This window comes from Gymnoscopelus braueri, assembly GCF_963280865.1.
Source record: "Gymnoscopelus braueri genome assembly, chromosome: 2".
NCBI classification, from domain to species: domain Eukaryota; kingdom Metazoa; phylum Chordata; class Actinopteri; order Myctophiformes; family Myctophidae; genus Gymnoscopelus; species Gymnoscopelus braueri.
In genome coordinates this window covers 12,837,200-12,981,378 of record NC_137604.1, presented here as the reverse complement: position 1 = coordinate 12,981,378, position 144,179 = coordinate 12,837,200, and the positions used below count along the sequence as shown (strand labels likewise).

General features: G+C 41.0%; 4 protein-coding genes across 7 annotated transcripts; all 4 read left to right on the top strand.

Moving 5' to 3' along the window:
• The first annotated feature begins 34,022 nt into the window (after positions 1 to 34,022).
• Positions 34,023 to 41,596, top strand: LOC308075240 (H-2 class II histocompatibility antigen, E-S beta chain-like). 4 transcript variants are annotated; one of them, XM_080414954.1, is made up of 9 exons: positions 34,023 to 34,070; positions 34,542 to 34,625; positions 35,230 to 35,481; positions 36,255 to 36,524; positions 37,553 to 37,769; positions 38,530 to 38,597; positions 39,333 to 39,446; positions 39,865 to 39,924; positions 40,893 to 41,564. In XM_080414954.1, exons 2-8 carry the CDS (start codon positions 34,559 to 34,561, stop codon positions 39,903 to 39,905), a joined length of 1,029 nt encoding a protein of 342 aa, XP_080271080.1. In that variant the 5' UTR covers positions 34,023 to 34,070; positions 34,542 to 34,558; the 3' UTR covers positions 39,906 to 39,924; positions 40,893 to 41,564. The 4 variants fall into 4 exon arrangements, 3 of the variants coding, with proteins under 3 accessions (XP_080271080.1, XP_080271079.1, XP_080271081.1); XR_013932180.1 differs by lacking the exon at positions 34,023 to 34,070 and adding an exon at positions 41,584 to 41,596 and having other exon boundaries at positions 34,446 to 34,625; positions 40,893 to 41,168; XM_080414953.1 differs by lacking the exon at positions 34,023 to 34,070 and having other exon boundaries at positions 34,446 to 34,625.
• Positions 41,597 to 52,314: 10,718 nt separating this feature from the next.
• On the top strand, positions 52,315 to 91,245 carry LOC308094223 (multidrug and toxin extrusion protein 1-like; the record flags this gene model as incomplete). The annotated part of the gene is made up of 15 exons (XM_080440743.1): positions 52,315 to 52,368; positions 53,602 to 53,703; positions 55,348 to 55,416; positions 55,947 to 56,095; positions 59,395 to 59,437; positions 59,533 to 59,577; positions 65,294 to 65,391; positions 68,533 to 68,630; positions 69,530 to 69,711; positions 70,085 to 70,193; positions 70,974 to 71,023; positions 74,490 to 74,622; positions 76,294 to 76,511; positions 89,049 to 89,153; positions 91,105 to 91,245. The coding sequence occupies exons 1-15, from the start codon at positions 52,336 to 52,338 to the stop codon at positions 91,243 to 91,245; spliced, it is 1,575 nt and encodes a 524-aa protein (XP_080296869.1). The 5' UTR covers positions 52,315 to 52,335.
• A 387-nt stretch (positions 91,246 to 91,632) lies between these two features.
• LOC308094218 (extracellular calcium-sensing receptor-like) lies at positions 91,633 to 102,077 on the top strand (the record flags this gene model as incomplete). The annotated part of the gene is made up of 7 exons (XM_080440730.1): positions 91,633 to 91,779; positions 92,321 to 92,330; positions 96,718 to 96,857; positions 97,183 to 97,398; positions 97,789 to 97,983; positions 100,672 to 100,795; positions 101,173 to 102,077. The coding sequence occupies 7 exons, from the start codon at positions 91,633 to 91,635 to the stop codon at positions 102,075 to 102,077; spliced, it is 1,737 nt and encodes a 578-aa protein (XP_080296856.1).
• A 2,694-nt stretch (positions 102,078 to 104,771) lies between these two features.
• Positions 104,772 to 113,263, top strand: LOC308094208 (extracellular calcium-sensing receptor-like; the record flags this gene model as incomplete). Its single annotated transcript, XM_080440718.1, has 6 exons — positions 104,772 to 104,918; positions 107,276 to 107,362; positions 107,688 to 107,876; positions 108,294 to 108,488; positions 111,801 to 111,924; positions 112,359 to 113,263. 6 exons carry the CDS (start codon positions 104,772 to 104,774, stop codon positions 113,261 to 113,263), a joined length of 1,647 nt encoding a protein of 548 aa, XP_080296844.1.
• Positions 113,264 to 144,179: the final 30,916 nt, after the last annotated feature.

Below are 144,179 nucleotides of genomic sequence, written 5' to 3'. Positions count from 1 at the left end.
TAAACCAATGAAAAAGTATTAAAAAGTTCTTCTGACAAAAGCAGCTAACTCCATTGGATCCTCAAACTTTCTGCTAAACCAGCTAACTTCTCCAAAGGGGGGAGGAGTTAGCTGGTTTTGCTGACTCCAGGCTCCACCCCCTTTTGACCATTTAGCCATTCTTATCAATGATGGACAAAACCTCCTATAACTCCGCTTTTTGTTTAGTTTTTGTCATTTCCTGAAAAAATGAACATTTTGGAATTGGTTTCTGCCCGACAGCAGAGATATAGTATGTACAACCCATCAACCCTGGATATAATTAAAGGTAGGGTAAGTGATATTTATTGGTTAAAACAAAGTGTTTTTTGTAAAAAGGTTAAAGTACTATATTCTGATAGTAATCATTGCCATAGAATGTTTGTTCAGTAACAGGAGCCTCCCTGTCTCCCCAGCTCTTTAATAAACAGAAAATACATTTTCAGGTAGTTGACAAAATCTCAGCCAATCAGGAGAAAGTACCCATTTATCAACTTAATTTTTATAGTGTTCCAGTTAAAATTGTGTCTGCTCATTACTTAGTGTCATCACTTCCCATTTCATTTATTTAATCTATATCCTGACTGAGTTCTCTGTCCTGATTGGATCAAATTGGAAATGAAACTGAAACTGAACTGAAAATGCATTTTCTGTTTATTAAAGAGGTGGAAAGACAAGGAGAGTCCTGTTATTGAACAAGCACTCTATAGCAATGAGTACTATCAGAATATAGAGCTATTTAACACTTATTTCAACCAAAGAAAATCACTTACCCTACCTTTAATACATACGTATCAACCCTGGATATAATTAGTATGTGTATACAGAAGTCTATCAAACAATGGATGTTTGAGTGCATATGTGAGTCTCAACAACAGTTATCCTCAAGTGGCATCGGCTGTGGCTCTGCGGCGTATACATGCCAGTAGTCCATCCATGTGCACACTTTGGCACTCTTAGCCAGAGTCAAGCTGGAGCATATGGGGGTCAGGCCTGGTTGTTGGAGAACTGATGGCTACTGGCACAGAGGCCTGTCCAAGTGGCTTTGTTCAGTGCTGGAGAAGGATGAGTGTGTGGCTCAAATGTGCTGCTCATCCCCCCACTAGCACATCATCATGGACTGGGGGATGAGAGCACTTCATCAGGATGGCGGCCAGCTTCCCTCCTCACCTCCGCTGCCAGTCAGTGTTGCCAGATTTGTTGCGAGAGAAATAAGCAACCAGGTCTATGAAAACAATCCCAAAAGAAGCGACTATATATATAGGCCACATAAGCACTTTAAACCTATGTGCATCGGCTATTTGAAAATAGCCAATCTAAAAGCTCACAACAAGTTGTGATGCGACACATTGTGTATTATTATTATTACATTATTATGTACAAGCAACTACTATTATGTACAAGCAACTTACAGAAAAACAAGCCCAAAGTCGCTTATATTAAGCAAACATGGCAACACTGTCCGCTGCCATCTCCACACCAAGGCTATTATAGTTTTGATTTTTTTAGAAATTTCCATTTCAGTTTGAGTTTTTATTTAGTTTTAGTGTTAGTTTTCGTTAGTTAGTTTTTAGTTTTCGATTTATTGTAATATGGGGTGGCCAGGTGAGAATAGCAGATCTGCAAGCTCACAACATGTTGCATGAGCTTGTAAATCGGCAATTTTCAAATAGTCAATACTGTTCTTTTTGTGATGATAATCAAAATCGAATAATTGTTGTCTAGCCTAAGCATAAAGTAATGAAAAAAGGACATAGTCAAGTACGCCTTGCAGTTTAATCTAGAACAAGGTCATTTGTTTCTTAAAGAACAGTCAATGATGTCTTCTAATTGACTCATTTAAATGTAAAGCCAGTGTGAGAGGTATACCAAACAAATTAGTTGTATTTCTCCAAGGTCCAGTATACAGAGGAAAGGGAACATAATCGACCGTTGACAAAGCACAGTTATTTGTATGTAAAACCATGATGCTGGATGGACACTCATCCACAGAAGGTGGTGCTATGCATTTTGAGACATGCTGTTGAACTCAGAGGAAAGAGTCAACAGACAGTATATAAGCCTGGGGGCTGCTTATTGTTTGCAAGTCCAGGATAGCTTTATGTCCATAACAGCCCGGCCTTGAATATTTTAATAATATTCTCCACTCACCTGAGGCACTGTCACGAGTAGAAGATTGTCGGCAGAAACCTCTTATCTCCATGTTCTAAATTGTGTTTTTTTTTGTAATTGAATGCCCTACTTGATCATACTACAGTGTCACTCAAAAGTATCAAAAGTAGCGGATCTACACACTTGTAGATCTGCTACTTTTGATATTTTTTAATTTGAATCCTGAACAATTTACCGTTTTGGTCATAATATGAGTGGAAACCTCATATTATGAGGTTTCCACTCGACAGAGACAATGTTTTACATTGACAGCTGAGGTGATCTACTGTAACTAACTTAGGTTGTCTGTTATGCTGTAGGTTTTCTAAATTCAGGACCTCTGTCCCTACAGTATGGTCACCCTAATCCTACTATAAAATCCTACTTACTGCCATTCTCCATCCATGGACAGACAGTAGAACAGGTTAAATGTCCACTTAACTTTTTTTTAATGTATTATTAATTAGTGATGCATGATATTATCAGTAGCATATCGGCCGATGTTTCATTAAAAATGACCGATATTTTGGCACGAATACAATTCTTTACAGTTATTGATCACTTGCAAGGGATATCAACTAAATAATGATAATTTTTGTTTATGGTAATCTTACATTTCATATCACACGTTTTTTTTGGTTTTTTTTCCCATTTCTTTCTTTTTTCTTTGAATTGTTTTCTTTCTTGTTACTCTTGTCATTGTCGGTATATAGCCCTGTGTTTAAAATCTTGTGGACCATGTACACATTAATGACAACAGCAACAGTATCATATAGTAGAGTATAATGTTTTATATACTTTAACCTGTGATGCTGTTTCTGTTGTCATGGCTGCCGGTTCCCACCTGATGTTGTGTGGGAGTCCAGACTGCTGCAGACCATACTGAATTATTAATTGATAGTTTGCATAACGTCTTAAGACGTCTTAAGTGCATGGTTTCTATATCATATATATGATTGCACTGCCATGTTAAGGATGGCAGACTGAGGATGGAACCACCAAATATGTACAGCTCTCCTCTGTAGGCAAAGGCTGTATGCCCGTAGCATCCTTCTGGAAGAAGCTGAGCAGAAGGTGTGCTCAGCTCTGTGTCAAACACACTGATGTTGTCAATTACAGACCAAACCATTGTGGTCGTGTCCAACTTGTACATGTCATTATAGTGTAGGCCTATTGTGTAACAGCTTTCTGAAAAAACATATGTTGCTATATCAGTGGTTCTCAAACTCTTTCATGTCGAGGACCCCCAACATTATATTTGGACCCCCATCTTAAAATATTTTGTTCCAGGGACCCCCAGAAGCAAGGATTTGAGTAAAAAATGTTAAAAATAGCCAAATCTACAAGCTCATAACGCGTGGTAGATCTGCTGCTTTTCTCAAATATCTTGAAATGAAAAATATTTGATATTTTTTTACCACCGTACACAAATCTTGTATGGAGGTCCCTGGCACGAAATATTTTCAGATGGGGGTCCGCAGACAAATACATATTAATTTGGGGGTCCTTGACATGAAAATGTCCCTCAGTCAGTTATCTGGACGGAGATATGATTGAAATGAATGAAAATGAATGAAACGCTTTATTTGTTCCAATTAGACAATAAAGTCAACAACAAAAGAAGCAATATAATAAAAAATACAAAACAAAACAACAAAAAACAAGCCTCACAGGCAATACTATAATACTACATGCATGTTCGAAAAGAAGTAGGATGTAGTTTATAAAACCTATCATTTCTCTTCCTCAGCGTCATCACTTGACGTCCATATTTACACATTATACCAACATGGTATAAATATAAATTAAATCTTTCACCACAGCATTTTTTTTACAGACCATTAAATAATGTAATAATGTAATTTATAGATATATGTAGGCCTACTTACATTCTTAAATATGTATATATTATGTATAATATGTATAATATAATATAATAGAAACTGTACAGGACTAAATAAATGAAGATCAAGCCTGCTACAATGCTGCTTGTTTAATGCTGCTAGTGCAGCATTAAACACGCTGCCTTTGTGACAACCTTGTGCGCTATACGAGGTATGGCTATGAATGTATTTATGGAGATTTTATATACTGTCTTCACCTGTACGGCATGTTGCTGTGTTTTGTATTCTTGTGTGTTTATGCGTGTTGGACGGGCTGTGAAAATAAATCTCCCTCTGGGTCAATAAAGTCTTAAGGCAGGGGTCTGCAACAGGGGGTCCGGGACCCCAAGGGGGTCCTCAGAATTACTACAGGGGGGCCGCCAAAAACTTTGTGTGATAGGATATTTTTTGTTACATTAACCACTTGAACGCTAGCACCCTATTCTGAGGAGAACTTTAGCCAAAAATAGCAGATCTACAAGCTCACAACGCCTTGCGATGCGAGGCCTTGTGAGTTTGTGGATCGGCTATTTTCGGCAAAGAGGTTTGGTGTAGAAGGAAAAAAAGAACCACTCAGTGAAAAGTCAGGTTTACTGTAGTATTGACGGTTTAAGTGCATGGTTAAATGTCTGAAAATACACATCAACATGAATCCAACGAAATAAGTCTGTGAAGCTATCTATGAAATCTATAAAAAAATTAAAAATCTGCAACACAATTTTATACAATATGTAGAGGGGGTCCCTGCTTCATCTCTCTCTCTCTCTCTCTCTCTCTCTCTCTCTCTCTCTCTCTCTCTCTCTCTCTCTCTCTCTCTCTCTCTCTCTCTCTCTCTCTCTCTCTCTCTCTCTCAGCTAGGGGTCCTTGGGCTGAAAAACGTTAAAATCTAATCCTAAACTTGATGAGCACAGACAGCAGCTTTTTTTGGGTTAAACAGCTGAAATGTATAACTGAGAGTGTTCGTCGCTGAACAGTTTGGCACGACAGTGATTTCAGAATGCATAGCCTGCAGACTACAGTGATCTGTTGGGCATGGTGTCTAATGGCATTTCTTTAACAACTCAAGGCACTCTGTACAGGCTAACGCTTACTAGATGAATAATGCATTTTTCGTTTTAGGCTATCATCATACCAAATATTTCCCATCCTGCCCCGGTAGTTATGCAGTGTCATAACATTTCAAGGATTTTGCCCCAATTTCTATAATTCCCCATGTGTACTACATATGGTTTTCAACCAGTGGTCTGGGGACCACCAGTGGTCCTTGGGGGGGTACCAGGGGAAAATTAGTTAAAGAGGTGGTGCCATGGTTTTGCACTTTTTCTGTTTTTCATGTGTCTATGAGGTTGATAGAACTTCATTAAGCCCCCTGGTGGTGTTTTTATGGTGTTTATTATGTCTTCTCTGACTATTTTGAGTTTCTTCCTGGAGGCTGAAACCTTGAGGGTCAAACGTGCCAATAGAAAAACAGCACTTTAATGACACAGTAAAATTATGCCCTCCCCCTCATTATCATAACACAACAGGTGTGGGCATGAGGAGGAGGAGGGACTAGGACAGGTGGGTGGTGCTAAGGTGGTGGAGAAGGTGCTAAGGTGAGAACCAGGTGTACTTAATGAACTGGAGGCGTGTCCACATAAAAACATAATTTTAACACTTTCTGTAATTTTTTTGGAAAAAAAATCTTCCTCCTGGTATAACCATAATACCTGATGATTATGTTTTAGGGGGGGAAAAATCACTGAAAATCACGGCACCCCGTCTTTAACATAGCGTCACAATCATTTTAACCACTTAGCTTTGGCTATTCAAAAATCTTGGAAAATGTGTGCATATCTTTGAATATATATATATATTTTTTAAAGCTAACATTACTCAAATCTTTGCTTCTGGGTCCTCGGCCAAATGTACATCGATTTAGGGGTCCTTGGCATGAAAAAGGTTGAAAACCACTGCTCTAGCATACAGATTGATTCATGAAATAAAATGTTATTCATTCAAATAAATCCCAGATTGTAGCTTTGAGAGTCTAAACATTCCCGCTGGAGGCCCCAAGATAGAGGCTGCGCTGCCATGTCCTAATACACCAATTGGTGGCGTATGCGGCTTTTATCCATTTGGACCCCTGGTGGTCCCCGGACCCAACGTTTAGAAACCGGTGCTTCAGCCAAATTTCCCATTGGGTGTTAAGAAGCAGCAATGCATGGACTGCAGAGCCAAAGTGTTGGAGTGTCCTTCCTCCAACCCACTGTTTCCCAAACAGTGGGTCGGGACCCATCTTTGGGTCGCGGACCAATTGTTATGGGTCGCGAGTAGTAAATATACCCTTTTTTTTTGTTTCCTAAAGAAATATATATAATTTCAAAAGCAAAAAAAAAAAGTTGAAACAAAAATTCCCAACTTTTCAATTTCAAAACAATTCCAACATTTTTGTAATGTATTTCATAACTACATTTTTTTTAATCTAATAATTCCCATGGATATATTTGTTTTAATGTAGCTGATCTACAAGCTCACAACGCGTTGCATCGCGACAAGTTTTGATCTTGTAGATCAGCTATTTTCCCGGGTCCCGGGCAGACATCAAATTTCTCTTTCGGGTCCCGAGCTAAAAAGTTTGGGAATCACAGAGAGTCCGGCATGGCTGGCAAGCTTCAAACTCACAGCGCCTTTTAGTTTTGGGACCCTACGCAGGGAAGTGGTATTTGCAAATAAATTGTATTTAATAGGCATGGTACTCGCCCAGCAATAAAAGCAAATCGCTGTGTCAGAGTCCCCGAGAGCACAGTGTTTAAATCAGTGATGCTCTCACAGCAGTAAATAAGTTAGCTTGGTTCGAGGTATGCTATGCAAGGCCTTTAGGATATGTGGAGTGACGTTGGTCTGTATAATATATTCTTGGAGAAAGGGCGAGTCCCAAGCAGAGAAATGGTTCCAACTAAAACATCATGAATATCAATGAAAAAAAAAAGAAAACTGGGGGGGAAAAAACATAATATTTATACATATTCATAAGCAACTTCGCATAAACGGTATAGCAGAGTCTGCACTCTATTAAAGACCACATCAAACAGTTTGTTACTATTTCCGCTGATAAGGAAATATGGGTGGGAGTTATGCAAGTTGAGCAGCAGCTAGAGTGCATTACATTGGTAATGCTGCCCTCGAGGGCTTATTACTGAGTACTCGAGGACGGTGGCAGTAAATAAAGAAATAAACAAAGGCAGTAATTACTGTTGTACTCCAACACATTTTTGTCACCGTTGTACCTCGGTGAGCTAAATTTGTACCTAGAGTATTGTGTGTGTTTTAGTGGCGTGGTAATCTGTGGACAAATAATTGGCTCATTGTACACAACATTACATTTGAAATGAGTCTCCATAGCAATCAAGATGTGCTGGTTGCCTATATGGTATTTTTCACTGGGGTTTTGTGCAGACATCACATCTCATAGGAGTAACTATGTGATCATGTAATAGTGGAGCTGTGAAGTGATGCAAAGCTATTGGAATGAGTCTCTTTCTGCGTCTTGTAATAATAATAATAATAATAAAAATAATACATCAGACTTATATAGCACTTTTCTAGTACCCAAAGTCGCTTTACAAAAAGCTTAAAAACAATTGTATTAGGAGCAAAAGAAAAGAAAAACGTTAAAAGGCTAAAAACAATAAGCTAAGACTAAAGGCGGTTACACACCGGCGAATGTGCGAATATACGCAAAATTCGGACTCGTTCCGAATAATTAAAAGACGCTTTTCCGCTTCGCTTTTCCGCTTTTTCGCGCCATGTACGCTTGCATTGACTTTATAAGGTTTTTAAAAAAAGCGTATTATTCGCACGAAAAAATCGCCCCGGTGTGTAAGGACCTTAAGAGGAAGAAAGGGAGATTTGGTTTGGGTTAGGCAGGGAAAGCAAGTCTAAAAAGGTGGGTTTTGAGGGAGGCTTTGAACACGGCAAGAGTGGGGGGCGGCTTTGATGTGAGGTGGGAGTGGGTTCCAAAGGGTGGGGGCTGCAACTGAAAAAGCCTTGTCACCCGAGGTGCGTTAGTTTGTTTTTATGGGGAAGTCCAGGAGGTTTGCGTCGCCAGACCTGAGGGAGCGGGAGGGGGCGTGGCGTTTGAGGAGGTCAGAGAGGTAGCGGGGTGCCTGGTTATTGAGGACTTTGTAGCTGTAGGTGGTGATGAGTATTTTGAAATCTATTCTATGTTTTACTGGGAGCCAGTGAAGGTCATGGAGGACTGGGGTGATGTGGTCTCTGGATCTGGTTCTGGTGAGGAGACGGGCTTGTATTCTATAGTGATGTGTCTCCTTTTGTTGTTTATTTTTGTTGTTTGTGTGCTTGTGTTGTTTTGTTGTTCGTGTGTTTTTGCTGTTATTTTTCTGTGTTTTATAGCTACAGGCATACAGGTATGCATGAGAGGAGAATGTATACATGTGAGAGGAGAATGGATGCCTGTAAGTGGAGATTCTGGAGAATGTGCGCGCGTGTGTGTGTGTGTGTGTGTGTGTGTGTGTGTGTGTGTGTGTGTGTGTGTGTGTGTGTGTGTGTGTGTGTGTGTGTGTGTGTGTGTGTGTGTGTGTGTGTGTGTGTGTGTGTGTGTGCGTGCGTGCGTGCGTGTGTGTGTGTGTGTGAATGATAATGTATGGATGTGAAAGGAGCAAGTATGCATGTGAGAGTGCCAGAATGAATGATGTCTTGTACGGGCCCCTCATATACGTACGTACTGTACACACCTTTGAAATTAGTCTCCAGCAATCAAGGGGTGGTTGCCTTTAAGCTATTTCTCACTGGGGTTTTGTGCAGACATCTAATAGGGGTAACCTTTTGATCATTTATTAGTTGAGCTGTGAAGCGATGCAAAATTGCTTTATTGCTTTATTCCTTTATTGTTAAATTGGTTCTAACTGTAATTGTATTCTTGCTCTGTAAAGCACTTTGAGCTGCATTTCATGTCATGAAAGGTGCTATACAAATAAAGTTTATTATTATTATTATTATTATTAAAACTGTCCTGTATGTATGCACACATGTATGTATGTATGTATGTATGTATGTATGTATGTATGTACTGTGTACGTCTTTCCTTTATTTATACAGGTAAAGTTCTGTTGTAATGCAAGATCTCTTTGTCGATGGATCCCTGATAGCAGCAGTACAAAACCTTCAACAATATACAACTAAACAACATATAAAAACTAAATAGGTCATATAAGGCAACAATAATAATAGCACCTGTAGCAAACTCAAAGAAATACCTGGGGAAGCAGTTGGAAGTGCAGATTAAATGAACACCCTACCTGATCATACGACAGCATCACACAAAAGCATCAACAGTAGCAGATCTAAAAGCTCAAAACGTGGCGCGAAGCGACACGTTTTGAGCTTGTAGATCTGCTACTTTTGATGCTTTTGTGTGATCGAATCCTGAAAAGTAACAGTTTTGGACGTATGGGGTTTACACCCGACAGAGACGATATGTTTGTCCACAATTGTGTCCACCTGAGGGTGCGGGAAACAATGAAAGACAATGATCCACACAGATCAACTATGCAAACCTCTAGGTTGAATTGTTGTGTTCTGTTTAATATATCCTTGGAGAGCATTATTTGTCATGCCATGATGACATAGGCCTACTGTATGATTTGGTGCAACTATTACATGACCAGAACAAAGCACAAGAGTTATTGATGTCAGTCCACACACACGGGCCAAACATAAAGCAGATATTCTTGGCAAAATGTGCGGCAACATCAGAAGCTTCTTTACAGTTCATCATATAGATGTACTGTACTGTACATTCCTGTTTAGTGTGTTTTGCGACATCCGTCATATTATGTGCTGGTGTATGCTGTACTTTCATCCTATTTTCAAAAACATCACACCCTGCTGAATTACTGTATGTCCTGCATGAATTAAATTGAGCATGCACACACACACACACACACACACACACACACACACACACACACACACACACACACACACACACACACACACACTTGCACACGTGCACACGCACACACACAGTATACACACACACACACACACACCTGCACACGCACACACACAGTATACACACACACACACACACAGTAACTATGTGCACACACACACACACACACACACACACACACACACACACACACACACACACACACACACACACACACACACACACACACACACACACACACACACACACACACGTACAGTAACTATGTACACAGTACACACACACACACACACACACACACACACACACACACACACACACACACACACACACACACACACACACACACACACACACACACACACACACACACACACACAGTAACTATGCACACACACACACACACACACACACACACACACACACACACACACACACACACACACACACACACACACACACACACACACACACACACCCCCACACACACGCACACACACACACACACACAGATCAAAGACAGACACATTCATTACAATAGCTTTGCATCGCCTCGGTTCAAGAAATAAATCATTAAACACACACATGTTAATTCCTTTATTTGAGTCCACATTTATAAAATACGTTGCTTCTAATGCCATACATACTGGAAATAACATACTGTAGGCATCAGTGCATGGCTTCAACAAGTTTACAGAATGTAAATCTCTCTCTCTCTCTCTCTCTTTCTCTCTCTCTCTCTCTCTCTCTCTCTCTCTCTCTCTTTTTTTTTATTTTGTTTGTTTTATTTATAGTAGAGACACAGGAAACTGAAGGAAACAGAGAGAGACAAGGACATGCAAAATAGGTCTCCAGCTGGAATCGAACCTGGAACGTGGTGATTATGTGGTCGATGATCAGGTCAGGGAAAGTGCAAATTTGACAGCAGAATGGTGTTTTTTATATACTAGTCCAGGATATACTCAACTGTATACTAGCAAACCAGAGACCGCAACAACAGCTGCTACAGCCTGTGGCAAACATGCTAATAAACAACTTAAAGTGAAAAAGCAGCTTTAGTCAGTCCCTGAATATGCCAATGGAGTGTGTGTGTGTGTGTGTGTGTAAGCTTGTATTACTTTAGGCTCCTACAGATTTTGTCCAAAACTCACACAAATTGGTACACCTTATCTCTGTGGTCACGCGATTAAGTATCTAAATTTTTCAGATTCCATTCAGATTGGCTACGATTGGCCTTTCAAAGACTGCGGTAGGGGACCGTTTTACACAATATGCCACAAATCATGAAAGCAGTGCGCCAATTGCCGTGAAACTTTGCAGCATGCACACTGCCAGTAGGCCAAGGAGGATCTGCCACCACAAATGTTTCCAATCACCCTTATGGTGGCGCTATAACAGGTCGCAACACAACCCTGGGTATAGTAGGCAAATGAGAAAATAGCGTGAGAACAGACTGAGGACAGACAGTTTTCTCGGTGCACCCCTGACATGAACTGCCTGCTGCCTAGGTACATTATCAACTGGCAAACATCATCATCAATTGAGTCTGTATCAGTCAGAATTCGATGGTCAATAATATTGAAGAAAAATAAATGAGTGCAATCTATCTAACTGTTCATTTAAGTAAAAGTTAAAGGTAGGGTAAGTGATTTGCTTTGGTTAAAATAAGTGTTAAATAGCTCTATATTCTGATAGTACTCATTGCTATAGAGTGTTTGTTCAGTAACAGGAGTCTCCTTGTCTCTCCACCTCTTTATTAAACAGAAAATGCATTTTCGTTTCAGTTTCAGTTTAATTTCCAATTTTATCCAACCAGGACAGAGAACTCAATCAGGATACAGATTAAACAAGTGAAATTGGAAGTGATGACACTAAGAAATGAGCAGACAAAATTGGAACTGGAATACTATACAAATTAAGCTTAAAAATGGGTACTTTCTCCTGATAGGCTGAGATTTTGACACCTACCGGAATTTGTTTTCTTCTGTTTATTAAAGAGCTGGAGAGACAGGGAGACTCCTGTTACTGAACAAACACTCTATATAGCAATGATTACTATCAGAATATAGAGTTTTAACCTTTTAACAAAAAACTTTTTGTTTTAACCAAAAAATATCACTTACCCTACCTTTAATAATGGATTTTCTAATGCCCTTGCATTTAGGGCCATTTAGTATCACTGGTATCAAGGAAATAATACTATTTCAAGGAAATAATACTAATTAATGCCCTACTTGATCATACCACAGCGTCACACAAAAGTACCAAAAGTAGACGCATTGCAGCTTGTAGATCTGCTACTTTTGTCATTTTTTTATTTGAATACAGAACAGTTTTGGACATATGAGGTTTCCACCCGACAGAGACGATATAAGGTTGTAGGATGGAAGTATACGCTTCCATCTATTGAGAAAGCACGCATTTTATGTTTATTGTGCTTTTAATCTTTATCTAACAAAGTTAATTTCCACTGCATAGTGTCATTTTGAATAACACTGATTCACTGAATTGAATTTGAGATAAAGCACTTACAGTATGAATTCTCTTGATGGTAACATAGGGCAGATGGTTGAATATTATATTGAATAATGCATGCACCCTTTTTATTTATTTATTACCATCTCAAATTAAACAGAATAGGCTGCATGCCAGTATGGTGGTACAGTTTGACATACTGTGATACAAATGCATTATACATGTACAAAGCTTTCTAACCAAGTTTCAATCAATATTACTCCAAGTACAGTATCTACCCAAAGGCACCATTATGCCTTCAGAAATACAACAAAGTAATTGCCATGGGTCTTATTGCATAAAGTTCACAATAAAGTAAATAGTGAAAAGTTGTAATTGCTTTTGCATAAAATCGAACAGTACTGTCTAAACTCATTTAGAAACACGAGTTACCATTTGTTTTGTGAACAAAATATAATTTAATTCTCCCTCATAAAAATAAATATAATAAAACAATACTGTACTTCTGCTTTGTCCCAAGTGCCCTTGTTAAAACATTTGCAACACCAACCTAAAATATCCTGGAATATAGTTTATAATCAATGTAAAAGCAAGTGGGTGATTTTATCTGTCCAGTACACAGTCAGAAACTACAGTTGTAAACTACCGAATATCTAAATTACAATAGCATACAGTCATTATGCATGTTATAACCAGCTTCTTCCATCGTGAATGTACGTACATAACCAGCAGCAAAGGAAAAATGTGTTTTCTATTCAGTCTATTAAAAAATTATATATGGACCACATTGAGTACTTAAAGCGGCCCTGTTTTTATGAATAAATGTAATTTTGTCCAATCTGTATGGTAGAGTATGTTAATACAATATAACTTATACAATTGGGGTGATTGTATGTTGTATCGTGTCAAAGGTCATGTCTAGGTGAGCAAGCAGGCAGGCTATATTAGCTCAATGGTAAAAAGGTCAGCACTTGCACAGGAAACCATACCATGATTTTGTAAATAGATAATAGTAAAAAGTTAATAGTAAATAGTATGGAGTTGCTCACCCAGCGCATACTCCCTTTTTACCGCTTTTTACCCCACTTGTCCATATCTGCTATTTTTGAACATTCTTTCTTTTATCTTGAAAGTATCGGAAAAAATGTAATAATGAAAAATATGTTTTGAACACAAATCTTCTCTTCTGGGGGTCCCTGGCACCAAACATTTTCAGATGGGGGTCTGCAGCCAAATACATATCAATTTGGGGGATCCTTGACGTGAAAAGGTTTGAGAACCACCGCCATGGATAGCTATACCCCAGGGGTTCTTTTTCAGGTTGAGACGCAAAAGATAATCTGGGTATTTCCCTGGAACGCAAACTATAAGTCTGGACATACGTCTGCCATCATCACAGGCTTTCCAGCTAGAAGAGACGGTTTGAACATTTCAGAAATAGTTGAAGACTATTCATTCTTCTGTTCTTATGAATGTAGCCAGAGGGACCAGAATATTACCTCTCAATCACCAGCCTGAGGTCAATGTAATAATGAATGCGTCATCATGTATAACTTTACATGCATGTCTGCCATATTGCCACTAGGTAGCAGCAATGCTCCTGTTATAACACTGCACTAGACTTGAAGAACCTTGCTTGTCATCTCTGCCAGGAGCACGTGTGTGTGTGTGTGTGTGTGTGTGTGTGTGTGTGTGTGTGTGTGTGTGTGTGTGTGTGTGTGTGTGTGTGTGTGTGTGTGTGTGTGTGTGTGTGTGTGTGTGTGTGTGTGTGTGTGTGTGTGTGTGTGTGTGTGTGTGTGTGTGTGTGTCAAATTGAGGAGGACACAGTATAGTGCAAAAATACATTAGTCATTAATTTATTTACTAAACAAACAAAGTCAAAATATACAATCGATATGTGTGTAAATCAGTGAGATCAGTGGCGTCAGATATGTATGGATGTGTGATCAATGTAGTGTGGGGTGTTGAAAGGTGTCAACTTAACTTTTAATTACAATTTACAAAACTTAGTTTAAAAAAAACATGCATCTCAATATGCATTACACATATTCCATTTGACAAGATGACAAATAAACGTTATTATCACAATATAATAATCAAAATATGGTGTTTTGATTGTTATTCAATTCTTCATGGCTTATTCAAAGAAACAACTGCTTTGTACAGAAATTGTAGTTGTCATAGGTAAGCTTCACTTCTGTCACATTAGCCCTGGTTTATATTACGAAATGTATATGGATCAGTCACTAACATAAACATTGCTTCTTGTCAAAAGAGGCATGTTTTCAATTAGGAAAAAACATATTGCGTTAATAATGGTGTTGAGTTAGTCATGGCCCTGAAAAGACCCACCTGTTGGTCATGGTCAACGTGAATGCCGTACAGTGACCAGATCTGGCCAAGGCATTCCCTACACCTCAATAAAATAACACATTCATGACGCTCACAGTAAATAAATAAATAAATAAAGACAGTAGTCACCCACTTGTCCCGATACATTAGTGTCATAAGAAATCCAGAAATAAACAAAATCTCAACATACAATATATATATAACTCACACAAGATTACTAATCTCAGTAAAACAGCCAAAAAAATATATATATACCAAAACAGTCAGCTGGGTATATGAACTCATAATTTAAACTGAAATGTTCTGCAGTATCTGTCAGCAGTATGTTGAAGTAACTTGAAGTCCAGAACAATTAGATTTACACAGAATTGAATTTGAGATAAAGCACTTACAGTATGAATTATCTGGATGGTAACAGAGCCCAGATGGTTGATTATATTATATTGAATGCATGCCTTTTTTTAAATTACCATCTCAAATGAAACGGTATAGGCTGCATGCCAATATGGTGCTACAGTTTGACATACTGTCACACAAATGCAATATACATGTACAAAGTAATTGCCATGGGTCATATTGCATGAAGTTCACAATAAAGTAAATAGTGAAAAGTTTGAATTGCTTTTGCAACAAGTTTTGTTGTATAAAACCCTTTAGAAAATTGAGGCTCCTCAACAGCGCCACTTGACCCAGCGGCATTCAGCCGGTACAGCAAATACAGCCTGTCCCTATTGGCCGTCTAAAAGCACCTACCAAGTTTGGGGCGTATAGCATGCTGGAAACTAGAGTTACGGCTGTTTAAAGCCCAGCCAATAGGAACAAATTGCAGGTTGAGTAATTCATATCAACAAAGTCATGGCTGTGATATGATTACGGTGGGCGTGGAATGCAGTAGCCAGCGTACATAAGCCCACGCTATCATTAATGACTTCCCTTTGATCTTCTCACAGGCTACGCGTAGCAGGTTTGCGTTTATTAAAAAAACAAACTGTCGTCTTTTTTGCAGAGAGCCCTGTAACTTTATCTAGGTTGGAGCCTCGCGTTGAGTCCTCCAAGGGCTGCGACAAAGAATCTTGTGTTTTTGAAAACTACCATAGCTCCCAGCAGACCAGTGTTTGCTCTGGCCACACTGCGGGAGACGGCACAGGTTTGTATGGTTTAAAGAGTCTGATGTCGGTCTCTTTCTCTCTTATAGTTGTTATAGTTGAACAACACTTTAGTTGTATTCATTTTCTGTTTGATTGTCTGGTGGGTGTTTCCACACGTTTGTGTCTGAACAACTTAAGATGCATAGATTATTATCTTCCCACATTAATTGGCGGCCAAACTCATGGAGGCTTGACAAGTCTATGGAGGCCGTTTCCAAGCACACACATGGCCCAACTAACTCCACATTTTCCCCCAAAATTCCTCAATATTCTGCCTGTAACACCAGCTTCTTCCCATACCGTTACTCTACTTGCACGATGTACAATTAATATGAAACGCAATATGCCCCAATACTTATGCAAATCACTTTGCCAGCTCGCAATTTACTTCCGGATGGTTCGTTTCACCAAACTGAGCACCTTTGCCACATCAGTCAAACGGGAAAGAAACAAGCGCTAACGTGGTCTATGCAAACAAGCCCAAATGCGCGCCCAAATAAGACCAAAATCGATTATACAAAAGGCAGACCTGGCAACGCAGGCTACGCCAATCATGTGACAGAGGTCCACAAGCTATGGGGCAGAGACGCCATGTGCCATACACCGTATCTTAGCAACAACGAAAGCGCTCACTCTCATTGGTCGTGTCATCCTGAGGCCAGTTTCCAGACAATGGCATGGCAGTCGCAGCTGTCACCATTACAATCACACGCAGCAACAACAGGGAGCTGAGCTGGACACGACAGCACAATCACCCTCATTGCTCTAATAAATCGCCCTGTCATTCATATTGTCAAGACTTTTAGGTCACTGCAGCCTGCTACTAATGTAACCAATGTTTATGTCCACCACTGTGATAGCGTTCGTTGTATTTGAGTTATTAGTGGCTAACGCACTTTTACCGTAGCATGTAGCTAACGCTAACGTGGTTGTCGTGGCTCAAGCGGCTATGTTAAACATCTTATCAACAACCTGTATGAACCTTAGTGTGGTCAATGTCATCAAGGCTAACTAATTAGCCCGTTGAACAGTGTTATTTTGGTGTATTTTGTGGGTTTTTGTGACACAATGTCACGTCCAAATGATCACCAGCCTTGGAGAGACACAGTGCGGCTGCAGAGTTCATGTGCAACCTCTAATAAGTCAACATGTTGAAAAATCTTTAGAAAACAGCTGATCTACAAGCTCACAACAACTCGCAAAGCCACGCGTTGTGAGCGTGTACACCGGCTATTTTAAAATAGCCAAAGTATGAATGAATTAGTTTATTTCGGTCATTAAGCCATGTACAGAGTTTGTCACTTGACATTTCCAAGGAAGAAAAATAATAAAATTCATGGACCGAAAAGGTGTAGGCTGAAGCCGTAGCTTATAATGCCTACCCTTATGATATTATAAAACAAACAATAACAAGACATCAATCAATATTTGTCTTTTCATCTACAAAAAATAACATGTAATGGTTTATAATATTTTTTTATATTTATCTACTATATTATCTTTAAACATTTTCTTGAATTTATAGATAGAACTGCATTTCTTTAGGTCATTTTCACAACTATTCCATATTCCGAACCTTGCGGGACGCCGAAGGTGACTTTTTCTAGTTCAGATTTTTCATTATTTAATTGAACATATTGGTATCTATCCTCTAGGTAACTTTTTATCCATGAATTAGCTATCCCTCTTACACCGTATCTCTCAAGTTTATTTAATAATAGGCTGTGGTCTATGGTGTCAAAAGCTTTTTTTAAATCAATGAATACTCCCACCGTATATTCCCCATTTTCAATGGCAGTTGAGATTCCCTCCACTAGTTCCATTACCGCCATTGTAGTGGACCTATTTGCTCTAAATCCATATTGATGGTTGCTCAAAAGGTTATGTTCGAAACTGATCTATTTTTTGACAAATAACTTGAAAATTGTGACAGTAGAGAAATTGGTCTGTAGTTGTTGAATTGATGTCGGTCTCCGTTTTTGAAAATGGGAATTACTTTTGCAGTTTTCATTTTGTTTGGAAAGATACCTGTTTGAAAAGATTGATTACAAATGTGGGTCGATGGTTTTACTATATGCATTATTATATTTTTAACTAGTGACATATCTATATCAGTCCAGTCAGTAGACTTTTTGTCTTTGAACTGATTTACTACTTCAATCTATTTCATTAATACCACTAAAATTGAATAATAATTACGGTCAACAATATCCTCTATCCCATCCTTATTTGTCGGTTCCTCAATCTTATTAGCCAAATTATATCCTACATTTGCAAAATATGTATTAAACAACAATTTCCTTTGGTTTATTAATATTTTCATTATTGTCATTTAAAAAATAATTAGGATAGTCAGCTTTTCCAGTACCCTTTCTGATTACACTATGTATTACCCTCCATGTCCCTTGAGTATCACTCCTATGGTGTTCCAGTAATTTGCGGTAATACTCCTTCTTCTGAAATCGTATAATATTTACTAATTTATTTTTATAAGTCTTATATCTATTTTCGGTTTCTTTTGTTCTATATTTTAAAAAGCTTTTGTATAATAGATTTTTCTTTTTACATGCATTTTCAATCCCCCTTGTTAACCATGGCTTATTGACTTTCTTGTGTTTTGTGGCTTGTTTCCTTATGGGACAGTTCTCCAGGAGGGGCGAAATCCCAAAACGGCAGTGGCGCCTGCCGCGCCTCCGCCGCGCCTCCGCCGCGCCATGCCACTGACTGCCACTGACTGCCACTGAATGCCACTGACTGCCACTGACTGCCACTGACAGCCACTGACAGCCACTGAATGCCACTGACTGCCACTGACTGCCACTGACAGCCACTGACAGCCACTGACTGCCACTGACTGCCACTGAATGCCACTGACTGCCACTGACTGCCACTGACTGCCACTGAATGCCACTGACTGCCACTGACTGCCACTGACAGCCACTGACAGCCACTGACTGCCACTGACTGCCACTGACTGCCACTGACAGCCACTGACAGCCACTGACTGCCACTGAATGCCACTGACTGCCACTGACTGCCACTGAGGCATATTTTGCGTTGAGATTTCATCAGGCCAGATCTCTGTAAATTTTACTTGAATTCTTATAATTTAAATGTTTCTATGATCTGTCAAGTTTATGTTTTCCGGTGTATCAGTCATGAATTTATTATAATTTATTTTATAATCTATTATAATGTCAAACAATATCAAGCCGGAGTTTTCCGTGCGTAATTACGCACGTGGTCTGCTCTTTTTTTCCCCTCTACACCGATAACTCTTTGCCAAAAATAGCCGATCAACAAGCTCACAAGTGTGAGTGTGCTCCAACGGCCTGGGTCTGTCTGTCTGTCTGTCTGTCTGTCTGTCTGTCAGTCAAACGCCCGCGGCCGTAACACACACACATCTATCTGTGGTGTGTTCAGATTTTTTTGGAGGGTATACTATAACTATTCCCCCCCTAGTTCCTCCCACATGCACGGCACGCACGCGCGTAATTAATTAATGTAATTAATTAATGCGCTTTGAGCGTGTTTCTGCCCCTCAAAAACTCGACCGGGCCCACTCAGGCCCAGTTTCACAGTAACACTGAGTACACTTACAATATGCTTTGTACTGATTTTCTACTGTTTCTAATGTTAATCACCCTGTAACTCAACCACTTTGGAGCTACTTTTAGCCTTATATGCATTTTCAATTATTACCATAGAAGTGCAGGGATTGTTATAAATAAATGCTGGTTAGGCTTATCAGATATAATAGCAGTGTTAACAGCAAGCATTCCTGTATCTATTACAGGGTGGGTGGTCCGTCCATCCGTCCGTCCGTCCGTCCGTCCGGCGTTGTGAGCTTGTAGATCGGCTATTTTTGGCAAAGAGCTATCGGTGGAGGAAAAAATATATACTATATTGAGGGGGTCCCTGCTTCATCTCGCTCTCAGCTAGGGGGTCCTTGGGCTGAAAACCCTTGTGACAGATGATAGATTAATTGACAGATAGATAGATAGATAGATAGATAGATAGATAGATAGATAGATAGATAGATAGATAGATAGATAGATAGATAGATAGATAGATACATAGATAGATACATAGATAGAATTATGTGCGTAATTACGCGCGTGGAAAACTCCGGCTTGATATCTTTGATAGAGAGAAAATAAATTATAATAAATTCATGACTGATACCAAATGAAAATATAAACTTGACAGATCATATAAACATTAAAATTATAAGAATTCAAGTAAAATTGACAAAGATCTGGCCTGATGCAATCTCAACTGTTCTGTCTCAATGTGCAAAATATGCACAGTGGCGGGTCAGTGGCGGGGCGGGTCGTGGTGGTCAGTGGCTGTCAGTGGCGTCTGTTGCGGGTCCATGGCGGGTCCATGGCGGTCAGTGGCAGTCAGTGGCTGTCAGTGGCAGTCAGTGGCTGTCAGTGGCAGTCAGTGGCAGTCAGTGGCAGTCAGTGGCTGTCAGTGGCAGTCAGTGGCAGTCAGTGGCAGTCAGTGGCTGTCAGTGGCAGTCAGTGGCAGTCAGTGGCAGTCAGTGGCTGTCAGTGGCAGTCAGTGGCTGTCAGTGGCAGTCAGTGGCAGTCAGTGGCAGTCAGTGGCTGTCAGTGGCAGTCAGTGGCAGTCAGTGGCTGTCAGTGGCAGTCAGTGGCTGTCAGTGGCAGTCAGTGGCAGTCAGTGGCTGTCAGTGGCAGTCAGTGGCAGTCAGTGGCAGTCAGTGGCTGTCAGTGGCAGTCAGTGGCAGTCAGTGGCAGTCAGTGGCAGTCAGTGGCTGTCAGTGGCTGTCAGTGGCGGTCGTTCCGTCGTGGCGGTCGCGTCACCGCCGCGGCGGGTGCGGCAGAGGCGCGGCGGGTGCGGCGGAGGCAAGGCGGGGTGCGGCGGAGGCAAGGCGGGGTGCGGCGGAGGCAAGGCGGGCGCGTCTCTGCCGCAGCGGGTGCGGCGGAGGCATGGCGGAGTCGCAGCTCAAGTAATATGGATAGAAAGGCCTCATAGGCTTTATTGGGGTCTATATAGGGATACAGTGGTTAATGCAGGTTTTGTAATAATTATATACATCTGAAAATTTAAGATAATCCAGTAAAGTTAAAACCCCCCAGATTTGTACAGTACTTGAGTACAAACAAATGTACATTATCTATCTATCTATCTATCCATCAGCATAAAACGAATATTCTATCTATCTATCTATCTATCTATATATCTATCTATCTCTCTGTGAACACATTACTTAATAAGATGTATGATAATTCATTATATTATTATATGATTATTAGATAATGATTATACGTGCCCCATGATTATTATAAGATCATATATCTTAATCAAATATAATTATCATATGATATAATTAATCATCATATAAGTTATTAATAATCATAATAAAATAACAATATATTGCCCATTTTCGCCCAGCCGTTTCGCCATTTATATATGTATGTATGTATGTATGTATGTATATATATATATATATATATATATATATAGAGAGAGAGAGAGAGAGAGAGAGAGAGAGAGAGAGAGAGAGAGAGAGAGAGAGAGAGAGAGAGAGAGAGAGAGAGAGAGAGAGAGATATTTATATATAGATATATAGATAGATAGATAGATAGATAGATAGATAGATAGATAGATAGATAGATAGATAGATATCCAGTAAAGTACAAATGCCTCAAAAAGTGCAGTACTTGAGCACATGCACTTATTTTCTCACCTCTGTAATTTAATTCATGAATCCCAGGATCCACTCTCTTTTGGACTCCTCTTAGGACATGCTTATGTCTCCTACAGACTACGATAGGCTACTTTACAGGTCACACTTGGACCATTGATAGGCAGGAGTAGGCAGCTTTAGCTTTGTAAAAGGTGCGAATGGGCCAGCCAATGTATCACTGCAGTAACGTGACTGGCGGCCGGCGGCTGTGTCTATTGTTGTCGGAGCAGAATTCATTTTTCTGGCAAATCTTCACTGACCGGGTCATGGCCCCACTGGCCCTCATGACGCTACGCCAGTGATCGGCGCTGCCAAGTGGGGGCGCTAGAGCTCCCACTTGCAGCGCGGCCGAAGTTCTAGTTATTATAATTTGTATTATTGTTATCGTGATTGCCTGTTGAATGTTTTCGCTTATTACAAAGCTTATTTAAGTGTATAGTATTATAACCGTTTCCCAATAAAAGTGCTTCCGCTTGTGGGTGATTTCTTACTGGGAGTGTCTTCACTCCCCAGTCACTATATTAGTGTTCCCTTTTATTGCATTGCCTGAGTGCCTTTGCACCAGTAACTACTTAACCAGGGCACATGCTTGCCGTGCCTGCATGGTACCACAGTTGGCCGATGATGGCCATGAGGAATGCCCTTGGTGCCTGGGTGTGACACATCTAAGGCAGGTGCTAACTGAGGAGTGCATGAATTGCAGCTTTATGTTAATGGGAACTCAAGCTGGCCAGACTTGCTGAGGTGGAACGGCAGCAGCTGGAGAGCCAGATGCCCCCATCTGGTGTCCCTCCACAGACAAGTAGGCGGCGGAGATGTTTTCCACCTCGAAATGCACAACATTGCAGGAAGTCCAGGAAGATGGATCATTTGGCTGCTAAGGTTGACACCTTGCCATCCCAATTTGCGTACATGAAGGAGTTGCTCTTTAACCTCCAGCTGGATAGACCCGTTCCCCGGGTCAACAGTCCGCAGGCTGCCGGTACTGCCACAGTATAAGCTGAGGACGATTCGCTGTCTACAAGAGCTTCCTGCACCGACTTCGGTGATCAGAATCAGAATCAGAATCAGAATCAGTTTTATTGTCACATCACAGGTTTACAAGGTAAAAAAGTGGGTGAAATTCTTTTTTGTACATCGTTCCCATCGCAACGTTAGTTTCCATAGAAAGAAGAGGGGGGGGGAGAAGAAGAGGGTGGGGGGTAAGTGGGAAGGAGATCAAAACAAGAGAGCAACAGAAGGCCAGACAAGTTATCTACATATTTACAAATTACCTGAGATAATAAAAACTAAAAAAAACTAAACTAAGGTGCCTGAGCATAGCAGCAATGTATTGTATACTGTGCATGTTATACTTATACTGTGCATGATAGACAATGGACGTTAAGGTGCTTAGAGGAAAAGGAGCACAATAAAAAAGACCAAAAAAAGTCAGTGCGTTATACAAGGGATTAAGGTGCAAAAGGTCAGTGCGTGTCCACCTAGAGTGGACTGACCTTAGTATAATCCGCATGTAGCTCCATGAGGGAGTGCAACAAAAGGTCATTTGTACCTGGTGTAGTCCACAGGTGTGTCCGAGGGGGGGCTAAAGTCCAAGTCATTGTCCCTGGTATAATCCACAGGTGTGTTCAGGAAGAGCCAGAAAAAGTCTGCGCTGCCTGTTGTCAGGCTGCTGAACAAGGCCTATGCCTCATTCAGGCTTATGCCCCATTCAGCATTCTGACAGCAGCCGGATTGAAACTACACCAGTACCTGGTGGTGGAACTCTTGATACTGCGGTAGAGCCCCTTGCCCGGTCGCGGTCGTTGTAGGGGGTTGAACAGTCTGTGACTTGGGTGGTGCTTGTCCTTGATGATGCGCTTGGCTTTGACCACGCACCGCTTTTTGTACAGTTCCTGGAGCGCTGGGAGCTCGATTCCCATTATCCGCTCTGCCGATCGCACTACTCGTTGTAGGCTGATCTTTTCTCGGGCAGTGCAGTTCCCGTACCAGGCCGTGACACAGCCTGTTAGGATGCCTTCGACAGAACTGTTGTAGTATAGCCTGAGGATGCGACGTCCTACTCCGAGCTTCTTCAGGCGGCGGAGCCAGTACAGTCGCTGCTGAGCCTTTTTCCTCACGTGTGTGGAGTGCGTCTCCCATTTGAGGTCCTCCTCGATGTGTACTCCGAGGAACTTGAACTCGCTGACCCTTTCCACTGCAGCACCGTCGATGAGGATGGGCGCATGGTCTCTCCGCGGCCTCCTGAAGTCCACGATCAGTTCTTTGGTCTTGTCGACGTTAAGAGAGAGGTTGTTCTCCCGGCACCAGTGTGCTAGTGATTTGATCTCCTCTCTGTAGTCAGACTCGTCGTTGTTGACGATTCGGCCTATCACTGTCGTGTCGTCCGCGTACTTTATGATGGTGTTGGAGACATGTGTGGCTATGCAGTCATACGTGTACAGGGAGTAGAGGAGGGGGCTCAGCACGCATCCCTGGGGTGCTCCGGTGTTGAGGGTCAGGGGGTCGGATGTGATGCTGCCCATTCTCACCACCTGATGTCGGTTGGACAAGAAGTCCTGTATCCAGTCGCACATGCTTGGGTGTAGCCCTAGGTCTCTGAGCTTTTTGTCAAGTATTGCTGGGACAATGGTGTTGAATGCTGAGCTGTAGTCCACGAACAGCATACGTACATATTTGTCCTTCAGCAGCTTGTTGTCCATGTGCGAGAGGACGGTGTGGAGAGCCATGGCAATAGCGTCGTCGGTGGATCTGTTTTTGCGGTATGCATACTGCCACGGATCCAGCGAGGCAGGTAGCGTGGAGCTGATGTATTCCCTCACCAGTTTCTCGAAACACTTGCTGACGATCGGGGTGAGAGCAACAGGTCTCCAGTCGTTCAGGCATGTCACTTTGGCCTTTTTGGGAATGGGCACAATGGTTGACATTTTGAACCCTGCAGGGACCACAGCCAGGGAGAGGGAGAGGTTAAAGATGTCAGCGAAGACACCCGCCAGCTGGTCTGCACATGTCTTAAGGACCCGGCCTGGAATCCCATCAGGTCCGGCTGCCTTGTGGATGTTGACCCGTGTGAAGGCTGTACGCACTTCTCTCTCCGAGATGGTTAGAGGGTTGTCCTCTGCTGGTGCTGCTGATGGCCCCGCTTGGCTGCCGCGGTTGGAGCTGATCTCAAACCGGCCGTAGAAAGTGTTCAGTTCGTTGGGGAGGCAGGCAGGCGGGTTCACCTCGCTTCTGGTTCTTGTTTTGCAGTCTGTCAAGGTGTGTACCGCCTGCCATGTGCTCCTGATGTCGCCATTGCTGAGTTTGTCTTGCATCTTTTTTGTGTAGGCCTTTTTCGCCTTCCTGATGGCGCTGTTTAGGGCCGCGCGCGTCGTGTTGCGCGTTTCCACGTCGCCAGATTTGAAACCAGCATCCCGTTCATGCAGATGTGCACGTACTCCGCTGTCCATCCATGGTTTCTGATTGGGATAGATCCGAACTGTCTTTTTTGGGACTATGTCATCTATGCACTTACTGATAAAGCCAGTGACTGAGTCTGAGAGTTCGTTGATGTTATTCCCAGCGGCGTTCTTAAACATCCCCCAGTCAGTCTGGTAGAAGCAGGATTGTAGCATAGCGTCTGTGTCCTCAGACCAGATTCGGATTTCCTTCTCAACGACCGGCTCCCTTTTTAGCCTCTGTTTGTAGGCAGGTAGCAGCTGGATGGCGTCGTGGTCAGAGCTGGGCGTCGGAGGGCTTTGTATCCATCCTTGAAGGGCGTGTAGCAGTGGTCAAGAATATTGTCACCACGGGTACTGCAGGCGACATGCTGGTGGAATTTGGGAAAGACCTTTTTTAAGTCTGTCCGGTTGAAGTCGCCTAGGCAGATGACTGCGCAGTCCGGGTGGCGATTTTCTTGTGCACTGATCGCCTGGTGTAATTCCCTCAAACAAATCTTGTAAGGAGGTCCCTGGCACAACATCTTTTCAGATGGGGATCTGCAGACAAATAAACATTAAATTGGGGTCCTTGTCATGAACATTTTTGAGAACCACTGCTTCCAGTGAACAGAGATGACTGTTCATGACTGTTGCAGGTCAGTGATTGTATTCCATTGGCTGGCACAGATCTGTACCCTCTTATTCTCTGCTCTGCCTTCCTACAGTGAGCGAATTGCACATGGATTTCGTGGGCAACGCCATCGAGGGCGAGGCCAACATGGTAAATTTCCTGTATGGGCTCCTTGAGTACAAATGAAAGCAAGCTTTATTTATTATTGGACAAGTTGGTCAAAAGGCAATGGACGAGATCCTCGAAGGCTTCAAATCAAGATGTATTAATTTTTCGACTAGTTGCTCAAAGGCAATGGACAAAATGCTCGAAGGCTGGGCTTTGGAGGTGAGGAAAGAATTACATCCATGTCAGTAGCATTTTTCAGTCAGGCAATTTCATTTGCTACCTAATTTTTGTAACACTTGGGGTTAGGACCCAGAAGCCAAGTGTGGTAAATTAGTGGCTGTGTGCGTGCAACTACATGTACTGTAAGTACTCTACCTTTGTGATGCAAGAACAGGATTATTTGTACCATTTAGTTGATATTGCTGCTACATGTTTCTGTATATTAAGAACATTTATTCACATTTTGATGTATGGTACAAATGTTTGTTTTATTCAACTACTTTGTATTGGAGTATCCTATGCCAATATTGTTTGCATGTTGCCTAGTATAAATATTTCATGTATATTTCTGCTAATTGTTCGGGTCCCAAGCTAGGTCGGGTACCAAATTAACAAGATTGAATTTGGTTCAATGCCTCACTGCCTCACACAGTCTCTGAAAAACAGTATAAACAGGCACAGGAATGAAGACATGAACCGTTCACCTGCGTTCCTAATTTTCCTCTCATTTATTCACAATAATATACAATCAATCACAATAAATCAATCAATCAACATTTCCCTGTACTGCAACAATGTCTCTTTTTTCAGCAAAGTCCTTTGGTTAGGTTCAAGGTAAGTTGTTCTTTTCTAGGTAAATATATATGTGTGTGTGTGTGTGTGTTCCAGGTAGGTATAGCATGTATGTGTGTGGGTGAATATGTGTACAGTCTTTTACAGGTGAGTATGGAATAACGGTTGTGTGTATGAGCTGCTGTCTCTTAAAATACATTAGCATATTTCCACTTTAACATTCACAATATAACCATTTGGCTTCAATATTCCCATTAAACCTCATAGTCATCATATCACAATGAAATACACTCAAAGGCCATATTTCAGTATTTGTACTGGTCCCATATAGCTACACCATTACTTAGTGCAATCAATTCAATTCAACAGAGTTGCATCTGACAAACAACCAAGGATCACAATCTCTGTGCAACATAAAGCCACATTCTTTAGCTTAAAGCCATTTCAAGTAGTTGACTGTCTTTTCAAAAGATCTGACACATCATCACTTTGAGGGAATATTAACTTGAGTGGAGCATATTCAAAATACACTCAAACACAATAAATGCACTTTTGCAAAACCCAAAAGTACCCAAAATACTTCGAAAATATAAAGAGTATCAATAGAAAAATATTATGAATGCAAAATGTTTGTTCATCACCTGATTGATTGATTGATGTACTTTTATTTAGTAAGACATGAGAATCACATGGAAGTACAAATTCACAATACAAGGTCTACTAAACTGGAAGACTCAGTTAAGCACGCAGCTTAAGATGAGAACCCCATGCACATAAATCATGAAGAGACAGACAGATATACACACTACTATACAGAATGTCATACAATCAGCTTTCAGGTTACTGGTATGAAGAGAGAACAAAAAAATATACAAAAGAAGAAGCTGAAAGAGGGGGGGGGGGTAGGGGGGGGTAGGGGGGGGTAGGTTAAGACTTAGACAGGGGGCATTTTCGAATTGCAGCCTCCTGAAGGTGTATCTTTAGGGCAGTGAGTAGGGTTTTACACTCCTTTACTCCTTTTGGTAGGGCATTCCACATTTTTGATGAATAGCATGAGAACATTCCCTTAGTTGAGCCAAATCTGGGTTGAACATGATTTGTGGAGCTGCCTCTGGTGTTATGATCATGGACTTCATTAACATTTTGGAAGTATTTTGACAAATACAGGGGGATCCCAATGTTGTGGTGTATCTTGAAGACCATGGCTCATAGCAAGTTGCTGTACTCTGTCCTCAACCCTAAGCCATCCAATCCTAGCAAAAATGAGCAGGGGTTAGATGGGTTTTGTGATTGAGGCCAAGAAGTAGCCTTACAAGTTTGTTTTGGGATGTTTGGAGCCTTGTTTTTAAGGCCTTGGAGGTGTTGTGATACCATGAAGTGCATGCATAATCATAATGACCTTGAATGAGGGCTCCTGCAAGAATCTTCAGAGTATTCTTACTGACTAGACGATCAATCCTCCACAAATAGCGTGTTGTTTGGTTGACATTTTTAATCACTTTTTCGGCATTTTTGTAACCAGAGAGGTTTGCCTCCAAGATGGAGCCCAGAACCTCAGCACCAAGTAATGAAATAAAACTGTTTAGCTGTAGATAATGATTACAAAACCCTTCACCAATAATATATCTGTCAAGTGTTCAGGTAGCAAACATTGGAAATGTCATGGACAAATATAAACAAGTATATTCATGTGTTCAGTACACAACAAGGTACGCCATCTTCAAAGGAATAACACGAGGCAGACGCCATTATGCACTCAATCAGCACGTCAATTTGCGGACTTTTTACCGTTTGTTAAACTCTACATTAAACACTCAAATCAGTCATTAAAACCCATCACAGTCTCTTCACATAAACATTAAACCTTAGGAGTTAAGTTAATATGGTTTTCACGGTGTACTGACCTGAAAAACACAGTAAACAGGCACAGGAATGAAAACATGAACCTCTTCAGTTGTGTTCCTAATTTTCCTCTGAAGGAAAGGGGGGAGGCACCCAGACCTTAAAGGGGACCCTTAGGCAACACCTGCTACACACACAACGGTTCCTCTCGGGTGCACCCCCCGATTCCTAAACCCCCCCACTCCTACACCCCCCCATTCCGAAACCCCCCCCCCCCCACTCCTACACCCCCCCACTCCGAATTGGAGTGGGGGGGTGTAGGAGTGGGGGGGGGGGGTTATAGATGGATAGACAGTCTATCTGTCTATCTATCTATAAATCTATCTAAATATCTATCTATCTATCTATCTATCTATCTATCTATCTATCTATCTATCTATCTATCTATCTATCTATCTATCTATCTATCTATCTATCTATCTATCTATCTATCTATCTATCTATCAAACTATCTATCTCCAGCAATGTACCGCTCAGCAACATGTTGTTCAACAAATAGCAGATCTACAAGCTCACAACAACTGTTATTGTGAGCTTGTAGATCTGCTATTTTCAAATAGCGTATGTATAAAAGATGTCTGAATTGATTAGTGATTCATATATATCTGCGATGTGTAGGATTATTGTCTCCGCCAGGCCGAAAGGCATGGCGAGAGAGTATGTTTTACCCTCCGTCCGTTTGTTGTCTCCGCCAGGCCGAAAGGCATGGCGAGAGAGTATGTTTTACCCTCCGTCCGTTTCTCTGTCCGTCCGTCCGTCCGTGTGTCCGTGTGTGTGTGTGTCCGTCTGTGACCAGCTAATCTCCGGCACCGTTGGCTTGATCGCAGCGAAACTGTGCACACATACTCCCTGGATGCCAATTCCGAACTTTTGCCCCAAATTTTTCACATGAGCCTTTTATAGCGCCACCAGGAGGTCGCTTTGTGCAAAACATATTTTTTGACAGTACTCCTACAGATTTTGCCCAAAAATCTCGCAAATCGGTACACAGTATCTCTATAGTCATTAAACCAAACACGTCGTTCAGATTTTTCATATTCCATCTTGATTGGCTAAAAATGTCTTCCAAAGTTTGCAGGAGTGCTCTGTTTTCAACAAAATGCCTCAAATCATGAACACAGCATGCAATTTCCGTGAAATTTTGCACGCATATTTCCACTATGCCGAGGAAGAAATGACACTTGAAAATGTTCAAATCAGCCTCATGGTGGCGCTATAACAGGCCGATTCATATTTTTACCTATCACTGCACCGATCTGTGTAAAACTTTGTATGCGCACTCCGTAGAGGTCAAGGAAAAACCTTTGCCCTGCATTTTTTACATTTGCCTTTTATAGCGCCACCAGGAGGCCAACTTATGTAAAACATTTTTTTTTATATTACTCCTTCCGATGTTATCCAAATTTCACGCAAATCGCTACACATGATCTCCATAGTCATGTGATCAAGACGGATGTGTTTGATTTTTCATATTCCATCCTCATTGGCTAAGATTGACATCTAAAATTTGCAGTAGTGGCTTGTTTTGAACAAAATTCCACAAATCATGAACGCACCGTCCGCTTGCGGTCAAACTTTGCACGCACATTCACACTATGTTGAGGAACAAATGCCACCCTTTTAACATTGGCCTGTTATAGCGCCACCAGCAGGTCTAATTTAGCAAAACTTTTTTTTTGCACAAAATGCCTCAAACCATGAATGCAGTGTCCGATTGCCGTGCAAGGCCTAAGAACAAATGGCACCCTTTAAACATTGGCCTATTATAGCACCACCAGGAGGCCACAATAACCTACCTGACCTGGCGGAGACCTGTGCTCCGAGGAGCACTTTTTCTAGTTATAATTATTATTATTATATTACAATTAAAGTAATCGCATCGGTTAGTGTGATTGAGTGCGCTTCCACGGCCTGGGTCTGTCTGTCTGTCTGTCTGTCTGTCTGTCTGTCTGTCTGTCTGTCTGTCTGTCTGTCTGTCTGTCTGTCTGTCTGTCTGTCTGTCTATGTATGTATCTATCTATCTATGTATCTTGTAGATCGATCTGTCTACAAGCTCGGTTATTGTGAGCTTGTAGATCTGCTATTTTCAAATAGCGTATGTATAAAATAGGTCTGAAGTGGTTAGTAATGGTTCATAATATAATAATTTATATCAGATAGACAGACAGACAGACAGACAGACAGACAGACAGACTGGTTCAGTCCATTAATGTTGTATTCAGAATACTACAAAATGTATTATTATTATTATTATTATTATTATTATTATTATTATTATTATTATTATTATTATTTTATTTTTTTTAATTATTGTTATTACAATTATTATTAGTATTATTATTATTCCAGTGTGTTACTGCTCTACACATTACATTTTCTACCTGCTGTCCCTATTTTGAGCATAGGGGGAAAAATGTCATGAATAAAAAAATTGTGAAAACACAAAACACACGTGAGCTTGTATATCAACTATTTGTGGTTAACATGTGTAGTCGGGCAGAAACCTCTTATCTCCATATTTTAACTTTGTGATTTTTTTTCCGTAAATTAATGTCCTACTTGATCATGTTCATCACACACAAAAGCTTCAAAAGTAGCAGATCTACAAGCTCGAAACGTGGCGCGGAGAGACACGTTTTGAGCTTGTAGATCTGCTACTTTTGATATTTTTTTATTTGAATCCTGAAAAGTAACAGTTCTGGACATATGAGGTTTACCACCTGTGTGTTATACACACCTTTTGTGAGTAATTAACTATAAAGTCCAATTGGACTTTAAAATCTTAAGCAATTAATCTTATGGAATGATTTATAAGTTAGGCTCTAATGCCATGGCAGCGATTCCCTGGTTCAATTCCCAGACCAGCTCGACCATTTCTCTTTGTCACTCCCCTACTTTCTCCCCCACCTTGACTGTCTCTCTACACTGACCTATTGAAATGAAGCAGAAATGCCCGCAAAGCTAAACATTTAAATTTGAATGCATTTTACTATTTGAAGATCCGGATCCGCAGAACCAGTCCGGGTTTCTTCCTAATAAAAATAGTAAAATCAACAGGATGTTGACATTTTTATTTTAAAAAACAAACAGTACTGGGTTTGATGATGTTCCATATTGTCTGAATCAGCTTTGTTTGTGTTCGTTTACGTGCTAAAAGAGTGACTTTGAGAGATGTTTCACCGTACAATGTAAGTCAATGAGGAGCATGTTTTGAATTATCGATTTCTAATCAATGGAGCAATTATTTTTTATTTCTTGTCCACCTTTGTGGAGTTGGACATCATGGCAAGGTAAATACACAACCCAAACCTCTACCAAAGTGGTCTTGTCCTTTAAGTGATAGAAGCTTCTATATCATGTGACAACAATCTCTCTCTCTCTCTCTCTCTCTCTCTCTCTCTCTCTCTCTCTCTCTCTCTCTCTCTCAGTGAATCAGGAAGTGAAATTAACGTTTGGGGAGTTTCCAGTGGGAAGCTAGAAACACACACACACACACACACACACACACACACACACACACACACACACACACACACACACACACACACACACACACACACACACACACACACACACACACACACACACACACACACACACACACACACACACACACACACCTGCCTTTCTGTCTGTCTGTCTGTCTGTTTCAACTTTTAAATTACATCAGATTTAAAGTGTCCTTATTTGAGCAACACGTTGACATTACCAACAAGAGTCAAATAAAACAAACAATAAATAAATATATAATTATGTACAGTCTGTCAGGTTGTTGACATCAACATGTCTCTCTAGTAACTGGTGATGTTTAATAAAATAATAATTCTGATTGGCTGCTGGGTGAATCAGGAAGTGAAATTCAAGTTTGAGTTTCCAGTCAGAAGCTTCAGTGGTGAGTTCACAACACACACACACACACACACACACACACACACACACACACACACACACACACACACACACACACACACACACACACACACACACACACACACACACACACACACACACACACACACACACACACACATACACACACACACACACACACACACAAACCTCTCATGTGACACTATGATCACATGACCAGTGTGTTTTTAAAGACATTTGATGGTTTCAGCAGTGAGATGTAATGAGGCTTGGATTGATGTTTAATTAACATGAACAGCATTTTACCAGCAACGCTGAACACACACGTGCACACACGTGTGCACACACACACACACACACACACACACACACACACACACACACACACACACACACACACACACACACACACACACACACACACACACACACACACACACACACACACACACACACACACACACACACACACACACACACACACACACACACACACACACACACACACACACACACACACACCTCTGAAGTAACACTTTGATCACATGACGTGATGGTTTCATCAGTGAGATGTAATGAGGCTTGGATTAGAGGAGCGTCTGTGAGTTCAGTTTACAGAGGTTCCCGGTTTGATTCCTGACTCCTCCTGGCTTCATGTCAAAGTGTCCTTGAGCAAGGCACTGAACCCCTAACTGCTTCTGATGAGCAGGTTGGAGGAAAGCCTGGTATTCATTCTAAAACTGAGCCCTGTGATCTGGTTTAGAAAAAAGGATAAAAAAACTATCGTGTTCCAATGGTTGGTTCTTGTTGGTGTCACATTGTTTTTGTTCCCCACATAATGTGAATCAGTTCGTTTAGTCTCGCTAGTCGCGCTACGAGTTAGAATAAAAGATGAAGATACCAAACCATTATTATACCAAAAGAAACAAAACAATTATACCAAAGTTTTAAACTAGGGGAATCATTTTGGCGGCGCACAGCGCTGGAGGTTCCGGTCGTGGGTTCCGGCCGCCTGATGACGTAAAGTTATTTCCACTCCAGACCGGACCAGAAACCTGAAAATGGTATTTGATCCCAGGCTACCTTTAACCACTCTGATGCTCCAAGATGTCACCTTTGACCTTTGACCAAGAAGATGTGGTTGAGTTAGGAGGTCAAGTGTGACTCCTTTGTGTGAGAATGTAGAACACCTTAGCTTATAAATTATTAAAAGTAAATGAATAGACTAAATAGACTTTTACTGCACAGACTTCCAATCCAATGGTCTCTGAGTTCTGTCCATTTGAAGCGTTAAACACTGTGTAACACTGCTGTAGAACCATAATGTGTGACATTCAGTTTATTTGGTGAGACTATTCTCTTACCAGACCTGAACAGTGTTTGTGTAAAATTTGGTGTGGATTGGAACCCCCCACCCGTTGCCCTCCAACAGCAACTACATGGGAAACATTATTTATTTTATTCATATTTTAAATAATCTGTAATCACTTCAATCTGAAGTGATTAACTTTAACCTTTAGCCTCCCATCATGTCTCATCTGAAAGCTTTTAATTAATTACAACATTTTACTTTCTTTCTTTCTTGTGTTTCTCTTCAACAGAATCAGAATCATCTTTATTGTCACATCACAGGTTAAAGGTGTAAAGAAGTGGGTGAAATTATTTTTTGTGCAGCTCCATCGTTTTAGTTATTTTCAGAAAGAGAAAGAAAAGAAGACGGGGGGGGGGCAAGGAGAGAATAAAAGATGAATTAAACAAAGATATTTACATACTGTATGTACATAAATAGCATAAGGTAAAGCATGTACATGAGGTTAGACATAAGGTGCATAAGGTACAGTATGTACATGAGGAGACATAAGGTGCATAAGCATTAGCTATATACCATACATGATTATGTGCAATAATCTGTCGTCTTTCTGGAAACAGATGATGTAACATCATATCTTTAATCTGATTGGCTGATTCTTAAAGAACTAAAGAACGAGTCCTCCTTCATTCTCTTTCAGACTCCAGAACTTCTCTTTCAGTAAACATCTGTTTATTCTGATCTGTTTATTCTAATCTGTTTATTCTGATCTGTTTATTCTCATCTGTTTATTCTCATCTATTAAATTCAGTTCATTTTTGATCAGTGATGATGAAGATTACAGCCACCCTCCTCATCCTCTCCTCTGTACTTCATGTCAAAGCGATCCCAGGAAGTAAGTACATTATATTTATGTTATTATATAATATATACATTTATATCTACTGTTATTATATAAAAACAAATATGGACAATGCACAATACAAACAAATGACTTCCACGCACGCTTGCACGCACAAACGCACACACACACACACACACACATGCACGCATCCTCATACACACACACACACACACACACACACACACACACACACACACACACACACACACACACACACACACACACACACACACACACACACACACACACACACACACACACACACACACACACACTCCTTTTACCTGTATATACAGTATTGAATTTTGAATGTTGGTCCAAATACATAAACATTAAAACAGATGTTAGGAACTGTTGTTGTGACATGAAAAAAAATCTGTATGAATTACTTTCATAATAAAAAATAAATACATACATAAAAACATTTTAATCTGTTTCAGTGTGAATAAAACGTTTGACAGGAAGCTACTTTTAATATCCAACCTTTCACTTCATATAAGAACCAAACATGATTGTTTAACATGATGATTATGTGTTATTGTCACTGTGAAGAAGTTTATTGTTGAATTTAATTTCATCTTTGTTTTATTTCCAGTGTTCCATGAGGAGATTCAAATCCTTGGCTGTTCAGACACAGTTAAAGACCCATATAAAGAGGTGATGATGGGACTGGATGGTGAAGTGATGTTCTACGCAGACTTCAACAAAGGGAAGGAGGTGGTGGCTCCGTTTGTGGCTCCTCCAATGAGGTTCCCAGGAGGTTATGATGTAGCTTTGAGTAATCAGGCGATCTGCAAAGACAACCTGGACAACATTCGCACTGCCTTGAAGAAACCACCAGTGAAAGGTACATGAATACTATTAACACAGTTATTAACTTAAACGGTTGAATACGCACACACACTTCAATTTATTCATTTCATTTTCAATTAAAAGACATGAATCATGTCAAAATCCAAGATAATACGATATACAACAGTTACCATCCAAATAAAACACATCAAAATTCCTTGGACTCTATTAAAACAAAAATCATATTAATTAAGTACCGTACTTAAGTACAATTTTGAGGTATTTGTACTTTACTCAAGTATTTCCAATTTCTAATATTTTTACTTCTACTCCACTACAGTACATCTCAGAGGCAAATAGTGTACTTTTACTCCACTATAATTATTTGAAAACTTAGTTACTAGTTACTTTGTAGATTGTGATTATTATTATAAAACATAGTAACAACTTCAGCCCTATCGGCCATTTGAAAATAGCGATCTACAAGCGCGAGGCATTGTGAGCTTAGATCTGCTATTTTCAAAAGATTTGTATTCATTTGAAAACTTGAAATGGGACATTTTGTACAATGAGTACTTTTACTTTTGATACTTAAAGTAGGCTACAGTATTTCTACATTGCAGTATTGATACTTTTACTTAAGTAAAACATTTGAGTACTTTTTCCACCACTGATGGCTGGTAGAGTGTGTTGTTACAGTTGTTTTATGGTCGTTTAATTAATCAATTAATAGAAAAAATTGCGAGCATGTGACCCGCACCGCATAGTGCACCCCCCCCCCCCCCCCCCCAGCGCACCATAATGACATATTTAATTGTCTATTTCCAGATGGATATGTGTTCTATGTGGCTCCCCGCTGTGTGTTTAACTCCAGTGAGCTGAAGGACATACAGTACATAATGTCATATAATTTCGATGGTGATGAGATCCTCAGGTGGGACAGTAGAGTAGATCAGTGGGTTGGATACACTGAGTATGGTGTGAAGACCGCAGAGCGCTGGAATAAAGATCCTACATTCCTGCGTGGGATGAGAGCACAACGAGAGTCATTCTGCAAACACAACGCTGAGGCCGCCTACTCTGTTCTGGACAAGAGAGGTGAGCTGATCTCAGAGCAGCACTCAACACTCATCACCTCATAAACTATAACATGAAATCACATGATTCTATTCAGAGATGATTAATGGTGTTAATATTGATCTGATAATGATTATAAAACATTCTTTAATCTGCTGAGAAACATTTCAGATCATCTTGATTTATACTGTATGCTAACACGCTGTCACGCAGTGGAAATGGCAGATCTACAAGCTCACCATCGTACACCGAGTATAAATGAAACATCTATTTCTGAGTGTTTTCACCTACATATAATGACCTGCCTAAAACAGAGACACCAGGATTAATGTTTTTAAATTAACTTTAAAAAGAACCATGCAGGCTAAAACACACCTCTATACACTTCATTTCACCACCTGATTTTATATTTTAATTATTGTCTTTACTAGTTTGTTTTGTATGTTTTTTATTACAATATTTTACAGAATTATGTGTATTGTTTTGTTTGTTTTTACTCTTATTCATTTGAGCAATGTTCATTAAATGATATTGCTGGTTTATTGTTGTTTATGTAAAGCACTGTGTAACTGTGAATTATTTAATATGTTTAAATTATGTTATATAAAATTCTATGTTGTAGAAAACTGTAGACTATTGTAGAATCTACAGTACTCTATGAAACGTTGTTCTCTGGTGCCATCTGGTGGCCAAACACTGACATTTACAGTTACGATTTACAATGTAGGCATTTATCAGACGCTCTTAATCCAGAGAGATTCACAGTAAGCAAGGAAAACACAAGTTAATACATCAAATATATAGAAATAGTAATCTAGGATCATAGGTAAACCATGAACCTATCATCAGTCTAAACAGTATAATATCAAATACGAACATTTTGGCTGGTTGAAGACCAAGTGCGTGCAGCTTTCTGGATCATTATAATCATTCATTATCATCATTATGATCATGATAATGACATTTTCCTATGACGGTTATATAATAATAATAATAATGATAATAATAATAATATTTATTTTTATTATAAATTTTACTTATTCATCCAGTGGAGCCCAAAGTGAGACTGAAGTCAGAGACTCCCCCTCGTCGTGGTGAACACACTCACATGCTGAGGTGCAGCAGCTACGACTTCTATCCTAAAGTGATCCTGGTGACCTGGTGGATAGGGCAAGAACCTTTGACCTCTGGCCTCTCCTCTACCGATGAGCTGTCTGATGGAGACTGGCACTACCAGTACCACTCCTACCTGGAGTACACACCCAGGTACACACCTAACAGACACCTATACATAGAAATACACACCTAATAGACACCTATACATATATTCTTTAAAAATAAAACAAGTGTTACTCACTTGCTGAAAATTGCCCATTAATTGGTAGGCTAATATTAAGTCAAACACACACACACACACACACACACACACACACACACACACACACACACACACACACACACGATTCCTCCCGAGTCCCGTGTTTATCACCAGTCTACTCCAGACACAACCACGCAGCAAGCTCGTCGTCGTGCAAGCATGACGAACGCACACAGAGACCGAGTGTGCTATACATGAATACACACACAGGAATACGCTATAACGTGCATATCTCGTTACTAAGTTTCTTCTGCCTCTTGCCTTTCTATTTTTTCTGCAATGGGGAGGAAATAGTGGAATACACAATAAACACTAGAGCAGAGGAGAGCCCAGCGGGGCATTCACGCTCCTACACCAAAATATGATGAGTGGCATGGCTCATTTTGGGTGCCCCCTCGGCACCGTGGTGCCCCCCCCCCCCCCCCCTCTGCACCGTGGTACAGAGGGGGCACCTGTGCGTAGGTACTGATCATCCTCATCAGATAGAAAACATGCTGTCCTTTTTGAAGAGGATCATCAGCAGAAAAACGTGTGTGTGTGTGTGTGTGTGTGTGTGTGTGTGTGTGTGTGTGTGTGTGTGTGTGTGTGTGTGTGTGTGTGTGTGTGTGTGTGTGTGTGTGTGTGTGTGTGTGTGTGTGTGTGTTACAGATCAGGAGAGAAGATCACATGCATGGTGGAACATCCCAGCCTGACCGCGCCTATCAAGATGGACTGGGGTCAGTTACTGTATTCTACTGTACTCTACTGTACTCTACTGTACTCTACTTTAATGTGTTACACTACACTCTGTTTTAAGGGTTCAAGGATTCTTCTCTTTTTGTAACTGAAGGTACATTTGTTTTGCAGAAAGGAAACACAGCAATCCAATTAAAAACAAGACACAATAATAATACAGACACCAGTAATAAAAATCAATACAAATACATTAAAACATCATAAAAAAAGTTACCATTCTAATAAGAAGGTCATGACAGGAGCCTCAACTACTTAAAGTGTCTTGTCTAGATGACATCAATGACCCTATGGGTCACATGGCTTGGCAAGGCTTACTTACTTAACCCATTCACTCCAGGAACACATCCGTGTCATTTTAGATTTGAGCTATAACCATTATTTTATACTTTGGGATATTCAAAAATAGCAGATCTCCAAGCTCATAGTGCGGCACGAGATCTACAAGCTACGAGCTTGTAGATCTGCTGTTTTTGAAAAATGTTTGCAAATCTTTTAATATATATATTGAAAGCGAACATTTGTAACTGTCAAATGTCTCAACAAATGTCTCTGTTTCAAAAAATAGCAGATCTGCTATTTTTGAATAGTCTAAGTATAAAATAATAGTTATAGCTCAAATCTAAAATGACACAGATGATTCCATGTCAGAGTCAGTGAAGAACAAGGTGTTTTAATCTATTGTAATAATATAATTAATATAATATTTGTATTATCAGATGACTCCATGCCAGAGTCAGTGAAGAACAAGGTGGCCATGGGAGCATCAGGTCTGGTTCTGGGTCTGGTCTTGTTCCTGTCTGGATTCATCTACTTCCAGTGGAAGAAACGAGGTGATTAGCATGTTTAATTAACATGTTTAATTAACATGTTTAATTAATAAATCTACTAACAGTGAAAGAAATTAGGTCATATCAACAGAGGATCACATGACATGTGGAACCCTCACAGAAATGCAAACAAACAAACATGTAAAGCCACAACCTAAATTGGTTTATATTGGTTTAGAACCTTAACCGGTTTAGACCAGTTTAGACGACTTTGTTAGAGGTCAAAGTGTGTTCTATGTTGTCACATTTAGTCTTAAATAAGAGTCAAATGTTCACATTAGTTCTGATGCAACATGTGACCCTGATGACTGAACCCTAATGTTGTTGTGTTATTGTGTCGTGTGTACATGTATGCATTTTATGGAGAAATGCACACAATACAGTACATAGGATTTATTTGTGTGTCTGTTTCTCTCTTCAGGTCGTATTCTGGTGCCGACAACCAATGATGAGAATCTTTAGACTCCTCCCACACACCCAGGTTCACTTCCTCTTTCTTTTTACTAAACTTTTTAATATATACATTTATACAGTTTTAATGTATAAAAGTGTATAAAACTAGAAAACATACACAAAACAACGTGCTTGTGTAAGAAGTGAAACAACTAGCCTGGTAAACCATCCCGGTCGTGTGAATTCACATTATCATGTGTCTTCTGCTTAATTTCTTATAATAATGAATCTAATAATCACATGTAATAATCAACTGATTTGTTGTATCAGACAACACTGATGTCAATATGGTCAGATGGGGGGGGGGGTCATCTTGGTGAACTGTGTAGTTTGGACCATTCATCATCATTCAAATAAACATGTTTTACATGACGCAGGAGTTTAGATCCCATAGCCTGAGAGGACGTTCAAGTGATTCAGTCTGGAAGTGAAGAGACGACACAATGCAGCCAAACTCTGAACCAACCATTTGAACACAACATTTCAGTGAACTGTACCCAATGATTCAATACATTGAACACAACATTTCAGTGAACTGAACCCAATGATTCAGTTCATTGAAAACACTGATCATTCCATCACTAACAGGATCAAAGACAGAACCTTGTGGTCCAAAGGAGAGTGTTCTACCAACTGAGCTGCCCTTCCTACTAAGAAACACTATTGACAAAGTATTGGTCAAATGTTGTTTGAATGGACTGAGTTGTTTCTACTTTGATGGTTACTGTAGTTGCAGGGAGGGTGCTGGGAGGTCAGGTTTTTAAGTAGTTTACTAATAACTTGTTCATGATCTATTAACTATTTATAGCATAGTTTTAAATCATTAAATCCTTAACCAACTGTTTAACATGTTATGAATAACACATATTTTTTTAATTTAAAATAATAATGTATGAATGATTAATTTACTATTATAAGGGAAGGTTATTCTAAAGTGTTAACATGTTCACACAGTTAATACATTCTGATTCTTATTGGTCTATTGTCTTTTCACAGAACACCTGGGTGTGAGAGGAAGAAATACATGTGTGTCCAATCAGCTTTTAAATAGTCGTAACAGCAGCACAATGATAACATCATCAACCTTTTAGGGTTAAGGTTAGGTTTAGGCATAGTTTTTGTGAATTTAAAGGTTAGTGTTAAGGTTAAAGTTAGGTTTATAGGCATAGTTTCTGTGAGGTTATGGTTAGGGTTAAGGTTAAGTTTAGGCATAGTGTTTGTGAAGTTAAAGGTTGGGGTTAGGGTTAGGTTTAGGCATATTTTTTTTGTGAGGTTAAAGGGGTTAGGGTTAAGTTTGGGTTTAGGCATAGTGTTTGTGAGGTTAAAGGTCAGGGTTTAGGCGCCACCTGGGCGACACACCAAAGGAAATGGGAGTCCCAATTAGTGTGGGTGGTTCATCAAATGACTTTGTATAGTTTCTGTCATCAGAAAACACAAACATAATATTTCAGTTCTAAACTATATTGAAACATTAAATAAATGATCACACACACAATCAGAGTTCTTCATAACATTAATATTAATATCCATCTGAAAGGAAGTCAGTCAGCCATGTTTGTGAAAAAGGTTTTATTATTCTATAATTGACCATAAGTCATTTATTCTGCAATCATTTATAGTGTGTGATAATTAATGTGTTAAGATCATTATGACATGGGTGGACCTAGACCCTCTAGGGTGGTCTGAGGTGATGGGTGGACCTGGACCCTCTAGGGTGGTCTGAGGTGATGGGTGGACCTGGACCCTCTAGGGTGGTCTGAGGTGATGGGTGGACCTGGACCCTCTAGGGTGGTCTGAGGTGATAGGTGGACCTGGACCCTCTAGGGTGGTCTGAGGTGATGGGTATACCCGGGTCCACCCAAATTAGACAATGGTGGTCCGCCACAGTCTATGAAATTAATGGGAGACACTGATGACATGCAATCATTTATATTAAGTAATGATTTATATGTAATCACTAATCACGAGCAGGGGAGCAGATCTCATTACAATTTAGGAGGGAACCACAAACAAGGAATCTTCTCATGATTAATAATATCACCAACATAGAGCTAATGCTAGGATTCTAAACTAACTAATAATGTTCACAATGATTACAGTTTGTCTGACCTTTGGTATAAAAAACTAAACACCAAATCCATGTTCAATGCATGAAACAAACTATAATGTTATGTTATGATGTAAATAATCCATTATAGGTTGACATCACGTGATTTAACAACAAACACACTAACATGGCTCCATGTTTAACTGCAGGTCTTACAAACATTGATACTTTCACATCAATTCATCATTTGAGATTCGATTTGATTTTGGTAAAAGATATACGAGCAAAATCACAAAATAACTTAAACCTAGGATAACACATTAAAGCGTAATGAAACACTTGTTTCCAATGTGGTCCTGCAGCATAACTAAAAATAAATAGTACAATAAATGTATTTGAATTCCCATGAGGTTTTAATTATTAATTTTAATTATGTTAATAAGGAGAATGAGCGCTCTGTGTTGTGACAGTGACACGATGAGAGTTAATAACAGAAAGGTCGTGCAAACTTTACTAAAATAAAGAACAAAATATGTGTTTATTTCAGACAGTTTAGATATTCCTTGGTCAGTATTATTTATCTTTCCGTTTTTCAGCTCCACTGTTGTGTTTCTATCAGTTCATATTGGCTGAACTTCACTCATTAAAGTAGTTAACAGCTCTGTGGACAAGTGATGATGATGATGATGATGAAGCTTGTGGATTCATTTATTTGGCAGTTGTTGATGATCAGTACACACGGGTAGAAAAAACAAAACCTTCACAAAGTATTGTGTTTACTATATGGGAGAATGATTTCAAAAGTGGAATCAGCTTCTATTAAATATAGATTTTAAATTATACTGTATAATTTATTTAAAGATACTTTATTGGAGGAACATGTCAGACATGTCCCCTCCTTCCCCCCTGGGATCTGCACCCCTGATCATGAATGGTTTGAAGTTCAGATGTTATTTTGGCTTTAATTTGCTTGGTTTGAATGGAATGTCACAATATCAATAAAGGAATAAGAAACAAATTGGGCCTCATGTTTTCTTAAATTTCACTCATACATATCGGTTTTACCTACTTCTTGGATAATTCTCATAGCGGCTTCGGATCTGGTCAAACAATCAGCCGATTATCAGTTTTATAATAAAACTGAGAATAACAAAGGTTGTTCCAAAAACTGGCAAAACGTAGGCAAGGGCAAAAATCTGGTTTTCAAAGGCTTAGAGCCTAAACACAAACTCTCATGACATACTGGTAACAGGCTATACAGAAGGTATGACGCCAAACACATTCTCACACTAACATCGAACAACAAACTTGAACTGAACACACAGGGGAGTATAAATAGACATGGACTAACTAGACACAGGAGAACTCAACTAGACAATCAACGCAGGGATAGGCTAGGAGACTAACAGGCACTGTTACTTCAACATACTGCTGAGTGCTGACTGAAGAACATTTCAGCTTAAAGCAGGGGTGGGCAACATCTTTTTCCAGAGGGCCACATTGACTTTTATAAAGTCAATGAAGGGCACTGGAAATTTGAATTGAAACACACAGTGCTGAATTATGTTAAACTACAATAGGCTATTAACCCAGCCTGAAGGCCTGCGTCCTTAATTCACAACACAATAATTTTCAGTTACAAAATGTTAAAGGTAGGGTAAGTGATATTTTTGGGTAAAAACAAAAAGTATTTTGTTAAAAGGTTAAAGCACTATATTCTGATAGTAATCATTGCTATAGAGTGTTTGTTCAGTAACAGGAGTCTCCCCGTCTCTCCAGCTCTTTAATAAACAGAAAATGCATTTTCTGGTAGGTGTCAAAATCTCAGCCAATCAGGAGAAAGTACCCATTTTTAAGCTTCATTTTTATAGTGTTCCAGTTCCAATTTTGCCTATTCATTTCTTAGTGTCATCACTTCCAATTTCACTTGTTTAATCTATATCCTGATTGAGCTCTCTATCCTGATTGGATAAAATTGGAAATGAAACTGAAACTGAAACGAAAATGCATTTTCTATTTTATAAAGAGCTGGAGAGACATGGAGACTCTTTATATGGACAGGACACTCTATAGTAACGAGCACTATCAGAACATAGACCCATTTTGCAATTATTTGAATAATTGCAAATCACTTACCCTACCTTTAACTTTTTTCTTATTTTTTTATTTTTTTTACAGCTGTATGTGTCACTCTGGTGTACTCTGAGGTTGCAATAAAAAGATAAACATCCAGTGCATTATCAACTTTTAAATTATAATTTATATCTTGCCAGTTGTTTGATATTCACCACTTCATAGGTCACTTATGAAACACATTGCATTTATAAATATGGACTCAAGGCTGACTGTTTCACAAGTATAAACCTTTATTTAATATTTTGAGTACATACCTGCATAGTCCATATTCACACGGCGGCCATTTTGGAATTTAACATTGCGTTGCTGTGGCAACTGGGGTGGCATTTCATTGACTTAATGGCAATATGGCCGCCGTGTGAATATGGTCTATTGCATAAAAAGATTTAGACATCAATATTCACAGGTACAACTTTGCACATATATATTCATGAATATAAACATGAATGAACTGTACTCAAATCATTTTTTGTTCTGTTATTTCTTGTATAACTGTGTGACTGTTTTCACTTTTAATACCAATCAGATCTGCATCACTGAATGACAGCAAAACAACTTTTACTGTTCATGAAAAAACTGTTCATTGTCTCTTCTGTTTTGGTTGTGCAACAATAAGTAATATGAGAGTGGGGTAGTTATGAATGACAGGTTTTGAGCTTGACGCTGTAGTATGGGCATTAATTTACAAAAAAACACAAAAAGTTAGAATGGAGGTAAGAGGTTTCTGCCCGACAGCAACAATATTGCGGGGCAATCCATGTGACCTCTCCATACTGTTGTGCCAGTCTTGCCTGGTATGAGCCGCTGCACAACACTTCCTTCTCAGATACATGATACAGTACTCTACACAGTGTTGCATCACAGCACAGCGTTGTCTGGCACAGTGCTGTATGAAAAGCTTCAAGTTGGCATGCAAGTTGGAAACCACATTTTAGGACCAGTTTGTGTCACTATTGTTATTCCAAAGACACGGTTACATCCTGTTCTCACACCTCATAGCCTCACATTTCCATCCCCAGACACAACCGGGTTGCTGTGACATTGTTCGTCACTGGTGTTTTTGAGAGGCAAAAGCACAAGACAGCTCCTGTAAAAATGGAAAATGGATGTACATCATTTTATTGCCTACAAAAACTGCTATTACAGACTATTCCAAGACAAATTCAAATTTCCACACTTAATAGTTGTTTTTCTAACGCCTTGTCCTCAAACGCCTGGTCCCTGTGGTCTCGGGTTGGGACGGACTGTGTTCTATCTGTGGTCATTGAGTGAACAACAGTAAAAGCCCCCGACAGCCTTTTATCCAGGGAGGCTTTTGTTCAAATCTAGGTCTGTCTGTGGACACAGGAGGATACGTGAAAACTCTCTTTTCACACCGAGCAGCTGGTCACTTATTATTGTACTGCACCATACTGCCTTTCTACAGGTCAGGACAGGCAGACGTGTGCTGTATTTGATCGATCTACTGTAAAGGTCATTCCAGGTAGACCAGTGTACTGTAGATCTAAAGCAGTGGTTCTCAAACTTTTTCATGTCAAGGACCCCCAACTTGACACTTATTAGCCTGCGGACCCCCATTTGAAAAGATTAGCCAAGGCCCCCCATAAGAGAATATTTTTACGGCTCTAGCAATTATTTTCAACCATATTTTATTTCAAGACCCACAGTTTGACATGCATTAGGCTATGGACCCCCATTTAATGGCATTTCTATCTCTGGGACACCAATTTATATTGTAAAATCAATGTTAATTTAACTCTGAGAGTGTACAAATGGAACCACTATATCAGCGTTAACACACTTAAAATCTTGACTTAAATTGTGTGTTTATTGTGGACTGCATTATTGCAGCCAATGATGTTGTTTGTTACCTACTTGGATGAGAAAGAAGACTGGAGCATACAGCCTTCATCATCATGATGAGAAAGAGGAGAAAAGGCTGGATTTATTTGCATTCTTTTCTAATGCAATGTATTTAATTATTTTCAACCACATTAATTTGCTGACTCCTGATGCTTTCCCTTTTTATTGCATTATCATGAAACCTTAAAAGCTTATGTACAGCTCAAGAGCTACATGGACATTTAACCACTTGAACCCCAGCATCCCTATTCCAGGGGTAATATTCAAGCCAAAAATAGCTGATCTTGTAGTTTAAGAATAGAGGGTTTAAGTGGTTAAGGCAATGCGAAAAGATTCTGAACCTGCTACTTGTGGACAATTTGCAGAAAAAGACATTGCGTAAACGTCCAAAGTTACCAGTTATCAGTTTTATCTCGATCTCTTGGAGAAATAAGGCCGGGGAAAAATACAACTGCCGAAAGGATGTAAGCATGCAAAATTGCAGGAAGTACAGGGCTGCATGTAGTGGGTGCAGCCACACATGAGCGCCAACTTGATGCTAGGTGCCGTGAGACCATGTTCCTGTTCCGGCCGTACTTTGATATCTTCCGGAGCTTTGAGCAGCTGGTGGGCAGTGCCGTTTTTCAGGAAGTGTAGTTCCTTGACTAGTGCTATTTGTACAAGTGAGGACAGAGGAATAACACTACTCATCATGAAAACATTATGCACGTGCAATATAAAATATTAATATTATCCAGTGATATGAAAACATTAGTGCTCCTTTGCAAAATGAAAACACCATTACATTATTATGAATAGTATTAACCACATGAACCCCAGCATGGAGCGAACATAAGCCAAAAATAGCCGATCTACAAGCTCACAACGCGTCATAGCGCGACGCGTTGTGAGCTTGTAGATCTGCTATTTTGAGAGATTTGGTGTTGACAGAAAAAAGCGTCCAAGAAATGTAGGTCCATTTTTATTGAGAATAGAGTGTTTAAGTAGGCTACATAATAATAAAAGTATAACTTTAATCATCAGTTGACAAAACATGAGTTACAAAGTGCTGAACAGCAGTTAATGTTTATGTTTTATTTGACCTTACTTATATATTTTATGCAATTGGAGCATAAAATATATAAGTAAGGTAAAATAAAACATACACGTTTTTCACTTATATATCTCACACCTCAATCAGAGAGCCGTCCCCTTTTGAAACCCCAATTTTTCTATTCAGCCCCCCGCCCACAGGAGTAGCCCAATTCTCTCCCAACTTGCTACAAAAATCGCTCATGCAAAACTATATAATCTCCTACATTTCATTTTCCACCTTCACATGTGTCTCCTTCTCTAATAATCAAAAAGTGCTATATATTTCATCTCGCAATTTACTTCCGGATGGTTCGTTTCACCAAACTGAGAACCTTTTGGCCCGTTGCCACATCCATCAAACGGGAAAGAAACAAGCGCTGCCGTGGTCTATGCAAACGAGCCCAAATGCGCGCCCAAATAAGACCAAAATCGCTTATACAAAAGGCAGACCTGGCAACGCAGGCTACGCCAATCATATGACAGAGATCCACAAGCTATGGGCCACAGCCGCTATGTGCCATACACCGTATCTTAGCAACAACGAAAGCGCTCACTCTCATTGGTCGTGTCATCCTGAGGCCAGTTTCCACACAGCAGCATCGCAGAGAGCTTGCTGTCGCCATCACAGCCAGACGTAGCAACAACAGGGCTCTGTGATAGTTGTGCGCGCTGAGCTGGTCACCCTCATTTCTCTAATAAATCGCCCTGTCATTCATATTGTCAACACTTTGACGTCACTGCAGCCTGCTACTAATGTAACCAATGTTTAGGTCCACTACTGTGATAGCGTTCGTTGTATTTGAATGATTACTGCCTATGGGTGCTTAACATGAGCCCTTAGCATGCGGCTAACGCTAACACACATTCAACGTTAGCATGTAGCTTACGCTAATGTGGTTGTCATGGCGGAAGTGGCTGTGCAATCACTTTGTCAACAATGAACGTTAGTGTGCTGAATGTTAATATTCCTGCTCAGTTAGTCCATTGTAGATGGTGCGCCCACATAAGCCCTAAATCGCTTATACGACAAACACACTTGCCAACCCTCATCGTACACAGCATTAGCTGCTAACGTGGCCTGCTACTTGGATTCTGTTGCTGCTGGTTGTTAATGCAGCCTGCTAATAGTCTCTAAAGCATGTATGTCAATGTTTATGTCCATTACTGTGTTGCCGTTAGTTGGGTTAAATGCCTATTAGCCAAGAGCTGCCTATAATGAGCCGTTAGCGTGTAGCTAAGCTAATGAACGAGTAGCGTTAGCATGCGGCTAATGCTAACGCTGTTGTCGTGCCTCAAACGGCTATGTTACACATCTTACCAACAACCTGTATGAACGTTAGTCTGGTAAATGTCATCAATGCTACCTAATTAGCCAGTTGAAGAGTTTCATTTTAGTGTATTTTGTGGGTTTTTGTCACACAATGTAACGTATTGGCAGCGACGCGTTGCTGCACCATTCAGAGGGCGTCATGGGAAATGTAGTAATTTCTGCTAATTTCGGTTCTACTGTGTTAAGCTTGTGTTACATTACTGCTGCCTAAGGCCCCTGCATGGTACCAAATGAGGTGGTCACCCTAGCACCGTTTGTGACCACCAAAACGAGCCTTAGGTGGGACCCACCTAGGCAATTCTATGTGGGGCCGAGGTGGGTCTTAACTGCGATGCCCATGCGGGCTATAAGTAGCTTCTACCCAGGGGTGAGCTCTAGGGGGTGCTCAGGGGGTCGGCGACCCCTTAGCTCTGACACTATGGGGGCTGGGGGCTCACGCATGCTCCACATGCACGCACCGTCAGCGGCGGTCTTTAACACATTACATTACATTACATTACAGTCATTTAGCAGACGCTTTTATCCAAAGCGACTTACAATAAGTGTATTCAACATAGGTAGGGAACGAAAACTACTAATCACCAGAAGTCTTTAGTGCATTTTCTGCAAAAACAAGCAACCAAGAGTATACCTAGCGCTAAGGTAAAAGTGCAATATATCAGCTACCTATTTCCTTAAACAGATGAGACAAAATAGCTAAGTCAAATGAGCATGAGCTAAAACAATTAAGTATATCGACTAAACAAGCTCCAATAAACAATACAACAATAGAAAACAAGCGTTCGTACAACTAGTTAACAACAAGTAGGTCAGGCAGAGAGGAAGGGTAGTGTTTCCTGAAGAGGTGGGTTTTCAACCTGCGGCGAAATATGGGCAGTGACTCTGCTGTCCTAACATCAGTGGGACACCTTAAAGTTTAAACAATAGCCTCTCAAGGTTCGCGCCGTCAGTGGCGAGCCGTTCTCAATAGCCTCTACCTGGCTGCTTTGCATAACATTAGGCTACTCGAGAAAAGCCATGGACTTGAATTGAATGTGTTACATTCCTCTCACAATGAGAGACAACAGTCTCTGCACTGCAGAGTGTGAAGGGGATCGCTTAGCAGAGGACCCAGTTCTCTGAGACAACACATAGACAAGTTGTCTGATTGTTTTAACTACTTATGTGTGGGTGAGTCTATGTAAAGGGATTTTATACAAAACTAAAAGGAAAATAAAATAATTAATTAATTGAAACAAAAATAAAAACAACAAATTAACAATGCAACAAAATAATAAGGAATATAATTACATTAATAATCACATGTTGAATACAGTATTTCAACTAGCACTGAGCTGAGTGGCTATGTGCACATGCCCACGCGCACACGCGTGCACGTGCGCGCGCCATGACGTCATAAAATAGAGCCCCCATAGCTCAAAAATCCACAGCTCACCACTGCTTCTACCTGGCCCTTAGGAGGCGGGTCCTAACTGGGTTTGCCCATGCAGGCTTTAAGTGGGTTCTACCTGGGCCCTAGGTGTACCCTAACCAACCAGAGTGCAGTGGCCATCGCTCCAAATGTTGTGACGTCAGGGCTCTCAATACTGCACATTGGTGGAGGAGGAGGGGCCGCAGGGCGACCGCACACATCGCTGAACCAATGGTAGCCCACAAATGTTTCCTCTGGAGATTTAAAATCCGCCCCTCTATGTCACATATCAGACGCGCTACAGGGTCTTCACTGACCGAGCTACGGCCCCACTGGCCCTCATGACGCTACGCCACTTATATGCGCTGCCAAGTGGCCGCGGACGCTACGTGGGCGCGGGCGCTAGGCGCTGCGCGGGGCCGAGCGCAATTGGTTTTATGCAATTGGAGCATAAAATATATAAGTAAGGTAAAATAAAACATACACGTTTTTTTTTAAGCATAAGGGAATAACATAGTTAACAAGTAAGTTAATTCTGACAAGCAATAAAGAAAACACATTTAAACAAACTAAAAGGAGACCAAAAGAACTTTGATCTCGTTGCCCACATCAACAAACAAACAAATACAGACATACACGTAATATGTGAATTACATCAATAATTATGAATGACAGATTCATATGGTAGAAGAGTGCAATTTATGACAATAAAGCACAGAGATGTATCGTTTTTTGTAGCCCACGTTTGTGTGTGAAACTGTGGAATTAATAAAAGGAAACTCATTTATTTTGGATAGTAATTTAATGTATTATTCTGCTATTCTTTATTATGCTCATTATAATATTATATTATATCTTATCTCCATATAATTGGTCCGCTAATGCTCATTATAATATTATTGCGAACGCGGGAGGAGGCGCGGCGAAGCCGCGCCTCCGACCAAGTGGAGCTTACTATGTAACCCTGCTTGGGTTGTGTCTCTGTCTGTCTGTCTGGCTCTCTGTGTGCACTGCCTGTGTGCAGCTCCTCTGAGATAAGTAAATGTCCAATTTAGACGTACCATACATCAAATGAAAGGTCTTTGAAAACTGAACACACCTGTCAAGGTTGCGTTTAAGCCCGCCCCTTCCCCCGGAAGCCACGCCCCGGAGAAGGCTCCTAAAAACTCCCCATTGAAACCCCATGTTAAATGAAAAGTGCCCGAATCGCTCCCAAACTTTTTCTACCCCCCCTAAGTGGGGGTCTACGAACAAATACATCGGGCTCGGATTTTGGCTCCGCCCCCCGGAAGTGGGTGAAACAGGCACTTCAAACACTTTGTTGAATTGTTCAAAAACATTCCAAGTTTTTTTTTGGTGAATTTGTATTTTTCTAAGATGCTCCTTTTAACGCAGATTATTTTTTAAAAAAAACAAAAAAAATTAATTGGTGACTTTTTTTTAAATATTTTTTTTCATTCTTTTTTTTCTTTTTTTGCGTTCGCTTACCGCGTTCGCGCGTCTTACTTGTATTATATCTTATCTTCATATAACTGGTCCTCATAATGCCCATTATAATGTATTTTGGATAGTAATTTAATGTATTATTTTGCTATTCTTTATTGTGCTCACATAAGCTATTCAGAAGGGATAAACTAAACAGTGCAAAGTATTCAGGCCATTCACCACAAATAAATAAGGACGTTTACATTTATTGAAATAGAGTGCATGTGTTGTGTGTGTTGTGCTGGAACGTCTGCCTTGCGTTTCCCCTGCAAGAAAACTACAAGAGACAACCCCGCCCAGTGGAGAGAACACAGGAAGTATCTGTCCTATTGGTTGGTACCTATCACTTCCGGGTGATCGTTTACCAGAGCGGAACCCGGATATGCTTTTCCGGACGCAAATCGGGGCGGTCTTTCCGTTTTTTCCTATATCATGGGAGTGAATGGGACTTCCGACTTCCGAGCGTCAAGTTGGCGCTAGCTGGCGCTCATGTGTGGATGCACCCTGTCCAGCCTACTGGAACTTCCTGCAGCCCTGCACTTCCTGTACTTCCAGGAAGTTAGGCACTTTTTGGCAGTAATTCTCACCCAGCCGGTCCAATGTTTGCTGAGGGAGCGTGCTGGTTGGCCAAGCCTCTCACTGAAACAACAAAGTGGGCAGGCAGCTTGACTTAATAAAACAGATTTCAACATAAACAGTTTCCAGCCTCACTGACACGTGATTTGGGAAGGTACGGTACCGGTTTGGCAAACCCTGCCCCCTCGGAGACCGGCTGGAATCTGACTTGCTGGAATCTGGATTCCCGGGGGCGGGGTTTGCCAACCAGTCTCGTACCTTCCCAAATCAGGCCTCACTGACAACCTCTGAAGGGGCTCATTCATTGATAGTGAATTGAACTATTCTGTCAAGTAGTACAAGATACCATTCCCATTCCACTATGGACGACCCTACAACAAAAACTGCCAATGGAGTAAATGGACAGACCAAAATTGAACAAACAGATGTTATTAATCATAAGAATAATTCCCATGTATGCTGTGGTCCATGCCTTAAATGCACCAAGGCCTGGATACCCGTGGACTACAAGAATGAGATGATTCAACTTTTAAAGCTAGCAGGACCAGTGGTAAGAATTACTTTGGATGCATCATGTACTGGAAGATAATATAGTACGCTCGCTAGAGTAATTAGGGTTGAAAAACGAATTAAGATTGTATTTTATTATTAGTAATACATTTATAATCCGACTCTATTTTATCGATCATCTATCATCGTAGTGAAACCCGAATTGACCTGCTCACCTGGCTGCTATGTGTGTAGCTATATCAATGTGTCATACTGTATTAAGCACATTGAAAGCAATTTATACTCTCAATTTACTCTGTAGCCTATTAATATACCCTCCGCCTGTGTCACTCGGTTTACAGCCAATTAGGATCCTAATAAACAATTGTGCCACTTCAGTACAACCATGTCCTGCATTTGTAGGGAATCTACTGTTCATACAACAGTATCTCAGCAATGTGGATTTGTTAGATAAAGCACACCACCAATTGCCAATGTATTTGCGGTGTCTGTCTGGCTGGCTGGCTGACTGGCTGTCACAGTGATAACTCGGACAGTTTTTATCCGATTTGTATCAAACTTGGCAGATGACTGTAACACGGCGTGTGACGTACTGGTGGGTATTATCTCTGGGTGATTTTATAGTTGTGTTTATGAGGCCTATATTAAACATTTTAAAGACTCCTAAGCCATGGAGCATCCAGTGTTGCCTAGTGTTTCTCAATGTTGCCAAGTTTTAAGACTATATCCTTAACTGGACTGAATAGACAAGAGAACATGGTTAAAAATAACCAGTCATTTTAGCTAATCATATATATTCTGTCATAACTCTGGCATAAACTTCCACCCAGTAGTACTGGGTGGAAGAGGACATTTTGTGTCTGACTGAGATATTCATGTTTAAAGCAGCTACTAAAAGCATTTTTTTTTCTGTTTTAACAGCAGAGCCCTACACCAGCCATAACTCTTTGATCTAGAGAAGTTCACAAACATAAAAGAACCATAACCTTACAGTAGCCTATGCTCATTACACACCAAATGATGCTTGGAACTATTATATTGTCATTGTATATAAACGTTCTCTGTGGTGCACAGAACTGAATTGATTGATGATGCAATATCTACAGCATTTGGACAATAGAAAGAAATTATATTTTCTGTGTATAATCAACCATGCTACCATGCATTGTGATACTTTACAGCTTTGATAAGATAATTTTAAAAAAATGAGATGATAAGATAAGGAAGGATAACACGGTTTAAAAATATCATTGAGTTTCCTTTTGTATTTCAGGTCATCTCACAGTTGATGATGTTTCTGGTGGGTTTTGTCAGCATGGCATTTTGTGGACACCTGGGCAAGACCGAACTTGCAGGAGTGGCAATGGCAATCGCTGTAAGAAAACTCAGTATACAGTCTAATAACATCTGTTCCTGTAGAGACCTCTCATTATGGAATGTTTGGAGGGTGGTGACCACTGTTTACAAGATACACCGATCAGCACCATATTTCTGAGTTGTCTGTAGGGGAAAAAATACACAAATTGATTCAGATAGATGTTTTTATTTACAAAGATGCATGTAGTTTGAGCGTGTGATTCGGGGTGGAAACTTACCATATTTTGAACATACTGTATAGGTGATGAGCTAATCTTTCCTTCTGTTGTCAGCCCTCCTACATGGTGACAGGTCCTTCTCCAAGTGTTGCAGACATACTGTAAATCCTCTTATAGTAACCCGTAGTGGGTACCGGGCTTTTATTGAAAGTAGTAGTGTATAAGAGAGAGGCCTATATTTCCATTTTTCAAACAGATCAGAATGAAAAAAATCAACATTTTGTGTCAGTTTGAACCCAGTAAAATGTACTGGGTTAACGTATTGAAACCAAGTACTGTATGAAATAAACAGTGCAAGAGGCTTGTTTTCATAGACCTGGTTGCTGATTGTCTCGCAGAATCTGGCAACACTGCCAGTGGCAAACAGGTCATGTGACAGGTCTAAGCCAATGGGGAGCCACACTAGCAGTGTTGCTTATTTCTCTCGCAGAATCTGGCAACACTGCGTTTGCCCCAACTGCCACTCAGTGCACTAACATAGCTCGCGTCGCCAGGCTCTCTCCCCACCCGGCCCCCGCCCTCTTGCCTTCAACCACACGCAAAAAGGCCGTTCGCATCTCGGCTATATAGATGGGTTTCCTGTTTGTAAACATGAGAGGATGATGCGCGCGCAGTGGAGGGACGAGCCTGTAGAGGGCGCTATTACCCGCGGCAGCTCTGGCCATTGTACATTCATAAAAGAAATGGTCTTCACCGGGTTTAATGAAAGTAGATTAAATTATGCAGTTTGTAATATCTTCTTTACTCAATAAAAATGATTTGTCTGAAGTTGGATCTGTTTGTATTTAATAGCAGCATTATGCCTATTATGCCTATAATAGCAGCATTATGCCTATCTAAATCCCGAACAAAACAACAGAGTGAAGGGCGCTTCTGGTTCGTTCTACCCCAAGCATGCGCAGATTGCGCACTCTGCTCTGTGATGACGTCGCGCGGAAACCCATCTATTGGAGGCATCAGTGAACGGAGCTGCGCAGCTCGTCTGCAGAAGTAACTAAGTACATTTACTAAAGTAGGCTACTTTACTTAAATGTTGTCCTATATATTACTCTGTGTCACGGTGATTTGAACCGACGGCAGGTAGTAGCCATAGAGGCGAGAGACGTGTCTAGCGCCCTCTTAAGACTTTAAAAAAAAGTAGGGAAAAAAAAGGCTTGTAATTCAGGCACGGCTTGTAATGGAAGGGAGGCTTTTAATTGCTTTTTTGAACGGCGCCCCCGGTCATTAATAGAGAGGCTTTTAATTGAATAGAGGTTACTATTAGAGGATTTATGGTAGTCTAACTACATTCTGGTTAAAACACATATTTGCCACATTCTTAGTGCAATCTTTCATTGTTGGGCTTCTGAGGAAATAAATAATTGAAATTATTCATTAATTGTGCCTGGACCGGATTTAAATTTCTACCCAAATGTTCAATCTAGGTGATTAACGTCACTGGTATATCCATTGGCTCCGGTTTGGCATTGGCCTTTGATACTCTAATATCTCAGGTAATAAAATATACTTCTTGTATTTGTTTTCACACTCACTTTAATATCACACTCATTAACCGCTTTCAACCTGCTATCCCTGTTTTGAGAATGCAAAACATTTAAAACTTGTTCACATATAGAAGAGCTATAAGCTCAACGTGTTGCAACATGTAACTATTACGGTAGTCATAAAAGTATATAGACTTAAGTGGTTAAGAATGTGTGAATAACATTATGCACTTTTTTCTTCAGTAGACAATGTGTAGATAGAAGCAACAATAGAAAGAGGACAAAAATAGCTATTCTGCATAATGTCATTACTCCATCCATATTTCCATCTGAGAGTTTTTGTGTATCATGACGTTTTGGATCAATAAAACTTCCTCTCTCGAGGTGAGATGACAAAGTTCTTTGAGGAATCGACTTGCTTCAGCTTAGCTGATGGAAGCATGCCCACAGTAATTCACGTTATCTTGTGTGATTTGAAAAAGTTCTACAAATCCGTTGACACGTGTCATGACCGACTGTACTGTGTTTCTTCCATGCAGACGTATGGGAGTGGTAACCTGAAGCGTGTAGGAGTGATTCTCCAAAGAGGGGTCCTCATTCTGCTGCTAGCCTGTTTCCCCTGCTGGGCGCTCCTCCTGAACACCCAGCCCATACTGCTGGCAGCCAGACAGAGCTCTGAGGTCGCCCGGTCAGCCCTACACACGCACGCACACACACACACACACACACACACACACACACACACACACACACACACACACACACACACACACACACACACACACACACACACACACACACACACACACACACACACACACACACAGATGTTCACATACATCACACTACAGCAGTGGTTCCCAGACTGGGGGGGTTTCCAAATTATTTTGGGGGGTCCGCAGATGATTAGCTTAATGTGCAACATTGTTTTCTCAATCACCAGTAAACACACCAACATACAGTATAAGTGTATACAGGGTATCTGCATATTTCTAAAGTTACAATTGATCGACTTTTAAGACCCTTTTTAAAAAAGAAATGGCCAAATTGTCAAATATTACGTAACAAAGAAGCAAACGTTGTGAAAATAGCTGATCTACAAGCTCACAACGCCTCGCAGTACGAGGCGTTATGAGCTTATAGGCTATTTTCACAATATTTATCTGTCAAATGTATCTGAGTCAAAGTAATGCCTACAATTCCAAGTGCTTGTCAGGGTGTGGGGTCCCCAGTTCAAATATGATTATTTTGGGGGGGTCGCGGCCTGAAATGGCTAATAAGCCTCACCATTACACAGCCATTCTGTGAATAGTAGAGGGAGACTGTTTCTCTGCTCTGTGCTTTGATTCCCTTGTACCAGAATGAAACCCAGCCATGAATTCTACCACCCAGAGCAACTGTGTTTCGGGGACCGGGGTTGACTTTTGACATGGCTGCTTGACTTGACATGGTTCAGCACAATGAGCTCACTCACAGTGCCAGTTCAGGGCGCAGTGGCACTGATTGGTTAGCTGCCATGTAACCCTATAGGGTTGATACAGCAGTGCATTTGCAGAGATCCTTATCCCCCTCTCTGACCTTGTATCTCCCCAACACCCAGAGCACATAAAGACTGGGTATGTGATTTGATTAGATGTCATAAAATAAAGTAAGATGATAATATATAGAATAAGAATACATCTGGGATTATTTGGTTACATGTCAGCATTACACTGGACCAGGGGTCATTAACATGTCCGTCCACGGACAAACGTGTCCGTGGCAAGACATGACTATGTCCGTGTGCTAATTTTTTATCTATATATTATTATTTTTTTCAAAATATAGTCTATATTTTTTTCATTATAACGTAAAAACATATTAAAATGTGTTTGAATAACTTCGGCGACTCGTAAAGTAACATGCTCATTAATATGTTGCAGGAGATTTGTAGTGTTGCACATTATACCTGTAAACACAATTGCATGAGGTGAAGACAACAAGAAAGCTAGAAAAAATGATTGCTAATAGTTGCCTCAATTCTGCGAAAATTGCAAAATGTCCTTTCAATCCATTGTTGGAGAAACACCTTTTTTCCCCTCTTTTTTTAAGACAACAGATTCATGGAGTGCATGTGGTGTGGTCAGACAATGAAATAATTACAGTCAACGGCATGTGAGGGACCACAGTGAAAAAATGGTGCAGGAAAAGAGCAAAAACAGAAGGCATGTCATCTGTTCAGAAGGAGCTATTTGCTACCAAGCTGGCAAAGGAGGGCAGACATGGACAAGTAAAGCTGGTTGTCGATAGTTGAGTGACAGTGTTTCAAAGTGCCCAATAATGACAATAACAACTAAAATAACACTGCACAATCATAATCCATGGTACCCCTCCATCCACAGCCTATAGGTCCTCCTCCAACCTAAAAGTAAGCTCACCTCTGATCAAAGTTAGATGCTTTCGAATTAAACTATTGTGACACTGCATTCAATAAATATCCTGGCATGCCCTTCATTAATCACTCATCATCTAGGCCCACATATCTTTTTTGTCTCTCAAGTTTCCTTGTTCCAGTGTTCCATTGGCATTTTATCCTTGACGTTTCCGTGAGAAGCATTTAACATTTAATTATTATGTCTAGTAAATCAAAACAAATCAAGTGTAGCTTGTAGGGTGTGTCTTTTTTCCATCGTTACATTTGCATTCCTTGGACTTTCTCATCAACAGAGAATACCTGATCACCTTAATGGAATCCACAACAATTGAAGCTACCTTGCCAAGCCAAACAAATGGTTTAGCTGGTAGAACTTGATCTCTATCTGTTCTCAAGACAAGTAACACTGTCCTTTGAAAAGACAGCAATCTCTATAATAGCCATATCCTATAATACAATCGTCATATCTGCCCATGCGCGGACGTTGTGTGTTAGGTCGCAGTTAGGTCGCAGCTAGGTTGCAACTGCACATGCGTGGGCAGCTTCATGAAAAAACACAGAGCTAATCATAGCCGCTTGCAGCTTCTCCCTTCCTGCGCGGGAGCGTGTTACCCCTTGCACCGTGTGTGTGTGTGTGTGTGTGTGTGTGTGTGTGTGTGTGTGTGTGTGTGTGTGTGTGTGTGTGTGTGTGTGTGTGTGTGTGTGTGTGTGTGTAATATGTCATGTAGGCCTACATCCCACACAAAACATTAAAACACGCCAGTGTCTCAACGCAGCCGCTAACAACAACACCGAGTCGGCATCTGGGTTGCCACGTTGGGGGGTCAGACAAGCAGACAGGTCAGTGCGCCAGAAACAAGCAACCACCTTCATGAAAAAACAACAACAGCTGAAGTGGTCCGCGATGTTTCACGGGGCTCTGCGATGTTTTGCGGGGGTCCCAAGACTCCCAGGGGGTCTGCGGACCCCCAGGGGTCCTCCATGTATTTTTTTTTGGGGGGGGGGAATTTTTATCCCACGATTTTGGAACCCCAAAATAAGCGAGCCCTAGAGCCCTGTGCGCGGCTAGGGGGCCGGGCACACGTAGGGCCTCTAGTGATGTATAATACGCACCCACTCACCATTGCAGCTAAGTGGCCCTTTTGCCATGGAAACACTGTCTGTATTGATGAGACTCACTATTTTGGGTGGTTAAGTGGCTCAGTAGTTAATGCAGACATACTATTGTTTTAAAATGTGCAGCACATTGCAATTGACCCTATGACAGATTAGGAGTCCATTATAATACATTTAGGGCCAGGCCGATATGTTTTAGGTAAAATGATCATTTTGCATGTCCGTGGCAAAAATAAAATGTTGATGAAAATGTCCATCACGAGCTGCCATGGTGATGACTCCTGCACTGGACAGATTACCACACAACACTGCAAGTTGTTGATACTTTCATACAATTTTTGCCAAATAAATGGCATAGATGTAGTCCAGAAGTTACATGTCCTACTGTATGTAGTGAAGCCACGATTGCATGTCCTTGCTGTCATTACAACTTACCTTTATGTCCGTTTGCCATAAAGACTTGCCCAGCTGTATGTGATGATCTTCATGCCAGCTCTGCCAGTGAGTCGAGTTCACTCCCAGTATACTCATTTCTAATACCTAATGTTTTGTTTATGCCCATTCAACTCTGCTATTTTTGTGGCTTTCTTTCACAGGCTGCCTTCATGTACCAGCTGCAGGGGCGATATCTTCAAAATCAGGTGCGGTCTATGACGCCACAGATTCTAGATAGCATGTTATTTAGACAGATACTAGGTCCATTGTTTACTTGGTATCCTATAGTTCAATATACAGATTATAATTTTTATATTGTTTAGACTGATGCGAGGTTATTGGTTTACCTGTGGTCCAAGTTTACTGAGGCACTACACTGTCTCTGTGCATTTGATGTTTTACCTTGCTTATTGTAAGTAGCTCTGGTTAAGAATGTCTGCAAAATGCCTAAATTGTAAATTGACATATTATTGATAGTAATTAATGTTAATTAATGATTCATTATATCTGTATTCGCACAGATCTCTGCTTTCTTAAAAAAGAAAAGTTATACAGTATGTTGGCTTGGAATGGATGTTATTGTCTCCGCCAGGCCAAAAAGCTTGGCGAGAGAGTATGTTTTGCACGTCCGTCCGTCCGTCCGTCCGTCCGTCCGTCCGTGTGTGTGTCCGTGTGTGTGTCCTTCTGTCTGTGGACAGCTAATCTCCGACACCGTTGGCCCGGTCGCTGTGAAACTGTGCACACACACACTCCCTGGATGCCAAAGCCGAACCTCTGCCCTGCATTTTTCACATCTGCCATTTAGAGCTCCACCAGGAGGCTGACTTTTGTAAAACACATTTTTCATGTGATCAAGACGGATGTGTCCGACATTTCATATTCCGGGTACACCCCCGCATTCCTAAACCCCCCCACTTATACACACCCCCATTCCGAAAACCCCCCCCCCCCACTCCTACACCCCCCCACTCCGAATTTTTTTTTCGGAATGGGGGGGTGTAGGAGTGGGGGGGTTTTGAAAATTTGAAATAAACCCTGCCATTCCGAAAAATAGATATAAAAAAAATATATATATATAATTTTTTTTTTTTTTTTTTTTTTTTTGTGGGGCTCCCCCAAGTTTGGGAGCCCGGCAAAAAATAAAGTTTTTTTTTTTTTTTTTTTCAATAGAAAAAAAAAACGAGGAGGGAGTATTAATATATTAAAGTATTCTGGCGCAGCTGTTCACCTCCCCCCACCTGCGTGCCCCCCCCCCCCCCCACCGGGACCCCCCCAGGACCCCCCCCCCAGGCCCAAGGTGTCACTCATAATAATTTTATATTTTGCGCTTTGACACAGAGCGGTTGAGATTTCATTAAGCCAGATCTTTGTCAATTTTACTTGAATTCTTATCATTTTAATGTTTATATGATCTGTAAAATGTAGATTTTCATTTGGTAGCAGTCATGCATTTATTGTAATTTATTATAATTTATTTCTTATTTTCTGTCATTTATTTCCACGCACGTAACATTATCTATCTGTCTGTCTGTCTGTCTGTCTGTCTGTCTGTCTGTCTGTCTGTCTGTCTGTCTGTCTGTCTGTCTGTCTGTCTGTCTAGTCTGTCTAGTCTGTCTGTCTGTCTGTCTGTCTGTCTGTCTGTCTGTCTATCTATCTATCGCGCTACAGAGCTCGTAGATTGGCTATTTTTTGGTGTCTGTCTGTCTGTCTGTCTGTCTGTCTGTCTGTCTGTCTGTCTGTCTGTCTGTCTGTCTGTCTGTCTGTGTGTGTGCGTGTCTGTCTGTGTGTGTGTGTGCGTGTGCGCACAGACAGACAGACACACATCTTTCCTCTACAAATGAGACTAACAAGTAAGTCGAATCCCATGCTATGAGCTTGTAGATCTGCTGTTTTTGAAAGCATCAGAATCACGTGCGCGAGGAGGGAGCGCGCACGCGCGCAATATTAAAGTCTTCTGGCGCAGCTGTTCATCAGACCAAGACCACAACGTCATTTGTTATTACCATTCAGGTTCAGTCCATTAATATTGTATTCAGAATAATAAAAAAAATATTATTATCATGCTATTATCATTATTAATGCGCGCACGTTGATTGACGGGTCAGTAATCACGTAGGCCTACTCTCAGAGACGCTCACATGCTCAGGTTCCTCAGATGTTTTCTCGTTAATTAACCCACATCTCGTCACATCTCACATGAAGTAATATACGCATCAGTGGTGGAAAAAGTACTCAAATGTTTTACTTAAGTAAAACCTTTGAGTACTTTCTCCACCACTGTCCACTTCAGCCAGTTATGAAAGTAACTAACTACACTTTAGTCCTAGTAGTTAGGCTACTTTGCAGTTGCAGATGTCAACTATTAGCCATATTAACCACTCCAGACATATTTTATAGGCTTGAAAATAGCCGATCTACAAGCTCACAACTTGACAGACAGACAGACGTCTACCACCGATCTACCACAGCCTGGGTGTCTGTCTGTCTGTCTGTCTCAAAAGTCAGCGGCCATAATGCACAAACAAACACACGCAGTTAACCCTGACGTTACTTAAAACCGTCACTTTTGCCCATATATCTATCTATATATCTATCTATCTCTATCTATCGAGTTCATCTCGGAATTAAATGATTATATTATTATCTATAATATTATAATTATTATTAATCAGTACTGATAAATGTGCCACGTTTCTCTGAACCAACTAAGATCTAAATATCAATCTAGCAGCTAGGGGATACATTAATTCACGTTAATTTAGTCACTCTACCCAAATACGCTCTCTCTCTCTCTCTCTCTTTCTCTCTCTCTCTGTACAGACACATGCTCGCTCTACCCCAGTGCGCTCTCTCTCTCTGTAGAGACACACGCTCGCTCTACCCCAGTGCGCTCTCTCTCTCTGTAGAGACACACGCTCGCTCTACCCCAGTGCGCTCTCTCTCTCTGTAGAGACACATGCTCGCTCTACCCCAGTGCGCTCTCTCTCTCTGTAGAGACACATGCTCGCTCTACCCCAGTGCGCTCTCTCTCTCTGTAGAGACACATGCTCGCTCTACCCCAGTGCGCTCTCTCTCTCTGTAGAGACACATGCTCTCTCTCTCTCTCTCTCTCTCTCTTTCTCTCTCTCTCTCTCTCTCTCTCTCTCTCTCTCTCTCTCTACTGGCCTTTTTTACTGACACACACAAACACACTGACAAATATAATAATAATAATAATAACAGTAATAATAGCATAATAGTAGTAGTAATAATAATAACTTAATACTACTACTACTACTACTACTACTAATAATAATAATAATAATAACAGTAATAATAGCATAATAGTAGTAGTAATAATAACTTAATACTACTACTACTAATAATAATAATAATAATAATAATAATAATGACACTATGTTTTTTATTATTCTGAACACAACATTTATGGACTGAACAGAATGAGCTGAAAATATACTTTTATTCAAATAATTATTAACCCACCTCATACATGCATGCAAGTGTAGCAGGGCGGTATGAATAATTATATAATATAGCCAACACCTGGGGAGTAGCACCCCAGGAAATATTTATAATGTAAACCAACCACCTGAACATATATTACTCCTCACACAAGTTCGTTGTACAATTATAAAAAGGCAGAAAAGTAAAAAGTACAAAAAGCTTTATTGTAATAATGGTAACAGGGTAATCTCATCAATAATAAAAGTAACAAAACATTTAATAAGAAAAAAACAATCGGGCAATGCACTTAATAAAATCTATTTGCCTATAGGGCCAGTGCTGCAAGTTATAATAGAATGCCGTCTGTAGGCCTACAATCTCATGAAAATAAACCAAACCAAAGAAACAACACTAAATAAACAATAACAAAATAAGCAATAACACTAAAACAAAATAAACAGGGAGGCTGGCTGTGAGCCTGAGAGTGTGGACCAATGCGTCAGAAAAGAATACGTTCACCCATATAAGGGCATAAGCTCAGCTGGAGGGGAACCTCAGAATGGATTATCAGTGTGAGAGGGTTCTTAATGCGTGGGTTATTGGAAACCCGCAAAGCAGCAGTGGAGTATCACGGTGCCCGAAAGGACAAACGGCCGTGTCATTCTACCATTTACAGTATAATACTAATATTCATTAAGACGGGTGACAGGAGCAGAGAGAGACAGTCACGTACCGCGGTGCAGCAAAGGCGTAAGCCACAATGGACTGCCTGCAGCGGCGAACACCGGTAGGAGACAAACTGTAATAATAAAGGGCCATGGTTATTATAGTGCCTGAAATTAACTTGCTATACTGCGGAGAAGGAGGACCACCAACGTACCCGTTGTGCAGCATGAAGCACTGCACGCCCGGCGCAAAACGCCAACAAGATGGGTTGACACACCAGGGCTACAAAGGACACAAACGCTCATGGTCAAGTTCAAGACCATGCACTACGCAGCATAAGACAATTGCATAAACAGCAAGATGGAGAGACATACCTGCGCTAATGCGCGATGAGAACACAGGCGGGCCCAACAGGCCAGCCTGGACTGATAATAGACCAGTGTGGAGAGACAGACAGCTAACTGTGTTTGGAGGTGCGTTGCTTTAATACTGTGCCAATCAGCCCACTGATGAGTGGACGGCAGCTAGGGGGTCCTTGGGCTGAAAAGCCTTGTGACAGATGAATGATAGATAGATAGATGGATAGATGGATAGATAGATAGATGGATATATAGATAGATAGATAGGTCCCGGTGGGGGGGGGGGGGGGGGGTGAACAGCTGCGCCAGAAGACTTTAATATTGCGCGCGTGTGCGCTCCCTCCACGCGCACGTGATTCTGATGCTTTCAAAAACAGCAGATCTACAAGCTTATAGCATGGGATTCGACTGACTTGTTAGTCTCATTTGTAGAGGAAAGATGTCTGTCTGTCTGTCTGTGCGCACACGCACGCACACACACACACAGACAGACAGACAGACAGACAGACAGACAGACAGATAATGTTACGTGCGTGGAAATAAATGACAGAAAATAAGAAATACATTATAATAAATTACAATAAATGCATGACTGCTACCAAATGAAAATCTACATTTTACAGATCATATAAACATTAAAATGATAAGAATTCAAGTAAAATTGACAAAGATCTGGCTTAATGAAATCTCAACCGCTCTGTGTCAAAGCGCAAAATATAAAATTATTATGAGTGACACCTTGGGCCTGGGGGGGGGGGTCCGGGGGGGGTCCCGGTGGGGGGGGGGGGGGGGTCACGCAGGTGGGGGGGGTGAACAGCTGCGCCAGAATACTTTAATATATTAATACTCCCTCCTCGGTTTTTTTTTTCTATTGAAAAAAAAAAAAAAAAAAAAAACATTTTTTTTGCCGGGCTAACTTGGGGGAGCCCCGCAAAAAAAAAAGTCCGTGTGTGTGTCCTTCTGTCTGTGGACAGCTAATCTCCGACACCGTTGGCCCGGTCGCTGTGAAACTGTGCACACACACACTCCCTGGATGCCAAAGCCGAACCTCTGCCCTGCATTTTTCACATCTGCCATTTAGAGCTCCACCAGGAGGCTGACTTTTGTAAAACACATTTTTCATGTGATCAAGACGGATGTGTCCGACATTTCATATTCCATCCTATTCGGCTAACATTGGCTTCCAAAGTTTGCATGATAGGTCCGTTTTGAACAAAATGCTTCAAATCATGAACGCAGTGTGTGATTTCCGTGAAATTTTGCCCACTAGGCCGAGGAAGAAATACCACCCTTTTCACATTGGCCTGTTATAGCGCCACCAGCAGGTCTAATTTAGCGAAACACATTTCTGGAACAAAATGCCTCAAATCATGAATGCAGTGTCTGAAATGCAGTGCCAAAAACTAAAAAAACAGCTAAGTGATCTTAAAAGCAGGGTGTTTGTTATTTGCAGGGCATCATATGGCCTCAGGTGATAACTGGAGCTGTGGGGAATCTCCTTAACGCACTTATCAACTATATCTTGCTCTATCCTCTGGACATGGGTGTCGTGTAAGTTTCTCCTCCTCTATGGCTTCATTTACTCATTCATTACTCGATGTAGGGTACTACAGTAAAAAAATATATATATTTTTTTTCTCTGGCCTATGTTATTTACGTCATTGCTGTCGCACAATGAAAACATGCCATTCTGGGGTACGATGAGTCCACTATTCTCCTGTTTCCTAGGCTGTGTGTTTTCCACTTCCTGTCGATTTGATCCAATGAAATCCAATGAAACTGGTCAGATGACCAATGATATCCAATGAAATCGACAGGAAGTGGAAAACACACAGCCTAGGAAACAGGTGAATACTGGTCTAAACATTCTCACTAGACATTCCGACAACACTACAAAATGGCAGTATACAGTACAGTATAGTGAGAGCAGTGAGTGATTTTGGACACTATGCATTGTCTAACAAGCATGCGCGTCAATCCCGGGGGGGGCGGGGGGGTTTTGTCCCCCCCTAGCTTCGGATTGGACCCCCCCAAGTCAGATTGGACCCCCCCCCCAAGTAATTTAGGATAATTCAAAAATACTTTTTTAATTTAAGTTAATAGAATCCGAACCCGCTTTTGAAATCATGACATGCACTAATAAACACTAATTTATCCCCCCCCCCCGTGTAAATCCCAAAATGGTTTGGTCCAACGCACGGCATTCTTCCTCACTGCACGGTGAAAACACAATTTTTTTCGCCGTTCGAGACCGCGAGATATACCCGGGGCGAGTGTGTTTTGGGACGATGCGTTCTTGTATTGTAAACAGTGACACCGGCACACAGCAACATCCAACATGTGGTTTTTCACGGTTTGTTTACAAGTAGAATTTGGGGAAAGAGCTCAACAACATAACGAGACACGAGAGGATACAAGAGCTATCTGTGCTAGCTGCAAAGTGTGCAGATTTAAGCAAGTATTTTAAAACAGTGAAAGCTACCGAGGAAAAAGAAACAGAGAGTGATAGACCCCCGCCACGACTCAAACTAATGGGAGTTTATCATCAAATCCGCCATATAACCAAAATTTTTACATTAGTATAAACCCATTTTGTTTGAATATTTTATTAGGCAGAAATTGTTTTTTGTGATAATTAATTGGTAAAATCAGGCAAAAATATGAATTAAATAACATAACCCTAACCTAACTCCTAATCCTAACCCTAAAACCAAAATAAAGAAACCAAAAACTGGAAAAAAAACGAACCCAATCCGCCCAGAACCGCGATAAAAACGAACCCAATCCGCCCAGAACCGCAAAAAAAAAAAACGTGCACGCGCGCGAAGTCGGCGGTCCCTCGCGCGCGAAGACAGATTGACGCCCCTGCTAACATGTACCCATACACCTACTGTACAGTCCATGCAGTACCTTCACATCACTTAACAGAACACTGGTTCTCTTTTTAATTTCAAGGATATGTATTAGACCACAATTAAACCCTCGTTTGATACGAGGGTATCTCTGAGACCCCAATCTACACTGTAAAGTCCTCAGTGTTCATTTAACTCTGAGATTGTACAAATGGACCCATAAGGATCCATTTGGATTCTAAATATCAATCGTTCAGCTGGGACCCCCTGGAACGCCCTGAAGGACTTTGGGGAATTCTTAGTTATAAGTCACAATTGCGAGAAAACAACTCAGGGCAATTCAGGGAAGCCCATTTCTGCCTCTTAATATGAATAAAAAGGTTATTTCTATTAAGAGGCAGAAATGGGCTTCCATAAACAGTACATCATTTTTGTAGAGTGAAAAAACTGTTAAAAGGGTCATGTGACAAACTATGAATAGCCTTTAGAGCCTTGTTTGATGTTGCTATTACATATATATATATATATATATATATATATATACATCCCAAATTACCTATTTGGGATGTATTCTTGACAAATACCTGTCAGGTGAAAGCATGGCAACAAAGGTGGTCAAAGGAGTAAACCAGAGAACCAGATTTATGGGCAGAGTTTCCTCTTTTGTCAACCCTCAGGCCCTCAGGACCCTCTCAGGGGCCCTGATTCAGCCCCTTTTTGACTATGCTAGCTCCTCTTGGTACTCCAACACCTCAGTGTCACTGCAGACTAAGCTTCAAACCTCCCAAAACAAACTGATCCGACTACTTCTCGGACTGGGGCCCATGACCCACCTCTCTCCCACTCACTTTGCCAGCCTAGGCTGGCTCAGGGTGGAAGACAGGGTTAAACAACTAAAAATGGGTCTGGTCTTCAAAATTGTAAATGCAGATTTGCCCGATATGCCCCCTATACCCGCATATCTGTATAAATACCTCGAAAAAGTTAGTGACACCCACAGCCACGAAACTAGAGGGAGCGTAAACAACAATCTGGTACCACCCACCCATAAAACAAACATGGGCAAATTCTCCTTCTATAGCACAGCCACCAAGGAATGGAATAGTCTAACCCCATCCCTCAAAAAATGCAGTTCGCTGGGCTCATTCAAAACAGCCCTAAAAACCCATCTTTCTGGAGGCCGAAAGAGGAGCTAGTACCAGTTTCCCTGTAGACAGACGACCCCCCCCCCTCCTCTTTTTGTACATATTTTGTATTTCCTCATGCTTTTTTTTGTATATAATTTTTATTTTTCCATGCTCCCCCCCCCTTTTTTTTGTTTTTTTTTGTACATATATTTTTTAAATGCTTTTTTTGTACATAGTGGTATTTTTTCTGTATTATCTGTATCTTCATGTTGATTTTTGAACTGTTTGGTTGCTACTATATATGTCTATGAAATTAACTCAAGGACCCCAACGGAAACAAGTCCGCAAGGACTTTTTTGGCCGGACCTTTTAGACAAAAGCATTATAAATGTAACTGTGTTGTTTTACATTCTTTTGCCTAATGAAAATTTCAATCAATCAATCAATGCTATTAGTCAATATCGCCATTGATATCATTCTTTAAAAAGGTTTAAGTCAATCAATCATACATTGCATCATACCCGGCATATAGTAGGTGGCAGGTGCACAGTACAATCCTCAAGCCCTGCGTTCAAACCCCCAGAAGGACATAAATCCTATGGATTGCAGCTTTTAAATGAACTGCAGGATTTTACTGTGTGGGGGATCCCTGTAATGCCACAGAGTTCACTCACTGCACTAAACTTTTTGGCTCTTCTTCATCCCTGTTGAAGTGGATCTGCTGCAGCTAATACTATCACACAGTATGCCCTGGCTGTGTTCCTGTACGTTTACATTTGCTGGAGGAGGCTACACAAGGCCACATGGGGAGGTGAGATGTGTCTCCCATCTATATCCTACATCCTAATTAAGGAAACCTCTGTGGACAGGCAGAGTCTGCTATGTTCGGTTCTCCTCAATGGCTGGAGCAATTGATCTGAATTTGCACACGGCCATTGGCCATTAGCATATGCACCAAATAACGACGCCCGTTTTTTTACTTTCCCAAAATGTAAGCTGTTTATTAACATTTTTATGTCAAGTTTTTTATGAGATTCTGAGTTTGGGCTATGGGCGGTTACAGCCGTCGCCATGGTTACAGCCCCGCAAGCTATGGGATGACTGCTGCCCAACACTAACGTACTGTGCTCAGTTTACTGCTGCTGGCCACGGACTGGGCAGGGACTACACTCGATGCGCTCTGTTCACCTAAGTACACCACAACGTCATCATCATTTTCACAACTACTCCAAAATAATACTCAATTATGCTGACTGACTGACTGACTCACTTGCTCACTCACTCGCTCACTCACTTACCCCCCATTTTTAAAACATGCAAACTCTACACTTCTCTATACTGAGCACTCTGTTACAAAAAGTGATATGCAGGCATTTCATATTTGACTGAGTTCATTCCAATCATTCATTCCATACTGAGGAAAGTCATCTGGTTGTATTGTAATGTTACTGGTCATGACATTTATTTAGCATGACACATGCATGACATCAGGTGCATGCTAACAGTATTGATATACACACACATGCACGTATGCATGCTGTAAACAGTAATGCAGCTTAAAGGGAAATACAGTTTATTTGACTGTTACAGTATCCAGGGTCCTTTTCTGTTTAGAATGTGGACTGCCTTCTGTTTCAGTGTAAAGTTACACAATATAATACCGTTTATTAACTTAAATAAGAGTGTGACCCATGACCGTCTGACCCCTAGGGTGGTCAACTGAATGTCTTCAGGAGTGGGGACCATTCATCAAGCTAGCCATCCCCAGCATGCTCATGCTGTGCCTGGAGTTGTGGTTGTTTGAGATTGGAGGCTTCCTGGCCGGAGTCATAAGTGAAACTGAGCTGGCCGCTCACTCTATTGTTTATCAGCTGGTAACTGCTGCTTACATGGTAACTCCAAATTTCCAATACAGTCATGTTTATCCATGATGAGAGATAATATGTTTTCTAGGAGAAGTAGCACTGTATATAGATATAGTTTGCAGACAATGTATGGGTAGAAATACTGAAAATGGACACAATGAACAGGAAATAGACAAATGAAGCAATAAAGGTCTTATTCTTTTAAACGTCGGCCTACAGCATTGCACACGATACATTTATTTGGAAACGCATTTTGGGCTATGGAAATATAGTTTCACAAATATATTTTAGATATACAGTATGTGAAGCTGTGTGAAAGAGAATGTAATATATTATGTTGTTACATTATGTAACATTATGTTATTGACATAAAAAAAATTTACTTCATCATTTCCCACAGTTCCCAAGTGGATTCTCTGTAGCAGCCAGTGTGCGTGTTGGGAATGCTCTTGGTGCTGGTAACATGGAGCAGGCCAAGCTGTCTGCCAAGGTATCCTTCATCTGCACAAGTACGGACCACTGCATCAATGAAATGCGCTTATGCACGACTGCAATAAAGCTACTAATGGCAGGCATTCAATGCTCCTGTTCTGTGTGAAGTGGTATCCATGAAAAAGACCATGACCACTTTAAACCTGGAGCCCAGGCTATTTTCTGCATTTCATTATACTGTAGGCGAACATTTTCAACAATTTTCAAAATTAGCTCAAATAGATGATCTACAACCTCAAAACGTTCATGTGAGCTTGCAGATTGGCTATTTTCACTGCACGACACCATCATACAACATAGTATACCAATTGTGGTTCAAGTTTAATTTATATGTTATCGTAAAACAGTGTCATTAGCCAATCAATCCATTATTTTCAGTAAACATTGTTTGATTGACTTCTTTATTGACAAAAATGCTTAAACATATGCATTTGTACATTTTTTCTAAATAATAAAGTACAAAGTTCAATAGCATATTTACATTGTGGTCCTTTGAGTTTTTGTGTTTAGCATCTTGTTTTTGTTTTACTATTTTCAACTGAAAATACTTAACTTTTTGAAAGGGTTGTTTGACAAAGTATATATTAACCTTTAGTCTTTGGCCGGTTAATATGTAATACTAAGTGCTGTTGTATGAACCGAACTTCTGCAAATGTCTTATTTTTGTTTATTACATCAACATCCTATTGACAAAGGATGTCCTCTAAATCCTTAGTTTAGAGTGTCAGTAAGTATTCTTCCATGCTTTGGCCACCATTACTAATGTACTGTGTATGTATTTATTTTCCCCAATTCAGTTATAGTCTCATGTTGTGTCGGGATCGTTCTTGGAGTCACTAAAGACATTGTAGGATATATTTTCACCTCAGAGCAGTGAGTACATTCTTACTTTGGTGTCTCTTTATCACTTAACACCTATATACTGTACTTACCGTATTTCCCCAAACAGTAGCCCGGCAGCAAATAGCCGCCGGGAACCTAATAGCCACCGGGGTCTGACCCCATTTTGCGTATTAAACGCCGGTCCAAATAAACACTGGGGTCCCAAGTAAACGTCGGCCGATTATTTGCAGTTTCTTAAGCCTAATTTACTTTGTTGCATCGTGCGCCAAAAATAGCAGATCTACAAGTTTACAACGCGTCGCAGATGCACTTTGTGAGCTCTGCTATTTTCGGTGCGGGAAAAATAAATCTTGGTTGTAGGACACCGGTAGTTTAACCTGGCCATACTCGGCCAATTCTCAGGCGATTGCTATAATTCAAAGTTCTCTATAATCTGAAGTGTCTATTTTCATTCAGTGTATCAATCATGTTTTTATTATCCCTCTATCAAATGAAAAGAAAATCAAGTGTCGGGAGGCGGACATTACGCACGCATTTCATGCTGATATAGCCTGGTAAAGCCCCTCCCTCCGGAAAATCTCATTTCCATTTGATTTCAGGAAGGAGTCTGGCCTGAAGGCTTGTCTGGGCTTTTCTAGCCCGTTCACCAAATGGACGAGCCTATCAGCGTCGTCGATCATCGTTCTGTGATTGACAGCGAAAGTTGGCCAATCAGGTGGCGAGTTCGAGTGAGCCCGAATGGAACCGAGTGCAGCCTGAGTGCAGCCGACCAAACACGAACGGCAGCCATCTTTTTTGACCGCAGTGTTTTCTACTCTCTTTTAAACTTCAAAACGCTCTCAAACTTCTATTTTGAGGCACGGAATTTACTTTTAAGACATCGTTTGGATAGAATTTAGTTGTTTAACTTCATATATGTGGTCAATTAATCATGACAGAGCCTATTTATTTTTTTTAAATCAGAGAACCGGCAGGGGCGGGCAGTGACACGCATGTATCCGAATAAGACAACCTATTTTGGGCATGGCCGTCTCAAAAGTCCCGTTGCGTCACATTAGTCTGGAGGTGGTAAAAATGCACTGGCTGAAGGGGAACACTGCTGATTGGCTGAAGGGGTTGTCAGTCAACGGTATTACTCCCGCCCAACTCCAGCCCACAGCCAAATTGCCGAATGGGCGATCATGCCAGACTCACTCCTGAAAGAAATTACAAATGAGATTTCCGGAGGGAGGGTTAATGCTGATAAGCAATGAAAGACTCATGTTCCACTCACAATGTAGGTGGCATTTCAGAAGTGAGAGTGTCAATTCCTTGTGTCAATTGTGTTTATATAAGATTATAGTCTATTTAAAGAGCTGCGCTATGCATGCCATTCGCTCCAAACACACACTTGAGTTTGATTAACACGTTGCGCAGGAAATCAAGAACGGATTACAACAATATAACATTCTCTATAATCCGTAACATGTGGGTGATAATTATGTCTATCTGATCAAATATGGTTTTATTGAAAGGCAATCAAAGGCTATAGAGTGTATGATGCAAACGTCAGGTATAGCGTCCAAGCGCTTCGGTGCGGCAGCAGAGTTATTGCGTAACACTGCTTGGCAGCACTTGAATGAAGAGATTGTGATTGTCAATACATTCTCTATAATCAGTAAGATGTGGGTGAAAGCCTACTTACAGTATGTGTATCAAATTTGGTTGTATTCAAATGCAATCAAAGGCTACAGCTTATAATGCAAGCATCGGGATTTGTCCTGTTCCTCAGTGTGGCTGCCCCTTGTGCAATCAGAGCATTTAGTGGCTACACTTTTGTGGTGGTACGCTCTCTCTCTCTCTCTCTCTCACTATAGGGCATAGCAGTGCCATGTTGTGGTGCCACAGATCGAAAGCCCATACATTTTTCCCATAGAGATTTCAGAAAATATTTATATCAATTATTTTAAGCCTGGAACCAAGCCATCCAGGCTCCTGGTGAATCATGACCATAAAACATTTTATTCTGTGTGAAATAATAATTGAATATTTAATTATATGATATCGCATATTTAATAAATAGCCAACCCTTTGTTTGGCAGTTTTCTAATATTCTTTGACACAGAATACAACGTTTTATGGTCATGATTCACCAGGAGCCTGGATGGCTTGGTTCTAGGTTCACAATAAACACCCGAAATGTACATGTGTTCAGTGGACGTTTACAGGCAGATTACAGGCCATGCAAGCCGCACGTAGTCATTCCTCCATAATACCATTATGCAATTCATATTAACCTCAAAAGGTAATAAATATTAACAGTTAACGTGTGCCTGTCATTTTGCTTCAGTCATGTTTTACTCCTTTTCAGTGTACAAACTCATCCTAGTGTCAGTTTAGGGGTGGCCATAGCTGAGTGGTTAGTTATTTTTTGTTTTGATTGTATTGCTGTATTGTTGTATTATGCTTTCTGCTTTGGCAATGTAAACGTATGTTTTCTCATGCCAATAAAGCCCTTTGAATTGAATTGAATTGAAATTGAATAGTGAGCCCGCCTAGGGAGCCAGAGGCCCTGGTTGCCCCAGCTTCAATTCCAGGCCAGGCCAGCATATGTGTCGATGTAATGAAATTTGTCCCTGAGCAAGACTCTTAACCCCTAATTGCTCACAGGTTCTCATTGGAAACAAGACCGCAAGGACTTTCATGAACAACCTGTTAAAAGGAATTATCCTTATCCTTATGTCATACTTGGTCTGGCACCAAGTATGACACTTTGAACATATACATTAGTGTTATATTCTTAACCCATCAAATACAAGTATTTATCACTGCAATGTTTACAAACATTACCAGCAAAAAAACAGATATGGTACATCAAATACAGTTTATAACTAATTTATATGTCTAATAGTGTTAGTGCATCTATCAATAGCTTAGTCAATCAAAATAAAAACACTGCTCCATTTGTATGTTAGTGGGGGGGGTACCCAGTTTACTGCATATATTTTAGCTATATTTCTCCCTTTCAGTGTATTTTCTTTTCACATTTTCTAAAACATATGTGTATATATTTTAAGATGGACAATGCTAATGTCTTTGCTTTTCTTTCAGAGATGTTGTTACGAGGGTTGCTGATGTCATGATAATGTATGGTTTTATCCATCTGTCTGATGCCACTTCGGTGAGGGATATACCAGTTGTATAATGTCTTCTTTTAGTTCTGGTCATTGCATGGTCATGTACAGGGTTCAGTTTGCTGGGGTGGGTTTGGGGGGAATCCATGTCTCTGCTTTTGAATCTTGTGTAATTAATATATATATAAATCTATATATAGAGAGTATATTCAAGAATATACTTTCACCAAACTTTTTTTAAATTAGTGTGTTAATAAATAATAATTTGAAATGTTTCGGTAGGACATTATTTGTCCCAATTCTCAAGAATGGATATATAGATTGGCATTTGGATTCATATGTATTAAATCTTCACAGGCTGTGGCTGGAGGGGTTGTTAGAGGAGCAGGGAAGCAGAGTGTCGGTGCACTAGTTAACCTCATCAGTTTCTACTTCATCGGCTTCCCCATTGGAGTGGTCCTAATGTTCCCTGTCAAAATGGGCATTGTAGGTGAGTAGAGATGAACAGTGTATATGGCAGAGGTCCAATAAGTCACTGGTTCTCAAGGTGGGGTCTGGGGACCCCCAGGGAGCCTTGGGGGATAATATAGGGCACTTATGCCCATATTATTTTCCGGCTATCCGAAAATGGCTGATCTACAAGCTTGAGCTGTTAAATTCGAAAAATGTTGACAAGTGTTGACAAATCTTCTCTTGCGGTGTCCTTGGCACAAACTATTGTGGGTCCTTGACATGCATACAGTATGTTTGAGAATGACTGCAGTAAGTAAAGGCTAATTTATACTTCATCACTCGACACTTTGCACACTTTGACACTTGTCGAAAGGGTTGTGCTTCCAAACTAGCCATAACTGGTGGTTCTCAGCTGATTTCCTGTGGACCCTGTTACTGCTAAAACTAGAAATGACCTGGGAATAGACAAGTAATACCTGGGAATAGAAAAGTAGAATCAGTGTGGTTTAGATAGATGGGTAGATGGATTGCACTTGATTGATACCGCGGGGGGAAATTCAGTCTTTACAGCAGCCATGATACACAAAGGTGAACAGGTTCAGTCGATATATCTGATCAGTACTAACTTTCTTTGCATGTCAGTTATTATCCACAGTCCTAAGTAGAAACAGACAGTAGTGAGTCAGTACAGCTGTGCTTGGAGAGAGTGCACATACTGAGTCACTGTACTAGATTCAATCATTCTGTCCTTATTGGTACCCTATCTGTTGCAGGGCTGTGGTTGGGACTTTTCACCTCTGTCACATTGATGTCCATACTTTTAATAGTTTACCTATGTAAACTGGACTGGAAAAGGGCCACTGTAGAGGTAGGTGCCTGGCCTACACCTATGGTATTCCCTGTCCATGGATGAATGTCATGACTCATAGATTTGATTTTCCTTACATTACATTTTATTATTATGTTATCATTACGATACAGTTACAATACTTATTAAAACACTCAACTTACTTGGATGAGATGCTTTTGGACTGACATTTTACATATTGTAATTAGGCGTTGGAGAGAGCAGGAGTCCCAATCACTGAGGGGAAAGAGATGTTTGGGATCGGAAATAAAAGCAAGTCAACTACATTTTCCTATTCCTGACACACCTCTCTCTGCACAAACTTTTGATTTTTGTGGAATTGTTTTGAAATGCTCCTCACAGTTCACAACAAAATAAGCCTCCATCATCAGGATTAATGTACCACTTCTGGTGGCTAAACCAGCATCTCCCTTAAAGGAATAGTTCACCCAAAAGATTACTTATTTTCTATCAATTACACACCCCAAGGAGCCTTGAATTCATGGAGATATTTTTGGTTTTGACACATTCCTGAGCCAATAATTTGATGACCAGGCGTATTTCCGGTAGGAGACTCAAACCGGAACCATTAGCATATTTCCGCTGGAAATCAAATTATTGGCTTAGGAATGTGACAAAAACAAAAAAATCTCCATGAATTCAATGCTTCATGGGGTGTGTAATTGTAGTAAATGAGTAATTTTTTGGGTGAACTACTCCTTTAAGGAACATCACATGTTTGCGCTATTAAACCGCACTCTGAGCAACAGCGGTCAACCCCAAATAATTGCCTCTCGGCACTGGGAAGCTTCACTCTCGTGACACCTTTTTGTTCCCCATCTCTGCTTCTCCCTCAATCAGAGCATTCTATCATACCCCTGGAGGAGGCGTTGGCCACTGCAATTGTTTCTCTGACCTCTCAGAAGGCGGACGTGGTATCAGGAGCGCTTGATTCGAGTCAGGGCGAGGGCGTGGCAGCTGCCACAACAGTGGGGGTGGCTCTGTCATGCAGACAGCTGGTGGTACGGCGTGGCCTGACCCTCGTGGTCATGCTCCTCGTCCTCGCTGCCGGCATCTTTGTCAGTGAGCTGGTCACTCGGTTGCTTCAGCTCCACGTTCACATCCACTCATCCAATCACACACTCATTTCATTCTCAGACCCTATTTAACTGGAAATTTGCACTACTCTGCTAATGCTGCTCTCTCTGTCTTGCTAAAAAAAAAAATCTGCTCACCCTCCACCACCCCAGCTACCACCTATCGTTTTGGATCTGCTGTTTATGTACAGGGGATTCAGAGTCCCTATGGTTGGGAGATGCGCTTTATCAGAGTACCTAAAAGCAGATCCAATTAATTGCCAAACCATAATAAATATATTGCTCATTTTAGATTCAATAAAAATATCTTATCCTTCATGAGTTGTCCTTTATCCATTCACTTGCATTTTTTCTAATCAGCCTCATGGTGGCGCTATAACAGGACGATTAGTGTTTTTACCTATAACTGCACCGATCTGTGTAAAACTTTGAATGCACACTCCCTATAAGTCAAGGAAAAACCTTTGCCCTGCCTTTTTCACATCTGCCTTTTAAAGCGCCACCAGGAGGCCGACTTACTGTATGTAAAACACATTATTTTATACTACTCCTTACCATTTTTATCCAAATGTCACGCAAATCGGTACGCATGATCTCTATGTGATCAAGATGGATCTGTTTGATTTTTAATATTCCATCCTGATTGGCTAAGATTCACATCTAAGGTTTGCAGTAGTGGCTTGTTTGGAACAAAATGCCGCGAATCATGAACACAGCGTCCGATTGCGGTCAAACTTTGCACGCACATTCACACTATGTTGAGGAACAAATGCCACCCTTTAAACATTGGCCTGTTATAGTGCCACCAACAGGTCTGATTTTGCAAAACACATTTTTGGAACACAATGCCTCAAATCATGAACGCAGTGTCCGATTGCCGTGCAAGGCCTAGGAAAAAATGGCACCCTTTTCACATTGGCCTATTATAGTGCCACCAGGGGGCCACAATACCTACCTGACCTGGTGGAGACCTGTGCTCCGAGGAGCACTTTTTCTAGTTACGGGGCCAGAGCTCAGCTCTGGACCTGTTTTAATATTGTACGTATTCTTCTGTTTCCGCCACTTTTCGCAGTTCTGGGTGAACCGTGCTGTCGCTTTTTACGAAACTCGGCCATATGGTAGATGGTGAAAAACTATCAAGAAATAAATCTCACAATCTTTCGTCAAAAGGTGGCGCTATAGCACTCAATTGAAAATGCCAACTTTGAACAGGTACAACTCATGCCCTGTTTGACCTACAGCCATAAAACTTCAATACACACATGCGTCTACTCATGATGAACAACTTTAACCCTCTGACTTTTGACCTCTGACCTTTAGATCTCCCACCATTTTGAATTATATGAAAAGCAGTTAAAACCTATCTCCTCCTGGGATTTTTGAGCAATCTGCACGAAACGTTTTACACATGAACTTTGGACCTATGCCGAAAAACCTGTGCAAAAGATTTTCCATAAGTGAAAAAATGAAGCTTTAATGAGCCAATGAATATTGCAGTTTTATGACAATTATTCATCTGCCCCTAACACACACATACAGACTCACATTTCTTTGAAACTTTGCGTTAATGTTGAGGGTCATTCCAAATATTACTGAAACCAATCTTACTCCAATTGGTCAAAGGGGGGCGCTATAGCGATTTTTTGAAAGTGCAAACTTTAAACAGGTAAAAGTCATGCCTCGTTTGGCCGACAGCCATTAAACCTGCTTACACATGTGCCTTGACTCATGAGGAACACATGTATCACGTTGACCAGTAAGCTCCGCCCTTAGATTGTCCGCAATTTTGAGCAGTTTGAAAAACACTTAAACCCAGGATTTTTCAGCTATTTGCGTGAAACTGTATCATCTGTGTGATCTCCTTTTTCACAGATTCTTGTCTGTTGCTCCAATGGCTTCTCGCTTAAACGTGTGCCTCACGACCGCAAGGTTGCCGGTTCAAGCCTCACTTGATGCAGACTCATTTAAGTTGAATTGCAAAAAACATGACTGTATCAATGAATACATGTGCAAACGGTAAAGATAACATGAAATGCTTATTTGAGAGTATGTTTTTTCAATGTATGACGTACTTCATTGTGAAAATAGCCGATCTACAATCTCACAACTTTTCAGATAGCAACGTTTTGTGAGCTTGTAGATCGGCTGCTTTCACTGGTTTCGGTTTCGAGGAGACATACAATTTCTCTATTGGTAAATGGTTTGTGAACGAGTGATCTTAGTGTTAGTGTTAGTGTGAATTCTTTTTTCACTGGTTCTGGTCTGTTGGTCCAATGGCGTCTTGCTTCAGCATCAGCCTCTGGATCCAAGGTCGCCAGTTCAAGCCTCAACTCTTGCTGGCTACTTCTCAATTGTATCGCACAAAACATGACTGTATCAATTAATGCATGCGCAACTGTTAAAGATAACATGAAATGCTTCTTGGAGAGAGTATTTTTTGCAATATATGACAAAATTGTGAAAATAGCCGATCTACAATCTCACAACTTTTCAGATAGCAACGTGTTTCTGAGCTTGTAGATCGGCTGCTGTGTTATCTCTTTTTCACAGGTCTTGTCTGTTGGTCCAATGGCTTCTCCCTTAAGTGAGTGCCTCATGACTGCAAGGTTGCTAGTTCAAGCCTCACTTGATGCAGACTCATTTAAGTTGAATCGCAAAAAACATGAATGTATCAATGAATACATGTGCAAAGGGTAAAGATAACATGAAATGTTTATTTGAGAGGGTATGTTTTTGCAATGTATGACATACTTCATTCTGAAAATAGCCGATCTACAATCTCAAAACTTTTCAGATAGCAACGTGTTTCTGAGCTTGTAGATCGGCTGCTTTCACTGGTTCACTTTTATCTTCAACAGAATCTTCAACAGACAACCTCAGCCTGGACAAAGCTATAGCACTATAGGTAGTGTTGCAGCCTGTCAATCCGAAGGATGAGGGTTTGATTCCTGTTAATGGCAATAGGTTGAGACGTCCAATCAATCCATTCTGCTTCCATCTCTCTCTCTCTTCAATCTATTCCGTTTCCATGTCTCTCACTCCGCCCTTAGATTGTCTGCAATTTTAAGCAGTTTGAAAAACACTTAAACCCAGGATTTTTCAGCTATTTGCGTGAAACTGTATCATCTCTGTGATCTATTTTTTCACAGATTTTATCTGTTGGTCCAATGGCTTCTCCCTTAAGTGAGTGCCACACGACCGCAAGGTTGCCGGTTCAAGCCTCACTTGATGCAGACTCATTTAAGTTGAATTGCAAAAAACATGACTGATCAATGAATACATGTGCAAACGGTAAAGATAACATGAAATGCTTATTTGAGAGTATGTTTTTTCAATGTATGACGTACTTCATTGTGAAAATAGCCGATCTACAATCTCACAACTCTTCAGATAGCAACGTGTTTCTGAGCTTGTAGATCAGCTACTTTCACCAGTTTCAGCCAGGGGCTTGGTTCATGAGAGAAGGCAAAAATTTATGATCTTCAACAGACAACTTCAGCCTGGACGAAGCTGTAGCACTACAGGTCGTGTCTCAGCCTGTGAGTCCGAAGGTCGAGCGTTCGATTCCTGTCAATAGCTTTGTCTCAATTTCAATCTATTCCATTTCCATGTCTTATTGTGCTATTATTGCACTTTGCTTTTTGTCTGTCTGTCTCTCTGTCTCTCACTCTGTGTCTCTCTGTCTCTGTCTCTGTCTCTTTCTCTGTGTCTCTCTGTCTCTCTGTCTCTCTGTCTCTGTGTCTCTCTGTCTCTGTGTCTCTCTGTCTCTCTGTCTCTGTGTCTCTCTGTCTCTGTGTCTCTGTGTCTCTCTGTCTGTCTGTCTGTCTGTCTGTCTGTCTGTCTGTCTGTCTGTCTGTCTGTCTGTCTGTCTGTCTGTCTGTCTGTCTGTCTGTCTGTCTGTCTGTCTGTCTGTCTGTCTGTCTGTCTCTCACTCTGTCTGTCTGTCTGTCTGTCTGTCTGTCTGTCTGTCTGGCTGTCTGTCTGTCTGTCTGTCTGTCTGTCTGTCTGTCTGTCTGTCTGTCTGTCTGTCTGTCTGTCTGTCTGTCTGTCTGTCTGTCTGTGTCTCTGTCTGTCTGTCTGTCTGTCTGTCTGTCTGTCTGTCTGTCTGTCTGTCTGTCTCTCTGTCTCTCTGTCTCTCTGTCTGTCTCTCTGTCTCTCTGTCTGTCTCTCTGTGTCTCTGTCTGTCTCTCACTCTGTGTCTCTCACTCTGTGTCTCTGTCTGTCTCTCACTCTGTGTCTCTGTCTGTCTCTCACTCTGTGTCTCTGTCTGTCTCTCACTCTGTGTCTCTGTCTGTCTCTCACTCTGTGTCTCTGTCTGTCTGTCTCTCACTCTGTGTCTCTGTCTGTCTCTCACTCTGTGTCTCTGTCTGTCTCTCACTCTGTGTCTCTGTCTGTCTGTCTGTCTGTCTCTCACTCTGTGTCTCTGTCTGTCTCTCACTCTGTGTCTCTGTCTGTCTCTCACTCTGTGACTCTGTGTCTCTGTCTGTCTCTCACTCTGTGTCTCTGTCTCTGTGTCTCTGTCTCTGTCTCTGTCTGTCTCTGTCTCTGTCTCTGTGTCTCTGTCTGTCTATCTGTCTGTCTGCCTGTGACTCTGTGTCTCTGTCTGTCTCTCACTCTGTGTCTCTGTCTCTGTGTCTCTGTCTCTGTCTCTGTGTCTCTGTCTGTCTCTGTCTGTCTGTCTGTCTGTCTGTCTGTCTGTCTGTCTGTCTGTCTGTCTGTCTGTCTGTCTGTCTGTCTGTCTGTCTGTCTGTCTGTCTGTCTGTCTGTCTGTCTGTCTGTCTGTCTGTCTGTCTGTCTGTCTGTCTCTCACTCTGTGTCTCTGTCTGTCTGTCTGTCTGTCTCTCACTCTGTGTCTCTGTCTGTCTGTCTCTCACTCTGTGTCTCTGTCTGTCTGTCTGTCTGTCTGTCTGTCTGTCTGTCTGTCTGTCTGTCTGTCTGTCTGTCTGTCTGTCTGTCTCTCACTCTCTGTCTCTGTCTCTCTGTCTGTCTCTCACTCTGTGTCTCTGTCTGTCTGTCTGTCTCTCACTCTGTGTCTCTGTCTGTCTCTCACTCTGTGTCTCTGTCTGTCTGTCTGTCTGTCTCTCACTCTGTGTCTCTGTCTGTCTGTCTGTCTGTCTGTCTGTCTGTCTGTCTGTCTGTCTGTCTGTCTGTCTGTCTGTCTGTCTGTCTGTCTGTCTGTCTGTCTGTCTGTCTGTCTGTCTGTCTGTCTGTCTGTCTGTCTGTCTGTCTGTCTGTCTCTCTCTCACTCTGTCTCTGTGTCTCTCTGTCTCTGTGTCTCTCTGTCTCTGTGTCTCTCTGTCTCTCTGTCTCTCTGTCTCTGTGTCTCTGTGTCTCTCTGTCTCTCTGTCTCTCTGTCTCTGTGTCTCTGTGTCTCTGTGTCTCTCTGTCTCTCTGTCTCTGTCTCTCTGTCTCTCTGTCTCTCTGTCTCTCTGTCTCTCTGTCTCTGTGTCTCTGTCTGTCTCTCATTCTGTGTCTCTCTGTCTCTGTCTGTCTCTCAATATGTGTGTCTGTCTGTCTGTCTGTCTGTCTCTCACTCTGTGTCTCACTCTGTCTCTCACTCTGTGTCTCTGTGTCTCTGTCTGTCTCTCACTCTGTGTCTCTGCGTCTCTGTCTGTCTCTCACTCTGTGTCTCTGTCTGTCTCTCACTCTGTGTCTCTGTCTGTCTCTCACTCTGTGTCTCTGTCTGTCTCTCACTCTGTGTCTCTGTCTGTCTCTCACTCTGTGTCTCTGTCTGTCTCTCACTCTGTGTCTCTATGTCTCTGTCTGTCTCTCACTCTGTGTCTCTGTCTGTCTCTCACTCTGTGTCTCTGTCTGTCTCTCACTCTGTGTCTCTGTCTCTGTGTCTGTCTCTCACTCTGTGTCTCTGTCTGTCTGTCTGTCTGTCTCTCACTCTGTGTCTCTGTCTGTCTGTCTGTCTGTCTCTCACTCTGTGTCTCTGTCTGTCTCTCACTCCGTGTCTCTGTCTGTCTGTCTGTCTGTCTCTCACTCTGTGTGTCTGTCTGTCTGTCTGTCTGTCTGTCTGTCTGTCTGTCTGTCTGTCTGTCTGTCTGTCTGTCTGTCTGTCTGTCTCTATGTCTGTCTGTCTGTCTGTCTGTCTGTCTGTCTGTCTGTCTCTCTGTCTGTGTCTGTGTCTGTGTCTGTGTCTCTGTCTCTGTCTGTCTGTCTGTCTGTCTGTCTGTCTGTCTGTCTGTCTGTCTGTCTGTCTGTCTGTCTGTCTGTCTGTCTGTCTGTCTGTCTGTCTGTCTGTCTCTGTCTGTCTGTCTGTCTGTCTGTCTGTCTGTCTATCTGTCTGTCTGCCTACAGCTTCAAATTGAGCTACATTGAGTGTGTGCTATTTTTCTGTTGTTTCACACGCACGCACACACACACACACACACACACACACACACACACACACACACACACACACACACACACACGCGCGCGCGCGCGCATATGCATGCACGCATGCTCGCACTCAACCAAAATGCTTAGAATGTGAAAGGAACAGTCCAAAATTCTTCAAAATGTTTCGAAAATAGCTAAAATAGCTGATCTACAAGCTCTACAACGCATCATTGTGACGCGTTCTGAGCTTGTAGATGTGCTATTTTTGGTGATGATGATGATGAAAAAACAATAATGTTTTGGTTCACAGTGGGATTTAAACTCACAACCCTACAGGTAGTGAGGGAGTAGAACTTTTGGCTGATCTCAGTGCAGAACATACTGCTTTCTCCAGCAGGCCGGGTCGCCCGTTTATGACTTCAGACATCTGCTACATAATCTATGTCACTGTGAGCTTGTGGATTGGCTATTTTAACCATTTAAAACAAAGTTGTGGATATACAGTGTTTCCATCCGACAGCAATGAAATGAATTAGACCACGGGACCGTCAATTTGATACCATTTCCTTTCACTTTGGGACCCCCAGTCTGCACGATAGAATCCTCAGTGTTAATTCAACTCTGAGAGTGTACAAATGGAACCAAATGGACCCGTAAGGGTCTGAGATTTGTACACTCTCAGAGTTACAGACCCGTAAGGGTCCATTTGGTTCCATGTGTACACTCTCAGAGTTACAGACATGTAAGGGTCCATTTGGTTCCATGTGTACACTCTCAGAGTTACAGAAGTGTTTGGGTCCATTTGGTTCCATGTGTACACTCTCAGAGTTACAGATCTGTAAGGGTCCATTTGGTTCCATTTGTACACTCTCAGAGTTACAGACCGTTAACATACACTGTCAGAGTACCCTAAGGTGAGTGAGGTCAAATATACAGACAGCGACACAAACATCTTTATTTGTTTTTAATTCTTTTATGAACATGTTTTTTAATGAACATGTTTTTTAATGAACTCAGCCCTTAGAGGATGTTTAAACGGCACGAGGTTGAAACAATAACAATAACACTTCATTAAACAACACACGCTTCAATGGCTCGCTTAATCAGACTCTGATTTTAATTGTTTATTTGAGGAGATCGTCAGAAGCGTAACATTAATACCATTATTAAACATATGCCTAATTCCACAAAGTATATACTCAAAGAAAATACTCCCAAGTATTCAAAAGGCACTTTTTTTTATAGCAGTGCATTGCTGTATTGAAGGCAGGGGTGTTCAACAGGGGGTCCGGGACCTCTAGGGGGTCCTCAGAGTTACAGGTAACGCCAAATGTTTGAATGATAGGAACTGTTTGTTTTAAATAACCACTTGAACCCTAGCATCCTTATTCTGGTGGGAATGGCCCTATTTTATACATAGGCTAATTGAAAATAGCTGATCTACAAGCTCACAATTTTCACAATGCCATTTTCAAACATTTTACCTTAACTTTTGGTACTTTGAGTATATTTTGATGCCAACACTTTGTACTTTTACTCAATAACATTTTTAACAGAGGCCTTTTACTTGTAACAGAGTATTTTTATATTGTGGTATTGCTACTTTTATTTAAGTAAAATATCTGAGTATTTCTTCCACCACTGAAGAACAATAATTAGAGAACAGAGGATACTCATTATTTTTCTCTCTCTCTCTCAATTGCGACCAAAGTTGCCAGATTCTGCAAGAGAAATAATCAAACAGGTCTATGAAAACAAGCCCAAAATAAGTGACTATTATAGGCCACATGAGTACTTTAATCCTAAATGCATCGGATATTTGAAAATAGCCGATTTACAAGATCACAACAAATAAAAAGCAAACCACAACTACCAATATTTACAAACAACTTAATTTAAAACAAGGTCGCTTATAATAAGCAGACATGGCAACGCCAAAGTGTCACAATCACTTCATTTCATTCAATACTTTGTCCAGTTGTCCACTATTCAGACCTTCAGACAAGGGGGTTGCATTGCCCAATCATTATGATAAGAGGTTTGAGGGCCATGCACAAAACATGTTTTGATGTAAAATAACGGGTATGTTTATTGGCTACTAATGAATGTTTCACAACTTTTCAGATGTATAAAATATATTTAAAAAATCTCACATCACTCTCACTGCCTGTACAGAAGGTTGCTTTGTGCGTTGTACAACAGTGTCCCATAAAAGTAGTGAAAATAGCCGATCTACAAGCTCACAAAGTGTTGCACCATGATGCTTTGCGAGCTTGTAGATCTGCTTTTAAATAAAAGTCTGTCTGTGGGTTTTATGAATATTAATCCATATACATACATATATCTATAAAGGGAACATTGGGTTATCTAGGGTGCGTTCGGAAATACAGCACTGAGTGCACTGGCCAATACAAACTAATAGGCTAGTGCGCTCCGGTGCGCAACATATCATATCCACCATTTCACTTCCTACTGGGCCGGCCTGTGGCTCGGTCCGGCCAGAACAATAGGGCTGGCAAGGCTGGTGTCACTCCACGGCTGCGGCTAGCCCCGCCCCCGGTCGGTGGGGTCGACATCTCCCTTCACTCGGAGGTTCGCTAATAGTAGCCTGCTAGTTAGTGCTCTTTCAGCAGTGTTTCGCCAAAATGGGAATGAATTGTTGTATGAAAACTGTTCCATGGCTTCTCACCATCGACAAGTTGAGAATAAAGGGGCTAAAATGGACAACGGACTAACTTTTCACCGCATTCCCAAATGGAAGCCAGCCAGGTCTCCCGACGTAACAAAGAGACGATGCATGGCTTGGTTGTCTGACAGCCCAGATGACAGAAAAAGACGTGGAAGAAACACGCAAGATAGCACACCTCAGGATCCATGTAGAGAGGGTTATAGGCACTATACGCAACAAGTACCATATATTAAATGGTAGGGTACCCATCACTCTGATGCATACACCTAGCCTGGTTCCAAACAGGCTGATAATCAGGCTAGCATAAACCAGGAGTGGGCAGGACATGACAATCCTTGACAAAGTTGTCTGAGCATGCTGTGATCTGACTAACTTGTGCACCAGTGTGGTTCTGAAACTATTTGTAATAGTACCCTTCTGCATAGTAAAAGCAGATATGAGGTTATGCTCTGTAGATACATTATCTGTTCCCTTTTTATGTACATAGTAACCTGTACATGTTTTCAAATAAAATACATAGTCTTTCTACATAAAATGATTATATGCAAATAGAACCGAATTCTTTCACATGGCTAAAATGCATAGGCCATTCTATCATTATGCAGTGCTTTCATTCAATGCAAATATAACCGAATCCTGATGATGATGATCAGATCACCAGTTGCCTCACGTGTTAATGATCACATTATAATATGGATGGGCAGAGACCATTTTACTCCTCTTTGAGCCTGATGAGGTTCCTTTTTTATACACATAGTAACCTGTAAATGTACCTTGTTTTCAAATAAGACACCTTCATGTGACGTTGACTTACAGTGGTTACTTTGTAGATTTTGATTATTATTACAAAACATACAGTAACCACTTCAGCCCATACATTTCGGCCATTTGAAAATAGCCGATCTACAAGCATTTTGAGCTTGTAGATCTGCTATTTTCAAAAGATTATACATTTTATACATTTGAAAGTTTGTTTTTGCAGTTGGCTTTTAACATTGTTGATGTAATTCTTTGGATGTACCGCTGTGTGTACTAGCTATATAGTAGTGTACCCTGTTGGATGGGTCTGTAGACTGGTAGTGACCCAACCAACATGGTGAATCTTGGCCACGCCCCCCAAATCACTCCCCCACCCAAGCGAACTTTGCCAGCCCTATTACCATACTTTTAGGCCATAAAACCTGAAAAACTTGAAAAAGGTGTCATTTTATGCTTGAAGTCCTCAAAGTCACGCATCAAACAAGCAATTTTCGATTGAGTTTTGACCATTGTTGCCCGTTTTTCTTTAATAACACAGGCTAGGAAGGTCGGACGGGGACAAACTAGATACATGAGTAAAGCTCACTTTGAGCTGCATTCAACAAATCCATTGCCATTTCCGTTGGCCTTACCGTTAGGCCGCTAGGGGCAGTTGAAAGTTGAAAGGCAGTTTTTTGGGGGTCATAGATCCTTTTTTTCCCCTCTTCTTCAGCTAGGCCTGACTAATTAGCAAGGATTTTGGGCCTGGCCCGGCCCAAAAATGTCGGTAATGTTCGGGCAGAATTTGAGAATTCTACTTAACATACACTAGCAAATGCTTTCATATCAAAATAATGTTTGTGTTCTGTAATGTGTCAACAACCTCGACCACAGTCACCCACTGTAGGTCATGACAACAATAACAATGAAATAACAATCACATGTGGCCTTGATGTTTGTAGGATGTTCTGACTGTTTCCCCATGATTCTTTTACACATGTTTCACATGTTTCACATGTCCCTCATACCGAGGTGAGTTGTCCCTCATACCGAGGTGAGTTGCAGACCGCAGATCTTTGAAAATGTAGGAATTTTTTTAAGAAATAATAAATAAAAACATAAAATAAAAGTGGCAACGTTAAAGTGATAAACACATTAATGCGTTACTAAGTACAATCCAATTGTAAGATTGTAAAATGGGCCATTCTGCATAGAGTATTTGTTTTACTTTGGTACTGAAGACAGTACTTTTGTACTTTTACTCAAGTACAGTTTTGAATACAGAACCTTTAAAGTATGTCTATGTTATGGTATTGCTACCATACTTTGGCTTAAGTACAATAGCTTCCACCACTGCTGTATAGGTTCAGGTTTTCACAAAGCAGTTGGTTTTGGGTTAATTACACAATCAGTGGGAGTCATATGAGCAGGCAGTTAATAGTTGTGTACTGCATGTTGTTCTTCATGTTTTGGAATATTGTAACATTTCATTTAGTTTTATAGTAGCTACTTTAACGTCAAAGAATATCAATTTAAAGAAGGCAAAGCTGTTCCCATAATGATTAATAGGTTTTCACCATTTTAGTCTGAGTTTAGCTACAAAGTGATAGGAATAAAGCCCTAATAATATTTCCATTTTCTGTCATAATTTTATTTATTTTAAACCTGACATAATATATTCAGACATAACTATAACTAGCCTACTAAATATTGTATAGACAATAAATGCAGACACAATTAACATCAACATACCAGCGGTAACAATTGCTATCATCCCATGTCTATAACATATATAACATATTTGGAATGCCTTATAATCTGCTTATAAAAGTGTGAAATTATAGTTAATAGTGTTAATGAATCCTCATCACAACAATCATTACACATTACAAAGCATAATAATGACTGGTGAGTTCAAATATTTTAATACTTCATAATTGCTGGACACTCACGTGCAATGTTTTGGCAAGGATCATACTTTATTATAAATAATTATAATTATTGTATATGGTATAATCACTATTACAATGCATTATAGTTTGACTGTCACTGTAAGTGGTAATTGTAAATAATTTACAATTACCACTTACAGTGACAGTCAAACTATAATGATCAATTATTGATCAATTTTGATCAATTATTGATCAAAAGTTATTGCATTCCTGAACGTGCAAGCATAAATGTTTTGTATGAATTCAAACTTTTATGAATTTAGTTTTACTTTACTCGAAGCACCAATATTCAGACTCCACTTTAGCCCGTAACACTTGCCGTAGAACTTGTCCTATAGCCTTGACGACCATGCATTCTGATATTATACTGTTTAGACTGATGATAGGTTCTTGGCTTACCTATGATCCTAGATTACTGAGGCACTACACTGTCTCTATGCATTTGATGTATGTGTTTACCTTGCTTACTGTAAATCACTCTGGATTAAGAGCGTCTGCTAAATGCATAAATTGTAAATTGATTGAAAAAAATGAAAAGAAGGGGAAAACAACGCCAAATGGAAGAGACACAAAAAAGCCAAAGGCTTCTTTCCATTCAACACTCAAACAGCTGGATAAACAACAGTGCAGTAAACAACAATGCAAAACATAAAATATCAATATTTACAGTTTAACCTTATGAGTGCATATAATTATACTGTTATAAGCAATATACAATATTATGATTCATTATGAGTAGGCCTGTTGTTTATAATGTATCATACATGGGATGCATAGCAAGTGTTACTCTAGAAGTCTCATTGTCTTTTTCAGGATCAAAGAGTTGGAACTGGAGGAGAAAAGGTTCGAGTGTTTGTCGAGTGTCTTCGATACAGTGAATACGCCCTTGCGCTGATTGTGTTGCGTTCAGATTCCTGTGTAGCATGGGCAGGAGTTTTAGAAGGGTTTTTAAAGGAACCAATCCAAATTCTGGAGAAGCCTACAGACCCCATGTTACCAGAGGTCAAGGAAGAGTTACGGCTACGTAAATATGTCTTAGTGGACATCAAGCTTCCATCAGGGACCATTAGACAGCATGTGTTTTGTATTGAGACACGTGTGAACATTATTTGTGAAGCACGCATTCTGTATAGTTGACAAGATATCTTTCGGGCTATAGAATATATGCCTACAGACAAGATGGTAGAGCATGAAACAACTTATCTTTGGATTGGGAGACTGATAGAGAAAACCTAGAAATTGTGTTTCTTCAACTCTATTTTTTCAGGATTCAAATAAAAAAATATCAAAAGTAGCAGATCTACAAGCTCAAAACACGTCGCTTCGCGCCCCGTTTAGAGCTTGCAGATCTGATACTTTTGATACTTTGGTGTGACACTGTAGTGTGATCAAGGCATTGATTTACGGAGAACAAAAAGAGATAGGAGGTTTTTGCCCGACAACAGCGAAATGTGAAATATGAATCAATATTGAACAACTGTATGTTTCTTTTTTTCCCTCCTAAAACATTATTGTAAAGTGTTTGTGTTGGGTTTTACAGGTGGAAACACCGGAGGTCCAAATGGACCCTCACAGGCCTGTGTGTGTAAACAGAACCAAATGGACCTGTGGGATCCATCTGGTTCCATTACAAACTCTCAAAGTTAAATTAGCACTGAGGATTTTACAGTGTAGATTGGGCACCCAGTATATAAAAATGTTATACAGCTGAATCATGTCAAAAAATCTGAACTATTCACTATTCTCAAGTGGCCCATGATGATGCAACAGACCTGAAACACAGGTTCCAGGGGGAAGTGAGATGTAAAAACATGGAAGAGTGGAGGATCAGGGATGTTTTCAGAGGTGTGAGGGGTCGTGTCCCAAATGACCCTCAGCAGAGTGATGTCATCTGTAGGCAGCTCCACACACACACACACACACACACACACACACACACACACACACACACACACACAGACACACACACACACACACACACACACACACACACACACACACACACAGACACACACACACACACACACACACACACACACACACACACACACACACACACACACACACACACACACACACACACACGCACAGTGTTGTTTTTTAATTAATCCAGACCTTAGAGGATAAGATTCAAACTTTACAATAACACTAATTAAATCTCACATGGGTCAATGCCTTGCTAAATCAGCCGCTCTAATTAAATTTGTTTATTTGATGAGATTGTCCAAAGTATCTGTTTAATACCTTTATACAGATTTATAATTCCCCTACAATGATGTAGAGTATAATAATGTAACTTTATATCGAAATGTGCCAAAATCGTTTATTGTTAATTCACAGTGAGTGTGTTAAAGTAAACACACACAAACGCCCACGCACGCACGCACGCACGCACAGTACTATAGTGTCTCATAGTGGCCCTCACATTGAAGTCTGAAAACTATTGGTCTACAAAAAAAAAAAAATCATTATAAATGGCAAGTGGCATTTAAAAGCCTAAAAGTATGGTAATTGTTAGGGCTGAGCCTCAGGCCGGGCCAGTAGGGCCCAGTTACTGTAGGTCCGGGCCTTAATTTTCAGGCCCGTTGAGAACTCTAATGTTAAGTCATGCCCCTACGTCTGCCTCTGCCCACATGGGTGTTGTGAAAGATTACGTAGTGGCATACGTTGGCACAGGGGATGGCACAGCACTGTGTATAAAACGTAACAACTGGACAATGGATTTAGAAAGGTGGGGGTCAGATAGACGAGGAGAGTCATGAGGGCTTCTCAAGACACACACCTGCTTTCATACCTGAACATGACCTTGATATTGTTCTCTTCATTCACTGCTTTGTCTTCCTCATCTCCCTCTTCTTGTGAGTTACAGGCACTGTTTAATCTCAGCAGATATTACCAGACTGGAGACTTTGTTCTGGGGGGTTTGTTTCCGATCCACTCCAGAGTCATCTATCCTGAGGTGAACTTCACCTCCAGGCAACTGGACCCAGATTATAGCGAAGAGTTGTGAGTATCATACATGCAAATAGCAAGTAGGTAAATATAGAAAGGCCTAACCAGGGACAGGGGTCGCAAATTAGCCTTGGCTAGAAACCCCACATACAATTCATGTTTGTATAACTTGATACAATGTTTTTTGTATTGTCCCTGTCAAATAAACATATAAATAAAGCAAGAGAACAGGGCAACTTGTTTTGACAGCTTTGTTAGTATGTTGTTTATTTCTACAAATATAATGTTTTGTGTTAGTCTTTACGATAAGGGGTTCAGGTCTGTCCAGATCATGGAGTTTGCCATCACAGAGATCAACAGAAACCCCAGCCTGCTGCCCAATGTGACTCTGGGCTATGGGATCTATGACGACTTTTTCCAAATGAGAGGTGCTCTCCATGCAGCGATGTCATTAGTCAACGGGAGAGAGGAGCGGTTTGAATTGGACGAGAGCTGTGTCGGGTCCCCTCCGGTGCTGGGGATTGTGGGCCCCTGCTGCACAGCAAACTCTATCGCCGTCTCTAGTGTGTTGGGTCTGTACAGAGTGCCCATGGTAAGTCTGGTAAAGCCTTTTGCCAGCTCCAATTTGATATATGCTCAATTTTGGTTATTTATTTACAAATGTGATGAACATTGTATATTGTCTTTTTTACAGCTTGAAATACTTGATATTTGTTACAGGCAGAAACCCTTTATTTCCTTATTTCAACTTTTAATGTTTTCTTTTTTTTCCTCTCTCTCTCTCGTAAATTAATGCCCTACTTCGTTACACAAAAGTACTAGAAATATCCGCTCACATATATATATATATATATAATATCAAGCTCACAACGTACCGTGATGTGACACGTTGTAGATCAGCTATTTGTGTTTTTTTTTTTTAAGTTAAAGTATTTAAGTCTGTGTGGGTTTTCATAAACATTTCACCAATGAAAATGCTTAGCTTTTGACTAAATAATGACTACATTGGATCAGAGTTTTTTTTTTGTTATTACATTTATTGAAAAATAACTGGCTTTCTGCCGACAGCGACAACATTTTATTTGCAGACAGACACTCTCTATTGCCGTCTCTAGTGTGTTGGGTATGTACAGAGTGCCCATGGTAAGTTTATTACTTCATCTCTGGTAGGTCTGTACAAAGTGCCCATGGTAAGTTTATTACTTCATCTCTGGTAGGTCTGTACAGAGTGCCCATGGTAAGTTTATTACTTCATCTCTAGTGTGGTAGGTCTGTACAGAGTGCCCATGGTAAGTCTGGTAAAGCCTTTTGCCAGCTCCAATTTGATATATGCTCAATTTTGGTTATTTATTTACAAATGTGATGAACATTGTATATTGTCTTTTTTACAGCTTGAAATACTTGATATTTGTTACAGGCAGAAACCCTTTATTTCCTTTCAACTTTTAATGTTTTCTTTTTTTTCCTCTCTCTCTCTCTCTCTCGTAAATTAATGCCCTACTTCGTTACACAAAAGTACAAAAAAATATCCGCTCACATATTTATATATATAATATCAAGCTCACAACGTACCATGATGTGACACGTTGTAGATCAGCTATTTGTGGGGTTTTTTTTTAAGTTAAAGTATTTAAGTCTGTGTGGGTTTTCATAAACATTTCACCAATGAAAATTATCAGCTTTTGACTAAATAATGACTACATTAGATCCATTGGAGCAGAGTTTTTTTGTTTTGTTATTACATTTATTGAAAAATAACTGGCTTTCTGCCGACAGCGACAACATTTTATTTGCAGACAGACCATGTGAGTGGAGCACATTTTGGTTTTCAGAGGGTCAGAGCAATGGGCCTGAAGAGGTTTGATTCTCTGCCCGGACCTAAAAGTAACATAATAATCTATTATGTGTCCCCATGTTTTGTAACCTTATACCAGGGTTCTTCAATGTTCCCCCCAGAGTAAGGATGCTAGGGTTCAAGTGGTTAATTAAAACAACAGTTCCCATCATTCAAACATTTGGCGTTACTTGTAGTAACTCTTAAGGACCGCCTAGATGTCCCGGACCCCCTGCTGAACACCCCTGCCTTAAACTGTATCAATCACTTTGGTCAATCCATAAAAAGGTTGCAAAATGCAACATGTGTGCACAACGCACGTCCCTGGTCTCATAAGATCCCGTAGGTCATTCCTAAAGGTTTTCTGCTTTGCTGTCTGTAAAGTCTGACTGTTTAACACTTGCATGACTAAGCCATCAATATGACCGATTTTGAGAATTTAAAGTGGATTATCTTCTCTCATGAAGCTCTGAGAAAGTTCCCCTTTCATGACTTTTCCTAAATATTTGTTTCAAATCATCTCCGTTTTTTTTTTTCTTCTGAAACGTATTATAAATATGAAATATATACCATATATACCATCCCAGCCGTTATATTTCGGCTAAATTGACCGTTCTCCCCCTCTCTCCCCCAGGCAAGAGCAGTCGACACCTCCAGACCCCCCGCAGAGCGGCCCGTAGACGAGCATACGCAGCGAGTCTATGCGAGTCTATGTTGCCATGTCTGCTTATAGTCAGGGGATATTAGCAGAATATTTTCCAATCTTGGAATAAATTCCTTACCAAAAAAAATCTAGGGTGTTTTTATGATTCTGAATCCATTGCAAGCATTTGTTTTGCACCAAAACCACTCCTTGGGCTAAAAACGGCCATAGCCATCCTTTTCCAGGTATACTTTTTGTGTAAGAAGCCCATTGAGATTGGGCCGTTTTTAGCCCAAGGAGTGGTTTTGGTGCAAAACAAATGCTTGCAATGGATTCAGAATCATAAAAACACCCTAGTTTGACACCTCACATGCTACTTAAAACAGAATTAAATCTTGATTTTTTTGGGGATTTTTTTTTAACCAAGGTTATGGTGGGTACCCCAACTTTAAGGAGCTGTCAAAAATTCTCCTAGGGGGACTGCATTTCAGTCTTTGTGAGATGTGTTACTAGACACCTTTACAAACACATTGGTGAAGAATTTTTTTGGTAAGGAATTTATTCCAAGATTTTTTTAATATCCCCTGACTATTATTATAAGCGACTTTGGGCTTGTTTTTCACGTCTTTCTATTATTATTATTATAATTATATATATATAATTACATTATAATGGTAATAATAATATAGCTGCCCACGTGTTTTGTGCACAGTTTGCACACTGGGTTGTTTACAAGTTACTATAGTTCGCTTGCTGCTACTAAATTTAAAGCAGCATTACATGACGGTCATATTATGACAGTCATGACGAAACTTCAACCTGTACATCTACATAAACGTTCGGATTTCAAATATAAAGTTTTTATTCCGTGGCCACGGATGTTACAATTTACTTCGGGTGGGTATAAGTACCCGTAACTTCTGTATTGTTCAATAAAAAGCATTTTAATCCGATTTGCAGTCATTTTCTCATAGAGTTATAGTGTATCAGAGTGCAATTACACCTCCCAACCGATAGGGTCACGTAGTTGAAAGCATGGAGAAAATACAGAGAAAATGGCCACCGATCGGATTAAAATGTTTTTTATTGGACAATACGGAAAATATGGGTACTTATGGGTTACCCGAATAGAATTGTAACATCCCTGGCCATGAGGTAAGCACTTTATATTTGAAATCTGAACGTTTGTGTAGATGTACGGGCTGTAAATGGAGAAAGTGCAAACACCAGGTGTAAGTTTATCGCTACATGCTAAGCTGGCTACTGCTTGCAATCCGACTAGTGACATAAATACACTAATATCAGCGTATCCAATCAATAAAATCCAATGGCCATGTGAACATGAATGAATAAAGGTCCAAAGTAAAAAGGTGGATAAAAGTTACGGTGTTAAAATTATAAAAGGAGCCTGTTTGTAGAGGAGCAGCTGGCGTCAGCGTCTGCCTCTGTCAGCGTGGTGACACATAAGACAAATCAAAGAGGTGGAACATTAAGCCGACACGCAACACCACGTTTTAATGTTACGTTGTAAACAACCACCACCAAACCTTTTGTTAACTTAAAACTCGATCTCTTTGTGGTGAACGCTTGTGTCTCTTCAAGTTGTTGTGTTTTTCCCACATTGCTTGCCTTCGGATAAAATCAATCCTCCTGCCATTCATTTGACGGTGGTGTGACTCTGTGTGTGTGTGCGTGCGCGGCTGCAACTTTAAAAGGGGGTGTGTGTGAGTGAGGAACAGCATGCCCTGCGCTGCGCATCAAAGGAGACAGGGAGTGACAAAATCATATAATAAATATATGATCGTCTCGTCTTTGTTCGTGAACTAAAATGACCATAGATTTTAGTCCAGTCTAAGTCTTTATTTAGTGAACTACATTTTCGTCTCGTCTTTATTAGTCAACGAAATTGCATAATGATTTAGTCCCAGTTATTGTTTATTCATATGGGTGGTGGTCTCGTCTCGTCTTCGTCCTTTGAAAAATGTGCGTTGACGAACATATTTCGTTTCGTTTTCGTTAACGAAATCAACACTGCATGGAAGTAAAAATGAGATCCCCACATACACAAATCACAAATCATGATGACATATAGGAGACAGATAGAAATACACACTAGCCTACTGCTTCATGTCTCACTGTTTTCTCAGGGCACAACGCATGCAGTAACACTTTCATAGACCTGCCTGCTTATTTCTCTCTCAAAATTTGGCAACCCATTTTCAACTCTCAGCTCTTTAGAAGACAATGGAACCCCCCACTGTTTGGGGGAGAAAGTGTGAACTAGTCTGGAGCAAAGAGGGGAGACAGTGGCCAATAGGATAGCCTGATTTGGGGATCAAAATTATCGTTTTTCAGGCATGGTGGAGGATAATGAAATCTCAGTCATGCGAGTGTTAATTCCTCATCAACAGCAGACCTCAGACTAACAAGGAAAATAAATCCAAGGAAATAATATATCGTCTCTGTCGGGTGGAAACCTCATTATGTCCAAAACCGTTACTTTTCAGGATTCAAATTCAAAAGCATCAAAAGTAGCAGATCTACAAGCTCGAAACGTGTCGCTTCACGCCGCGTTTCGAGCTTGTGGATCTGCTACCTTTGATGCTTTTGTGTGAAGCTGTAGTATGATCAAGTAGGGCGTTTATATACGAAAAAAAAAAAAGTAAAAATATGGAGATAACAGGTTTTCTGCCCGACAACAAGGATATGACCTACTGTACACGTGTCGAACCTCTCAGGTCTTCATTGTGGTCTGAAGTGCCCTGGATGTCTTTCTACCTCCCTGTTCCACCAAAGAGCATCTGTCCAGTGAGACGCTTCCTTCTCTTGTTTTAAATGGATAATTCCAACGTCAGTTATGTTTTTTTTGATCAGTCAATTGAAGGCAATTTGACAATTTGAAATGGAAGTGTTCTGCTTTCTGCTGCTTTTACCTATTTTAGTGAGTCCTTTCAAATGCTTTCGGGAGAGGGAGAGGCCGAGGGGGTGATTATCCCACTGGATTTATTTTTATATTCTCTTGTGCTCATAATGCTCATATTCTCTGCTTGCAGTGGACGTTTGGGGAATGAAACAACATATTCCAGATGTTTCTGTCTTTATACAGATCAGTTACTTTGCCACCTGCTCCTGTCTGAGTGACCGTCACCAGTTCCCCTCCTTCTTTAGAACAATCCCAAGTGGAGACTTCACGGTGAACGATAGATGTGTTTGTTTTGGTAATGTGGGGTAGTGAAGGGCAAAATTCAACAAGGTCAGAAAAATAGCGAAAATAGTAGATCTAAGGACATTCCCTCTATGCTTTCAGTTCGTCTTAGTTGGTTTTGTAATTAAGCACAACACAGTTTCACTTGGTTATCATTGTTGTTAAGACCTCGTTTTTAATACCTGAAATGTGTTACCTAAAATGTATTTTTTAATTTTTTTTAATTTTTGTATTCAAGTTTTTTTGTTATTCCATTACTTTTAGTTATCTATAATGACCCTGATCTAGACTAATTAAATATCCCTCCAATCAGGTGCGAGCTATCCTCCAGATAATGATGCGGTTTGGGTGGATCTGGGTAGGACTGGTGGTCGATGATGACGATGAAGGCCACAGTATCGCCAGGACCTTCCGGTCAGAGCTTGACCGCTCTGGCCTGGGATGTCTGGCGTACGTGGAGGTTATGGCCCCGAACTGGGCCGTCTTTCAGAGGACCGCCACTGTGATCATGGAATCCACGGCTCGTGTGGTCATTTATTATGCACAATTTCTGGAAAATGTCGTGGAGGAGGTTGGGTTTTATGATACATACCTATGATTTTAGGATTCATGATTATAGGGGATCTGAATTTAGATAATACAGTATTCAAGGCAAGATTTCATGTATTGGTGTTTGAGTTGATATTGTTTAATTTGTTGGGAGAATGGGGTGGAATTTGGATATGCAGTATTCAAGGAAATGTATTTGTTGTTATTTTTTGGCACATTTATTGTAAGCATCTTACAAAGAAATGTGCAAAATCTATGTCTGTCTGTGTGTCTGTACGTCCGCCGGTTGTTCACATACCTCGAGAACCGTCCGACCGTCCGACTTCAAAGTCAGTGTGCGCGTCACCAACGATTCTGTTCAACCCATTAGATGATGAAGCAGAATGTGACAGGTCTGCAGTGGCTGACCAGGACTGGCCTTACGACAAAAACTACACTCCACGATCCTGACTTCATGCCCTACATGACAGGACACCTGGGCCCCGCCGTCCACCGTGGAGACATACCAGGTCTGAGGGACTTCCTGATGAAAATACATCCTGACAATGACCCTGACAACACTGTAGTGAGTCTTTCATTCAGTATTTAAAGGTAGTTTAAGTGATTTTCTTTGGTTAAAGTAAGTGTTGAATAGCTCTATATTCTGATAGTACTCATTGCTGTAGAGAGTGTTTGTTCAGTAACAGGGGTCTCCATGTCTCTCCTGCTCTTTATTAAACAGAAAATGCATTTTCAGGTCGGGGTGTGCCAATTTTATCCAATCAGGATAGAGAACTCAGACAGGATACAGATTAAACAAGTGGAATTGGAAGTGAGAAATAAATGAGCAGAAAAAATGTTGAACTGGAACACTATAAAATTGAAGCTGATGAATGGGTGCTCTCTCCTGATTGGCAGACTTTTTGTCACCTACCTGAAAATGTATTTTCTGTTTATTAAAGAGCTGGAGAGACAGGGCGACCCCTGTTACTGAACAAACACTCTATAGCAATGATTACTATCACAATATAGAGCTATTTAACAATGTTACTGAACAAACACTAGCAATGATTACTATCACAATATACAGCTATTTAACACTGTTACTGAACAAACACTCTATAGCAATGATTACTATCACAATATAGAGCTATTTAACTCTGTTACTGAACAAACACTCTATAGCAATGATTATTATCACAATATAGATCATTTACCCTACCTTTAAGCTGCAATTTTAAACTGATATCTGCTAATGTAATTGTAAATGTCTGCTAATAATTCACATGGTTTCATGGTGTGTCTTCAGGTGAGGAAGTTTTGGGAGCAGACATTTTGGTGTACATTTCCACTCCAAGATGATGTGGTTGATGTAGGAGGGGAGTATGATGTAGAGATCCCAGTGTGTACTGGACAAGAGGACCTAGAAAAAATATGGTTGTTGGATATGTCTGACCTGAGGGGAGAGTATAATGTGTACAAGGCTGTGTATGCTCTGGCCCATGCCCTCCATGACATGCTGCAGTGTGAGCCAGGAAGAGGGCCTTTCATTGGGCACAGCTGTGCCAGTGTGCAGACAATACAGCCATGGCAGGTATACAAGATCAATTCACACTTTCGGTTAAGGTTTTATATTTGGACTCAGAATAATAATAACATGTAAATAGTGCCTAACTTTGATCAGAGGTGGAGGAGCCAACTTTTAGATATATATATATATATATAGAGAGAGAGAGAGAGAGAGAGAGAGAGAGAGAGAGAGAGAGAGAGAGAGAGAGAGAGAGAGAGAGAGAGAGAGAGAGAGAGAGAAACCATTCAGAGAACAGACTTGTACAGAACAATTTGCCATTTGGAAAATAACATTATAATCTCATTAAAATTGAACAAAAGTAGCTTACTGATTAGGCTATTTTGTTGCTATAGTAACGTTTCAAACCAATGCAGAACTCAAACAATGGGACTTAATAATCAGTTTGTAATGAACACGTAATATGCATGCTTGTGAATTATTTGTTTTATATTAAAGACATTTTCCCATTGTGCAAGCAATAATTCTTGGCTAATTATTGCTTGCAAAATATAATTGTAATCTCATTTCCAATCTCGTAAAAGATACAAGATACAAATCTAAAATAGCAATATACTATCCCTGTAATTATTTCAGATTTAGGAAGGTAAGATACAACTCTTGTAGTAAAGGCAGACCATGTATTAACTACAATTAATAGCCTATTATTTGATATTAGCTACCACAAAATGACATGTCATGTGATCATGTGTAACCAAGTCCTTTTTAACAGAATGTATTGTAATTTACATCACTTAACAATAAACAGACAGCCAACTACAGAATTTGGCCACTGATGTCTGCACTGCTATAGAAATATAGTGAATAGAACACACCTTTCATTGACTGTGCTAAGCTGCAGTGCACATGCACAACATTCAGATAGATGGCCTGTGTATGTAGTCAGACCCTCATACTTATTTCTTATCTAGGCTTTGATTGATCATTATACTTTGTTTTGATGTAGCCTTCACAACGTGTTGTTTGTCATTCTAGATGAGCACGCTTGGGGCTGTTCTCTTCTTTTAGATTATCTCTCTCCTCTCTGCGATCCACCTACACCTCAAAAGCACATGAACTTAAACCCTTAAGGTCAAGTGAAGGCTATTCTGTACTGTAGTTGTTCTACTCATCTAGCCTGGGACCAGACGCATCTGCCAGTGCAAAATAAAATTGCCCTCTGCGATTTGGGTCTGGCACCGCTCCGTTGTGGCACCAGACTCATATCCACGCAGTGGTATAGTCTGGCTATGCGAGGCTACTACTCATCCATATTAGTGCCGTTTAGCAGAGACATCGCTTGCTATATAGTTTCACAAACATGGGGAAGTGCAGTGTGTGAGTTGATATTGTTAAATTCCCTTGTCGTATACACACTTTCTAGCTTTTGTATTACCTGGAAAAAGTCAACTTCACCACATCATCTGGGGATGATGTATCATTTGATGAGAATGGAGATACTTTACCCATCTTGGATATCGTGAACTGGGTGTGGCTCCCTGATGGAAGTTTAAATGTTCAAAATGTAGGCGTGTTCAAGAAGTCAGCCTCCGGAGATGAAGAACTCATCCTTGATGAAGACAGAATCTTCTGGAGCTTTGAATCCACAAAGGTCACTTCAGCTTTCTAAAATAACCAATGCTGATCTCATGATGTGAATGTCATTTAATTTAGTCTGAGATTAATCATAGATAATCTCCTCTTTAGCCTCCTCGGTCAGTGTGCAGTGAGAGCTGTTCTCCTGGAACCCGTGTGGCCAGAAGGAAAGGAGAACCTGTCTGCTGCTTTGACTGCATTGCATGTTCTGAGGGAGAGATCAGCAACAAGACAGGTTTACATTATATTACTAGTCCATACCCAGGGATGCTCACACCCAAACTATGTGCGTACTTGAGACAAGGGATTACAACTGCCACTACAGATCCATAGTCTGTGGCAAAGAACCAAGAAAAGTCAGTGCCCATGTGCAAGTTCCGATCATTTGGTCAACTCACTAAGGAGATAAATGGTCACAGACAGACAGACAGACAGACAGACAGACAGACAGACAGACAGACAGACAGACAGACAGACAGACAGACAGACAGACAGACAGACAGACAGACAGACAGACAGACAGACAGACAGTAGCATAGGATGTAACAATGTAGGTTACCTTTAGGACAGTACCTTACTTGTCTGACCCTTTAACCTTGCTGTCTTTGTTAGACTCTACAGAGTGCACCAGTTGTCCAGAGGACTTCTGGTCCAGTCCCCAGCGTGACCACTGTGTCCCTAAGATCATGGAGTTCCTCTCCTACCATGAGGCCCTTGGTATCTCCTTGACAACCATCTCATTGATAGGCACACTTATCTGTGCCATTGTCCTGGGAATTTTCGTCAATTATCGAGACACGCCCATGGTGCGCGCCAACAACTCAGAACTCAGCTTCCAACTCCTGCTGTCACTCAAACTATGTTTCCTGTGCTCTCTTCTTTTCATTGGCCGCCCCAACCTCTTGACCTGTCAACTAAGGCATGCAGTATTTGGGATCAGCTTTGTGCTGTGTGTCTCGTGTATCCTGGTAAAGACTATGGTGGTGTTGGCCGTGTTCAAGGCCTCCAAGCCTGGGGGTGCAGACATTATGAAGTTGTTCGGTGCTATGCAGCAGAGAGGAATAGTTCTGGCTCTTACTTCCATCCAGGTAATAATCTGCACAGCCTGGCTTGTGTCTGCTTCACCAACTCCTCATAAAAACACACAATACCACAGTGATAAGATAGTTTATGAGTGTAAAGTGGGATCAACAGTTGGTTTTGCAGTGTTACTAGGTTATATTGGTTTACTGGCACTCCTCAGCTTTGTCCTAGCGTTCATGGCAAGGAATCTCCCAGACAATTTCAATGAAGCCAAGTTAATCACGTTCAGCATGTTAATCTTCTGTGCCGTGTGGATAGCCTTCATCCCAGCATATATCAGTTCTCCAGGCAAATATGCAGATGTAGTGGAGGTATTTGCTATTTTAGCATCTAGTTTCGGCGTTTTGTTGGCATTGTTTGGACCAAAGTGTTGTATAATGATTTTGAAACCTGAGAGAAACACTAAGAAAGCCATCATGGGTCGCGGAACATAGAAGCAGAAATGCAAAGATAATACATTTTCTGTATATTTTGTAACAATAGGTGTGTATTAGGGGTGGGACGACATGGGTACCTCGCGATACGATATGTATCACGATATTAGGCCCACCATAACAATATATATCACGTTATCTGAAAATGCCGATATATTGCATGAAATTTCACCAACGATATATCACGATATCTGAAAATATCGATATATTGCGATATCACGATATATTGCATGAAAATTCACCAACGATATATCACGATAGTCCTTGTATTCAACACATAAAATAGCACCAAACAGTTCAAAATCATCATTACACAAATACAGAGTAGGAAGGATATCGGGAGGATATCGATTATTTATCGCAGGAGAAAGTATCGCGATATATCGATATATCGATATATCGTCCCACCCCTAGTGTGTATGCAGTCTGGTCAGATATGCAAACATCTGTATGATAAATAAAAGTTAATGAAAAGTTGAATACCCTCCTTTGTGTGATATGTTCATGGTCAAAAGGGAGAACAGCAGCCGCAAACTCAAACACCGTGCAGGTGCCTAAGAGTTTAATGCAAGCATCCAGGCTTGATTGATTGATTGATTGATTGATTGATTGATTGATTGATTGATTGATTTTTTGATTGATTGATTGATTGATTGATTGATTGATTGATTGATTGATTGATTGATTGATTGATTGATTGAATACTCTATTAACAGCTTGCAAGTAGTACAGAGGTACGATTTACAATCACTGTTAAAAGGATAACACAAAAAGCCCTTGTTTCCATTGTGGTCGTGTGTATTCAATTAATTAAGACATTTAAAGACAATATACAATAATAAACAAGACATAATCAACACTACTAGCAATGGCCGTATACGTACAGTAAACAGGGGGGGGGGGTAATTTCTAGTGTTAAGCTTAGAGGGATTTTGTAGGACCATTTACAAATTGCAGACAGGTGGTCTTTTATGGAGGGTACGGGGTCACACTTTTTGATGTTTTTTTGGAAGGGCATTCCACATTTTGGTGGCATAGCAGCAGAACAGATTCGACCCCATGTTTGTGCCGAATCTGGGTTGAGCTCCCTCTAGTGTTGTGCCTGTGTGTCTTTCACATTATTGAAGTAGTCTGACAGGTACATGGGCGTCCCTGTTTCCTTTGCGTATCTTGAAGACCAGGGGCCTATTACACGAAAGCAGAATTAAACTAGAAAAAGTGCTCCTCGGAGCACAGGTCACCGCCAGGTCAGGTAGGTTATTGTGGCCTCCTGGTGGCGCTATAATAGGCCAATGCTTAAAGGGTACCATTTGTTCTTAGGCCTTGCACGGCAATCGGACACTGCATTCATGGTTTGAGGCATTTTGTGCAACATTCTTTTTTGCTAAATTAGACCTGCTGGTGGCGCTATAACAGGCCAATGTTAAAAGGGTGGCATTTTTTCCTCAACATAGAGTGAATGTGCGTGTTGTTGTTTGTTGAATGTGCATTTTGTTCAAAACAAGCCACTACTGCAAACTTTAGATGTCAATCTTAGCCAAGGAGGATGGAATATGAAAAATCAAACACATCCGTCTTGATCACATGACTATGGAGATCATGTGGACCGATTTGCGTGAAATTTGGATAAAATCGGAAGGAGTGATATAAAGAAATGTGTTTTACATAAGTCGGCCTCCTGGTGGCGCTATAAAAGGCAGATAGGTAAAAACATGAATTGGCCTGTTATAGCGCCACCATGATGCTGATTTGAACATTTTCAAGTGGCATTTCTTCCTCGGCATAGTGGAAATATGCGTGCAAAACTTCACCGAAATTGCATGCTGTGTTCATGATTTGAGGCATTTTGTTGAAAATGGAGCACTCCTGCAAACTTTGGAAGCCATTTTTAGCCAATCAGGATGGAATATGAAAAATCTGAAAGACAGGTTTTGTTTAATGACTATAGAGATACTGTGTACCGATTTGCGAGATTTTTGGACAAAATCTGTAGGAGTACTGTCAAAAAATATGTTTTGCACAAATCGGCCTCCTGGTGGCGCTATAAAAGGCCCATGTGAAAAATTTGGGGCAGAAGTTCGGAATTGGCATCCAGGGAGTGTGTGTGCACAGTTTCGCTGCGATCAAGCCAACGGTGGCGGAGATTAGCTGGTGACAGACGGACGGACGGACGGACGGACGGACGGACACACGGACACACGGACACACGGACACACGGGAGGTTTGTTTCCGATCCACTCCACAGTCATCTATCCTGAGGTGAACTTCACCTCCAGGCAACTGGACCCAGATAGCAAAGATTTGTGAGTATCATACATGCAAATAGCAAGTAGGTAAATATAGAAAGGCCTAACCAGGGACAGGGGTCGCAAATTAGCCTTGGCTAGAAACCCCACATACAATTCATGTTTGTATAACTTGATACAATGTTTTTTGTATTGTCCCTGTCAAATAAACATATAAATAAAGCAAGAGAACAGGGCAACTTGTTTTGACAGTTTTGTTAGTATGTTGTTTATTTCTGCAAATATAATGTTTTGTGTTAGTCTTTACGATAAGGGGTTCAGGTCTGTCCAGATCATGGAGTTTGCCATCACAGAGATCAACAGAAACCCCAGCCTGCTGCCCAATGTGACTCTGGGCTATGGGATCTATGACGACGGTTTCACAATCAGAGGTGCTCTCCATGCAGCGATGTCATTAGTCAACGGGAGAGAGGAGCGGTTTGAATTGGACGAGAGCTGTGTCGGGTCCCCTCCGGTGCTGGGGATTGTGGGCCCCGCTTCCACAACACTCTCTATTGCCGTCTCTAGTGTGTTGGGTCTGTACAGAGTGCCCATGGTAAGTTTATTACTTCATCTCTAGTGTGGTAGGTCTGTACAGAGTGCCCATGGTAAGTCTGGTAAAGCCTTTTGCCAGCTCCAATTTGATTTATGCTCAATTTTGGTTATTTATTTACAAATGTGATGAACATTGTATATTGTCTTTTTTACAGCTTGAAATACTTGATATTTGTTACAGGCAGAAACCCTTTATTTCCTTTCAACTTTTAATGTTTTCTTTTTTTTCCTCTCTCTCTCTCTCTCGTAAATTAATGCCCTACTTTGTTACACAAAAGTACTAAAAGATATCCGCTCACATATATATATATGTCACAGTACGTTTGGAGAACCAGTACGATTGAAGACAGAGCGCTCGTTTTTAGGCACGGGGCTCCTTCGGGGCGAGGCGGGGCTTTTCGAGACAGGGTTTATTAGCGAGGCTCGCGAGGAGGAGAAGGAGGACGCGGCGCTGCGAGGCGTGGGTTTATTACGCGAGGCTCGCGAGGAAGAGGAGCCTCCTCCTCCTCCTCCTCCTCGTGTAATAAACCGTCCCGTCCTCTCCTTCTCTCCTTCTCCTCCTCCTCCGAGGAGGAGAAGGAGAACGCGGAGAGGCGGGGCTTTGATGCGCCGAGCGGACCTGTCTTTTGTTGTTCCCCCCCACATAGCAACCAGGAAGCTACGCTAGGGGAACCATAATATCTATGAGGGGAACGCTGAACACGCGTTCACACGCACACGCTTGTCCATGACGGAGGCGCGCCGAGTCCTGCTTTCAATAAACCAAAAAAAGCATGAGCGTGTGTGTGTGTGTGTGTGTGTGTGTGTGTGTGTGTGTGTGTGTGTGTGTGTGTGTGGCCATATATGTTTGTGCACAAGCCTGGCTTGTGGCTCCCTCTAGTGCTGGGTGGGTGGTAAAAACGAGCGCGCTTTCTTCAATCATACTGGTTCTCCAATCATACTGTAACATATATATATAATATCAAGCGTACCATGATGTGACACGTTGTAGATCAGCTATTTGTGGGGGGGTTTTTTAAGTTAAAGTATTTAAGTCTGTGTGGGTTTTCATAAACATTTCACCAATGAAAATTATTAGCTTTTGACTAAATAATGACTACATTAGATCCATTGGAGCAGAGTTTATTTTTTTTGTTATTACATTTATTGAAAAATAACTGGATTTCTGCCGACAGCGACAACATTTTATTTGCAGACAGACCATGTGAGTGGAGCACATTTTGGTTTTCAGAGGGTCAGAGCAATGGGCCTGAAGAGGTTTGATTCTCTGCCCGGACCTAAACGTAACATAATAATCTATATGTGTCCCCATGTTTTGTAACCTTATACCAGGGTTCTTCGATGTTCCCCCCAGAGTAAGGATGCTAGGGTTCAAGTGGTTAATTAAAACAACAGTTCCCATCATTCAAACATTTGACGTTACTTGTAGTAACTCTTGAGGACCACCTAGATGTCCCGGACCCCCTGCTGAACACCCCTGCCTTAAACTGTATCAATCACTTTGGTCAATCCATAAAAAGGTTGCAAAATGCAACATGTGTGCACAACGCACGTCCCTGGTCTCATAAGATCCCGTAGGTCATTCCTAAAGGTTTTCTGCTTTGCTGTCTGTAAAGTCTGACTGTTTAATTCCTCATCAACAGCAGACCTCAGACTAACAAGGAAAATAAATCCAAGGCACTCCGTCTTCCAGTGGAAATAATATATCGTCTCTGTCGGGTGGAAACCTCATTATGTCCAAAACCGTTACTTTTCAGGATTCAAATTCAAAAGCATCAAAAGTAGCAGATCTACAAGCTCGAAACGTGTCGCTTCACGCCGCGTTTCGAGCTTGTGGATCTGCTACCTTTGATGCTTTTGTGTGAAGCTGTAGTATGATCAAGTAGGGCGTTTATATACGAAAAAAAAGAAAAAGTAAAAATATGGAGATAACAGGTTTTCTGCCCGACAACAAGGATATGACCTACTGTACACGTGTCGAACCTCTCAGGTCATCATTGTGGTCTGAAGTGCCCTGGATGTCTTTCTACCTCCCTGTTCCACCAAAGTGCATCTGTCCAGTGAGACGCTTCCTTCTCTTGTTTTAAATGGATAATTCCAACGTCAGTTATGTTTTTTTTTATCAGTCAATTGAAGGCAATTTGACAATTTGAAATGGAAGTGTTCTGCTTTCTGCTGCTTTTACCTATTTTAGTGAGTCCTTTCAAATGCTTTCGGGAGAGGGAGAGGCCGAGGGGGTGATTATCCCACTGGATTTATTTTTGTATTCTCTTGTGCTCATAATGCTCATATTCTCTGCTTGCAGTGGACGTTTGGGGAATGAAACAACATATTCCAGATGTTTCTGTCTTTATACAGATCAGTTACTTTGCCACCTGCTCCTGTCTGAGTGACCGTCACCAGTTCCCCTCCTTCTTTAGAACAATCCCAAGTGGAGCCTTCGAGGTGAACAATAGATGTGTTTGTTTTGGTAATGTGGGGTAGTGAAGGGCAAAATTCAACAAGGTCAGAAAAATGGCGAAAATAGTAGATCTAAGGACATTCCCTCTATGCTTTCAGTTCGTCTTAGTTGGTTTTGTAATTACGCACAACACAGTTTCACTTGGTTATCATTGTTGTTAAGACCTCGTTTTTATTACCTGAAATGTGTTACCTAAAATGTATTTTTAAAATTATTATCATTTTTTAATTCAAGTTTTTTTGTTATTCCATTACTTTTAGTTATCTATAATGACCCTGATCTAGACTAATTAAATATCCCTCCAATCAGGTGCGAGCTATCCTCCAGATAATGATGCGGTTTGGGTGGATCTGGGTAGGACTGGTGGTCGATGATGACGATTTAGGCCACAGTATCGCCAGGACCTTCCGGTCAGAGCTTGACCGCTCTGGCCTGGGATGTCTGGCGTACGTGGAGGTTATGGCCCCGAACATGGCCGTCATTCAGAGGATCGCCACTGTGATCATGGAATCCACGGCTTGTGTGGTCATTTATTATGCACAATATCTGGGAAATGTCGTGGTGGAGGTTGGGCTTTATGATACATACCTATGATTTTAGGATTCATGATTATAGGGGATCTGAATTTAGATAATACAGTATTCAAGGCAAGATTTCATGTATTGGTGTTTGAGTTGATATTGTTTAATTTGTTGGGAGAATGGGGTGGAATTTGAATATGCAGTATTCAAGGCAATTTATTTGTTGTTATTTTTTGGCACATTTATTGTAAGCATCTTACAAAGAAATGTGCAAAATCTATGTCTGTCTGTGTGTCTGTACGTCCGCCGGTTGTTCACATACCTCGAGAACCGTCCGACCGTCCGACTTCAAAGTCAGTGTGCGCGTCACCAACGATTCTGTTCAACCCATTAGATGATGAAGCAGAATGTGACAGGTCTGCAGTGGCTGACCAGGACTGGCCTTACGACAAAAACTATACTCCACCATCCTGACTTCATGCCCTACATGACAGGACACCTGGGCCTCGCCGTCCAGCGTGGAGACATACCAGGTCTGAGGGACTTCCTGATGAAAATACATCCTGACAATGATCCTGACAACACTGTAGTGAGTCTTTTGTTTCATTCAGTATTCAAAGGTAGTTTAAGTGATTTTCTTTGGTTAAAGTAAGTGTTGAATAGCTCTATATTCTGATAGTACTCATTGCTGTAGAGTGTTTGTTTAGTAACAGGGGTCTCCATGTCTCTCCTGCTCTTTATTAAACAGAAAATTTTCAGGTCGGGTGCAAATTTTATCCAATCAGGATAGAGAACTCAGACAGGATACAGATTAAACAAGTGGAATTGGAAGTGACAAATAAATGAGCAGAAAAAATGTTGAACTGGAACACTATAAAATTGAAGCTGATGAATGGGTGCTCTCTCCTGATTGGCAGACTTTTTGTCACCTACCTGAAAATGTATTTTCTGTTTATTAAAGAGCTGGAGAGACAGGGCGACCCCTGTTACTGAACAAACACTCTATAGCAATGATTACTATCACAATATAGAGCTATTTAACAATGTTACTGAACAAACACTAGCAATGATTACTATCACAATATACAGCTATTTAACACTGTTACTGAACAAACACTCTATAGCAATGATTATTATCACAATAGAGATCACTTACCCTACCTTTAAGCTGCAATTTTAAACTGATGTCTGCTAATGTAATTGTAAATGTCTGCTAATAATTCACATGGTTTCATGGTGTCTTCAGGTGAGGTTGTTTTGGGAGCAGACATTTTGGTGTACATTTCCACTCCAAGATGATGTGGTTGATGTAGGAGGGGAGTATGATGTAGAGATCCCAGTGTGTACTGGACAAGAGGACCTAGAAAAAACATGGTTGTTGGATATGTCTGACGTGAGGGCAGAGTATAATGTGTACAAGGCTGTGTATGCTCTGGCCCATGCCCTCCATGACATGCTGCAGTGTAAGCCAGGAAGAGGGCCTTTCATTGGGCACAGCTGTGCCAGTGTGCAGACAATACAGCCATGGCAGGTATACAAGATCAATTCACACTTTCTGTTAAGGTTTTCTATTTGGACTCAGAATAATAATAACATGTAAATAGTGCCTAACTTTGATCAGAGGTGGAGGAGCCGACTTTTAGATATTGGACAGTTAGCAAACCCAACTACTCTGTAGTTGGGTTTGCTAACTGGGCCTGGTTCCCTGATCTGTGTGAGAGAGAGAGAGAGAGAGAGAGAGAGAGAGAGAGAGAGAGAGAGAGAGAGAGAGAGAGAGAACTATTCAGAGAACAGACTTGTACAGAACAATTTGCCATTTGGAAAATAACCTTATAATCTCATTATAATTGAACAAAAGTAGCTTACTGATTAGGCTATTTTGTTGTTTGTATTTTTTGTTGCTATAGTAACGTTTCAAACCAATGCAGAACTCAAACAATGGGACTTAATTATCAGTTTGTAATGAACACGTAATATGCATGCTTGTGAATTATTTGTTTTATATTAAAGACATTTTCCCATTGTGCAAGCAATACTTCTTGGCTAATTATTGCTTGCAAAATATAATTTTAATCTAATTTCCAATCTCGTAAAAGATACAAGATACAAATCTAAAATAGCAATATACTATCCCTGTAATTATTTCAGATTTAGGAAGGTAAGATACAACTCTTGTAGTAAAGGCAAACTGCCACCATGTATTAACTACAATTAATAGCCTATTATTTGATATTAGCTACCACAAAATGACATGTCATGTGATCATGTGTAACCAAGTCCTTTTTAACAGAATGTACTGTAATTTACATCACTTAACAATAAACAGACAGCCAACTACAGAATTTGGCCACTGATGTCTGCACTCAGCTGCTATAGAAATATAGTGAATAGAACACACCTTTCATTGACTGTCATCATGCTAACCTGCAGTGCACATGCACAACATTCAGATAGATGGCCTGTGTATGTAGTCAGACCCTCATACTTATTTCTTATAGGCTTTGATTGATCATTATACTTTGTTTTGATGTAGCCTTCACAACGTGTTGTTTGTCATTCTAGATGAGCACGCTTGGGGCTGTTCTCTTCTGTTAGATTATCTCTCTCCTCTCTGCGATCCACCTACACCTCAAAAGCACATGAACTTAAACCCTTAAAGGTTCTATGACATTCATTTTCACTTTTTTATATTTTTTATGTTTTTTGGGGGGTTTTATGACTTCAAATACACCTAAAAAATCTTAACTTTGAACATTCAGTGGATTTTCTGTGGTCTGGGGTTTTCTGAATAATTAGGCTGAAAAGTAATCTGAGCTTGGCCCTTCGACAGTGAGGTCACAGTCGATTAATCCCGCCCACTCTCTTCCTCGCCCCTCCCCTCCCCTATCCTTTCCTTTGGGGGGGGCGGAGCAGAGGCGATGATTGGCAGGCAAAATCCCTCACCAGCGACACCCGCAGGCAAAGATTTCTTTTTTCATTGCAGTTGAAAAGGCTTTAGAAATGTGAGAGAAAAACACCTGCCATGGATAAATGGAGTGGAATTTTTTGTTAAAACTTTCTATACACGTTTGAAGGACCATGACAAAGACTTTTAATGTGTGGTAAAACTGAACGTCATGAAACCTTTAAGGTCAAGTGAAGGCTATTCTGTACTGTAGTTGTTCTACTCGTCTAGCCTGGGACCAGACGCATCTGCCAGTGCAAAATAAAATTGCCCTATGCGATTTGGGTCTGGCACCGCTCCGTTGTGAATCCATTTCCTGCTCCCGAAGTCTGGGGTGACCAATCAGGGCCCAGTATTCAAATATGGGAGACTGTAATTGGTAGTTGGTTGTAGGTCTAACCAATTGCGTCGAGAGTCATTGTTTTGATCCCGCCCCCTTGGGAAAAAAACGTCCTCATAGTGGCACCAGACTCATATCCACGCAGTGATATAGTCTGGCTATGCGAGGCTACTACTCATCCATATTAGTGCCGTTTAGCAGAGACATCGCTTGCTAAATAGTTTCACAAACATGGGGAAGTGCAGTGTGTGAGTTGATGTTGTTAAATTCCCTTGTCGTATACACACTTTCTAGCTTTTGTATTACCTGGAAAAAGTCAACTTCACCACATCATCTGGGGATGATGTATCATTTGATGAGAATGGAGATACTTTACCCATCTTGGATATCGTGAACTGGGTGTGGCTCCCTGATGGAAGTTTAAATGTTCAAAATGTAGGCGTGTTCAAGAAGTCAGCCTCCGGAGATGAAGAACTCATCCTTGATGAAGACAGAATCTTCTGGAGCTTTGAATCCACAAAGGTCACTTCAGCTTTCTAAAATAACCAATGCTGATCTCATGATGTGAATGTCATTTAATTTAGTCTGAGATTAATCATAGATAATCTCCTCTGTAGCCTCCTCGGTCAGTGTGCAGTGAGAGCTGTTCTCCTGGAACCCGTGTGGCCAGAAGGAAAGGAGAACCTGTCTGCTGCTTTGACTGCATTGCATGTTCTGAGGGAGAGATCGGCAACAAGACAGGTTTACATTACATTACTAGTCCATACCCAGGGATGCTCACACCCAAACTATGTGCGTACTTGAGACAAGGGATTACAACTGCCACTACAGATCCATAGTCTGTGGCAAAGAACCAAGAAAATTCAGTGCCCATGTGCAAGTTCCGATCATTTGGTCAACTCACTAAGGAGATACATGGTTACAGACAGACAGACAGACAGACAGACAGACAGACAGACAGACAGACAGACAGACAGACAGACAGACAGACAGACAGACAGACAGACAGACAGACAGACAGACAGACAGACAGACAGACAGACAGACAGACAGACAGACAGACAGACAGACAGACAAACAGACAGACAGTAGGATAGGATAGGATGTAACAATGTAGGTTACCTTTAGGACAGTACCTTACTTGTCTGACCCTTTAACCTTGCTGTCTTTGTTAGACTCTACAGAGTGCACCAGTTGTCCAGAGGACTTCTGGTCCAGTCCCCAGCATGACCACTGTGTCCCTAAGATCATGGAGTTCCTCTCCTACCATGAGGCCCTTGGTATCTCCTTGACAACCATCTCATTGATAGGCACACTTATCTGTGCCATTGTCCTGGGAATTTTCGTCAATTATCGAGACACGCCCATGGTGCGCGCCAACAACTCAGAACTCAGCTTCCAACTCTTGCTGTCACTCAAACTATGTTTCCTGTGCTCTCTTCTTTTCATTGGCCGCCCCAACCTCTTGACCTGTCAACTAAGGCATGCAGTATTTGGGATCAGCTTTGTGCTGTGTGTCTCGTGTATCCTGGTAAAGACTATGGTGGTGTTGGCCGTGTTCAAGGCCTCCAAGCCTGGGGGTGCAGACATTATGAAGTTGTTTGGTGCTATGCAGCAGAGAGGAATAGTTCTGGCTCTTACTTCCATCCAGGTAATAATCTGCACAGCCTGGCTTGTGTCTGCTTCACCAACTCCTCATAAAAACACACAATACCACAGTGATAAGATAGTTTATGAGTGTCAAGTGGGATCAACAGTTGGTTTTGCAGTGTTACTAGGTTATATTGGTTTACTGGCACTCCTCAGCTTTGTCCTAGCGTTCATGGCAAGGAATCTCCCAGACAATTTCAATGAAGCCAAGTTAATCACGTTCAGCATGTTAATCTTCTGTGCCGTGTGGATAGCCTTCATCCCAGCATATATCAGCTCTCCAGGAAAATATGCAGATGTAGTGGAGGTATTTGCTATTTTAGCATCTAGTTTCGGCGTTTTGTTGGCATTGTTTGGACCAAAGTGTTGTATAATGATTTTGAAACCTGAGAGAAACACTAAGAAAGCCATCATGGGTCGCGGAACATAGAAGCAGAAATGCAAAGATAATACATTTTCTGTATATTTTGTAACAATAGGTGTGTATGCAGTCTGGTCAGATATGCAAACATCTGTATGATAAATAAAAGTTAATGAAAAGTTGAATACCCTCCTTTGTGTGATATGTTCATGGTCAAAAGGGAGAACAGCAGCCGCAAACTCAAACACTGTGCAGGTACCTAAGAGTTTAATGCAAGCATCCAGGCTTGATTGATTGATTGATTGATTGATTGATTGATTGATTGATTGATTGATTGATTGATTGATTGATTGATTGATTGATTGATTGATTGATTGATTGATTGAATACTCTATTAACAGCTTGCAAGTAGTACAGAGGTACGATTTACAATCACTGTTAAAAGGATAACACAAAAAGCCCTTGTTTCCATTGTGGTCGTGTGTATTCAATTAATTAAGACATTTAAAGACAATATACAATAATAAACAAGACATAATCAACACTACTAGCAATGGCCGTATACGTACAGTAAACAGGGGGGGGGGGGTAATTTCTAGTGTTAAGCTTAGAGGGATTTTGTAGGACCATTTACAAATTGCAGACAGGTGGTCTTTTATGGAGGGTACGGGGTCACACTTTTTGATGTTTTTTTGGAAGGGCATTCCACATTTTGGTGGCATAGCAGCAGAACAGATTCGACCCCATGTTTGTGCCGAATCTGGGTTGAGCTCCCTCTAGTGTTGTGCCTGTGTGTCTTTCACATTATTGAAGTAGTCTGACAGGTACATGGGCGTCCCTGTTTCCTTTGCTTAACCCCTAATTCTGCTTTCGTGAAATAGGCACCAGGTCCATTGCAGGTGGCTTTACTCTGTCTGAGCCATCCCACCCTACTATAATGAGCAGCGGTTAGGTGAGTTCTGGGTGTGAGGCCAAGTAGTAACCTGTTGAGTGTGCGCCTGCTGTTTTCTCTCTTTCACACTGATTTCATTCAGCTCCAGCACCTCATAGTTAATGGCTGAGCGGTGGTCTATTTAGTAAACAACAATGCAAAACATAAAATATCAATATTTACAGTTTAACCTTATGAGTGCATATAATTATACTTTTATAAGCAATATTCATTATGAGTAGGCCTGTTGTTTATAATGTATCATACATGGGATGCATAGCAAGTGTTACTCTAGAAGTCTCATTGTCTTTTTCAGGATCGAAGAGTTGGAACTGGAGGAGAAAAGGTTCGAGTGTTTGTCGAGTGTCTTCGATACAGTGCATACGCCCTTACGCTGATTGTGTTGCGTTCAGATTCCTGTGTAGCATGGGCAGGAGTTTTAGAAGGGTTTTTAAAGGAACCAATCCAAATTCTGGAGAAGCCTACAGACCCCATGTTACCAGAGGTCAAGGAAGAGTTACGGCTACGTAAATATGTCTTAGTGGACTTCCATCAGGGACCATTAGACAGCATGTGTTTTGTATTGAGACACGTGTGAACATTATTTGTGAAGCACGCATTCTGTATAGTTGACTCTTTCGGGCTATAGATATTTTCGGGCTATAGAATATATGCCTACAGACAAGATGGTAGAGCATGAAACAACTTATCTTTGGATTGGGAGACTGATAGAGAAAACCTAGAAATTGTGTTTCTTCAACTCTATTTTTTCAGGATTCAAATAAAAAAATATCAAAAGTAGCAGATCTACAAGCTCAAAACACGTCGCTTCGCGCCCCGTTTAGAGCTTGCAGATCTGATACTTTTGATACTTTGGTGTGACACTGTATCAAGGCATTGATTTACGGGAAAAAATAGAGATAGGAGGTTTTTGCCCGACAACAGTGAAATGTGAAATATGAATCAATATTGAACAACTGTATGTTTCTTTTTTTCCCTCCTAAAACATTATTGTAAAGTGTTTGTGTTGGGTTTTACAGGTGGAAACACCGGAGGTCCAAATGGACCCTCACAGGCCTGTGTGTGTAAACAGAACCGAATGGACCTGTGGGTCCATCTGGTTCCATTGCAAACTCTCAAAGTTAAATTAGCACTGAGGATTTTACAGTGTAGATTGTAGATTGGGCACCCAGTATATAAAAATGTTATACAGCTGAATCATGTCAAAAAATCGGAACTATTCACTATTCTCAAGTGGCCCATGATGATGCAACAGACCTGAAACACAGGTTCCAGGGGGAAGTGAGATGTAAAAACATGGAAGAGTGGAGGATCAGGGATGTTTTCAGAGGTGTGAGGGGTCGTGTCCCAAATGACCCTCAGCAGAGTGATGTCATCTGTAGGCAGCTCCACACACACACACACACACACACACACACACACACACACACACACACACACACACACACACACACACACACACACACACACACACACACACACACACACACACACACACACACACACAGCATTGTTTTTAATTAATCCAGACCTTAGAGGATAAGATTCAAACTTTACAATAACACTAATTAAATCTCACATGGGTCAATGCCTTGCTAAATCAGCCGCTCTAATTAAATTTGTTTATTTGATGAGATTGTCCAAAGTATCCGTTTAATACCTTTATACAGATTTATAATTCCCCTACAATGATGTAGAGTATAATAATGTAACTTTATATCGAAATGTGCCAAAATCGTTTATTGTTAATTCACAGTGAGTGTGTTAAAGTAAACACACACAAACGCCCACGCACGCACGCACGCACGCACGCACAGTACTATAGTGTCTCATAGTGGCCCTCACATTGAAGTCTGAAAACTATTGGTCTACAAAAAAAAAAACATCATTATAAATGGCAAGTGGCATTTAAAAGCCTAAAAGTATGGTAATTGTTAGGGCTGAGCCTCAGGCCGGGCCAGTAGGGCCCAGTTACTGTAGGTCCGGGCCTTAATTTTCAGGCCCGTTGAGAACTCTAATGTTAAGTCATGCCCCTACGTCTGCCTCTGCCCACATGGGTGTTGTGAAAGATTACGTAGTGGCATACGTTGGCACAGGGGATGGCACAGCACTGTGTATAAAACGTAACAACTGGACAATGGATTTAGAAAGGTGGGGGTCAGATAGACGAGGAGAGTCATGAGGGCTTCTCAAGACACACACCTGCTTTCATACCTGAACATGACCTTGATATTGTTCTCTTCATTCACTGCTTTGTCTTCCTCATCTCCCTCTTCTTGTGAGTTACAGGCACTGTTTAATCTCAGCAGATATTACCAGACTGGAGACTTTGTTCTGGGGGGTTTGTTTCCGATCCACTCCAGAGTCATCTATCCTGAGGTGAACTTCACCTCCAGGCAACTGGACCCAGATTATAGCGAAGAGTTGTGAGTATCATACATGCAAATAGCAAGTAGGTAAATATAGAAAGGCCTAACCAGGGACAGGGGTCGCAAATTAGCCTTGGCTAGAAACCCCACATACAATTCATGTTTGTATAACTTGATACAATGTTTTTTGTATTGTCCCTGTCAAATAAACATATAAATAAAGCAAGAGAACAGGGCAACTTGTTTTGACAGCTTTGTTAGTATGTTGTTTATTTCTACAAATATAATGTTTTGTGTTAGTCTTTACGATAAGGGGTTCAGGTCTGTCCAGATCATGGAGTTTGCCATCACAGAGATCAACAGAAACCCCAGCCTGCTGCCCAATGTGACTCTGGGCTATGGGATCTATGACGACTTTTTCCAAATGAGAGGTGCTCTCCGTGCAGCGATGTCATTAGTCAACGGGAGAGAGGAGCGGTTTGAATTGGACGAGAGCTGTGTCGGGTCCCCTCCGGTGCTGGGGATTGTGGGCCCCTGCTGCACAGCAAACTCTATCGTCGTCTCTAGTGTGTTGGGTCTGTACAGAGTGCCCATGGTAAGTCTGGTAAAGCCTTTTGCCAGCTCCAATTTGATATATGCTCAATTTTGGTTATTTATTTACAAATGTGATGAACATTGTATATTGTCTTTTTTACAGCTTGAAATACTTGATATTTGTTACAGGCAGAAACCCTTTATTTCCTTATTTCAACTTTTAATGTTTTCTTTTTCCTCTCTCTCTCTCTCTCGTAAATTAATGCCCTACTTCGTTACACAAAAGTACTAGAAATATCCGCTCACATATATATATATATATAATATCAAGCTCACAACGTACCGTGATGTGACACGTTGTAGATCAGCTATTTGTGTTTTTTTTTTTTAAGTTAAAGTATTTAAGTCTGTGTGGGTTTTCATAAACATTTCACCAATGAAAATGCTTAGCTTTTGACTAAATAATGACTACATTGGATCAGAGTTTTTTTTTTGTTATTACATTTATTGAAAAATAACTGGCTTTCTGCCGACAGCGACAACATTTTATTTGCAGACAGACACTCTCTATTGCCGTCTCTAGTGTGTTGGGTATGTACAGAGTGCCCATGGTAAGTTTATTACTTCATCTCTGGTAGGTCTGTACAAAGTGCCCATGGTAAGTTTATTACTTCATCTCTGGTAGGTCTGTACAGAGTGCCCATGGTAAGTTTATTACTTCATCTCTAGTGTGGTAGGTCTGTACAGAGTGCCCATGGTAAGTCTGGTAAAGCCTTTTGCCAGCTCCAATTTGATATATGCTCAATTTTGGTTATTTATTTACAAATGTGATGAACATTGTATATTGTCTTTTTTACAGCTTGAAATACTTGATATTTGTTACAGGCAGAAACCCTTTATTTCCTTTCAACTTTTAATGTTTTCTTTTTTTTCCTCTCTCTCTCTCTCTCTCGTAAATTAATGCCCTACTTCGTTACACAAAAGTACAAAAAAATATCCGCTCACATATTTATATATATAATATCGATGGCCAAAACGCAAAACCTCCTATCTGAAAAATGTTCATTGTTGGGAAAATGAAAAAGAAAACTACAAAATGTTGTATTTTTTTTGCACAATGCTATTTTTTTATGAAACCCATCACATAATACACCGTTTCTGGATGTCTGGACTATATTACATTATTATATGTTAATTACACTTATTTCATATAGCAAATGCAGATAGGAGGTTTTTCCCCACTTTTCCTGGATAATTCTGCAGATAGGAGCTTTTACACTTCAATGTTAAGTGATTGCATAACTAAATAATGACAAATAATACTGGCTGTAAATACATACATTTACAGCTGCAAACAGTTGCATCAGTGGTGTGGTCTAGTTTTTTTCCCGGAGGTATACGATAATCATTCCCTGCACGAGATGCGCGTGGTCGTGGGTATACGCTAGCGCGTTTTCAATGGATTAAATGGTAGACTGTATACGCTTTTCCCCAAAACAATCTGCACTGTATACAGCGTATACAGCGTAACACACCACTGAGTTGCATTGAATGCTTTTTTATTTTATTCAACAAAAACAAAAAATGTGCAGGGCAATGCTCACAAAAAATTTGCAGTCCCCAGCAAGAACCTAAAATAAAAGTGCTTACAAATAAAATTTACAAAAAGGACAACAGGAATACAATTAGGTGGACTACAAAACAACTGCCCCAGGCACCCCTCGACATAATCCCCCCTATACTCTCTACCCCCCAACTCCACCACCTGAAATACCTCCCCACTCCCACAACCCCCATTCCCCCCAACCAGCACACCACATGCCCCAAACCCCACCCACCTAAACCCTCATGCCCTCCAACTCCCCTAACTCATACAACTGGATCACCAACCTTGTGTCCAGTGTGGACAGTGGAATAGTATGTAAGATCATTGAATGTCTTAAAGAGCCTATAAGCAAGGAGGAAAGACGGATGCCTTGACCCTAGAATCACCAATGCCAGGGAGGAGATGAGAGCAGCACACAGGGACTTTTTTCGCTGACCAAAAGGGAGAGGGTCTGAGGGAGGAATATAAGCGGAAGAAGGAGGAGCTATACCACGTGTATGCAACTGGAACAACAGGAGCTGACCCAAAAGATCAGGGACATTAAAGAGGTGCATGTTAACCAGAAGCATGGCAAGAACTGGAAGCTCATCAATGATGTTTCTGGCAGAAGCTCTTCTCAGACTTCTGGGGAGAAAGCGCAGAGGAACGAGTTGAAACATGGTACCAGCACTTCAAAACACTCCTAGGAAATCCTCCTTCAACCGAAGAAGAGGATGATCCGATGTTCCCGTCTGGTATGGGAAGGTCATGGAAGACAGATCATTCACCATGGATGAGTACCAGAGGGCCAAGGCTACTATCAAGTGAGGCAAGAGCTGAAGGGAGGATGGAGTGATGTATGTGCCCATAGACGAGGTGGTGTTGGATTTTATCAAGCACACACGTCTAGCGAGCTGCCGAAGCTGTGGCGCAAAATGATCATCAATCCAGTACCAAAGTCAGGCGACCTCACCAAGACAGACACCTCCAAGGCATTAGCCTGAGCTCACAAGTCGCAGGTTTTAGACCCATCTCAGACCCTGTACTGAGAAACTCGCAGAACGGCTTCCGCCCGGAGCGAACAGCAGGCGGGCAGATACTGGTGCTGAGGAGGATACTGGAAGGAGTAAGGGAGCGGAATCTTTCAGTGGTGATCACCTTCATGACTTCCAAAAGGCTTTTGGCACCATCCACCGGGGGAAACTGATGAACATTCTCTAGGCCTACTGAGTTCCTGAGAAGATGGTTCAAATGATGGAGACAAGCTACTCGAGGCAGTCCAGGACTTCAAATAACTTGGGCCTGGACTGCTTCAATGGAATAGGACCTGAAGGTCCAGGGGGTACTTGACTAGAATGCCTTGCATGGGATGAGGAGAGTGTGGAAATCAGACATGGGAGAAGACCTCAAGAGGCGGCTGTTCGTATAGCTACAGTGTCAGTACTGCTGTATGGGGCTGAGACATGGACCGTCACAGCACAACAGGAAAGGGCCTTGGATGGAGTCTACACAAGAATGCTACGAATGGCACTAGTCACATGGACGGACCACATCAGAAATGTGGTCCTCTACGGTAACTTACCATGGGTCACAGACAAAGTCAGAGAGAGAAGGATGAGGCAGGGCACTGCGTCAGGCACCCATAACTAGTGGCAAGCAAACTGACACTATGGGAGCCAACCCAGGGCAAAGCCAGGAAAGACAATAAGTGCACCACCCTACGTAGATGAACTTCGGCGTAACAGCTTAGCTAACAACACTGTAGAGCTCAAGACCCTGATCAAGACCCTGATGCTGGATAGGAGAGTGTGGAGGGCAGCGATTCAGGAGTCCTGAGTTGGTGTTGGCTAGACCACACTCGCATCGCAAAGACCCTATCCTATATGCTCCGGCCTAACTGGCCCATGCCCCCGTCAACATACCCCCCCCCCCATACCCTATACCCCCAACTCCACCACCTGCAATACTCCCCCACTCCCACAAACCCCATCCCCCCAACTGCCAGCCCACACATCTCCGCCTCCATAACTCAAACCCCCATCCCACTTCAGGAGTCCCGAGTTGGTGTTGTCAAGACCACACTCTTGCATCGCATCGCAAAGACCCAATCCTATATGATCCGACCTAACTGGCCTATGCCCCCCTCAACATAATCCCCCCCATACCCTATACCCCCAACTCCACCACCTGCAATACTCCCCCACTCCCACAAATCCCATACCCCCAACTGCCAGCCCACACCTCTCAACCCCCATAACTCAAAACCCCATCCCACTCCATACCCTCATACCCCCAAATCCCACCCAACCCATTACCCCCACTCCCAGAACCCCCGATCTCCATGCCCCCAACCAGCACACCACAACCCCCAAACTCCACCCACCCAAACCCTCATGCACCCCCCACCCCATAACCCCCCAACCGCCACCCCACACCTCCCACACCCCATAACTCCAAACCCCATCCCACCCCCATACCCTATACCCTCCAACCAACACACCACAATATTCTCACAGGTTTGTTGGCTGCCACGGTGTTCACGTGTGATTTTGATCTGCAATTATTAAAAAATCACGACATGGACGTTCACATCTAAGCAGCAATGACAACCTCTAACCACAAGTTCAAAATGTTCAATGCCAAAACCTCCTATCTATACCTAAAAATGACCTCCTATCTACATAGATGCACATAGGAGGTTTTTACCTAGAAATAGTTAGGCTTACAAACAAACATTATGTTGTTAAATAATGCTTTTTTTATGCTCATTTTGAGATCAAGACATTCTACAGTACTCTAACAAGTAATACCATTAACATTTTTGATCAACTCACACTCTTGGTGTGATAAAAGTTTCACCTCCTGACACTAATCATTAGCAATCAACAAGGCAATGCAATTAACTTGACAGTTACTAACAAATACTTAACTAGTAAGGGTGGAAGACACTTTTTTTTTTTGAAAATAATTGATTACTACAAACTGAAAGACATTTAGACGGTCTACATAACATAGAATTCCCAAGTTTCAGCTCTGTCTGCTGCTCAACTAGTTCTGGTGCAGATAAGAGGTTTTGCGCTTCAACATTTTAGCACTAATTGGCACTGAACAAGATAGGAGGTTTTAGTCAAATGACTTTTTCTGACAAAATGAGGGGCGGGACTATCTTGCAGACAGACTGAGCATGTGCAGCACAGCCTATAGTCCTCATCCACAGTGAAATCCGAAAATCATGAAATTTGCACTTAGGAGGTTTTGCATTTTGGCCATCGATATCAAGCTCACAACGTACCATGATGTGACACGTTGTAGATCAGCTATTTGTGGGGGTTTTTTTTAAGTTAAAGTATTTAAGTCTGTGTGGGTTTTCATAAACATTTCACCAATGAAAATTATCAGCTTTTGACTAAATAATGACTACATTAGATCCATTGGAGCAGAGTTTTTTTGTTTTGTTATTACATTTATTGAAAAATAACTGGCTTTCTGCCGACAGCGACAACATTTTATTTGCAGACAGACCATGTGAGTGGAGCACATTTTGGTTTTCAGAGGGTCAGAGCAATGGGCCTGAAGAGGTTTGATTCTCTGCCCGGACCTAAAAGTAACATAATAATCTATTATGTGTCCCCATGTTTTGTAACCTTATACCAGGGTTCTTCAATGTTCCCCCCAGAGTAAGGATGCTAGGGTTCAAGTGGTTAATTAAAACAACAGTTCCCATCATTCAAACATTTGGCGTTACTTGTAGTAACTCTTAAGGACCGCCTAGATGTCCCGGACCCCCTGCTGAACACCCCTGCCTTAAACTGTATCAATCACTTTGGTCAATCCATAAAAAGGTTGCAAAATGCAACATGTGTGCACAACGCACGTCCCTGGTCTCATAAGATCCCGTAGGTCATTCCTAAAGGTTTTCTGCTTTGCTGTCTGTAAAGTCTGACTGTTTAACACTTGCATGACTAAGCCATCAATATGACCGATTTTGAGAATTTAAAGTGGATTATCTTCTCTCATGAAGCTCTGAGAAAGTTCCCCTTTCATGACTTTTCCTAAATATTTGTTTCAAATCATCTCCGTTTTTTTTTTTCTTCTGAAACGTATTATAAATATGAAATATATACCATATATACCATCCCAGCCGTTATATTTCGGCTAAATTGACCGTTCTCCCCCTCTCTCCCCCAGGCAAGAGCAGTCGACACCTCCAGACCCCCCGCAGAGCGGCCCGTAGACGAGCATACGCAGCGAGTCTATGCGAGTCTATGTTGCCATGTCTGCTTATAGTCAGGGGATATTAGCAGAATATTTTCCAATCTTGGAATAAATTCCTTACCAAAAAAAATCTAGGGTGTTTTTATGATTCTGAATCCATTGCAAGCATTTGTTTTGCACCAAAACCACTCCTTGGGCTAAAAACGGCCATAGCCATCCTTTTCCAGGTATACTTTTTGTGTAAAAAGCCCATTGAGATTGGGCCGTTTTTAGCCCAAGGAGTGGTTTTGGTGCAAAACAAATGCTTGCAATGGATTCAGAATCATAAAAACACCCTAGTTTGACACCTCACATGCTACTTAAAACAGAATTAAATCTTGATTTTTTTGGGGATTTTTTTTTAACCAAGGTTATGGTGGGTACCCCAACTTTAAGGAGCTGTCAAAAATTCTCCTAGGGGGACTGCATTTCAGTCTTTGTGAGATGTGTTACTAGACACCTTTACAAACACATTGGTGAAGAATTTTTTTGGTAAGGAATTTATTCCAAGATTTTTTTAATATCCCCTGACTGTTATTATAAGCGACTTTGGGCTTGTTTTTCACGTCTTTCTATTATTATTATTATAATTATATATATATAATTACATTATAATGGTAATAATAATATAGCTGCCCACGTGTTTTGTGCACAGTTTGCACACTGGGTTGTTTACAAGTTACTATAGTTCGCTTGCTGCTACTAAATTTAAAGCAGCATTACATGACGGTCATATTATGACAGTCATGACGAAACTTCAACCTGTACATCTACATAAACGTTCGGATTTCAAATATAAAGTTTTTATTCCGTGGCCACGGATGTTACAATTTACTTCGGGTGGGTATAAGTACCCGTAACTTCTGTATTGTTCAATAAAAAGCATTTTAATCCGATTTGCAGTCATTTTCTCATAGAGTTATAGTGTATCAGAGTGCAATTACACCTCCCAACCGATAGGGTCACGTAGTTGAAAGCATGGAGAAAATACAGAGAAAATGGCCACCGATCGGATTAAAATGTTTTTTATTGGACAATACGGAAAATATGGGTACTTATGGGTTACCCGAATAGAATTGTAACATCCCTGGCCATGAGGTAAGCACTTTATATTTGAAATCTGAACGTTTGTGTAGATGTACGGGCTGTAAATGGAGAAAGTGCAAACACCAGGTGTAAGTTTATCGCTACATGCTAAGCTGGCTACTGCTTGCAATCCGACTAGTGACATAAATACACTAATATCAGCGTATCCAATCAATAAAATCCAATGGCCATGTGAACATGAATGAATAAAGGTCCAAAGTAAAAAGGTGGATAAAAGTTACGGTGTTAAAATTATAAAAGGAGCCTGTTTGTAGAGGAGCAGCTGGCGTCAGCGTCTGCCTCTGTCAGCGTGGTGACACATAAGACAAATCAAAGAGGTGGAACATTAAGCCGACACGCAACACCACGTTTTAATGTTACGTTGTAAACAACCACCACCAAACCTTTTGTTAACTTAAAACTCGATCTCTTTGTGGTGAACGCTTGTGTCTCTTCAAGTTGTTGTGTTTTTCCCACATTGCTTGCCTTCGGATAAAATCAATCCTCCTGCCATTCATTTGACGGTGGTGTGACTCTGTGTGTGTGTGCGTGCGCGGCTGCAACTTTAAAAGGGGGTGTGTGTGAGTGAGGAACAGCATGCCCTGCGCTGCGCATCAAAGGAGACAGGGAGTGACAAAATCATATAATAAATATATGATCGTCTCGTCTTTGTTCGTGAACTAAAATGACCATAGATTTTAGTCCAGTCTAAGTCTTTATTTAGTGAACTACATTTTCGTCTCGTCTTTATTAGTCAACGAAATTGCATAATGATTTAGTCCCAGTTATTGTTTATTCATATGGGTGGTGGTCTCGTCTCGTCTTCGTCCTTTGAAAAATGTGCGTTGACGAACATATTTCGTTTCGTTTTCGTTAACGAAATCAACACTGCATGGAAGTAAAAATGAGATCCCCACATACACAAATCACAAATCATGATGACATATAGGAGACAGATAGAAATACACACTAGCCTACTGCTTCATGTCTCACTGTTTTCTCAGGGCACAACGCATGCAGTAACACTTTCATAGACCTGCCTGCTTATTTCTCTCTCAAAATTTGGCAACCCATTTTCAACTCTCAGCTCTTTAGAAGACAATGGAACCCCCCACTGTTTGGGGGAGAAAGTGTGAACTAGTCTGGAGCAAAGAGGGGAGACAGTGGTCAATAGGATAGCCTGATTTGGGGATCAAAATTATCGTTTTTCAGGCATGGTGGAGGATAATGAAATCTCAGTCATGCGAGTGTTAATTCCTCATCAACAGCAGACCTCAGACTAACAAGGAAAATAAATCCAAGGAAATAATATATCGTCTCTGTCGGGTGGAAACCTCATTATGTCCAAAACCGTTACTTTTCAGGATTCAAATTCAAAAGCATCAAAAGTAGCAGATCTACAAGCTCGAAACGTGTCGCTTCACGCCGCGTTTCGAGCTTGTGGATCTGCTACCTTTGATGCTTTTGTGTGAAGCTGTAGTATGATCAAGTAGGGCGTTTATATACGAAAAAAAAAAAATATGGAGATAACAGGTTTTCTGCCCGACAACAAGGATATGACCTACTGTACACGTGTCGAACCTCTCAGGTCTTCATTGTGGTCTGAAGTGCCCTGGATGTCTTTCTACCTCCCTGTTCCACCAAAGAGCATCTGTCCAGTGAGACGCTTCCTTCTCTTGTTTTAAATGGATAATTCCAACGTCAGTTATGTTTTTTTTGATCAGTCAATTGAAGGCAATTTGACAATTTGAAATGGAAGTGTTCTGCTTTCTGCTGCTTTTACCTATTTTAGTGAGTCCTTTCAAATGCTTTCGGGAGAGGGAGAGGCCGAGGGGGTGATTATCCCACTGGATTTATTTTTATATTCTCTTGTGCTCATAATGCTCATATTCTCTGCTTGCAGTGGACGTTTGGGGAATGAAACAACATATTCCAGATGTTTCTGTCTTTATACAGATCAGTTACTTTGCCACCTGCTCCTGTCTGAGTGACCGTCACCAGTTCCCCTCCTTCTTTAGAACAATCCCAAGTGGAGACTTCACGGTGAACGATAGATGTGTTTGTTTTGGTAATGTGGGGTAGTGAAGGGCAAAATTCAACAAGGTCAGAAAAATAGCGAAAATAGTAGATCTAAGGACATTCCCTCTATGCTTTCAGTTCGTCTTAGTTGGTTTTGTAATTAAGCACAACACAGTTTCACTTGGTTATCATTGTTGTTAAGACCTCGTTTTTAATACCTGAAATGTGTTACCTAAAATGTATTTTTTATTTTTTTTTTATTTTTGTATTCAAGTTTTTTTGTTATTCCATTACTTTTAGTTATCTATAATGACCCTGATCTAGACTAATTAAATATCCCTCCAATCAGGTGCGAGCTATCCTCCAGATAATGATGCGGTTTGGGTGGATCTGGGTAGGACTGGTGGTCGATGATGACGATGAAGGCCACAGTATCGCCAGGACCTTCCGGTCAGAGCTTGACCGCTCTGGCCTGGGATGTCTGGCGTACGTGGAGGTTATGGCCCCGAACTGGGCCGTCTTTCAGAGGACCGCCACTGTGATCATGGAATCCACGGCTCGTGTGGTCATTTATTATGCACAACATCTGGAAAATGTCGTGGAGGAGGTTGGGTTTTATGATACATACCTATGATTTTAGGATTCATGATTATAAGGGATCTGAATTTAGATAATACAGTATTCAAGGCAAGATTTCATGTATTGGTGTTTGAGTTGATATTGTTTAATTTGTTGGGAGAATGGGGTGGAATTTGGATATGCAGTATTCAAGGAAATGTATTTGTTGTTATTTTTTGGCACATTTATTGTAAGCATCTTACAAAGAAATGTGCAAAATCTATGTCTGTCTGTGTGTCTGTACGTCCGCCGGTTGTTCACAAACCTCGAGAACCGTCCGACCGTCCGACTTCAAAGTCAGTGTGCGCGTCACCAACGATTCTGTTCAACCCATTAGATGATGAAGCAGAATGTGACAGGTCTGCAGTGGCTGACCAGGACTGGCCTTACGACAAAAACTATACTCCACAATCCTGACTTCATGCCCTACATGACAGGACACCTGGGCCCCGCCGTCCACCGTGGAGACATACCAGGTCTGAGGGACTTCCTGATGAAAATACATCCTGACAATGACCCTGACAACACTGTAGTGAGTCTTTCATTCAGTATTTAAAGGTAGTTTAAGTGATTTTCTTTGGTTAAAGTAAGTGTTGAATAGCTCTATATTCTGATAGTACTCATTGCTGTAGAGAGTGTTTGTTCAGTAACAGGGGTCTCCATGTCTCTCCTGCTCTTTATTAAACAGAAAATGCATTTTCAGGTCGGGGTGTGCCAATTTTATCCAATCAGGATAGAGAACTCAGACAGGATACAGATTAAACAAGTGGAATTGGAAGTGAGAAATAAATGAGCAGAAAAAATGTTGAACTGGAACACTATAAAATTGAAGCTGATGAATGGGTGCTCTCTCCTGATTGGCAGACTTTTTGTCACCTACCTGAAAATGTATTTTCTGTTTATTAAAGAGCTGGAGAGACAGGGCGACCCCTGTTACTGAACAAACACTCTATAGCAATGATTACTATCACAATATAGAGCTATTTAACAATGTTACTGAACAAACACTAGCAATGATTACTATCACAATATACAGCTATTTAACACTGTTACTGAACAAACACTCTATAGCAATGATTACTATCACAATATAGAGCTATTTAACTCTGTTACTGAACAAACACTCTATAGCAATGATTATTATCACAATATAGATCATTTACCCTACCTTTAAGCTGCAATTTTAAACTGATATCTGCTAATGTAATTGTAAATGTCTGCTAATAATTCACATGGTTTCATGGTGTGTCTTCAGGTGAGGAAGTTTTGGGAGCAGACATTTTCGTGTACATTTCCACTCCAAGATGATGTGGTTGATGTAGGAGGGGAGTATGATGTAGAGATCCCAGTGTGTACTGGACAAGAGGACCTAGAAAAAACATGGTTGTTGGATATGTCTGACCTGAGGGGAGAGTATAATGTGTACAAGGCTGTGTATGCTCTGGCCCATGCCCTCCATGACATGCTGCAGTGTGAGCCAGGAAGAGGGCCTTTCATTGGGCACAGCTGTGCCAGTGTGCAGACAATACAGCCATGGCAGGTATACAAGATCAATTCACACTTTCGGTTAAGGTTTTATATTTGGACTCAGAATAATAATAACATGTAAATAGTGCCTAACTTTGATCAGAGGTGGAGGAGCCAACTTTTAGATATATATATATATATAGAGAGAGAGAGAGAGAGAGAGAGAGAGAGAGAGAGAGAGAGAGAGAGAGAGAGAGAGAGAGAGAGAGAGAGAAACCATTCAGAGAACAGACTTGTACAGAACAATTTGCCATTTGGAAAATAACATTATAATCTCATTAAAATTGAACAAAAGTAGCTTACTGATTAGGCTATTTTGTTGCTATAGTAACGTTTCAAACCAATGCAGAACTCAAACAATGGGACTTAATAATCAGTTTGTAATGAACACGTAATATGCATGCTTGTGAATTATTTGTTTTATATTAAAGACATTTTCCCATTGTGCAAGCAATAATTCTTGGCTAATTATTGCTTGCAAAATATAATTGTAATCTCATTTCCAATCTCGTAAAAGATACAAGATACAAATCTAAAATAGCAATATACTATCCCTGTAATTATTTCAGATTTAGGAAGGTAAGATACAACTCTTGTAGTAAAGGCAGACCATGTATTAACTACAATTAATAGCCTATTATTTGATATTAGCTACCACAAAATGACATGTCATGTGATCATGTGTAACCAAGTCCTTTTTAACAGAATGTACTGTAATTTACATCACTTAACAATAAACAGACAGCCAACTACAGAATTTGGCCACTGATGTCTGCACTGCTATAGAAATATAGTGAATAGAACACACCTTTCATTGACTGTGCTAAGCTGCAGTGCACATGCACAACATTCAGATAGATGGCCTGTGTATGTAGTCAGACCCTCATACTTATTTCTTATCTAGGCTTTGATTGATCATTATACTTTGTTTTGATGTAGCCTTCACAACGTGTTGTTTGTCATTCTAGATGAGCACGCTTGGGGCTGTTCTCTTCTTTTAGATTATCTCTCTCCTCTCTGCGATCCACCTACACCTCAAAAGCACATGAACTTAAACCCTTAAGGTCAAGTGAAGGCTATTCTGTACTGTAGTTGTTCTACTCATCTAGCCTGGGACCAGACGCATCTGCCAGTGCAAAATAAAATTGCCCTCTGCGATTTGGGTCTGGCACCGCTCCGTTGTGGCACCAGACTCATATCCACGCAGTGGTATAGTCTGGCTATGCGAGGTTACTACTCATCCATATTAGTGCCGTTTAGCAGAGACATCGCTTGCTATATAGTTTCACAAACATGGGGAAGTGCAGTGTGTGAGTTGATATTGTTAAATTCCCTTGTCGTATACACACTTTCTAGCTTTTGTATTACCTGGAAAAAGTCAACTTCACCACATCATCTGGGGATGATGTATCATTTGATGAGAATGGAGATACTTTACCCATCTTGGATATCGTGAACTGGGTGTGGCTCCCTGATGGAAGTTTAAATGTTCAAAATGTAGGCGTGTTCAAGAAGTCAGCCTCCGGAGATGAAGAACTCATCCTTGATGAAGACAGAATCTTCTGGAGCTTTGAATCCACAAAGGTCACTTCAGCTTTCTAAAATAACCAATGCTGATCTCATGATGTGAATGTCATTTAATTTAGTCTGAGATTAATCATAGATAATATCCTCTTTAGCCTCCTCGGTCAGTGTGCAGTGAGAGCTGTTCTCCTGGAACCCGTGTGGCCAGAAGGAAAGGAGAACCTGTCTGCTGCTTTGACTGCATTGCATGTTCTGAGGGAGAGATCAGCAACAAGACAGGTTTACATTATATTACTAGTCCATACCCAGGGATGCTCACACCCAAACTATGTGCGTACTTGAGACAAGGGATTACAACTGCCACTACAGATCCATAGTCTGTGGCAAAGAACCAAGAAAAGTCAGTGCCCATGTGCAAGTTCCGATCATTTGGTCAACTCACTAAGGAGATAAATGGTCACAGACAGACAGACAGACAGACAGACAGACAGACAGACAGACAGACAGACAGACAGACAGACAGACAGACAGACAGACAGACAGACAGACAGACAGACAGTAGCATAGGATGTAACAATGTAGGTTACCTTTAGGACAGTACCTTACTTGTCTGACCCTTTAACCTTGCTGTCTTTGTTAGACTCTACAGAGTGCACCAGTTGTCCAGAGGACTTCTGGTCCAGTCCCCAGCGTGACCACTGTGTCCCTAAGATCATGGAGTTCCTCTCCTACCATGAGGCCCTTGGTATCTCCTTGACAACCATCTCATTGATAGGCACACTTATCTGTGCCATTGTCCTGGGAATTTTCGTCAATTATCGAGACACGCCCATGGTGCGCGCCAACAACTCAGAACTCAGCTTCCAACTCTTGCTGTCACTCAAACTATGTTTCATGTGCTCTCTTCTTTTCATTGGCCGCCCCAACCTCTTGACCTGTCAACTAAGGCATGCAGTATTTGGGATCAGCTTTGTGCTGTGTGTCTCGTGTATCCTGGTAAAGACTATGGTGGTGTTGGCCGTGTTCAAGGCCTCCAAGCCTGGGGGTGCAGACATTATGAAGTTGTTCGGTGCTATGCAGCAGAGAGGAATAGTTCTGGCTCTTACTTCCATCCAGGTAATAATCTGCACAGCCTGGCTTGTGTCTGCCTCACCAACTCCTCATAAAAACACACAATACCACAGTGATAAGATAGTTTATGAGTGTAAAGTGGGATCAACAGTTGGTTTTGCAGTGTTACTAAGTTATATTGGTTTACTGGCACTCCTCAGCTTTGTCCTAGCGTTCATGGCAAGGAATCTCCCAGACAATTTCAATGAAGCCAAGTTAATCACGTTCAGCATGTTAATCTTCTGTGCCGTGTGGATAGCCTTCATCCCAGCATATATCAGCTCTCCAGGCAAATATGCAGATGTAGTGGAGGTATTTGCTATTTTAGCATCTAGTTTCGGCGTTTTGTTGGCATTGTTTGGACCAAAGTGTTGTATAATGATTTTGAGACCTGAGAGAAACACTAAGAAAGCCATCATGGGTCGCGGAACATAGAAGCAGAAATGCAAAGATAATACATTTTCTGTATATTTTGTAACAATAGGTGTGTATGCAGTCTGGTCAGATATGCAAACATCTGTATGATAAATAAAAGTTAATGAAAAGTTGAATACCCTCCTTTGTGTGATATGTTCATGGTCAAAAGGGAGAACAGCAGCCGCAAACTCAAAAACTGTGCAGGTACCTAAGAGTTTAATGCAAGCATCCAGGCTTGATTGATTGATTGATTGATTGATTGATTGATTGATTGATTGATTGATTGATTGATTCATTGATTCATTGATTCATTGATTGATTGAATACTCTATTAACAGCTTGCAAGTAGTACAGAGGTACGATTTACAATCACTGTTAAAAGGATAACACAAAAAGCCCTTGTTTCCATTGTGGTCGTGTGTATTCAATTAATTAAGACATTTAAAGACAATATACAATAATAAACAAGACATAATCAACACTACTAGCAATGGCCGTATACGTACAGTAAACAGGGGGGGGGGGTAATTTCTAGTGTTAAGCTTAGAGGGATTTTGTAGGACCATTTACAAATTGCAGACAGGTGGTCTTTTATGGAGGGTACGGGGTCACACTTTTTGATGTTTTTTTGGAATGGCATTCCACATTTTGGTGGCATAGCAGCAGAACAGATTCGACCCCATGTTTGTGCCGAATCTGGGTTGAGCTCCCTCTAGTGTTGTGCCTGTGTGTCTTTCACATTATTGAAGTAGTCTGACAGGTACATGGGCGTCCCTGTTTCCTTTGCGTATCTTGAAGACCAGGGGCCTATTACACGAAAGCAGAATTAAACTAGAAAAAGTGCTCCTCGGAGCACAGGTCACCGCCAGGTCAGGTAGGTTATTGTGGCCTCCTGGTGGCGCTATAATAGGCCAATGCTTAAAGGGTACCATTTGTTCTTAGGCCTTGCACGGCAATCGGACACTGCATTCATGGTTTGAGGCATTTTGTGCAACATTTTTTTTTGCTAAATTAGACCTGCTGGTGGCGCTATAACAGGCCAATGTTAAAAGGGTGGCATTTTTTCCTCAACATAGAGTGAATGTGCGTGTTGTTGTTTGTTGAATGTGCATTTTGTTCAAAACAAGCCACTACTGCAAACTTTAGATGTCAATCTTAGCCAAGGAGGATGGAATATGAAAAATCAAACACATCCGTCTTGATCACATGACTATGGAGATCATGTGGACCGATTTGCGTGAAATTTGGATAAAATCGGAAGGAGTGATATAAAGAAATGTGTTTTACATAAGTCGGCCTCCTGGTGGCGCTATAAAAGGCAGATAGGTAAAAACATGAATTGGCCTGTTATAGCGCCACCATGAGGCTGATTTGAACATTTTCAAGTGGCATTTCTTCCTCGGCATAGTGGAAATATGCGTGCAAAATTTCACCGAAATTGCATGCTGTGTTCGTGATTTGAGGCATTTTGTTGAAAATGGAGCACTCCTGCAAACTTTGGAAGCCATTTTTAGCCAATCAGGATGGAATATGAAAAATCTGAAAGACAGGTTTTGTTTAATGACTATAGAGATACTGTGTACCGATTTGACTCATTTTTGGACAAAATCTGTAGGAGTACTGTCAAAAAATATGTTTTGCACAAATCAGCCTCCTGGTGGCGCTATAAAAGGCCCATGTGAAAAATTTGGGGCAGAAGTTCGGAATTGGCATCCAGGGAGTGTGTGTGCACAGTTTCGCTGCGATCAAGCCAACGGTGGCGGAGATTAGCTGGTGACAGACGGACGGACGGACGGACGGACACACGGACACACGGACACACGGACACACGGGAGGTTTGTTTCCGATCCACTCCACAGTCATCTATCCTGAGGTGAACTTCACCTCCAGGCAACTGGACCCAGATAGCAAAGATTTGTGAGTATCATACATGCAAATAGCAAGTAGGTAAATATAGAAAGGCCTAACCAGGGACAGGGGTCGCAAATTAGCCTTGGCTAGAAACCCCACATACAATTCATGTTTGTATAACTTGATACAATGTTTTTTGTATTGTCCCTGTCAAATAAACATATAAATAAAGCAAGAGAACAGGGCAACTTGTTTTGACAGTTTTGTTAGTATGTTGTTTATTTCTACAAATATAATGTTTTGTGTTAGTCTTTACGATAAGGGGTTCAGGTGTGTCCAGATCATGGAGTTTGCCATCACAGAGATCAACAGAAACCCCAGCCTGCTGCCCAATGTGACTCTGGGCTATGGGATCTATGACGACGGTTTCACAATCAGAGGTGCTCTCCATGCAGCGATGTCATTAGTCAACGGGAGAGAGGAGCGGTTTGAATTGGACGAGAGCTGTGTCGGGTCCCCTCCGGTGCTGGGGATTGTGGGCCCCGTTTCCACAACACTCTCTATTGCCGTCTCTAGTGTGTTGGGTCTGTACAGAGTGCCCATGGTAAGTTTATTACTTCATCTCTAGTGTGGTAGGTCTGTACAGAGTGCCCATGGTAAGTCTGGTAAAGCCTTTTGCCAGCTCCAATTTGATTTATGCTCAATTTTGGTTATTTATTTACAAATGTGAATGTGAACATTGTATATTGTCTTTTTTACAGCTTGAAATACTTGATATTTGTTACAGGCAGAAACCCTTTATTTCCTTTCAACTTTTAATGTTTTCTTTTTTTTCCTCTCTCTCTCTCTCTCGTAAATTAATGCCCTACTTCGTTACACAAAAGTACTAAAAAATATCCGCTCACATATATATATATATATAATATCAAGCGTACCATGATGTGACACGTTGTAGATCAGCTATTTGTGGGGGGGTTTTTTAAGTTAAAGTATTTAAGTCTGTGTGGGTTTTCATAAACATTTCACCAATGAAAATTATTAGCTTTTGACTAAATAATGACTACATTAGATCCATTGGAGCAGAGTTTATTTTTTTTGTTATTACATTTATTGAAAAATAACTGGCTTTCTGCCGACAGCGACAACATTTTATTTGCAGACAGACCATGTGAGTGGAGCACATTTTGGTTTTCAGAGGGTCAGAGCAATGGGCCTGAAGAGGTTTGATTCTCTGCCCGGACCTAAAAGTAACATAATAATCTATGTGTGTCCCCATGTTTTGTAACCTTATACCAGGGTTCTTCGATGTTCCCCCCAGAGTAAGGATGCTAGGGTTCAAGTGGTTAATTAAAACAACAGTTCCCATCATTCAAACATTTGGCGTTACTTGTAGTAACTCTTGAGGACCACCTAGATGTCCCGGACCCCCTGCTGAACACCCCTGCCTTAAACTGTATCAATCACTTTGGTCAATCCATAAAAAGGTTGCAAAATGCAACATGTGTGCACAACGCACGTCCCTGGTCTCATAAGATCCCGTAGGTCATTCCTAAAGGTTTTCTGCTTTGCTGTCTGTAAAGTCTGACTGTTTAATTCCTCATCAACAGCAGACCTCAGACTAACAAGGAAAATAAATCCAAGGCACTCCGTCTTCCAGTGGAAATAATATATCGTCTCTGTCGGGTGGAAACCTCATTATGTCCAAAACCGTTACTTTTCAGGATTCAAATTCAAAAGCATCAAAAGTAGCAGATCTACAAGCTCGAAACGTGTCGCTTCACGCCGCGTTTCGAGCTTGTGGATCTGCTACCTTTGATGCTTTTGTGTGAAGCTGTAGTATGATCAAGTAGGGCGTTTATATACGAAAAAAAAGAAAAAGTAAAAATATGGAGATAACAGGTTTTCTGCCCGACAACAAGGATATGACCTACTGTACACGTGTCGAACCTCTCAGGTCTTCATTGTGGTCTGAAGTGCCCTGGATGTCTTTCTACCTCCCTGTTCCACCAAAGAGCATCTGTCCAGTGAGACGCTTCCTTCTCTTGTTTTAAATGGATAATTCCAACGTCAGTTATGTTTTTTTTTAGCAGTCAATTGAAGGCAATTTGACAATTTGAAATGGAAGTGTTCTGCTTTCTGCTGCTTTTACCTATTTTAGTGAGTCCTTTCAAATGCTTTCGGGAGAGGGAGAGGCCGAGGGGGTGATTATCCCACTGGATTTATTTTTGTATTCTCTTGTGCTCATAATGCTCATAATATCCTGCTTGCAGTGGACGTTTGGGGAATGAAACAACATATTCCAGATGTTTCTGTCTTTATACAGATCAGTTACTTTGCCGACTAATCCTGTCTGAGTGACCGTCACCAGTTCCCCTCCTTCTTTAGAACAATCCCAAGTGGAGCCTTCACGGTGAACGATAGATGTGTTTGTTTTGGTAATGTGGGGTAGTGAAGGGCAAAATTCAACAAGGTCAGAAAAATAGCGAAAATAGTAGATCTAAGGACATTCCCTCTATGCTTTCAGTTCGTCTTAGTTGGTTTTGTAATTACGCACAACACAGTTTCACTTGGTTATCATTGTTGTTAAGACCTCGTTTTTATTACCTGAAATGTGTTACCTAAAATGTATTTTTTAAATTATTTTAATTTTTTAATTCAAGTTTTTTTGTTATTCCATTACTTTTAGTTATCTATAATGACCCTGATCTAGACTAATTAAATATCCCTCCAATCAGGTGCGAGCTATCCTCCAGATAATGATGCGGTTTGGGTGGATCTGGGTAGGACTGGTGGTCGATGATGACGATGTAGGCCACAGTATCGCCAGGACCTTCCGGTCAGAGCTTGACCGCTCTGGCCTGGGATGTCTGGCGTACGTGGAGGTTATGGCCCCGAACTGGGCCGTCTTTCAGAGGACCGCCACTGTGATGAAGGAATCCACGGCTCGTGTGGTCATTTATTATGCACAACATCTGAAAAATGTCGTGGTGGAGGTTGGGCTTTATGATACATACCTATGATTTTAGGATTCATGATTATAGGGGATCTGAATTTACCAACGATTCTGTTCAACCCATTAGATGATGAAGCAGAATGTGACAGGTCTGCAGTGGCTGACCAGGACTGGCTTTGCGACAACCACTATGCTCCACCATCCTGACTTCATGCCCTACATGACAGGACACCTGGGCCTCGCCGTCCACCGTGGAGACATACCAGGTCTGAGGGACTTCCTGATGAAAATACATCCTGACAATGATCCTGACAACACTGTAGTGAGTCTTTTGTTTCATTCAGTATTCAAAGGTAGTTTAAGTGATTTTCTTTGGTTAAAGTAAGTGTTGAATAGCTCTATATTCTGATAGTACTCATTGCTGTAGAGTGTTTGTTTAGTAACAGGGGTCTCCATGTCTCTCCTGCTCTTTATTAAACAGAAAAATTTCAGGTCGGGTGCAAATTTTATCCAATCAGGATAGAGAACTCAGACAGGATACAGATTAAACAAGTGGAATTGGAAGTGACAAATAAATGAGCAGAAAAAATGTTGAACTGGAACACTATAAAATTGAAGCTGATGAATGGGTGCTCTCTCCTGATTGGCAGACTTTTTGTCACCTACCTGAAAATGTATTTTCTGTTTATTAAAGAGCTGGAGAGACAGGGCGACCCCTGTTACTGAACAAACACTCTATAGCAATGATTACTATCACAATATAGAGCTATTTAACAATGTTACTGAACAAACACTAGCAATGATTACTATCACAATATACAGCTATTTAACACTGTTACTGAACAAACACTCTATAGCAATGATTATTATCACAATAGAGATCACTTACCCTACCTTTAAGCTGCAATTTTAAACTGATGTCTGCTAATGTAATTGTAAATGTCTGCTAATAATTCACATGGTTTCATGGTGTCTTCAGGTGAGGTTGTTTTGGGAGCAGACATTTTGGTGTACATTTCCACTCCAAGATGATGTGGTTGATGTAGGAGGGGAGTATGATGTAGAGATCCGAGTGTGTACTGGACAAGAGGACCTAGAAAAAACATGGTTGTTGGATATGTCTGACGTGAGGGCAGAGTATAATGTGTACAAGGCTGTGTATGCTCTGGCCCATGCCCTCCATGACATGCTGCAGTGTAAGCCAGGAAGAGGGCCTTTCATTGGGCACAGCTGTGCCAGTGTGCAGACAATACAGCCATGGCAGGTATACAAGATCAATTCACACTTTCTGTTAAGGTTTTCTATTTGGACTCAGAATAATAATAACATGTAAATAGTGCCTAACTTTGATCAGAGGTGGAGGAGCCGACTTTTAGATATTGGACAGTTAGCAAACCCAACTACTCTGTAGTTGGGTTTGCTAACTGGGCCTGGTTCCCTGATCTGTGTGAGAGAGAGAGAGAGAGAGAGAGAGAGAGAGAGAGAGAGAGAGAGAGAGAGAGAGAGAGAGAGAGAGAGAGAGAGAGAGAGAGAGAGAGAGAGAGAGAAACTATTCAGAGAACAGACTTGTACAGAACAATTTGCCATTTGGAAAATAACCTTATAATCTCATTATAATTGAACAAAAGTAGCTTACTGATTAGGCTATTTTGTTGTTTGTATTTTTTGTTGCTATAGTAACGTTTCAAACCAATGCAGAACTCAAACAATGGGACTTAATTATCAGTTTGTAATGAACACGTAATATGCATGCTTGTGAATTATTTGTTTTATATTAAAGACATTTTCCCATTGTGCAAGCAATACTTCTTGGCTAATTATTGCTTGCAAAATATAATTTTAATCTAATTTCCAATCTCGTAAAAGATACAAGATACAAATCTAAAATAGCAATATACTATCCCTGTAATTATTTCAGATTTAGGAAGGTAAGATACAACTCTTGTAGTAAAGGCAAACTGCCACCATGTATTAACTACAATTAATAGCCTATTATTTGATATTAGCTACCACAAAATGACATGTCATGTGATCATGTGTAACCAAGTCCTTTTTAACAGAATGTACTGTAATTTACATCACTTAACAATAAACAGACAGCCAACTACAGAATTTGGCCACTGATGTCTGCACTCAGCTGCTATAGAAATATAGTGAATAGAACACACCTTTCATTGACTGTCATCATGCTAACCTGCAGTGCACATGCACAACATTCAGATAGATGGCCTGTGTATGTAGTCAGACCCTCATACTTATTTCTTATAGGCTTTGATTGATCATTATACTTTGTTTTGATGTAGCCTTCACAACGTGTTGTTTGTCATTCTAGATGAGCACGCTTGGGGCTGTTCTCTTCTGTTAGATTATCTCTCTCCTCTCTGCGATCCACCTACACCTCAAAAGCACATGAACTTAAACCCTTAAAGGTTCTATGACATTCATTTTCACTTTTTTATATTTTTTATGTTTTTTGGGGGGTTTTATGACTTCAAATACACCTAAAAAATCTGAACTTTGAACATTCAGTGGATTTTCTGTGGTCTGGGGTTTTCTGAATAATTAGGCTGAAAAGTAATCTGAGCTTGGCCCTTCGACAGTGAGGTCACAGTCGATTAATCCCGCCCACTCTCTTCCTCGCCCCTCCCCTCCCCTATCCTTTCCTTTGGGGGGGGCGGAGCAGAGGCGATGATTGGCAGGCAAAATCCCTCACCAGCGACACCCGCAGGCAAAGATTTCTTTTTTCATTGCAGTTGAAAAGGCTTTAGAAATGTGAGAGAAAAACACCTGCCATGGATAAATGGAGTGGAATTTTTTTGAGCACGCTTGGGGCTCTTCTCTTCTTTTAGATTATCTCTCTCCTCTCTGCGATCCACCTACACCTCAAAAGCACATGAACTTAAACCCTTAAGGTCAAGTGAAGGCTATTCTGTACTGTAGTTGTTCTACTCATCTAGCCTGGGACCAGACGCATCTGCCAGTGCAAAATAAAATTGCCCTCTGCGATTTGGGTCTGGCACCGCTCCGTCGTGAATCCATTTCCTGCTCCCGAAGTCTGGGGTGACCAATCAGGGCCCAGTATTCAAATATGGGAGACTGTAATTGGTAGTTGGTTGAAGGTCTAACCAATTGTGTCGAGAGTCATTGTTTTGATCCCGCCCCCTTGGGAAAAAAACTTCCTCATAGTGGCACCAGACTCATATCCACGCAGTGATATAGTCTGGCTATAAGAGGCTACTACTCATCCATATTAGTGCCGTTTAGCAGAGACATCGCTTGCTATATAGTTTCACAAACATGGGGAAGTGCAGTGTGTGAGTTGATATTGTTAAATTCCCTTGTCGTATACACACTTTCTAGCTTTTGTATTACCTGGAAAAAGTCAACTTCACCACATCATCTGGGGATGATGTATCATTTGATGAGAATGGAGATGCTTTACCCATCTTGGATATCGTGAACTGGGTGTGGCTCCCTGATGGAAGTTTAAATGTTCAAAATGTAGGCGTGTTCAAGAAGTCAGCCTCCGGAGATGAAGAACTCATCCTTGATGAAGACAGAATCTTCTGGAGCTTTGAATCCACAAAGGTCACTTCAGCTTTCTAAAATAACCAATGCTGATCTCATGATGTGAATGTCATTTAATTTAGTCTGAGATTAATCATAGATAATCTCCTCTGTAGCCTCCTCGGTCAGTGTGCAGTGAGAGCTGTTCTCCTGGAACCCGTGTGGCCAGAAGGAAAGGAGAACCTGTCTGCTGCTTTGACTGCATTGCATGTTCTGAGGGAGAGATCAGCAACAAGACAGGTTTACATTACATTACTAGTCCATACCCAGGGATGCTCACACCCAAACTATGTGCGTACTTGAGACAAGGGATTACAACTGCCACTACAGATCCATAGTCTGTGGCAAAGAACCAAGAAAATTCAGTGCCCATGTGCAAGTTCCGATCATTTGGTCAACTCACTAAGGAGATAAATGGTCACAGACAGACAGACAGACAGACAGACAGACAGACAGACAGACAGACAGACAGACAGACAGACAGACAGACAGACAGACAGACAGACAGACAGTAGGATAGGATGTAACAATGTAGGTTACCTTTACGACAGTACTTTACTTGTCTGACCCTTTAACCTTGATGTCTTTGTTAGACTCTACAGAGTGCACCAGTTGTCCAGAGGACTTCTGGTCCAGTCCCCAGCATGACCACTGTGTCCCTAAGATCATGGAGTTCCTCTCCTACCATGAGGCCCTTGGTATCTCCTTGACAACCATCTCATTGATAGGCACACTTATCTGTGCCATTGTCCTGGGAATTTTCGTCAATTATCGAGACACGCCCATGGTGCGCGCCAACAACTCAGAACTCAGCTTCCAACTCTTGCTGTCACTCAAACTATGTTTCCTGTGCTCTCTTCTTTTCATTGGCCGCCCCAACCTCTTGACCTGTCAACTAAGGCATGCAGTATTTGGGATCAGCTTTGTGCTGTGTGTCTCGTGTATCCTGGTAAAGACTATGGTGGTGTTGGCCGTGTTCAAGGCCTCCAAGCCTGGGGGTGCAGACATTATGAAGTTGTTCGGTGCTATGCAGCAGAGAGGAATAGTTCTGGCTCTTACTTCCATCCAGGTAATAATCTGCACAGCCTGGCTTGTGTCTGCTTCACCAACTCCTCATAAAAACACACAATACCACAGTGATAAGATAGTTTATGAGTGTCAAGTGGGATCAACAGTTGGTTTTGCAGTGTTACTAGGTTATATTGGTTTACTGGCACTCCTCAGCTTTGTCCTAGCGTTCATGGCAAGGAATCTCCCAGACAATTTCAATGAAGCCAAGTTAATCACGTTCAGCATGTTAATCTTCTGTGCCGTGTGGATAGCCTTCATCCCAGCATATATCAGCTCTCCAGGCAAATATGCAGATGTAGTGGAGGTATTTGCTATTTTAGCATCTAGTTTTGGCGTTTTGTTGGCATTGTTTGGACCAAAGTGTTGTATAATGATTTTGAAACCTGAGAGAAACACTAAGAAAGCCATCATGGGTCGCGGAACATAGAAGCAGAAATGCAAAGATAATACATTTTCTGTATATTTTGTAACAATAGGTGTGTATGCAGTCTGGTCAGATATGCAAACATCTGTATGATAAATAAAAGTTAATGAAAAGTTGAATACCCTCCTTTGTGTGATATGTTCATGGTCAAAAGGGAGAACAGCAGCCGCAAACTCAAACACTGTGCAGGTACCTAAGAGTTTAATGCAAGCATCCAGGCTTGATTGATTGATTGATTGATTGATTGATTGATTTATTGATTGATTGATTGATTGATTGATTGATTGATTGATTGAATACTCTATTAACAGCTTGCAAGTAGTACAGAGGTACGATTTACAATCACTGTTAAAAGGATAACACAAAAAGCCCTTGTTTCCATTGTGGTCGTGTGTATTCAATTAATTAAGACATTTAAAGACAATATACAATAATAAACAAGACATAATCAACACTACTAGCAATGGCCGTATACGTACAGTAAACAGGGGGGGGGGTAATTTCTAGTGTTAAGCTTAGAGGGATTTTGTAGGACCATTTACAAATTGCAGACAGGTGGTCTTTTATGGAGGGTACGGGGTCACACTTTTTGATGTTTTTTTGGAAGGGCATTCCACATTTTGGTGGCATAGCAGCAGAACAGATTCGACCCCATGTTTGTGCCGAATCTGGGTTGAGCTCCCTCTAGTGTTGTGCCTGTGTGTCTTTCACATTATTGAAGTAGTCTGACAGGTACATGGGCGTCCCTGTTTCCTTTGCGTATCTTGAAGACCAGGGGCCTATTACACGAAAGCAGAATTAAATAAGCCTGGATTTAAGCCAAATCCAGGTTTGACAGGTTTGACAAATCAAAAAAGGAAACACGGCCGCAATAAATATAGATCCAGGGAGAAAGCGTGGCAAAGTATTGCCGACAAATTAAATGCAAAAGTCATCCTAAAATATACAATTAATTTATGTACAAGTCCATAAATCTATAATTCAGTTAGGCTTAAACATGAGGAGTTTAAGTGAATATTGGAATTAGAATTATAAACACATTTCTAATTTCTAAAATCGAAGAACTACATGTGAAAAGCTTGCCTTTTGGCGGCCGGGGGTCCCCGGTCCACGGGGGTCAACGGGGGTCCGGGGGGCTGTTAAATCCAGGCTTAACCCCTAATTCTGCTTTCGTGAAATAGGCACCAGGTCCATTGCAGGTGGCTTTACTCTGTCTGAGCCATCCCACCCAACTATAATGAGCAGCGGTTAGGTGAGTTCTGGGTGTGAGGCCAAGTAGTAACCTGTTGAGTGTGCGCCTGCTGTTTTCTCTCTTTCACACTGATTTCATTCAGCTCCAGCACCTCATAGTTAATGGCTGAGCGGTGGTCTATTTAGTAAACAACAATGCAAAACATAAAATATCAATATTTACAGTTTAACCTTATGAGTGCATATAATTATACTTTTATAAGCAATATTCATTATGAGTAGGCCTGTTGTTTATAATGTATCATACATGGGATGCATAGCAAGTGTTACTCTAGAAGTCTCATTGTCTTTTTCAGGATCGAAGAGTTGGAACTGGAGGAGAAAAGGTTCGAGTGTTTGTCGAGTGTCTTCGATACAGTGCATACGCCCTTACGCTGATTGTGTTGCGTTCAGATTCCTGTGTAGCATGGGCAGGAGTTTTAGAAGGGTTTTTAAAGGAACCAATCCAAATTCTGGAGAAGCCTACAGACCCCATGTTACCAGAGGTCAAGGAAGAGTTACGGCTACGTAAATATGTCTTAGTGGACTTCCATCAGGGACCATTAGACAGCATGTGTTTTGTATTGAGACACGTGTGAACATTATTTGTGAAGCACGCATTCTGTATAGTTGACTCTTTCGGGCTATAGATATTTTCGGGCTATAGAATATATGCCTACAGACAAGATGGTAGAGCATGAAACAACTTATCTTTGGATTGGGAGACTGATAGAGAAAACCTAGAAATTGTGTTTCTTCAACTCTATTTTTTCAGGATTCAAATAAAAAAATATCAAAAGTAGCAGATCTACAAGCTCAAAACACGTCGCTTCGCGCCCCGTTTAGAGCTTGCAGATCTGATACTTTTGATACTTTGGTGTGACACTGTATCAAGGCATTGATTTACGGGAAAAAATAGAGATAGGAGGTTTTTGCCCGACAACAGTGAAATGTGAAATATGAATCAATATTGAACAACTGTATGTTTCTTTTTTCCCTCCTAAAACATTATTGTAAAGTGTTTGTGTTGGGTTTTACAGGTGGAAACACCGGAGGTCCAAATGGACCCTCACAGGCCTGTGTGTGTAAACAGAACCAAATGGACCTGTGGGATCCATCTGGTTCCATTGCAAACTCTCAAAGTTAAATTAGCACTGAGGATTTTACAGTGTAGATTGGGCACCCAGTATATAAAAATGTTATACAGCTGAATCATGTCAAAAAATCGGAACTATTCACTATTCTCAAGTGGCCCATGATGATGCAACAGACCTGAAACACAGGTTCCAGGGGGAAGTGAGATGTAAAAACATGGAAGAGTGGAGGATCAGGGATGTTTTCAGAGGTGTGAGGGGTCGTGTCCCAAATGACCCTCAGCAGAGTGATGTCATCTGTAGGCAGCTCCACACACACACACACACACACACACACACACACACACACACACACACACACACACACACACACACACACACACACACACACACACACACACACACACACACACACACACACACACACAGCATTGTTTTTAATTAATCCAGACCTTAGAGGATAAGATTCAAACTTTACAATAACACTAATTAAATCTCACATGGGTCAATGCCTTGCTAAATCAGCCGCTCTAATTAAATTTGTTTATTTGATGAGATTGTCCAAAGTATCTGTTTAATACCTTTATACAGATTTATAATTCCCCTACAATGATGTAGAGTATAATAATGTAACTTTATATCGAAATGTGCCAAAATCGTTTATTGTTAATTCACAGTGAGTGTGTTAAAGTAAACACACACAAACGCCCACGCACGCACGCACGCACGCACGCACAGTACTATAGTGTCTCATAGTGGCCCTCACATTGAAGTCTGAAAACTATTGGTCTACAAAAAAA

Excerpts from the sequence above, each read along its gene's own strand:
- LOC308075240 (XM_080414954.1), top strand. The coding sequence starts at position 34,559 with ATGATGAAGATTACAGCCACCCTCCTCATCCTCTCCTCTGTACTTCAT. Across the intron at positions 38,598-39,332 it reads GCCTATCAAGATGGACTGGG|ATGACTCCATGCCAGAGTCA; the intron begins GTCAGTTACTGT and ends TTGTATTATCAG. Across the intron at positions 39,447-39,864 it reads CTTCCAGTGGAAGAAACGAG|GTCGTATTCTGGTGCCGACA; the intron begins GTGATTAGCATG and ends TTCTCTCTTCAG.